Source organism: Chlorocebus sabaeus, chromosome 15 (assembly GCF_047675955.1).
Source record: "Chlorocebus sabaeus isolate Y175 chromosome 15, mChlSab1.0.hap1, whole genome shotgun sequence".
In the NCBI taxonomy this organism is placed as follows: domain Eukaryota; kingdom Metazoa; phylum Chordata; class Mammalia; order Primates; family Cercopithecidae; genus Chlorocebus; species Chlorocebus sabaeus.
The window spans coordinates 10,014,164-10,158,342 of NC_132918.1; the positions used below are offsets into that span (position 1 = coordinate 10,014,164).

General features: G+C 40.5%; 3 protein-coding genes, 1 long non-coding RNA gene, 1 other non-coding gene and 1 pseudogene across 10 annotated transcripts; 3 read left to right on the forward strand and 3 right to left on the reverse strand.

Annotated features, from left to right (window-relative positions):
• Nucleotides 1-16,792: 16,792 nt before the first annotated feature.
• On the reverse strand, nucleotides 16,793-35,020 carry NDUFB5 (NADH:ubiquinone oxidoreductase subunit B5). 6 transcript variants are annotated; one of them, XM_037988538.2, is made up of 7 exons: nucleotides 34,862-35,018; nucleotides 29,820-29,909; nucleotides 24,772-24,860; nucleotides 23,785-23,851; nucleotides 22,787-22,848; nucleotides 21,290-21,396; nucleotides 16,793-17,367 (listed from the first exon to the last, which is right to left on the reverse strand). In XM_037988538.2, the coding sequence occupies exons 1-7, from the start codon at nucleotides 34,983-34,985 to the stop codon at nucleotides 17,247-17,249; spliced, it is 660 nt and encodes a 219-aa protein (XP_037844466.1). In that variant the 5' UTR covers nucleotides 34,986-35,018; the 3' UTR covers nucleotides 16,793-17,246. The 6 variants fall into 6 exon arrangements, with proteins under 6 accessions (XP_037844466.1, XP_072879532.1, XP_007970214.1 ...); XM_073023431.1 differs by lacking the exon at nucleotides 34,862-35,018 and adding an exon at nucleotides 34,467-34,843; XM_007972023.3 differs by lacking the exon at nucleotides 29,820-29,909 and having other exon boundaries at nucleotides 34,862-35,016.
• On the forward strand, nucleotides 24,958-25,061 carry LOC119620782 (small nucleolar RNA U13). The gene has a single exon (XR_005237331.2). It is a non-coding gene; the product is annotated as a small nucleolar RNA U13 (small nucleolar RNA).
• Nucleotides 35,021-35,146: 126 nt separating the features above from the next.
• On the forward strand, nucleotides 35,147-50,978 carry MRPL47 (mitochondrial ribosomal protein L47). The gene is made up of 7 exons (XM_007972027.3): nucleotides 35,147-35,274; nucleotides 36,988-37,133; nucleotides 37,993-38,053; nucleotides 41,018-41,114; nucleotides 45,907-46,037; nucleotides 47,110-47,205; nucleotides 50,753-50,978. The coding sequence occupies exons 1-7, from the start codon at nucleotides 35,177-35,179 to the stop codon at nucleotides 50,862-50,864; spliced, it is 741 nt and encodes a 246-aa protein (XP_007970218.1). The 5' UTR covers nucleotides 35,147-35,176; the 3' UTR covers nucleotides 50,865-50,978.
• A 354-nt stretch (nucleotides 50,979-51,332) lies between these two features.
• Nucleotides 51,333-76,336, reverse strand: ACTL6A (actin like 6A). Its single transcript, XM_007972030.3, has 14 exons — nucleotides 76,142-76,336; nucleotides 68,988-69,064; nucleotides 68,647-68,821; nucleotides 65,372-65,472; nucleotides 64,378-64,475; nucleotides 62,239-62,333; nucleotides 61,828-61,934; nucleotides 61,645-61,734; nucleotides 57,774-57,835; nucleotides 57,463-57,577; nucleotides 57,253-57,333; nucleotides 54,880-54,975; nucleotides 52,830-52,916; nucleotides 51,333-51,815 (listed from the first exon to the last, which is right to left on the reverse strand). The coding sequence occupies exons 1-14, from the start codon at nucleotides 76,164-76,166 to the stop codon at nucleotides 51,735-51,737; spliced, it is 1,290 nt and encodes a 429-aa protein (XP_007970221.1). The 5' UTR covers nucleotides 76,167-76,336; the 3' UTR covers nucleotides 51,333-51,734.
• Nucleotides 61,703-67,300, forward strand: LOC140713466 (uncharacterized). The gene is made up of 2 exons (XR_012095549.1): nucleotides 61,703-61,796; nucleotides 67,053-67,300. It is a non-coding gene; the product is annotated as an uncharacterized lncRNA (long non-coding RNA).
• Nucleotides 76,337-120,634: 44,298 nt separating the features above from the next.
• Nucleotides 120,635-122,377, reverse strand: LOC103221207 (CWF19-like protein 1 pseudogene; annotated as a pseudogene).
• Nucleotides 122,378-144,179: the final 21,802 nt, after the last annotated feature.

Here is a 144,179-nt window from a genome sequence, read left to right on the forward strand (position 1 = left end):
TAGCCTTGTAGTATAGTTTGAAGTCAGGTAGCATGATGCCTCCAGCTTTGGTCTTTTGGCTTAGGATTGTCTTGGCAATGCGGGGTCTTTTTTAGTTCCATATGAACTTTAAAGCAGTTTTTTCCAATTCTGTGAAGAAAATCATTGGTAGCTTGATGGGGATGGCATTGAATCTATAAATTACCTTGGACAGTATGGCCATTTTCACAATATCGATTCTTCCTATCCATGAGCATGGTATGTTCTTCCATCTGTTTGTGTCCTCTTTTATTTCACTGAGAAGTGGGTTGTAGTTCTCCTTGAAGAGTCCCTTTACATCCCTTGTAAGTTGGATTCCTAGGTATTTTATTCTCTTTGAAGCTATTGTGAATGGGAGTTCATTCATGATTTGGCTCTCTGTTTGTCTGTTACTGGTGTATAAGAATGCTTGTGATTTTTGCACATTGATTTTGTATCCTGAGACTTTGCTGAAGTTGCTTACCAGCTCAAGGAGATTTTGGGCTGAGACAATGGGGTTTTCTAAATATACAATCATGTCATCTGCAAACAGGGACAATTTGACTTCTTCTTTTCCTAACTGAATACCCTTGATTTCTTTCTCTTGCCTGATTACCCTAGCCAGAACTTCCGACACTATGTTGAATAGGAGTGGTGAGAGAGGGCGTCCCTGTCTTGTGCCAGTTTTCAAAGGGAATGCTTCCAGTTTTTGCCCATTCAGTATGATATTGGTTGCGGGTTTGTCATAAACAGCTCTTATTATTTTGAGATACATTCCATCAACACCGAATTTATTGAGCGTTTTTAGCATGAAGGGCTGTTGAATTTTGTCAAAGGCCTTTTCTGCATCTATTGAGATAATCATGTGGTTTTTGTCTTTGGTTCTGTTTGTATGCTGGATTACATTTATTGATTTGCATATGTTGAACCAGCTTTGCATTCTGGGGATGAAGCCCACTTGATCATGGTGGATAAGCTTTTTGATGTGCTGCTGGATTCAGTTTGCCAGTATTTTATTGAGGATATTTGCATCAATGTTCATCAGGGATATCGGTCTAAAATTCTCTTTTTTTGTTGTATCTCTGTGAGGCTTTGGTATCAGGATGATGTTGGCCTCATAAATTGAGTTAGGGAGGATTTCCTCTTTTTCTATTGATTGGAATAGTTTCAAAAGGAATGGTACTAAATTCTCCTTGTATCTCTGGTAGAATTCAGCTGTGAATCCGTCTGGTCCTGGACTTTTTTTGGTTGGTAGGGCGTTAATTATTGCCTCAATTTCAGAGCCTGCTATTGGTCTATTCAGGGATTCAACCTCTTCCTGGTTTAGTCTTGGGAGGGTGTAAGTGTCCAGGAAATTATCTATATCTTCTAGGTTTTCTAGTTTATTTGCGTAGAGGTGTTTATAGTATTCTCTGATGTTAGTTTGTATTTCTGCGGGGTCGGTGGTGATATCCCCTTTATCTTTTTTTTTTTTTTTGCATCTATTTGATTCTTCTCTCTTTTCTTCTTTATTAGTCTTGCTAGTGGTCTATCAATTTTGTTGATCTTTTCAAAAAACCAGCTCCTGGATTCGTTGATTTTTTTGGAGGGTTTTTTGTGTCTCTATCTCCTTCAGTTCTGCTCTGATCTCAGTTATTTCTTGCCTTCTGCTAGCTTTTGAATGTGTTTGCTCTTGCTTCTCCAGTTCTTTTAATTGTGATGTTAGGGTGTCCATTTTAGATCTTTCCTGCTTTCTCTTGTGGGCATTTAGTGCTATAAATTTCCCTCTACACACTGCTTTAAATGTGTCCCAGAGATTCCGGTATGTTGTGTCTTTGTTCTCCTTGGTTTCAAAGAACATCTTTATTTCTGCCTTCATTTCGTTATGTACCCAGTAGTCATTCAGGAGCAGATTGTTCAGTTTTCATGTAGTTGAGTGGTTTTGATTGAGTTTCTTAGTCCTGAGTTGTAGTTTGATTGCATTGTGGTCTGAGAGACAGTTTGTTATAATTTCTGTTCTTTTACATTTGCTGAGGAGTGCTTTACTTCCAACTATGTGGTCAATTTTGGAATAAGTGCAATGTGGTGCTGAGAAGAATGTATATTCTGTTGATTTGGGGTGAAGAGTTCTGTAGATGTCTATTAGGTCCACTTGGTGCAGAGTTGAGTTCAATTCCTGGATATCCTTGTTAACCTTCTGTCTCATTGATCTGTCTAATGTTGACAGTGGGGTGTTGAAGTCTCCCATTATTATTGTATGGGAGTCTAAGTCTCTTTGTAAGTCTCTAAGGACTTGATTTATGAATCTGGGTGCTTCTGCATTGGGTGCATATATGTGTAGGATAGTTAGCTCTTCCTGATGAATTGATCCCTTTACCATTATGTAATGGGCTTCTTTGTCTCTTTTGACCTTTGATGGTTTAAAGTCTGTTTTATCAGAGAATTAGATTGCAACCCCTGCTTTTTTTTGTTTTCCATTTGCTTGGTAGATCTTCCTCCACCCCTTTATTTTGAGCCTATGTGTGTCGCTGCATGTGAGATGGGTCTCCTGAATACAGCAAACTGATGGGTCTTGATTCTTTATCCAATTTGCCAGTCTGTGTCTTTTAATTGGACCATTTAGTCCATTTACATTTAAGGTTAATATTGTTATGTGTGAACTTGATCCTGTCATTATGATATTAGCTGGTTATTTTGCTCATTAGTTGATGCAGTTTCTTCCTAGCACCGATGGACTTTACATTTTGATATGTTTTTGCAATGGCTGGTACCAGTTGTTCTTTTCCATGTTTAGTGCTTCCTTCAGGATCTCTTGTAGGGCAGGCCTGGTGGTGACAAAATCTCTAAGCATTTGCTTGTCTGTAAAGGATTTTATTTCTCCTTCACTTATGAAACTTAGTTTGGCTGGATATGAAATTCCGGGTTGAAAATTATTTTCTTTAAGAATGTTGAATATTGGCCTCCACTCTCTTCTGGCTTGTAGAGTTTCTGCCGAGAGATCTGCTGTTAGTCTGACGGGCTTCCCTTTGTGTGTAACCCGACCCTTCTCTCTGGCTGCCCTTATCATTTTTTCCTTCATTTCAACTTTGGTGAATCTGACAGTTATGTGTCTTGGAGTTGCTCTTCTTGAGGAGTATATTTGTAGCATTCTCTGTATTTCCTGAATTTGAATGTTGGCCTGCCTTACTAGGTTCAGTAAGTTCTCCTGGATGATATCCTGCAGAGTGTTTTCCAACTTGGTTCCATTTTCCCCGTCACTTTCAGGCGCACCAATCAAATGTAGATTTTGTCTTTTCACATAATCCCATATTTCTTGGAGGCTTTGTTCATTTCTTTTTACTCTTTTTTCTCTACACTTCTCTTCTCACTTCATTTCATTCATTTGATCTTCAATCACTGATACTCTTTCTTGCAGTTGATCGAGTCAGTTACTGAAGCTTGTGCATTTGTCATGTAGTTCTCGTGTCATGGTTTTCATCTCTATCAGTTCTTTTAAGGTCTTCTCTGCATTGATTATTCTAGTTATCCATTCACCCATTCTTTTTTCAAGGTTTTTAGTTGCTTTGCACTGGTTACGTAGTTCCTCCTTTAGCTCTGAGAAGTTTGATTGACTGAAGCTTTCTTCTCTCAACTCGTCAAAGTCATTCTCCGTCCAGCTTTGTTCCATTGCTGGCGATGAGCTATGTTCCTTTGGAGGGGGAGATTCACTCTGATTTTTTGAATTTCCAGCTTTTCTGCACTGCTTTTTCCCCATCTTTGTGGTTTTATCTGCCTTTGGTCTTTGATGATGGTGACGTACTGATGGGATTTTGGTGTGGATGTCCTTTCTGTTTGTTAGTTTTCCTTCTAACAGTCAGGATCCTCAGCTGCAGGTCTGTTGGAGTTTGCCTGAGGCCCACTCCAGACGCTGTTTGCCTGGGTATCAGCAGCGGAGACTGCAGAAGATAGAATATTGCTGAACAGTGAGTGTTGCTGTCTGATTCTTGCTCTGGAACGTTCATCTCAGGGGTGTACCCCGCCATGTGAGGTGTGAAGTGTCGATCTGCACCTAGTGGGGGATGTCTCCCAGTTAGGCTACTGAGGGGTCAGGGACCCACTTGAGTAGGCAGTCTGTCCATTCTCAGATCTCAGCCTCCATCCTGGGAGATCCACTGCTCTCTTCAAAACTGTCAGACAGGGGCATTTACCTCTGCCAAGGTTTCTGCTGCTTTTTGTTTAGCTATGCCCTGTCCCCAGAGGAGGAGTCTACAGAGGCAGGTCAGCCTCTTTGAGCTTTGGTGGGCTCCACCCAATTCAAGCTTCCTGGCAGTTTTGTTTACCTACTTAAGCCTCAGCAATGGTGGGCGCCCCTCCCCCAGCCTCGCTACCACCTTCCAGTTAGATCTCACACTGCTGTGCTAGCAATGAGGGAGGCTGTGGGGGCATGGGACCGTCTGGGCCAGGTGTGGGATATAATCTCCTGGTGTGCCATTTGCTAAGACCCTTGGTAAAGTACAGTATTGGGGTTACCTGATTTTCCAGGTGTTGTGTGTCTCAATTTTCTTTGGCTAGGAAAAGGAATTCCCTTCCCCATTGTGCTTCCCAGGTGAGGTGATGCCTCGCCCTGCTTCAGCTCTTGCTGGTCAGGCTGCACCCGTGGACCAGCGTCAACTGTCTGACACACCCCAGTGAGATGAACCTGGTACCTCAGTTGAAAATGCAGAAATCACCCGTCTTCTGTGCTGCTCACACTGGGAGCTAGAGGCTGCAGCTGTTCCTATTTGGCCTACTTGGGTGTGCCCCCAGGGTTTTCTAAATATACAATCATGTCATCTGCAAATAGTGACACTTTACCTTCCTCTTTTCCTGATTGAATACCCTTTATTTCTTTATCTTGCCTGATTGCCCTGCCCAGAACTTCCAACACTATGTTTAATAGGAACAGTGAGAGAGGGCATCCTTGTCTTGTGCTGGTTTCCAAAGGGAATGTTTCTAGTTTTTGTCCATTCGGTATGATATTGGCTGTGGGTTTGCCATAAATAGTTCTTATTATTTTGAAATACATTCCATCAATACCTAGTTTATTTAGAGTTTTTAGCATGAAGGGCTGTTGAATTTTTTCAAAGGCCTTTTCTGCATTTATTGAGATAATCATGTGTTTTTGTTATTGGTTCTGTTTATGTAATGGATTACATTTATTGATTTGGATATGTTGAACCAGCCTTGCATCCCAGAGATGAAGCTGACTTGCTTGTGGTGGATAAGCTTTTTGATGTGCTGCTGGATTCGGTTTGCCAGTATTTTATTGAGGATTTTTGTATCGATGTTCATCAGGGATATTGGTCTAAAATTATCTTTTTTGTTGTTGTGTCTCTGCCAGGCTTTAGTATCAGGAAGATGTTGGCCTCATAAAATGAGTTAGCGAGGATTCCCTCTTTTTCTACTGACTGGAATAGTTTCAGAAGGAATGGTACCTGCTCCTTTTTGTACCTCTGGTAGTATTTGACTGTGAATCTGTCTGCTCCTGGACTTTATTTGGTTGGTAGGCTAGTAATTATTGCTTCAATTTCAGAGCCTGCTATTGGTCTTTTCAGAGATTCAACTTCTTCCTGGTTTAGTCTTGGGAGGGTGTAGGTGTCCAGGAATATATCCATTTTTCCTAGATTTTCTAGTTTATTTGCTTAGAGGTCTTTATACTATTCTCTGATGGTAGTTTGTATTTCTGTGGGATCAGTGGTGATATTCCCTTTTCCATTTTTTATTGCATCCGTTTGATTCGTCTCTCTTTTCTTCTTTATTAGTCTTGCTAGCAGTCTATCAATTTTGTTGATCCTTTCAAAAAATCAGCTCCTGGATTCATTGACTTTTTGGAGGGTTTTTTGTGTCTCTATCACTTTCAGTTCTGCTCTGATCTTAGTTATTTCTTGCTTTCTGCTAGCTTTTGAATTTGTTTGCTCTTGCTTCTCTAGTTCTTTTAATTGTGATGTTAGGGTGTTGATTTTAGATCTTTCCTGCTTTCTTTTGTGGGCATTTATAAAGTGCTATAAATTTCCCTCAACACACTGCTTTATTATTGTTATTGTTATACTTTAAGTTCTACGGTACATGTTCATAATGTGCAGGTTTGTTACATATGTATACTTGTGCCATGTTGGTGTGCTGCACCCATCAACTCGTCAGCACCCATCAACCAGTCATTTACATCAGGTGTAACTCCCAATGCAATCCCTCCCCCATCCCCTCTCCCCATAATAGGCCCTGGTGTGTGATGTTCCCCTTCCCGAGTCCAAGTGATCTCATTGTTCAGTTCCCACGTATGAGTGATACACACTGCTTTAAATGTGTCCCAGAGATTCTGGTATATTGTGTCTTTGTTCTCATTTGTTTCAAAGAACATCTTTATTTCTGCCTTCATTTCATTATTTACCAGTAGTCATTGAGGAGCACGTTGTTCACTTTCCATATAGTTGTGTGGTTTGGAGTGAGTTTCTTAATCCTGAGTTCTAATTTGATTGCATGGTGGTCTGAGAGACAGTTTGCTGTGATTTCTGTTCTTTCAGTGCTTTACTTCCAATTATGTGGACCATTTTAGAATAAGTGTGATGTGGTGCTGAGAAGAATGTATATTCTGTTGATTTGGGTTGGAGAGTTCTGTATATGTCTGTTAGGTCTGCATGTTGCAGAGCCGAGTTCAGGTCCTGGATATCCTTGTTAACCTTCTGTCCCATTGATTTGTTTAATATTGGCAGTGCAGTGTCAAAGTCTCCCATTATTATTGTGTGGGAGTCTAAGTCTCTTTATAGGTCCCTAAGGACTTGTTTTATGAATCTAGGTGCTCCTGTATTGAGTGCATATATATTTAGGATAGTTAGCTCTCCTTGTTGAATTGATCCCTTTACCATTATGTAATGGCCTTCTTTGTCTCTTTTGATCTTTGATTGTTTAAAGTCTGTTTAATCAGAGAGTAGGATTTTTTTTTTTTTTTTTTTTTTTTTTTTTTGCTTTTCATTTGCTTGGTAGATCTTCCTCTATCCCTTTATTTTGAGCCCACATGCTGGGTCTCCTGAATACAACACACTGATGGGTCTTGACTCTTTATCCAATTTGCCAGTCTGCATCTTTTAATTGGGGCATTTAGCCCATTTAGATTTAAGGCTAATATGGTTATGTGTGAATTTGATCCTGTCATTATGATGTTTGCTGGTTGTTTTGCCCATTACTTAATGCAGTTTCTTCATAGCATTGAAGGTCTTTACAATTTGGCATGTTTTTGCAGTGGCTGGTACCTGTTGTTCCTTTCCATGTTTAGTGCTTCCTTCAGGAGCTCTTGTAAGGCAGGCCTAGTGGTGACAAAATCTCTTAGCATTTGCTTGTCTGTAAAGGATTTCATTTCTCCTTCATGTATGAAGCTTAGTTTCGATGGATATGAAATTCTGGGTAGAAAATTCTTTTCTTTAAGAATGTTGAATGTTGGCCCCCACTCTCTTGTGGCTTGTAGGGTTTCTGCCAAGAAATTTGCTGTTAGTCTGATAGGCTTCCCTTTTTGGGTAACCCGACCTTTCTCTCTGACTGCCCTTAACATTTTTTCCTTCATTTTGACCTTCGTGAATCTAACAATTACATGTCTTGGGTTTGCTCTTCTCGAGGAGTGTCTTTATGGTATTCTCTGTATTTCCTGAATTTGAATGTTGGCCTTCCTTGCTAGGTTGGGGAAGTTCTCCTGGATAGCATGCTGAAGAGTGTTTTCCAGCTTGGTTCCATTCTCCCCATCACTTTCAGGTACACCAATCAAACATATATTTGTTCTTTTCACATAGTCCCATATTTCTTGGAGGCTTTGTTCATTTCTTTTTACTCTTTTTTCTCTAACCTTGTCTTCTGGCTTTATTTCATTAACTTGATCTTCAATCACTGATACCTTTTTCCACTAGATCAAATCAGCTACTGAAGCTTGTGCATGCATCACGAAGTTCTCACGCCATGGTTTTCAGCTCCATCAGGTCATTTAAGGTCTTCTCTACACTGTTTATTCCAGTTAGCCATTCTTCTAATATTTTTTCAAGATTTTTAGCTTCTTTTTGATGGGTTCAAACATCCTCCTTTAGCTTGGAGAAGTTTATTATTACCGACCTTCTGAAGCCTACTTCTGTCAACTCGTCAAAGTCATTCTCCGTCCAGCTTTGTTCTGTTGCTGGCGAGGAGTTGCGTTCCTTTGGAAGAGAAGAAGTACTCTGATTTTTAGAATTTTCAGCTTGTCTGCTCTGGTTTCTCCCCATCTTTGTGGTTTTATCTACCTTTGGTCTTTGATGTTGGTGAATTACAGATGGGGTTTTGGTATAAATAACCTTTTTGTTGACGTTGATGCTATTCGTTTCTGTTTGTTAGTTTTCCTTCTAACAGTCAGGTCCCTCAGCTGCAGGTCTGTTGGAGTTCTACTCCAGACCCTGTTTGCCTGGGTATCACCAGCATAGGCTGCAGAACTGCAAATATTGCAGAACAGCAAATATTGCTGCCTCATCTTTCCTCTGGAAGCGTCGTCCTAGAGAGGCAGCTGCCTATGTGAGGTGTCTGTCAGTCCCTACTGGGAGGTGTCTCCCAGTTAGGCTACACGAGGGTCAGGGACCCACTTGAGGAGGCAGTCTGTCTTTCTCAGAGCTCAAACGCCATGCTGGAAGAACCACTGCTCTCTTCAGAGCTGTCAGACAGGAACATTTAACTCTGCAGAAGTTGTCTGCTGCCTTTTGTTTAGTTATTCCCTGTCCACAGAGGTGGAGTCTAGAGGCAGTAAGCCTTGTGCTGCTGTGGGCTCCACCTAGTTCTAGTCTCCTGGCTGCTTTGTTTACCTATTCAAGCTTCAGCAATGGCAGATGTCCCTCCCCCAGCCAGTCTGCTGCTTTGCAGATCAATCTCAGACTGCTGTCCTAGCAGTGAGCAAGGCTCTGAGGGTGTGGGACCCACCCAGCCAGGCACGGGAGAGAATCACCTTGTCTGCCGGTTGCTAAGACCTTGGGAAAAGCACAGTATTTGGATGGGAGTGTCCCATTTTTCCAGGTGCAGTCTGTCATGGCTTCCCTTGGCTAGGAAAGGGAAATCCCCTGATCCCTTGCACTTCCCGGGTGAGGCGATGCCCTGCCCTGCTTTGGCTCACCTATCATGGACTGCAGCCACTTTCCAACCAGTCCCAATGAGATGAATCAGGTACTTCAGTTGGAAATGCAGAAATCACCCATCTTCTGTGTTGATCATGCTGGGAACTGCAAACCAGAACTATTCCTATTTGGCCATCTTGCCTCTTTAGTTTTTATTTCTTTTCCTTCAGTAGTCAAAAGTCCTCTCTCTTTCTATATCACCCATGGGTGTGCAGAGTTGCAAAAGCATATTTGGAGTCAGTATATATCTTTACTTTCTTCCCCTTGGCCAATAACAGTGCTCTGGTTAATACTATTAATTCAGCCTTCTGAGCAGAAGTCCCAGAAGGTATTGCTTGAGTCTCGACCACCGAGTGTTGGGTCACTACTGCATACCCTGCATATCGCACCCCATGTGTTATGAAACTGCAACCATCAGTGAAGTATTCAACATCTGGGCTCTCCAAGGGGGTATATTTGAGGTCTTCCCAGTTCGAGAACACTTTGTCCACCATATTTATGCAACAGTGGGGAAGGTCCTGCCATCAGTGAGGTAACCCACTGTCCTTCCAACAGGGTTCCTCCACAGGCAGCAGGGTAGCTGGATCAAGGTATTTACAGTCTCTAGTGTTATCTGGGGAATTTTACACAGAAGTCCTTGATACTTTAGCATTCTAAAGTTGGACAGCCAACGATGTCCTCTTTGCTCCATTAAGATGACTACACCTAAGGCACCCGAACTATTAATTGCTAACCTAGGGCTAGCTTGTTGGCATCTTCTATAAGGATTGTGGTAGCTGCCAATGCCCTGAGGCAGTGGGGCCAACCTAAGGCCACCAAGTCCAGTATTTTGGATAAGTATGTTACCGGCCGATGCCAAGAGCCCAACAACTGAGTTAAGACTCCGACTGCCATTCCCTTTTGTTCATTCACATACAAAAAGAGGAGCTTTTTTACATCTGGCAATCCTAGTGCCAGGGCCTGGATGAGAGCTTCCTTTATATCCTTGAAGGCCTTTTCCTGTTCCTTTTCCCATAGGAGGGGCTCTCTTTCCTTACCTTTGGTGGCCTCATATAAGGGCCTTGCTATAACAGAGAAGTTTGGAATCCAGATTCGGCAGAATCCTGCCACGCCTAGAAATTCCCTGACCTGCCGCCTTGTAACTGAGGTAGGCAATGCACATACAGCCTCCTTGTGTGCACTTCCAAGCCTGCGCTGGCCTTGGGATACCATGAATCCTAGATATCCAACCTCCCAAAAACAGGCTTTTGCCTTCTTCTTGGACACTTTATAACCAACTTCACACAGCAGGTGAAGAAGCCTCTCTGTTCCTTGGAGGCATTCCTCCCTCATGGGGGCGGCGAATAACAAATCATAAATACATTGTAATAGCACACAATTGTCACTAGGTGGCGTAAAAGCCTCAATATCTGTAGCCAAGGCCTCCTCAAAAATGGTAGAATTCTTGAACCCTTGCAGCATCCTTGTCCAGGTATATTACCATTGCCCCCACTGGAAGGCAAATACAGGCTGACTTTGGGGAGCACGCCTCAAACAAAAGAAGGCATCTTACGGGTGCAGTACACCAATGTGGCACATGTATACATATGTAACAAACCTGCACGTTGTGCACATGTGCCCTAGAACTAGAAGGAGGAGGAGGAGGAGGAGGAGGAGGAGGAGGAGGAGGAGGAGGAGGAGAAGAAGAAGAAGAAGAAGAAGAAGAAGAAGAAGAAGAAGAAGAAGAAGAAGAAGAAGAAGAAGAAGAAGAAGAAGAAAAAGAAGGCATCCTTTAAGTCCAGACATGTGAACTAAGTGGCATCAACAGGAATCTGTCCCAGCATTGCGTATGGGTTGGGTACTACGGCATAGATAGTGACAGTGGCCTTGTTTACTGCCCAGAGATCCTGCACTGGCCTGTATTCTCCATTTAGTTTGCGCACTAGAAGCAGAGGAGTATTCCATGAGGACTTGCATTTTACTATAATTCCATGTGTATAAACCTGATTTAGATGCTTTGTTATTCCATCAATTGTCTCTCTGGGTAGTGGATACTGACAGACTCATAATGGGGCAGCATGAGGGTTAAGCTCTACTACCATCCGGGGTCTGTTTGCAGCAAGTCCAGGGGAGTTATCCTCAGCCCATACGCCCAGTACCTTCAAAAGCATCCCCCACATATTGTGTAGGTCCCTCCGGTGGCCTTCTGGCACACAGTTCATAGAGCCACCATTCCTCAGTCCTTGGGACAGTTAGAATCAATATCATTGCCTTAGACTTTCCAAACTTTGGTATCATATTCCCTTTAAGTGTAAAGGAAATTTGTGCCTGCAGTTTCTGGAGTAAGTCTCTCCCCAACAAGGGCACTGGACAATTTGGCATATATAGAAACTCATCTCAGCCGGGTGTGGTGGCTTACGCCTGTAATCCCGGCACTTTGGGAGGCCGAGGCAGGCAAATCATGAGGTCAGGAGATCGAAACCATCCTGGCTAACACAGTGAAACCCCATCTCTACTAAAAATACAAAAAATTAGCCAGGCATAGTGGTGGGCACCTGTAGTCCCAGCTACTTGGGAGGCTGAGGCAGGAGAATGGCGTGAACCTGGTAGGCAGAGCTTGCAGTGAGCCGAGATTGTGCCACTGCTCTCCAGCCTGGGCAAAAGAGTGAGACTCCGTCTCAAAATAAATAAATAAATAAATAAATAAATAAATAAATAAATAAATAACTTATGCTGCACTTCTTGTCTGCCAATAACACATCTCCTTTACTTGCAAAAAGATCTCTTTTCTTTGGCCCCAGTAGCCCCTACTATAGTAGCACAGTTCTTCATTGGGGGGCTAACTGGGTGAATTTCCACGGAGAAATCAGCACCAGTATCGAGTAAAATCTCTGTTATCCAGCCCCCTACTTCCATAGAGACCGCAGGCTCCCCAGGATCTAAAAAGATGGAGCTCAGTCTGTTTCAGTCCTCAAAATTCTTGGCCCCCACTAAGCTGATCAGATCAGGATCTGCCTTTGAGGCACCATGACTAGCTACCAAATGCTGCACTTGGGTGTTAGACCATTGACCATCATTTCAATCCTTTTCCTTTTCAGGGCACTTATCTTTCCAGTGGCCATTTGCCTACACCTTGTACATTGGTTCCTGTCCAACTGGGACCAGCTTTCCTCTCCCGGTGTTGTCTGGCCCCTTCTTCGGCCGCTACCTCAGCTACGCCCTCTATCAAATCCAGGGTTACCTTCTGCTAGGGGAGCAGCTATAAATTGAGCTGTGTCTTTGTTTCTGTTTCTGGTTTTTCTTTCTTTTTTTGGTTGGGCTGCCCGAGTCACTAATGCCTTGTAATATCCTTCTAGGCAGAGTCGTAGCCACTTGGGGCGAGTTTGTGCCACATTGAGCCAAGAGTCTATACAGGGAAACTGGTCTGGGTATCCTGGTTGTCCTCCAACTCCAGTGACCACCTTAAACACATGGCCAATTAATTCCCTGTCTCTTGTACCTTCAGAGGGTCACCCCACATTGAAAGCAGGCCAACCTATCTCACAGTTTGTCCTTAACTTTTGAGCATCCAGTATCATCCCATAATCACCTCTAAATCCTTTTGTAAAATTCTTTATCATGCACTCCAAAGGAGTTGGTTTTGATGCTTTCCCTCCCATTTCCTTCCTTGCGGCGCACTTTCACTTTCATTTTCACTCTCAGGTCCACCAGACCGGGTCCTATTACTGGAGTTTCAGATGTTGCTTAGCCAGGAACGTGCCTTCCCCTGTCACAGCCTGCTGTGGCTGTGAAGCTGGTCCTATCAGCCGTATGCAGCATCCTAGGTCTGAGTTCCCCCACCGTCCCTTCGGAGCAACCAGCCCATGCTAAGGGATCCATGCCTCCCCACGTCACTCCCTGCATTGGCCTCTCCCGAGACTGTCTGTTTCACATACTTTCACACACCTCCCCTGCCCCAGGACTCCTCATTGGGCAAAATGAGCCTCTCTCATGTCCCAGGTGGGTTCACACACACCCACACACTCCCATTTCCTGTCTCCAGATCCAGTGAACCACTTTCACTGTTAGTGGGGACACGAGGTTCATCCAAATTGGCAAGCCACTCCTGCCGCCCCCAGCCACTCTGGGTTGGATTAGTCATTGTTCTCTAGGAGGTGATCAAGTTTCCCTTCATCCCTATGGGACAGGCTTCCCTGCCTTGGGCCCTTGCTCCTTACCATGGTTCCTGAAGTGCTGGTATCATTCCGCAACCCCGTCCCTGGTCCTGTTGCCCTGCCGGGCAGGCTGCTGGGACCTGGGAGCTGGTTTCCGCCTGGGTGAAGCTCCCCCATGGCATGCCTTGGATGCTGGGTCTCCTCCAGCCCTGGGGCTCTAGTCCCACAGGCAAAGGAGACAATAAATCTGTTGTCTCCAATCCCAGACGAGCCCCCAGAAATGTTGCAGGATTTTTAAGAAATCAGAGAGACTGATGGGGTTCATGAGGATATTTATTATTTAGGTGCAATGGCCCAGTCAGATTAACATCCAAAGGACTGAGCCCTGAACAAAGAGTTAAGCTACCTTTTAAGCATTTCGTGGGGTTGGGGGAGATCTGTGTAGGGGAAGCATAATACAGAAGCAAGAAACAAAGACAGTTATTCAATCGAGATATGCATTACATCATTTCTTACTTTTCAAGGAAAAACATGTTTTACAACTTGGGTTTATCTGTCTAGTGACCTTGCAGCTGCACAGCTAGGGAAACATGGTCTTCACAATGCCTGGGAAGGGAGGAGAGATAAGGCTCACTAGCCACAGAAAGACAGGCAGTTAATTTTTAAAGGACTCCAGCTCTTTATCTTTCTCAGGGGGAATTGAGTTTTCTTACATACAACTGAGTTTCTGCTTACACACTCTTTAATCTCTTTTAATGCCAACAAGAGTGAGTTCTTGAGAGATCTGGTTCTTTAAAACAGCATGTGGTACCTCCTTCACCTCTCTCTCTTGCTTTCTTGCCACGTGATGTGACTGCTCCTGCTTTGCTTTCTGCTATGAGTGAAAGTTCCTTGAGGCCTCCCCAGAAGCCGAGCAGATGCTGGTGCCATGCTTCCTGTACAGTCTGCAGAATTATGAGCCAATTAAACCTCTTTTCTTTATAAAATACCCAGACTCAGGATTTTCTTTATAGCAACACAAGAATGGCCTAACACACCATCTAACAAGGGATTCATAACCAGAATATATAAGGAACTCAAACAATTCAATAGCAAAAAAACAAATAACCTGATTAAAAAATGGACAGGCCGGGTGCGGTGGCTCACACCTGTAATCATAGTACTTTGGGAAGCCAAGGTGGGTGGATCATGAGGTCAGGAGTTCAAGACCACATTGGCCAACATTGTGAAACCTTCTCTCTATTAAAAATACAATAAAAGTTAGCTGGGTGTGGTGGTGCACACCTGTAATCCCAGCTACTCAGGAGGCTGAGGCAGGAGAACTGCTTGAACCTGGGAGGCAGAGGTTGCAGTGAGTCGAGATAACACCACCGCACTGCAGCCTGGGTGACAGAGTGAGACTCCGTCAAAAAATAAAAAAATAAAATGGACAAAAAGGCCAGGCACACCTAAATTCCCTGCACTTCGGGAGGCTGAGGTGAGCGATCACTTGAGCACAGGAGTTCAAGACCAGCCTGGGCAACATGGTGAAACCCGGTAGCTATAAAAGATACAAAAAAATTAGCCGAGTGTGGTGGCACTCGCCTTTGGTCCTAGCTACTTAGGTCATCCTGCGGTGGAATGATCACTTGAGCCCAGGATGCAGAAGCTGCCATGAGCCCAGATCACCTCCAGTTGGGTGACAGAGTGAGACCCCATCTCAAAAAATTAAAAAAAAAAAACAAGTTAAAAAAAGGGCAAAAGATCTGTACAGACATTTCTCAAAAGAAGACATATGAATGGCCATTAGATATGTGAAAAAATGCTCAACCATAATTAGGGAAATATAAATCAAAACCACATTAAGGTATCATCTCACCCCAGTTAAAATGGGCATTTTTTTAAAAAGAAAAAAAAACATGCTGGTGAGGATGTGCAGAAAAGAATGCCCATCCACTGTTGGTAGGAATGTACACTAGTACAACCACTACGAAGGTTCCTCACCATGAAGGTTCCTCAAAAAACTACACATAGAACTATCATATAATCCAGCAATCCCTTTGCAACCTGTGTCCATCAACAGAAGATAAATGGATATAGAAAATGTGGTATGTATGGACGATATTATGAAAAAGAATGGGATTCTGTCATTTGTAGCAACATGGATAGAATTGGAGGTCATTATGTTAAGTGAAATAAGCCAAGCCTAGAAAGACAAATAGTGAATATTCTCACTCATATGTGGAAGATAAAGAAAAAGGATCGCGTGGAAGCAAACAGTAGAAAGGTGGTTTTGAGGCTGGGAAGGGGAGAGTAGGAAATTTAGAAAAGTTGGTTAATGGCTATAAGAATACAGTTAGATACAAGGAATAAGTTCTAGTATTTGATAGTACAATAGGTAAATTATAGTTAATAACATACACTTATATGTTATCTTATTTTGAAATATATTTTGAAATGTAGTTATCATAAGTTATATAACTCATACTATATTTCAAAATAAATGTTCCTAACACAAGGAAGATAGACGTTTGAGGTGATGGATATCCTAAATACCCTGATTTGACCATTATACATTGCATACATGTATCAAAATAGCATACTACATGTACAAGTACATTATCAATAAAAATAATAAAGGTATTTGTTGAATCAATGGCCTGTGGCTTTTCAATTCACTTGTGTGTTTAGGCAGCAAAAAATTATTTCTCCATTTGGTTTTAAGTGGAGACTCACTGGCCTGAATCTTAGGAAACCTGGATTCATTTTTACTTTTATGAAGAATGTAAAACATACGTGTAAGATGAGATGCACTGATAAGCTGTTACAGGTTTGAAAATCCTGAGTGCTTAAGCTACAAAGCCATTTTGGAAGTTGAAGTGTAAATATTTTAAATGTTTATTTTTGTAAATGCTGAGTTTGTGTTTAACATCTGAGCTTCAGGTTTCTAATGTGTAAAACTCAAGAGTAATACTACCTCGTAAGTCATTTTGAAAATAATGTTGGCCGGGCGCCATGGCTCAGGCCTGTAATCCCAGCACTTTGGGAGGCAGAGATAGGCCAATCACCTGAGATCAGGAGTTCAAGACCAGCCTGGCCAAGATAGCGAAAGTCTTTACTGAAAGATACAAAAATTAGCCAGGTGTGGTGGTGGGTGCCTGTAATCCCAGCTACTCGGGAGGCTGAGACAAGAACTGCTTGAACCCAGGAGGCGGAGGTTGCAGCGAGCCAAGATCGCAGAATGACCTGACGACAGTGCAAGACTCTGTCCAAAAAAAAACATGCAGTTATTTAATATAGTGCCTAGCAGATAATAAATACTTAATAAATGACAGTCATTTTTATCTTTTACTCACATTTTATAATCTCTGCAGGAATCATATTACCTAGTACAACTACTTCCCCAGTGTTTACAAAAAAGGACTCTAAGGGATCTCAGAGATTGCATCTAGGAAAAGAATGTGTGTGTGCATGCGTGTGTGTGTGTACATGTCTGTGTGTATGTGTGTAGTTTAAAAAAAGAACAATACATAGCAAAAAAAAAATAGAAACATGAAAGCATTATAAACTTTAAAATTTGCTTATTGAAAATCTGTTTATTAAGGAGTTAACATTACAGAGTTGGTTCAATGCTTTATGGAACTTAAAATCCTGAGTTGCACCTCAATAATACAGACATCTACAGTACAGGCATTTGTACAAAATACTATAATTACTCGTGCTTAACAAATTAAACTTCTTTTCTATAACTTCCATTTGTCAGGTAAATAAAACACTAACCTTTCAAAGTTGCTACAACTTTAGGAGTTCACAAATTCCTATTTCTCCAGTTTTTATTAGTACATTTTAAACCTTCTTTGTGGACTGGAAGCCAAACTCCCTAAACGAAAGCCTCAGTCTGAACCAACACTGAGAGACAGTAATGTCAGAAGCTCTTTTGTTTTTCACGGAGAGCAAAAATACAGAATGTATTTACTAATTTATTTTCCAACAAAGAGAACATACTTTGTATTTGGAGAAAAAAAAAAGCTTAATTGTCAGGAGTTGCTTTTGGAGAATGATCAATAAGTTCCTTATCAATTGTCTCATAGTAATACCAGGGTCCGTCTCCTCTCATACGCATCAATCTTCGTACTTCCAGCTCCTTCAACCTGTAACAAACGGAACAGCAATATTGAGATCCCAGCACTTCCAATTATAAATTTAATGAGCCATTTCCGTAAAGGACAATCACTAGAGTCTGCTTTTATGTAAAGTATAATTTCCCTCCACACACCTTTATGTAGGCATACATTTGGTATACATCTATAAGCAAAATTTGGGACTTAAATTTTTGACTTTTATTATGTTGCTTATATAGGTAGCTATCAAACAATTTTTTGTTTGTTTTTGTTTTTGTTTTTTTTGAGACAGAGTCTTGCTCGGTTGCCCAGGCCGGAGTGCTATGGCGCAGTCTCAGCTCACTGCAAATTCTACCTCCTAGGTTCAAGTGATCCTCCTGTCTCAGACTCCCAAGTAGCTGGGGCTACAAGGGCCCGCCACCACGCCCAGCTAATTTTTGTATTTTTAGTAGAGACAGGGTTTCATCATGTTGGCCAAGCTGGTCTCTAACTCCTGACCTTGTGACCTGCCTGCCTTGGCCTCCCAAAGTGCTGGGATTATAGGTGTCAGCCACCGCACCCGGTCCACCAAACAGTTTTTAACACCAAAACATTACTCGAATTGATACCGAATTCTCTCCTTCACTGTGCCTGCACAGATCACTTTCGTCTGAATTGTTACAGTACTTTTCCTATCTTCTCACCTTTTAGATGCTAGGAGAGTCATTTATAGAATGTCTGCTATTATGGCCATATGCTGTGCTAGGAATTAACACATGAATAAACTTTCTTGGAGTTTCACATCTTATGTCTGCCCATCGCCATTAGGACAGAAAGCTTTTTGAGAGCAGAACTGGTTTTTTATTTGCCAGCACTATACCAGGCCTGGTCAACATCAGACACTCAGTCAATATTTATACAAATATAAATGGAAAGCAAGAAAAATCAAGATCAAGAAAAACATTCTCCAACTCTAACATCTACTTACTTGTTCTTGTTCTTCACAAACTGAATAATCTCTTATTTTATACAGGTGCTTTCCCTCTTCCATATCTAAGTCTTTGCACAATCACACATTCCTGAAGCAGTGCCTTCTCCATCAAACCTTCTACTTTGTTTTTACAGAATACATATTTTTTCATAGGACTAAAAATTTATCACAGTTAAATAAGTCACTTTATTAACCTCAATCAGCTCACTAACCCTATGGGAGATTATATGCCTTTGTGATGGTGTATTTAGCAGGTATCATTTTTTGAAGGATTAAATAACATCCTCTTTCTTGTCTACTCTTTAGAGTATAACTATCCAAACCGTGAGTAATTAAAATATTTATCAACATGAGACTGATTAAATTATGATTCATCCACATAATGAACTACTATGTACCTGCTAAAAAGAATAAGGAGAATCTGTATGTAGTAACATGGGAGGAGATACTACATATACTGTTATGTTTTTAAAAAGCAAGGTATAAAATAAGCATGTGTAGCACTTTCCTATTTCATTAAAAAATAGTAAGCTGGGAGCAATGGCACATGTCTGTAGTCCTAGCTACTCGGGAGGCTGAGGTGGGAGGGTCGCTTGAGCTCAGGAGCTCGAATCCATCCTGGGCAACACAGCAAGTCCCCATGTCAAAAAAAAAAAAAAAAACACAAAAGCCAAAAACAGGCTGGGCAAGTTGACTCATGCCTGTAATCCCAGCACTTTGGGAGGCCAAGGCAGGAAGATTGCTTGAGCCCAGGAGTTCGAGATCAACCTGGGCAACAGAGCAAGATCCTATCTCTACCAAAACAAAAAAACAAACAAAACCCCCAAACAATTAGTTGGGCATGGTGGCCAGCACCTGTGGTCCCAGCTATTCAGGAGGCTGAGGCTGGAGGATTGCTTAAATCCAGGAGGTCGGTGCTGCAGTGAGCCATGACTGCAACACTGCACTCCAGCCCAGGCAACAGAACGAGATCCTGTCTCAAAAAAACAAAAGGAAAGCACAAGTGAATATTAAAAAAAAATAATTTTGGATTTATACATTTACTGATTTAATTATCATCAGAGATCTCTGCATGACACAAAATCCCAAAAGCCAAAGACTGGCAAACCTGACAATAATTAAATGAGTAAATACATAGAAAGTAATTAAAACACTGATACAAAATGTATTAAAAAATTTATTAGCGGCCAGGTACAGTGGCTCACGTCTGTAATCCCAGCACTTTGGGAGGCTGAGGCAGGCAGATCACTTGAGGCCAGGAGTTCAAGACCAGCCTGGCCAACATGGCAGAACCCTGTCTCTACTAAAAATACAAAAATTAGCTGGGCGCGGGGTTGGGCGCCTGTAATCCCAACTACTTGGGAGGCTGAGGCAGAAGAATCACTTGCACCCAGGAGGCAGAGGTTGCAGTGAGCCGAGACCACGCCATTGCACTCCAGTCTGGGAGACAGAGCAAAACTGTCTCAAAAAAAAAAAAAGAAAAAAAGAAAATGCTATTAGTCACTATTACAAATTTGTCTGAAAATGTAAAAACACTTCTCTGTTGCAAAAATTTCTACACTGCCAAAAGACAACATATAGAGAAAGAAATACACACGGCCAGGTGCAGTGGCTCATGCCTGTAATCTCAGCGTTTTGGGAGGCCCCGGAGGGTGCATTGCTTGAGCCCAGGCGTTTGAGACCAGCCTGGACAACATGGTGAAATCATGTCTCTACAAAAAATACAAAAATTAACTGGTCATGGTGTCATACACCTGTAATCTTGGCTATTAGGGAGGCTTGGGTGGGAGGATGGCTTGTACCTAGGAGACCAAGGCTGCAGTGAGTCAAGATATCATGCCACTGTACTCCAGCCTGGCCAACAGAGCAAGACTTCGTCTCAGGAAAAAAAAAAAAAAGACAGAAAAGAAATACACACAACTAACAGATACATGAAAAAACTACTCAACTTTACAAAGAAATATAAAATTGAAATGATGAGGCAACATTTTTCAATTACCGTATCAGCAAAATGTTTCACTTTGATAAATTCCATTACAGAGAAACATGGAAAACTGAAACATGGAAACTGATGAAGAAACAACTGGTGCAACTTTTTGGAGAAGAGTTTGGCAATATCTACCCAAAGTTTAAAAGTATGTGCTATTTGGCTTATCAATGCCACTTCCAGAAATTTATTTTCCAGATATGTTACATAAATATGCAAACAATATGGGAGAAAATTAAACACAGCAGTATGTATAATAGCAAAAAACTTGGAAAGAACCCAAGTATCAGCAATAGGGGACTGGTTAAAATAATACAGGCACTCAGCAGTATAAGAGAAGGGAAAAAATATGTATGTCTAGTTTTTTAATATGTATATAAAATATAATATATAAGAAAGAAAATCCACATAGCTTTCCATAACAGCATATATCCCTTTCTTTTTAATGGCCACATTATACATTTCATTGGATGGATATATCCATCCATTTGCTGCCCAGCTGGGGCAACACAGCAAGACTACAACTCTAAAAAAAAAAATTTAAAAATTTTAAAAAGAACTCCTTTTAATCTGACACATATCTCCTTATAGTTTCCTTGTCACCAGTTTATAATTTTCACTCCAAACAAGCGAATTCTATCTTTATCCCCCCACTTTTTTTTTGAGACAGAGTCTCGCACTGTCACCCAGGCTGCAGTTCACTGGCGTGGTCTTGGCTCACTGCAACCTCCACCTCCCGGGTTGAAGTGATTCTTCTGCCTCAGCTTCCTGAGTACCTGGGATTACAGGCACATACCACCACGCCCAGCTAATTTCTGTAGCCTCCCATAGTGTTGGGATTACAGGTGTGAGCCACTGCATCTGGATATAAATTTATCCTTTTACATAAAACATTCTATAGTGCTGAAATAGTAATAGTTTTATTAATTTTTTTTTCTGGTGGTTTGCAACCCTAGGAAGACTTTCTTTCCCACCTACCCCCTCTTTTTTCCTACCGTAATTCAGTCTTTTCAGCTTCAATCTGAAGGACGGCCATTGTTCTTTCATAAATCTTTTCAGGACTGTCATAGAAATTACGGGCAATCCATCTCGATATGGGATGCTACAAGAGAAAATTTGTTTAATATTAGTCCATTTCTGAATAATATTTTGCTTTTCTAGTTGACTATTCTTTAAAATGATCACTTCAGTTAGATAAACCAATAACATCTAGTATGATGTTGATTTATATCTAGTATGATTTTTATATATATATATAATTTTAACAGATTAGGTGGATACTATTTTTGTCCACATTTTCAAGATAAGTGAATTGCACAAAGTTACGTAGCTAATAAATGGCAGCACCTGGACTCAAACCAGGTCTGTCTGACTCCAAAGCTGTGTGCTCTTTTCCATTACACTATGCTGAGCATCTTAGGTGGCAGATTCAGAAGCCAAATCCAGGTTTTGGTAATTCAAAAATGGAGCTCTTTGCACCAGTTAGCATAAACGAACTAATTCTAAGGCCTGCCTTAAGATTTAATGGTTTAAGATTTATGTTTAAAATATAATTCATTCAGATAATAAAACATGATGGGACATACTCTATTCAAGGCTCATGATAACACTTGTAAACACAAATAACAAAATTAATTTTGGGTTTTGGTAGCAGTGGCAGTATAGCGTAATGACCAACAGTGCAGGCTCTGGAGTCAAAGCTGCCTGGGTTGAAATAGTGACCCTATCTAGACAGGTCACTGAACTCTTTTAGCCTCAGTTTCTTCATCTCCAAAGAAGGAATAATAATAGTACATTTTACATGGGATGAAGCAATAAATATTTGTAAAACACTCAGCACAGTACCCGTTACACAGTAGGTGCTCAATAAATGACAGCTAGCATTAACATTGGTGAAATCTTTCCTAAGGCATTGAACTTAGGATAAATTATGTTAGTCTGTTAGGCTGAGAACACACTGTAATCATTCTTTAAAAAACTGTAAAGCTTAAAATGATTTTTAAAAAATGAAGTAGCAAAACTAGTTGTTTATAAAAAGTATGCAAAAAATGTATCTACTTGATATAAAAAATGAAATATAAAACTCTATCATGGCTGGGGACAGTGGCTCACACCTTTAATCCCAGTACTTTGGGAGGCTGAGGTGGGCGGATCACTTGAGGCCAGGAGTTCGAGAAAAGCCTGGCCAACATGGTGAAATCCTGTCTCTACTAAAAATACCAAAATTAGCCAGGATCACACAGCAGACACCTGTGATCTCAGTGACATGGGAGGCTGAGGGATGAGAATTGCTTGAACGCGGGAGGCAGAGATTGCAGTGAGCCGAAATTGTGCCACTGCATCCCAGCCTGGGCGACAGAGAGAGATGCTGTCTCAACAAAACAAAGCAAAAAACAAAAAACCTGACTATATCATAATTGCTGAATTAAGATATTAACTAGTGCATTGACAAGGCATGTAACAGTATGTACTTGTCCATGTCCTATACAAACCTTGTAATATTCCCAGTGCTCTGGGATATAGCCTTCTGGAATTTCTGCTAGTTCAGCTTCACCTAATAAGAAAAAATGGTTATGTTCAACTTCAGCATGAGGAGTTTAAAAAATTAATTCTTCACCATTAAAGTAATAAAACCAACTTCTTGTGGTTTTAAAGGATCCTTTAAAAACTTTGCACCAATGAAGATATCTAATATCTTTAATTCACTTTAATCTGGTTGAAAATCAATTCATTTGTTAGACATTTTTAGACATCTCTCTGTGTAAGGCATTATTTATAGGTATTCCATGAGTTTCTCATTTTGTTTTTATATACTGTAACAAGATATAATAAAAGACATACTATTCCTTCTGGTCTTCCCTATACCTATGATACGAAACATTTTAGGATTCAAGGTGTTAGAAGTACTTTGAACAAAATTTCCCATGAAAATCTAATGTTTATTGTCATTGACATTTTCATTCTTTGTTAGAGGATTATAGTTTTTTTTTTTTTTTTTTTGAGATGGAGTCTCATTCTGTCGCCCAGGTTGGAGTGCGATGGCATGATCTCAGTTCACTGCAACCTCCACCTCTCGGGTTCAAGTCATTCTCCTGCCTCAGCCTCCCGAGTAGCTGGCATTACAGGCGCCCACCACCACGCCCGGCTCATTTTTTGTATTTTTAGTAGAGACGGGGTTTCACTATGTTGGCCAGCCTCGTCTCTCGAACCCTTAACCTCATGATCCGCCCGCCTCAGCCTCCCAAAGTGCTGGGATTACAGGCATGAGCCACTGCGCCCGGCCGAGGATTATAGTTTTATATGTTCTAGGATGGATTAAAAAATTCTTAGTTCAGGTTGAGATTTGGTTATTTTAAGATAAACTGCCATGCTTATGCTTATTTAAAGAGCTCTTCATTACAATATCTGTAATTTCTTTTTTATATTGATGTACATATGTTTAAAAACTTTTCCAATCTGGTGGTGCTGGCAGGGGATGGAAGTGACTTACCAATGAATACATTCACCAGAGTTATGACAATTACTACTGGAATCCCAGTCAATGCAACGTAGAATCTCTAAGATAAAAAATAAAAAAGTATTTCTCATGACCATTTCGTAACTCTCCCCACACACAAATCATCCTCATGATATGATTTCCTCATATTTCTTATAAAATAAACTTGCCAAATTGGGCATACAGTACCAAATTATTAATTTCTGTGATTTTACTTTTTGGTAAAGCAATGTCATGAAAGAAAACAACACGTTAAGAACAAAAGTGTAAAAACATCAGGGTGATTTCTATCACTAAACAGGATTTGAGCTGGTCATAACAAGAAAAGGGCTCAACCAAGGAGATGAAAAAGGTCATTAAACACAATGGAAGGGCAAGAGAAAGCTTTAAGGTCAGTACTCAAATGATGATTCAGAGCTTTATCTACAGTGGCAGATGGTTCAGACAATCTCCCATTTTCTAAGCCTCTACTTTGTTCCTATTGAGCCTTGAGACAGAAATACAGTCAGCATTCTAAATAAGCAATGTAATTATATTATTGCTAAATTAAGATGGCACTATAGATCCCTGTTACTCTCTGAAATCAGTGTGCTTGAGCAACATATAAATATAAAACCATATCCCAAAATAATGTAGCTCCTTTATTTAAAAAAGTCTTTCAACAAGTTCTTTGGTAATTTAACGAATATTTTAGTTATAGGAACACAGATTCTATTTCGAAATGCCATAATCTTCAGAAGAAAGGAATGGTTCACGTTTTACCTCCATTGAGTGTAAATCCTTTTGTGAAGAAGGAAAGCTTCACTAATTTAAAGAGAAATTCACTAACAAATCAGACTTTACAATCTCAGTCTCTTCTACAGAAAGAAATATAAATTTACAAAATAAAAGATTTCATAAAATGAAAGATGTTTTCTAAAGAGGCAAAAATTTTTTCCATTACATGCAGAGACTCTAATTCAACAAAAAATTTAAACTTACCAATAACTTCAAAAAACGGTTGTCATAGAATTTAGTAGGTTTGATGACAAATAGTCTTTTCCCATGGCCTCCACTGTGTCGAACAGGAGCTGGAAATATTGAATTACCCTGTTTTATACAAAGTTCATACGGGTATACTGTTATATACTGAGTTAAAATCAGATTATAAAAAAAAAAAATACAAGGATCCTTTTGCAGATCATAAGCAGGGTGACTGGGTTTTCACATTCATGTGTGAGATATGCCCCCCTCAAACCTTGTTATGAAGTAGGCACATTACCCATCTGACATGAAACAAAAGAAAATATACATTCTTAGATGTTCAATATAAGATTTTAAAATGTCTTATTTGAGTAACAAGGTCAGGTCAGATAGGATATCTTTAAACAAAGATGGATCTACTGTTCTAAAGCATAACTTTCCTCATTTTAATTCAAAGTTAAAGTAGTATCTAAATAATCATTTTAATTTGTTTCAATAGCAGGCAGAGAGGTTAGCTACTTAATGAGCTGTTTCTCTGTGTCTCCTCTGCAACAAATATTTGCTAATGCTGCAAAAGAAATACATTTAATGTAAATTATTCCATTATGCCATTTCACATGACACATTATCTGTATTATATGTATTATTATGCTGTAAAATAGATGGAAAGGACCAGCAGTATTTATTCAACAAATCACCAGCAGGAATTAGAACTTGTTATCAAACTACACACTCTAAAATATCTTGATAAAATCACATGGTAAACCATTGCTGATTAAGAATATCCTCTTCAAGTCTCCCCACTGACAGAATTTAATCAAGCCTTGCTGGAAGTAAACTGAGGCAAAATTTCACTTCTGGATCCTCTTTTTACATTCTTCCTCTTGAAGGTCTGGAAGGATCACTACAGGCATTCCAAGCCCTTTCCACTGGGAACAGGAAAGGATCTAGCTGTTACTTAGAAACTGAAGGTTCCTATGTTTTCACTGTGTAACTACTCTCAAGGATATTCTGCATGTGAGTCACTGTGGAATAAAAAACTTTAATTTCCCATTGAAGGAATTTCTGTCATAATAGATGTCAGAAAGATCTGAATCTTTTGTTCATGTTTAATGTCTAGAAAGGTGTCCCCTCTCCTAAAATCTGTATTAGGCCCAGATAACATCTTATCTTCCAAGATGCCAACATTCTTCCCAACCATACGAGATCTTTCCTACTTTTGAATTACTGTACATTACTGTGATGTGTATATTTGTGTTCACTGCTGCCACTTTTAAGTATAAATATCTTGAAAGCAGGAACTATCTTCTTAACTTTGGTTAACACCTGAAAGCAGCTTGCAGTGAGTTTGGGAGGTTGACTCACAAGAGAAATTAGAAACTGGCATGAATTTACTATATATAATTCATACTACTAAGGCTTTTTAAATAACAAGATTAAGAGAATTTGACAAAGTAAGTATGGACTTCAGCAAATCATCTGAAAGATACATAATAGAATTTTTTTGTGGACTAGATGAAGAAAAAGGGTTGGATGACAGTACAAAGTACTCATTAATTCAATACATATTTAATTGCATACTATGTGTAGATCCTATGCTAGACCTATATACGGTCTAAGAGGAATATAGATCTTGCTGGGAGAAATACACACTACACAAATAATTACAAATCTGTAACGGTAACAAGGGAAAGAAATAGGATACAGTGGCCCAGAAGAAAAGTTCCTATTTGGACAAGATGTGGGGGTTAGGAAGAGGAGACATTATAAGCTGAGAGAAAGAGCAAGTTAGAGAAATTTGTAATGGGTACTTGACTGACTGTAACCAAAAGGTACTGATTAATTACTGCAGTAACCTGGCAAAGGGATCTCTCAAAAGTCCTGCAGCATCAAGGTTTTTATGACTGGCTTAGATGAGGTGGATACAGCATTCCTGACTTGCCAAGTCTTAGAAACACAAAGCTACTGCTACAACACAAAGAACTACTTAGAAACACAAAGCTACTGCTACATCATCAGTGGCTAAGACACTGATGATGAAATAGGGTCCCAAAAGAGTCTTTACACACATTACAAAAGGCTGAATCCAAAAGGATTCAATATAATAAAGTGGGTTTCCACCTGGAACTCCCAGAAATTTAGTTGCTCACAAAAAACCAAAGGGCAATTCAATATTAATCTGATACACTAGAAGTACAGGGTCAAAACAGGATGATCTTCCCTGTCCCTTATCCCCTGACTACACCTGCAGAAATGTGTTCATTCAAAAGCATACTCTCTTAGAGGGACAATCTATTTTCAGCTTAATATTAGGTTGGTGCAAAAGTAATTGCAGTTTTTGCAACTGAAAGTAATTGTGGTTTGGCCCGGTGTGGTGGCTCATGCCTGTAATCCCAGCACTTTGGGAGGTTGAGGCAGGCAGATCACAAGGTCAGGAGATGGAGTCCAACCTGGCTAACATGGTGAAACCCCGTCTCCACTAAAAATACAAAAAAAAAAAAAGCCAGGTGTGGTGGCGGGCACCTGTGGTTCCAGCTACTGGGGAGGCTGAGGCACGAGAATGGTGTAAGTAAACCCAGGAGTGAGCCTAGGTTGTGCCACTGCACTCCAGCCTGGGCGACAGAGAGACTCCGTCTCCAAAAAAAATAAACCAAGGTTTAATGCATTTAGTAATGTGAACAGCTTGCTCTTTCTTTACACATATTACCCAATTATTAAACAATTAGTCATGTCACTAAAAGTCCTACATAACTTATTAATGTTGTTTCAAAGTATATTTCATAGCACGTAACTCTTTTTTTTTTTTTTTCCCAGAGACAAGGTTTTTCACTATGTTACTCAAGCTGGTCTCAAACTCCTGGCTCAAGAGATCCTCCCACCTCAGCCTGCGGAGTAGCTGGGATTACATCACGCACCACCACAACTGGCTTGCACTTAACTCTTTTTAAATGTTTTGAGCCATCATGATTTTTGATGTAGTAGGGCCATCTGCTTAAATCTAAAAATATTAGTGTGTAACCAGGAATGGTGGTGCGTGCTTGTAATCCCAGCTACTCAGGAGGCTGAGGCAGGAGGATCACTTGAGCCCAGGAGTTTGAGGCCAGCCTGAGCAACATAGTTAGATCCTTCCCCCTCAAAAAAAATTAAATTATAGGGTGAACATTGCTTACAATGAAGTGACTACCAGGATTTCTGGAACCCTGATCCTCCTGACACCAAAAATAGGCATCTTTCACTGCTCTCTAAAGCCTGAAATTTCTCCATTAAGTATTCATTAATTTCATAGGCCCAAGGCTTCAATAACTAATTTTTTGAAATGCAAATAGCCTCGGAAAAGTTATTAAGCCTTTGACGATTGCGATTTTTATAAGAATTGAATAAGATAATGCAGGAACTTTTTGTGTGTCAAAGACAACAATTGGGCTGGGCGCAGTGGCTCACACCTGTAATCCCAGCACTTTGGGGGGCCGAGGCGGGCAGATCACTTGAGGTCAGGAGTTTGAGACCAGCCTGGCCAACATGGTGAAACCCTGTCTCTACTAAAAATACAAAAAATTAGCCAGGCCTGTAATCCCAGCTACTCGGGAGGCTGAGGCAAGAGAATCGCTTAAACCTGGGAGGTGGAGGTTGTGGTGAACCAAGATTAAGCCACTACGCTCCAGCCTAGGTGACAGAGTGAGACTCTGTCTCAAAAAAATAAAAAAATAAAAAGACGACAACTGAAAATTGGTCATTTTCTTTCCGTCATTCCCAGTAAAGGGTACCACCATCTCAATTACCTTGGATAAAAATCTCCATCATCTTCCTTGCGTCTATCCTTCATTCATCATTTGCCAAGGCCTCTTGATTACAAGATTTAAACTCTCCATTTCATTCCATGCCTTCTTTACCTTACTGGCCTAGGTAATCAACATACCCTATAAGCCATCCAATATTCAGAAGCATCTTCCTAAAACACACTCCTGATACTGTTCTTGTGCTATAACACTCTGTTGCCTACAAAATCAAATGAAGATACTTTGGCTTTGTAGTCAGTCCCTCCCCTCCCCCAATTTGGTCCCAACTTTCCTTTATTTGCCTTTTCTCCCAACACCTACCTACCCCAAGAGTCATATACCCAATAAAAAAAACTTAACCGTTACTTTTCTGCCAGTTCCACCTATTAAAACTATCCCTATAATTCAGTTAAAAATGCCCCATCTATTCCATGTCTGGATTAACTCCACAGCACTCTGTTTATATATTCATATTAATATTCTTCACATTTTTAAAAACCATCATTTGTACATATCAGTCTTCAATTATAAATTAAATTTACCTGCAGCTGAGGGGAGAAATTAGCTCATTTCTGGAATTACACAATCTCTGATGTTTAGTAAATAATTTAATTAAATAGAATAGCTTTATCTGCTAATTTTCTGAGAAAGGTTTACAGAGGGTGATGAAGAACATGACAGCACTAGACTTTTAGGAAAGATGAGGCTATAGGAATTTGTAGAAGGCTAATGCCAGGACTTCAAAGGCACAGGCAAAAAAAGAAAAACCAGACAAACTGGACTTCATGAAAATTTAAAAATTTTGTGTCTGAAAGGATGCTATCAGCAGAGTAAAAAGGCAACCCACAGAATGGGAGAAAATATATGCAAATCATATATCTGATAAGGGATTGGTATCAGAACACATAGAAAACTCAACAACAACAATAAAAAACCAAATAATCCAATTTAAAAATAGGCTGGGCATGGTGGCTCATGCCTGTAATCCCAGCACTTTGGGAGGCTGAGGTGGGGAATTTCTTAAGCCCAGGAGTTTGAAACTAGCTTGGTCAACATAGCCAGATCTCATCTCTACAAAAAACTTAAAAAATTAGCCAGGTGTGGTGGTGTGTACCTGTCATCCCAGCTACTCAGGAGGCTGAAGCAGGAAGATCACCTGAGTCTAGGAGGTTGAGGCTACAGTGAGCTATGACTGTGCCACTGCACTTCGGCCAGGGTGACAGAGCAAGATCCTGCCAAAAATAAACAAACAAATAAAACAGGCAAATAGCTTGACAGAGTGGCATGTACCTGTAGTCCCAGCTACTTGAGAGGCTGAAGCAGGATTGCTTGAGTCCAGGAGTTCAAGTTCGGCATGGGCAACATTAGGGAGACCCCATACTCAAGATAAAAAATAATAAAATAAATAATAAGCAAATGATTTGAATAGACATTTCTCTAAAGAAGATATATATACAAATGGCCAAGAAGCAAACTAATTAGGGCAATGCAAATCAAAACTACAACGATATCGTCACATACCCATCAGAACGGCTACTTTCAAAAAACCAGAAAATAACAAGTGTCAGAATATGGAGGAATTGGAATCTTTGCACACTGTTGGTAAACAAAGGAATGTAAAATGGTATTGCTGCTATGGAAAATAGCATGAGGGTTCCTCAAAAAATTAAAAACAGAATTACCATATTGTAGAATCCTAGTAAGATACATAAGCAACAAGTAAGGAGCCCCAGGAGGAGGAAAGCAATTCTGCTGAGACACGGCTAATCACAGGCGACCCACGGGCACAACATCCTGTTCCCAAATACCTCATTCAACACATAGCCCCAGCAGAGTGACCTTATCTGCACACCTTCTCTGCTCATAGTCCCATCAGCATGACCCTATAAAACTTCCCTGTAGCCCCTGATTCTGCAGATAGCCCCTTCTCTGCTGTGCTGCCCACTGTTCCCTTGCAACTTTATCTTTGTATTTTCTCTAACAAATTTGTCCTCTTTACCTATGATTGTCTTGGTAAATTCTTTTACCACCCACAATGCCAGTCCCAGCCAGTGACACCCATGACACACATGACCCAGCAATTACACTTCTGCAGATACACCCACAGGAATTGAAAGCAGGGTCTCAGAAGAGGTATTTGTACATCCATGCTCACAGAAACATCATTCACAAAACAAGTCATACTCAATGTCACTAATAAGTTCTTGGAAACTGTGACTTTAAGTGAAACCACATACAGCAGGTCCTTAAGCAATATCATTTCCATCTTTATTATAGGTTCTGAGGGTTGCAGTTTCAAAAGCCAATGATGTTAAGTGAAGCTTTACAGTAATTAAAATCTGCAAGTGCTTGGGTGTAGGCTCACAGCTGTAATCCCAACACTTTTAAGAGGCCAAGGCAGGCGGATCACTTGAGGACAGGAGTTCGAAGGAATTCTTAACAGAACCCATTTAGGATTAAACACGTTTTATTGTGGGTATGAAGAAACTCCCCAGGCCTCCACAAACAAGTTTACTGGGGGTCTGAAGGAACTTCCCAAACCTCCATGATTGAGCAGGAGACAAGATAAGGGTAATCACCCCAGCACCTGGACCCACTTAGATTAAGTAAATTTACTAAGGCTCCAGAGGAAGGTCTTCAGGACTCAGATCTTAATTATAGATTTTAAAAAGTTAGTCACTTATGTCTTTAGATGAGTGCACACTTACATGTAGACATACAGCTTAAAAGGTCTACGAGCTCTGGAAAACCGTAATTTTAAGTTGGTCTGGCGATAATTTCCAGGACTTCTCCCTGTAACCGGTTACAGGAATAAAAACTCTCTCTGGCCGGGCGTGGTGGCTCATGTCTATAATCCCAGCACTTTGGGAGGCCAAGGCGGGTGGATCACCTGAGGTCAGGAGTTCAAGACCAGCCTGGCCAACATGGTGAAACCCCATCTCTACTAAAAATACAAAAATCAGCCGGGCGTGGTGTGGCATGCACCTGTAATCCCAGCTATTTGGGAGGCTGAGGCAGGAGAATCCCTGGAACCCAGGAAGCGAAGGTTGCAGTGAGCCAAGATCGCACTACTGCACTCCAGCCTGGGCAACAGAATGAGACTGTGTCTCAAAAAAAAAAAAAAAAAACACAAACCCTCTCTTCCTCCCCAGTTCATCTGCATCTCATTATTGGGCAGCAAGAAATAGCAGCCTGACCCTCAGTTTGATACGAGAACACTGGAAGCCAGGGGTTGCGGTGTGCCAAGATCGTGCCACTGCACTCTAGCCTGGAAGACAGAGCAAGACTCTGTCTCAAAAAAAAAAAAAAAAACAAAACCTGGAAGCAACCCAATTGACAGATGATGGATAAGCAAAATGGGGTAAATACATACAATGGACAATGGACAATTCAGCTTTAAAAAGGAAGGAAATTCTGACATATGCTACAACATAAATATGCCTTGGGATATTATGCTAAGTGACAGACAAATATTATATGATTCTACTTACATGAGAAATAGAGTAGTCAAAATCATAAAGACAGCAGAATGGTGGTTACCAGGGTCTACGTGGAAGGGGAATGGAGAGTTATTGTTTAACGGATACGGAGTTTTAGTTTTACCATATGAAAAAAGTTATGGAGTCGGATGATGGTGATGGTTGCATAGCATTAGGAATGTATTTAATACCACTGAACGGTGCACTTAAAAATGGTTAAAATGGTAAATGTTATGTGTACTTTACCACAATTTTCTTAAAGGTTACTGCTGCCAGGCACTGTTGATTTTTTCCACTCACTCTTCACAACTACCTTTTGAGGCAGGTTAAAATTCTCATCTTTTTTAAAGAGGAGGAAACGCAGGTTATGAGCAATTACGTGTCTTCCACTTTAGCTTCCAAGATGTGATGATCACAGACATGGCTTCTAAATTCTAGAGCCAGAATTTGAAGATAGGCAGTCTATCTCCAGAGAAAACAAGACAAGACAGGTTGTCTACTACACTAGAGCTTACATTCTTGTAGGGATAGATACAACCAACCATATAAGAGATTAAAACCTTTCATATCACAGTGACAGATGCAAAATACCTTTGAAAGCAGGTACACAGCAGAAAACACAGTAATCTTTAGTAAAGATAGCTATTAGATCCTTCCCTGCTCTGATTGGAAAGGGCGCAGAACACGGTAATGATTCTTTGAGAACCCCAAGAAAGGGCAATAATGTAGAAAGAGAAACTGGGGGTGAAATTTTGCTGCAGTTTATCTCCAGCTAGATTTGATTGAATACTACCAGGGCGAGTATTTGAAGTATTTGTATTTGGCTCTATGAGGATATTTGTAATCAGAAAAGACTTAAAAGGGATTTTCATCAAGGAATGTTAGCATATGTAATTTTGTAACAAGTTCAAATTCCTGCTGGAAATCTGTTAAATACCACTGGTTCTTTGCATCATGTTTTGAGCAAATCCCTATGTATATTGCCTCATCCTGTGGAGTGGCATAATTCAAATTAAATTGGGAGAATAAGGGTAAAAACAGAACAAGATATTTTGAGGCTGGAGACAACTTTTTGACTTTAAAGTTTCACTTCCTCTTTACCTGTTTCTATTGCATAGGGCAAATAGCTCACAGTATATATTTAATGAGGAGGATTAAATAAATTAATACTTTAAACCCTTAAAATGATGCTTGAGGTCAGGTGCGGTGGCTCACGCCTGTAATCTCAGCACTTTGGGAGGCCGAGGTGGGTGGATCACGAGGTCAGGAGTTCAAGACCAGACTGGCCAACATGGTGAAACCCCATCTCTACTAAAAACACAAAAAATTAGCCCAGCACGGAGGCATGCACCTGTAAACCCAGTTACTCAGAAGGCTGAGGCAGGAGAATCGCCTGAACCCAGGAGGCAGAGGTCGTAGTGAGCCAAGATCACACCATTGCACTCCAGCCTGGGCAACGCAGCAAGACTCCATCTTGAAAAAAAAGGAAAATGATGCTTGACACATAACAGGTGCTCAGTAAATGTTAGCTGTCATTATCATTTAGTACAGTGACACATTATTTAATAATTGAGTTAGTTTCCTCATCTGTAAAATGAAAATAACATTGTAATTTCTTTGCACAGTCTTTGAGATAATAAAATGCACCGAATACCAAGCATTTGATGCTTTGCTATGATTATTCACACCGCCATAATGCAACTCACTAGGTCCAAATAACCCTGTTAAGACTGTATTGGTCAGGTGCAATGGCTCACGCCTATAATCCCAGCACTTTGGGAGGCTGAGGCAGGCGGATCATTTGAGGTCAGGAGTTCGAGACCAGCCTGGCCAACATGATGACACCCCATCTCTACTAAATATACAAAAATTAGCCAGGCGTGGTGGTGTGCACCTGTAGTCTCAGCTACTGGGAGGCTGAGGCAGGAGAATGGCTTGAACCCGGGCAGTGAGCCAAGACGGTGCCACTGCACTCTAGCCTGCGTGACAGAGTGAGACTGTCTCAAAAGAAAAAAAAAAAAGACTGTATTATGACTTTCCTGAGACCTAGGCACTTTTGCCTTCAAGGGCCCCTTCCTCTAAGTTATCAAAAATCGTATTTTATGACTGCATTGGTATAAAACGAATATAATACAGGCTAGATTCGTTATCATATTCATAAACATTATGGTCTTTTTAAAAAAGAAATTTAAATTAAAACACTTTCGTGGACCCCTAAAACTATCATGAGTTCAGGCAGGTGAATCGCTTGAACCTAGGAGGCGGAGGTTGCAGTAAGCCAAGATCGCGCCACTGCACTCCAGCCTGGGTGACAAAGTGAGACTGTCAAAAAACAAAGAAAACAAAAAAAACCTCTCTTCCCCCCCAGTTCATCTGCATCTCATTATTGGGCGGTACCGTACTTACTGTGCCTAAAGAATAAGTTGGCTCTGAGCCTCTTTACCTGTCTACATATTACCTGTCTTCATATTCCTTAGCATACGTGGGCTTCTCAGCAACATGACTTTGCATATGTGGGACTAGAACCCAGCCTTTGGGCAGCTGGAACGCAACAATAAGCTTGTGACCTAGAGATACAGGTCTCAGCTCTATAGCTTCCTAGACTCAGCTTCATCTGCAAATTAGCATTGAGATGGTGAATAACGTTTTAGAAATGCTAATAATGTAAACGCGATCGATCTGACTACTTCAGGAAAACCCCTCCTATAGCTCGCGCTCCGTCTCTCCTCTCAAGCCCCAAGCCCACAATTTGTCCCGGCTCCCTCCGGATCCCACCAAGGTCACCCTGGAAGCGTCCTCTCTTTTCTCGCCCTGCACCCGCTTCACGCCCGTTCTCCCAAGGCCAGCACCCACCAACAGCCTTCGGAAAGCCACGAGTGAGGAAGCCCCCAAATCCGAGTCGAGTGCCAAGGGAGCGGCCAGAAAGCGCTGCCACCGCAGTAACCGAAACCCGTCGCAACAAACTCATGCCCGCCATTGCTACTACGAGCAACAGGAAAAATGGGGGCGGGTCACGGAAGCTGAGAGAGCCAATTTACCAATGAGGACAAAGGCAGGAAGTGGCCATCTTAAGTGAGGGCAAGTTTCTAGTCCCTTTACGGCAGGCTTGAGACGTCGGAAGTGACGCTATCGTTGGCGGAAACGAGGTTTGCCTAGTTATGCGAAAACATGGCTGCGGCAGGTTTGGCCCTTCTTTGTAGGAGAGTCTCAGCTGCCCTGAAAGCTTCCAGGTCGTTAATAACTCCTCAGGTCCCTGCCTGCACAGGGTAAGTGATGTGTAAAGTAGGTTTGCCCACCTCTCCAACTCTGGATCTTCTTTGGTTGCCGAGATGCCGAGAACAGTTCAAGAATGGAAAGGCCACCTGGATGGCAGAGCCGGAGCCCACTTTGGTGAGGAGTGAGTGACCTTGGAGAAGTCGCCCACCTCCGACTTTTCTATTTCTTCCTCATTTTGTTGCTGCCCGCTGCGGACAAGACAGTATATGGGGTTTGTAGATGTCCAGAATTTGTTCAAGTAAATAAACCTATAAGTACAGAAGCATCCTGTTGGGCTGGGTGAGGTGGGAAAAACTTTACCTAAGATGTTTTTGTTATGATGCTCAAGTCTGTGTCAAGTTTGGATGGTTTAAAAAAGAAGAAGTGTTTGTATTTACAGAATGTGTTACAATGAAAGTAACTGGTAACTTCGTAACTTCTTTAATTTTTTTTTTTTTGGTTCTGGATCCAGTGAAGGATCATTTATTACATTGGTTGCCCTGACTCTTTAGTCTCTAATCCGGAACAATTTCTTTTTTTCTCTGTCTTAATGTTGTTGACATTTTGATGAGATTAGCTTTTTAAGAATCTCTCTTCTTTTGGATTTTTCTGATTGTTTCCTCATGATTGGATTTAGGCTAAATATTTTTGGTAGAGATACAACACTTGTGATAAACTTCATTAATTAGTTTCACATCATCTCAGGTCACTAACTTTTTTAAAAACAGGAATTTTGAATTACTGCATAATAATTTATCCAGATGCACAATAATTTTTGAACCATTCTCAGCTGCACATTTACATAATTAAAAACTTGATATCCTATATAGTGCTTTAATAAACATCTTAATTTACAAATTCCCATCTATGATAATTTCTTCAGTTGAAATTTCTAGATATAGAGTTACTGAGTTAAAGGGGGAAGTATTTGAGGCTCCTGATACATGTTGCAGAATTGTGGGGCTTTTTTGTTTTGTTTTTTGAGACAGGGACTGACTCTGTCGCCCAGGCTGGAGTGCAATGGTGTGATCTCAGCTCACTGAAACCTCTGTCTCCCAGGCTCAAACCATCCTCCCACCTCAACCTCCCGAGTAGTTGTAACTATAAGACACGTGCCACCACTCCTGGCTAATTTTTGTATTTTTGTTAAAAGATGAGGTTTTGCCATCTTGCCCAGGCTGGTCTTGAGCTCCTGGACTCAAAGTGATCCTCCCACCTCGGCCTCCCAAATTGCTGGGATAACAGGTGTGAGCCACCGTGCCCAGCCCACATGTTGCAAAATTGACTGCTCTTTTTACCTGTGCTTGCACCCATTAGCAATGTAAGAAGGACCCAAAAATGTTACCTTAAAATATAATTGTGTTAATATGTTACCTCTGAAATTATAAGGTAGCAGCTTCTATAATGCAATATTGAAAATACTTTCTAAAGCATTTTCAAAATTTATTGTGACCAAGCATGGTGGCTCATGCTTGTAATCCCAGCACTTTGGGAGGCCAAGGTAGGAAGATCACTTGAGTCCAGGAGTTCGAGACCAGCCTGGACAACATAGTGAGACCAAGTCTCTAAATAAGAAAAAAAAAAAAAATTCTTGTGCAGAAACCTTGAGTAGCTTTTTAAAACATTATAGATGACAAAATGATTATATTTATTTTGATAATGTTTGCTGCTTATAAAATCCAAATATTATAAAACTTTACTTGTCTATATGTGTTCAATTGCAGGTTTTTTCTTGGTTTGTTGCCTAAGAGTACACCAAATGTGACATCCTTTCACCAATATAGATTACTTCATACCACATTGTCAAGAAAAGGACTAGAAGAATTTTTTGATGACCCAAAAAACTGGGGGCAAGAAAAAGTAAAATCTGGTGAGATACTTGGATTTGTCAACATTAAATATATTTATGGAACCTCCCCCCATCATTCTAGGATTATTTGTCCAGTTTAGGAATTATTTAGATGTTTCCTTTTTCAGTTTTCTTTGAGACTGTCTACTAGAGAAAATTAAAAGAACCGTATAATAGTAGACTTAATTGTTCCTTGGCAGATTGGCAAGATGGTTAGAAAAGGAATAGGTTGAAATTATTAACTAAAGTAAGGTTTAGGGCTTATTTTAGATTTTATTTTTTAATGATAATTAGAAGTTTATTTATTTATTTAGAGATGGAGTTTTGCTCTTGTTGCCCAGGCTGGGGTGCAGTAGCACAACCTTGGCTCACTGCAGCCTCTGCCTCTCGGATTCCAGTGATTCTCCTGCTTCAGCCTCCCAAGTAGCTGGGATTACAGGCATGTGCCACCACGCCCAGCTAATTTTGTATTTTTAGTAGAGATGGGGTTTCGCCATCTTGGTTAGGCTGGTCTTGAACTCCTGACCTCAGGTGATCCCCACCATCTTGGCCTCCCAAAGTGCTGGGAATACAGGTTTGAGCCACTGCCCCCGGCCAAAAAGTTAACTTATAATGACATAAAGTATTTTGTCATTAGGGTGTTAAAATACATTCTGTACTAATGCTAACATTTTTTGAATGCTATTGCCAATCATATTAATGTTATTTTCATATGTTACCTAATTGATCCCTAATTACACATTATGTTATATACTGTAAAAAAGCTATTATATAGTTTACAGATAAGGAAACAGGTTTAGACAGGTTTAGAGAGCTTAAATAATTTGCCAAAGGGCACATGGCTAGAAGTATTATTTCATGTTATGTATTATTTTAATAGGAGCAGCCTGGACCTGTCAGCAACTAAGGAACAAAAGTAATGAAGATTTACACAAACTTTGGTAAGTATAGTAAGTACATTAATATCTAGACGTTTGAAGCAGTTATAGTGTAACAATGAGGTAAAAACTAAATCTGTTATAGGAAATTGAGTAAAGTGATTTGTTTTGTAGTACTGTGGATGATAAATCTGATATTTAAGATCATGAAAGATTTTATACGACAGAGGTTAGGTTATGACAAATGTCACAGTTCTCAAGTGGTCGGGAATTCAGAAATTTTACTGTGTTTACATTGGTCCTACTAACACCTTTATACTAGCAATTTCAGTCAATTAATAAAATGAAACGGGGAACAGTTGGTTGCTTTTGTTTTTTTCTTTGAGACAAGGTCTCGCTCTGTTGCCCTGGCTGGAGTGCAGTGGTACAGTCATGGCTTACTGTAGCCTTGACCTCCTGGGCTCAAGCGATCCCCCACCTCAGCCTCCTGAGTACCTGGGAGCACAGGTATGCATCACCACACCCAGCTAATTTTTTGGCATTTTGTGGTGAGGGAGTTTCCCTATGTTGCCCAGGCTGGTCTCACTGGGGCTCAAGTGATCCTCCCACCTCGGCCTCCCAACATCCTGGGATTACAGGCGTGAGCCACTGTGCCCAGCCATTGGTTATATTTAGAATTCTCTCCTTTTTTTTATGTTTTCATGATCTGTAATCTTCAGCGTATTTGCTTTGGAAGGGCATGTTGGAGGGTGCATTTAATTGGGAATATAGGTAGATTTTTCTGGCAGACTCTGATGAATTAGAGAGGGTTGAGAGGATTTAAGACAGGATTGCATTTTTAATGTACTATATGTAGGCCAAAGATATGTTTTGTTTGGACCCTAATTGTTTTTTAAATTGGGAAGTTTCACACAGAAAATATTATTTCTGTCGGCTCTTGAATAACGAGACCTGTGATTTGGCAACACTGGCCCTGCATTCCTACATGGCAACAACTTGGCTGGTCTGTGGAGCAACTGCCCCTCCTAGATGGAGCAGGGACACACCACTTCTTAGGCACCCTGTGGTTCTTTCACTGTGTCTACTTCCTTCATAATTGTTATCTGCCTAAGGACTCTAGTAGACATTTACTTTTTTTTATTTTCTTTTTTTGAGACACAGTCTTGCTCTGTCACCCAGGCTGGAATGCAGCGGCGTGATCTTGGCTCACTGCAACCTCCACCTCCAAGGTTCAAGCAATTCTCGTGCCTCAGCCTCTGAAGTAGCTGGGATTACAGGCTCACGCCACCATGCCCATCTAAATTTTTGTATTTTTAGTAGAGACGGGGTTTCACCATGTTGGCTAGGCTGGTCTTGAATTCCTGGCCTCAAGTGATCCACCTCTCTTGGCCTCCCAAAGTGCTGGGATTATATACAGGCATGAGCCACCGTGCCTGGCCAGCATTTATGTTTTTTCCCCTGATGTAAAGCATTGTTTATCTTTCTTGACAAATTAAAGAATTGTAAGGTGTTTATAAAAACCACTGATACTATGTTTATTCATTATAGAAAAATAAGTTGTTTTAAAGCACTATTAGTTACCATGGGTTATCGGTGAAAGGATAGTTAAGGCTATTTCAACATTCATCATGGCTGCAACCAACCAAAGTTTTGCCATTTCTCTTTTTTGTTTTTGTTTTTGTTTTTTTGAGACAAAGTCTCACTTTGTTGCCCAGGTTGGAGTGCAATGGCGTGATCTCAGCCCACTGCAACATCTGCCTTCTAGGTTCTCGTGTCTCAGCCTCCTGAGTAGCTGGGATTACAGGCGCACACCACCACACCCAGCTAATTTTTGTATTTTAGTAGACACGGGGTTTCACCATGTTGGCCAGGCTGGTCTCAAAGTCCTGACTTCAAGCGATCCACCCACCTCAGCCTCTGAAAGTGCTGGGATTACAGGTGTGAGCCGCTGTACTCGACCCTAACTCTTATTCTCAAATAGATGTATTCAGAAAATCTGTCTTCACTTTAGCTCTGCTGCTTCAGTACCTTTGATTATGTTTGCTGTGCTCTCCCTTCTATGATAAACTGCATCTCCTCTATGAATCTTTCCCTGGTCATCTTAGCTAGAAGAGATGTTTCTCATCTCCCCCACTTAATTCTTCTGGTGCTTATTGCCTGTCCCACTTATTATCCCACATACATTACAGTTTCAGAAGCAGCATGGTGGAGTTAAAATAGAATGGATTTTGTACACAGAGATCAGGGATTTGAATCTTGAATTACCTATATGACCCAGAATACCTTACTTCTCTCAGCCTTAGCTTCTTTGTTTAGTAAGTGGAAATAATGCCAACCTCAGAAGGTGGTTGTGGAAACTAGATGAAATTCGTGTATATAAAATGGTTAACACATTGTCTGGCATATAATAGGTACTCAACAAATGTTATTTATCTTCCATCTGCCTTCTCCACTCTCCACTCAGAATGTAAGGACTATATTTTATGCCTCTTTGTAACTATCTTCGCACTTAATACATGTGGCAGATGGAAAGTTTATTGAACAAATGGATAAGCAAAGATAGTTATGTATATAGGATTATTCTTTGTAATCATATTCTATATATTGAGATTTCTAGTATGACTTTTTTTTTTTTTTGAGACAAGATCTCACTTTATCCCCAGGCTGCAGTATAGTAGTGCGATCTTAGCCCACTGTAGCCTCGAATTCCCAGGCTCAAGCAATCCTCCTGTCTCAGTCTCCCAAACAGCTGGGGCTACAGGTGTGTGCCACCATGCCCGGCCAAGTGTATTTTTTATTTTTTGTAGAGATGGGGTCTTGCTGTGTTGCCCAGGCTGGTCTTGAACTCCTGAGGTCAAGCAATCCTCCCACCTCAACTTCCCAAAGTGCTGAGATTACAGGTGTGAGCCACAGCACCTCGCCCCTAAGTGACTTTCAAGTACAGACAATTGATTTTGATGTCAGAAATCACAACTTTATTAACATAACCACAGAATAGCATCACAAGGTTTGTGTTCTTTTGTATAGGTATGTCTTACTGAAAGAAAGAAACATGCTTTTAACCCTAGAGCAGGAGGCCAAGCGGCAGAGATTGCCAATGCCAAGTCCAGAGCGGTTAGATAAGGTAAGGATTGGGGGAGGCTGGAGACTGGTATACAAGATTACAGCTAAAAGGAGTTTAGCTATGTGGTTCTTGTATTTGTTGTCAAATAGATTTTTTTTTTCTTATTTGTTTGAGTTTTAGTAAATGTGAGTAGTGCAACCATCATAGCTCATTTGGAAACATTTCCATCCCCCCAAAAGAAATCTGATACTCATGTGCAGTCATTCCTCATTTCTACCTGCAAGGTTGTTTTTTTTTTTTTTTTTTTTTTGGTGGGGGCATGGGGGGCAGGAGGGTCTCACTCTGTCACCCACACTGGAGTGCAGTGGTGTGATATCTTAGCTCACTGCAACCTCCACCTCCCAGGATCAAGCGATTCTCTTGCCTCAGCCTCCCAAGTTGTTGGGATTACAGGCACGTACCACCATGCCAAGCTAATTTTTGTATTTTTGGTATAAATGGGGTTTCCCCATGTTGCCAGGCTGGTCTCAAACTCTTGACCTCAAGTGATCTACTCACCTCGGCCTCCCAAACCTACCTGCAACTTCTAATATAAATGTGGACAACTGTTTTTGTTTGAGTAGATACCTAGGAGTAAAATTACTGGCTTATATGGTACATCTATGTTTAGCATTTTAAGAAACTGCCAAACTGTTTTCTAAGTAGCTATACCACTTTACATTCCTAGTTCTGGTTTAACCATTTCATTAATAACTAGATCAGTTTTTTACTGCTTTTTAAAATACTGCGGTAAAAATCACATAACATAAAATTTACTATCTTGACCATTTTTAAGTGTAATAGTCAGTAGTATTTAATAGATTTACAATGTTGTGAAAGGTTGGTTACCTTTTTTTTTTTTTGAGACAGAGTTTCGCTCTTGTTGCCCAGCCTGGAGTGCAATAGCGCGATCTCGGCTCGCTACAACTTCCGCCTCCCATGTTCAAGCAATTCTCCTGCCTCAGCCTCCCAAGTAGCTGAGACCCCAGGCACACACCACCACGACTAGCTAATTTTTTGTATTTTTAGTAGAGACGAGGTTTCACCATGTTGGCCAGGCTGGTCTTGAACGCCTGACCTCATGATCTGCCTGTCTCGGCCTCCCAAAGTGCTGGGATTACAGGTATGAGCCATCGTGCCCAGCCAAAGACTTATGTTTTTATTTAGATTTATGTTTTTACTCGATTGCTTTCAAGATCAACCCTTTATTGATTTTTTCTGTGGCATAGTAAGTAGTGAGAACAGAATTCAGTTTTTGTAATAGCATTAGTGCTGCTAGCTAACCTTAGCTACTTTAATTTCCTTTCCTCACACCAGTCGCAGCCATTGTTACCACACTGCCTTTAAGATGGAAGGACAACAATACCTGGAGAAAATCAAAGAGGAAAAAAATGAAACCTCATTGATTTACCCTAATTATGGAGAAGGTTATTCTGATGTAGTGAAAGTTGAGTTATATAACATGTTTTTCTTTTGTCTTTATTTTGACATAATATTAGACTCACAGAAAAATTACTAGTAGAAAGAATTCTCATATACCCTTTACCCCGATTCCTCTGTTTTACTGCATTTACCTTATCCTTCTATTCATCCATCACTCCTCCATACACACTATTTTTTCTCAAATATTTGAGAGTAAGTTGTACACATGACATCCCTTTATCTATAAAAACTTCATAAAAACCAGGATATTCCCTTATATAACCACTATGTAATTTTCAAAATCAGGAAATTAACATTGATACAATTCTATTAGCTGTAATCTACAGATCTTATTCAGAGTTTATCAGTTATCCCAAGTGTCCTTTATGGCAAAAGAAAATTCTGCATCATGAATTTTCATGTGTCTCTTTAGTCTAATCTGGAGACTATCTCCTTTAATCTTTCATTGTGTTTCCTGACATTGAACTTTTTTAAAAGTATAGGGCCTGGGAGGTTGAGGCTGCAGTGAGCCCCGATTACGCCATCAAACTCTAGCTTCAGTGACCGAGCAAGACCCTGTCTCAATAAATAAAAAACTGAAAGTGCACTGACAAGGATGCTTTATAAAGAACACATTATTTGATGAAAAAGCTTTTGTTATAATGGTGCTGTTATAGAACTTTTGAACTTCAACAGTGGATTATCTGTTCTAAATATATATTTCAGAGGTGAACTTCAGCCCAGTAGGTCATATGTACTGCACTTTCTCAATCAGTGGAACCCAAAATAATAAAAGTTTACTCCAGAGAAGCTGAAAGTGACTGTAATTTTTTCAAACTTCAGATACATCTGGTGTTTCCAGTGTTTTGTGACATACTACTAGGAAACTTTATTAAGCAAAAATGTAAAAAAATTTCTCAATATAAGATAGAAACCAAAGATTTGGAACTGTTTTAAGAAAAACAGAAAAGAAGAATTATAACTGGGATATAATTCTTATCACTGGGCTGATCTGAGTTGATACCCAGTTCAAGCATATTACAGACAAATTTTACTTACAGAATAATATAAAAATTAAGGGAGAAATTGTATAATTCTGGCACAATAGCTATGATTGTAACTAAAGTATTAACTATCCATCTGAGATAAAAAACCCTCACTATATGTGCTTCTCTTCAGAGTATTAGTACCTATTTATCACACAAATAAATGATATTATGTTACTTCCCTTGTGTTTGAAATATAGAAACAAGGCACATGATAAAAGATTGATTATAATTTTGCAAGTGTATCTTTTTGTCTCTTTTTAAAAAATGTGTTTCAAGGGCTACTCTGTAATATTAATTCTTGTCTGTAAAGAGAAGTGTATACTCTTACCCTGGAACACAGTCCTATTAATTTTATATTCTCTCAAATGATGCTTTTGGCACTGAGAAACTTACAGAAAAGATGGCTCTTTGAGGTTGACTTGTTTACAGTAAGGTATATCTAAATAATACTTCTGATTTTCCTTCACATTTCTTGGCATGAACTTCTGAATGTTAATTCTGGGGACTTGGTAGCCATTTACTTTCTATCTTTGTGAGCTAACACTGGATTTCAGCTGGAAGCCTCAAGTCTTACCCTTGCTTAGGCAAACTCTTTAATGTAGTTAGTCAACAACGAGATTTACTAAAAATTTCTAAAGATTAGTGAGTTTTATATAAAGCCCTTACCAGTGTGGTCCCTTTACCCTCCTGAGTTTGCTTGTCTTCAAAATAGAATTTGTCTTAGTCATCTTTTCTTTTTCAGGGATTTTGTAGAAAATAAAATAGTTAAGAGGAAGGCATGTGAATTCAGCTACTGTAAGGCATTTAGTGAAGTTGAGGATAGCAGAAGTGCTGAGTGTGAACTGAGCAGGTTATGGGCCGGGTGCGATGGCTCACGTCTGTAATCCCAGCACTTTGGGAGGCCAAGGCAAACAGATCACTTGAGCCAGGGAGTTTGAGACCAGCCTGGGCTACATGGCAAAACCCTGTCTCTACCAAAAACATACAAAAGTCATTCGGGTGTGATAGTGCATGCCTGTAGTCCCAGCTACTTGGGAGGCTGAGGTGGGAGGATTGCTTGGGCCTGGGAGTCAGAGGTTGCAGTGAGCCAAGATCGTGCCACTGCACTCCAGCCCGGGTGACAGAGCTAGACCCTATCTCAGAAAACAAAAATGAAACAGATTATGAAATAATTTATCTAAATTTGTGGCTTTCACATCTTTTTCAGATCTCATAGCTACCTGGGAGATTATAATCTGTGCTTTTTTTGAGGATTCTTATGAGAAACAAATGTGCTTATGCAGTATTTGATATCTCTTGTGATGCTTAAGGGACATACATAACACATAAAATGGCTCTCAGTGTGTATTTGGAACTATGAAAAAGTTTGGCCCATCTCACATTACAATCCCCAACATATGAATATTTATGTATAAACAAATATAAGGCCGGGTGTGGTGGCTCATGCCTGTAATCCCAGCACTTTGGGAGGCCAAGGTGGGCAGGTCACCTGGGGCCAGGAGTTCAAGACCAGCCTGGCCAATATGGTGAAACCCCATCTCTACTAAAAATACAAAAAATTAGCCGGGCTTGGTGGCAGGTGCCTGTAATCCCAGCTGCTCGGGAGGCTGAGGCAGGAGAATCACTTGAACCTGGAAGGTGGAGGTTGCAGTGAGCTGAGATCACACCACTGCACTCCAGCCTGATTGACAGAGAAAGACTCTGTCTCAAAAAAAAAAAAAAAAAAATGTGTATATATATGTATATAACTCTGCCAATGTATACATTATAAAACAATAGAAATCTTAAAAAGGTAAAATTAAATAGAAGTTTAATAGTATCATCTTGCATCTTGATAAATCTTTGGAGATTCTTATCTAGATGGACTGCTATTCCTTTCCCTGTAGTAGCAACAGCTACCAAGCAGGCTGCAATATCTGTGTCTGCATGTCAGGGACACAATGATTAGTTGAGACCAGAACATGTCTTTTTTAATATAATGAAAATAGCAAATTGTTGTCACTTCTTATTAGCTCATTGAGTTTTGAAATAACATGAATCAAATTGGGTCTCCAAAAAGAATCTATGTAAGTGTATCTCACCTCAAACAGAACTAATATGTGGAAATAGATTTGTAGTTAAATAAAACTATAAACTTTTTAAAAAACATAGAAAGTGGTAATCTAGACACCCATGTAGACATACTTGTGCCAAAAAGATTTTTAGGAAATACTTAACAGAGTGGTTCTTTGGCATAAATATTCATCATACGTTTTCTGTAGCAGAGTGTTTATACACTCTCTTTTTTTTGGAATTTTGTAGTAGGTGGTTGTTGAAATTGTATCTTTCTATTCTCCTTTCAGGTAGTAGATTCCATGGATGCATTAGATAAAGTTGTCCAGGAAAGAGAAGATGCCCTAAGGCTTCTTCAGACTGGTCAAGAAAGAGCTAGACCTGGTGCTTGGAGAAGAGATATCTTTGGAAGAATCATCTGGTAGGTAGTTACACTGTGGCTCTTCTAAGATGAGAGTGGAAATCCATGCCTCATTCCCCTGCCCAATATCTTTAAGAAAAAAAAACAAAAAAAAACTTGCACCATATGAGATATATTAGTGATATGTCTAATAAAAGAAGAGGCCCCACACTCCTTTGCACTTTAACGAAGGGGGATATGAATGAAGGTAGCTTTATCTGGTAAAACCAGCCCAGACATCCCATTCCCATGATTCAGTTACCTATAAGTCTTTATTGTAGTGGTTCGTAGTCTTATATGAATCACAAGGCCTTTTGAGACTTTGATGAAAGTTATGGATCGTTTCCTCAGAAGAATGTACATGCACACGTATCACTTCAGAAGGTATAAAATCCACGAAGCTAACTTCAGGACACACACCTGCCCTCTTTGCCCATTGAGAACCTGGAACTATTTTTTTTTAAGTCTCAGGGAATGTCACATGAACCAGTTTCAGTTTGCTCCCATTGCCATCAGGATAAACCCTAGGACAAGTTATGAAATAGTTTATTTAAAAAAAAAAAAAAAGAGAGAGAGAAATAGTTTATTTTTTATACCTCCTTGTTTCTCCTACATTCATATCCCAGAGTCTTGTCAGCCTTTGGGAAAGGATCTGATAATCAGCATTCATGCTGAGGTGTAAATAACTAAGAAGACCTGGTGTAAATAAACCTCGTTCGGTGGGAAGGCTGTTCAACCCAAAGGTAAATAAACTTCTGCTCAGAAGGAGGTTTATTTACCTTTGGGCTGAACAACCAAGATGAAGCATCATTAGACTTTTAAATGTAGGCAGAATAGGGAAGGCATTTTGCTAAGAGACCTTACCTGTACTCTTGACATTATACCACTTAACTCATAACTCATTTGGTTCTTTCAATGGGGTTTAAGTCCAACACAGAAAAGAGAGAAATTGCCACAACATCTCACTAAAAAGGTTTATCTGTTTTATTTTCTACTAATTTTTATTTGGACTAACCCATTTGAGGTAAATTAGGAAAGTGAAAATGTATTAAATGTTTTCTTTAAGGCAAATAACTTTTTGCTTTATTGGCAGGCACAAGTTCAAGCAGTGGGTTATACCTTGGCACCTAAATAAAAGATACAATAGGAAACGATTCTTTGCCATGCCTTATGTGGACCATTTTCTCAGGTGAGCACAAGTACCCTTAATAAAACATATTATCTTTATACCAGATGACATAAAGAAAGCTTAAGCTTTCTTTAAATTTTAATTTCTGTTATTATGTATTTTTAAAAATAGAAAAGTCAGGCCGGGCGCGGTGGCTCACACCTGTAATCCCAGCATTTTGGGAGGCCGAGGTGGGTGGATCATGAGGTCAGGCGATAGAGACCATCCCAGCTAACACAGTGAAACCCTGTCTCTACTAAATATACAAAAAATTAGCCGGCATGATGGCGGACACCTGTACTCCAGCTACTCGGGAGGCTGAGGCAGGAGAATGGTGTGAACCCAGGAGGCAGAGCTTGCAGGGAGCAGAGATCGTGCCACTGCACTCCAGCCTGGGTGACAGAGTGAAACTCCGTCTCAAAAAAAAAAAGAAAAAAAAACCAGGAAAGTCAGGTAAAAAAGAAAATTGAAGTCACATATAAGCTCACTATCAGAAATAGCCACAGTCAGCCAAGCACGTTGGCTCACACCTATAATCCCAGCACTTTGGGAGGCCACGGCAGGCGGATCAGTTGAGGTCAGGAGTTTGAGACCAGCCTGGCCAACGTGACGAAACCCTGTCTCTACTAAAAATACAAAAATTAGCCGGCCGTGGTAGCATGCGCCATAATCTCAGCTACTTAGGAGGCTGAGGCATGAGAATTGATCGAACCTAGGAGGTGGAGCTTGCAGTGAGCTGAGATTGCACCACTGCACTCCAGCCTGGGCGACAGAGTGAGATTCCGTCTCAAAAAACAGAAAAAAAAAAAAAAAAAGCCACTGTTAACATTATGTATCCTTTGAAAAGTTTTATTGCCTTTCTATTCTTGTATCTATATGTAAATGGAAAAATTTCTACTCTTATGTTAAAATGAAGGTCCAAATAATTCAGTTGCATACAGTGTGAGTTCATGTTATTGCAAGGCTGTTGAAAAGAAATGGGGCTAGGAAGAGAAGTCTGTTGTATTATATGTAAACTCATGTTGTCCTGCAGAATGTTGATCTCCAAATATTTCCTTTAGCACATTTTTCCTGCATTAGGTTTATCATTGAATAGGGAGAACATAGGGCTTCTGTTATGATAGAGGAGCGCGTGTTCCCATGAACCACTTGCTGATAACTATACAAACTTAAGATTTTTTTTTTAAAGAGCTATTTTAAAACACTTGGGCCATATCCAAAAGGAGACAAAGCCAGAGGATAGAGTTTAATCCCCAAAACTGCAATTAGAAGGGAAAAGTATTGCAAGTTTATGGTTTCTTGGGCCAAGGGTGCTACTCAACTCCCATTGCTGTGGCTCCAGAGAGAGGGCAGAGGAACCAAAGGGCTCCTGGATAAAGGTGCTAGAAATCAGAATTCAAGGCTGGGAAGGCAGCTTGAAAATTAAAAGGGAAATCATAGCAGCACAAGAACCACAGCTTTTAACAACTCTCTTGAATAAAATACATTCTACTTTTAGCAAGTTCCTCAAAAACTGATTCTCTCCCGCCCCCCACCACGAAAGATTTTCATACCAAAACAAACTTTTAAAAACAATTTAAACAGGAATGGAATGTATCTTTAAGCTTGGCTTTAAAGTGTTTAGTGTACTTTAGAATCACATTTAAAATTGCTCATCTTCCCTACTGAACTAGCTATCTCTCATTTCATGTGTAGTACATCCAGTCTGCATGGCACTAAACCATCAGTCGTCTTTTTCATCACCATTGCTATATATTTAATCAGTCCTTGATTTAATTCTTGCTGCAGAATGTCTCCAGGATCTGTCTTTTCTTCTCCCATTGTCTTTGCCCTAGTGCAGTCTCTGTCTTTATCAAATTGAATTACCGCACATCATCTTGACTGGAGTCCAATCGAGTATTGCTTCCTGGCTAATTTTCCTCAAGACTTTTTTTTTTTTTTTTAAATCACATCAGGGCTGTTCAGAAACATACAGCAGCTTCTTATCTACAGGATCAAATCTTAAACTCTTTTCCTCCCAGCATTCCTACAAGTCTTAGCTACCTACCCTTCATCGAAGTCAGAACTCTTGCCTTGTTTCCTAAATGTTCCTTGCTCATTTTCCACTGTTGCTTCTTCTGTGGCGAAAGCTTTTAAATCTTTGCTATTCACATTTAAGACCTAGTTGAGATGCTAAGCAACTGAAGAAATCTGAGTCTGAGATTGCTCCAAGCCCAGTGTTGTGCTGTTTGATCCTTTTGTCCCCTAGTCATACAGGGTGGTTGTAAATCACTTTTTTTTTTTTTTTTTTGAGATGAGTCTTGCTCTATTGCCAGGCTGGAGTGCAGTGGTGTGATCTCGGCTTACTGCAACCTCTGCCTCCCAGGTTCTAGCGATTCTCCTGCCGCAGCCTCCCGAGTAGCTGGGACTACAGGCGCATTCCACCACGCCCAGCTAATTTTTGTATTCTTAGTAGAGACAGGGTTTCGCCCTGTTGGCCAGGATGGTCTCGATCTCTTGACCTCGTGATTCTCTCGCCTCGGCCTCCCAAAGTGGTGGAATTAGACATGAGCCACTGCACCTGGCTATAACTTTTAAAATAATGTATGAGAATGTATCAATCCTGTATCACTTTTACAGGTTTTATACACATTCTGATTTTGTTTTTGAAAGTACCTTTTTTAGCCTCACCTTCAGCATGTAGCATCATCATCTTAATATTCTTAAGAATAGCAAACCTTTATTCCTTCAGATGGGTCTTTGTTATTGTAAACGGTCAAAGTTTAGTTGGAGCAAAGACTGATGAATAGAATGGGTAATCTCATTTTGACTTTAGCCTTTATACTTTTCCTATATATGTGCATATTTTTTACTTCACCCAATTTTCTATGACCTCTCCCACAGCACTGGCATATTGTATTCAGCCTTTTTCCCCCAAAAAAACTCATTTGTAGTAACTTTATTGCTGTATTTTATATAAGCTTATTTCTATTGATCAATATCCTGTAAGATATCAATTTAAATGGAGGTTTGGTATCCAAGGATTTTTTTCATTTTCAATTTTTACAACTCCCAAGTTGACCCTACAGGTCAAGTAATTTATGTTGTAATTTATGCAGCACGTGTGTCATGCCCTGGGATACTGATGTGTGGGAACAAACTCATTTAAGGAATAGTAAGCCTAGCCAGGGCCTAAGAATTTATTTTTGACATCATGAGATATATCCTGAGACTTGTGGGAATTCCCTACTTTCAAATAGTACTCACTCTAGCTTATCATTTCCCCTATACACAGAGGAAAACCCTGCTAAGAGATGATGCTTATTAAGCCCCAGTTTGTTACAGAATGTTAAAATCTGGACATTCTTTCTAGTCAAGAAATAGGGATAGTTGGTATAGGGCTTCAGTTGCTCTTGACTTGTATAGGTTTACAGTGATTACTATTCAGGTTTAATAATATATATAACACACCAAATACAGAGACTGGCATGTTTGAAGCTTTGATGTAATTGATTTATGCATATTTTGATAGTATTGAATAACAAGGAAATATTTTTGTATAAATTGCTTTATGCTTTTTTTATTCTAGACTGGAACGTGAGAAACGAGCCCGCATCAAAGCACGGAAGGAAAATTTAGAGAAAAAGAAAGCAAAAATTCTTCTAGAAAAGTTTCCACATCTTGCTGAAGCCCAGAAGTGAAGTCTTGTCTAAGATGTCTGAACTCTTAAATTTACCATTTTGTTTTTCTTGAATAGTCTGTGTACAAGAGTAAATATGTTAAGTGGTTTATAAAGAAATTCTGTTTTTAGTCAAGTGACTTTAATCAGTTGTTCTAAGTGTGAATATGGCATGCCAATTAGCTAATTTGGTAGAAGCTAATTTACCTCTAAAAATCAGGTATAAAGTTCGGATTAAATTCCCACTTTATGAATTCTGACATTTAAGCAGGCTTTAAATGTCGCCTGCTATCTTAGAGGGTGAAGGTGATGGTAACTGCCACAGCAAAGGCAATAACTGAATTTGAGTAAAAATTTTACCTCTGTTGTTAATAGGATATGAAGAGGATGTGGGTACTGCTGTTAATAAACAGTGAGTACTCTGATTCAAAATAATGATAAATACATTCAGTCCTTAGAGTAGTAAGTCACAGTGCACCACAGTCCAAAATTTATTTCTGGAATGGCTAATTTTTATTTAATTCTATAAGCCTAAGGTAAAAAGCATAGGCAGTAACTTTTACTAGTCAATAAAAAGCAATTCTACCAATCCACTGGTAATTAATATACTAAACAGAGTTGGAAAGCATTTTACTGAAAGCAAAATATTTAGAGAAAATAGACATTTATACAAAATTATAAAAATGCTTGTAATAAGAATAAGTGCATTTCAAGGAAAGCACAAACTTATCTTAATTTATAGAGCCAGTTAAAGCTTTAAAAAATTTAAGTGGAAATTGAAATATGCAAAAATGTATAAACATTCTACAAAAGATGGTCATTCTTTTCCTGAGTATACTAAAGCTATGAAACGTAAGGTGACAAAGGAAGGTAGAAGCTTGGGAACTCTTTCTCAAGGGCATTTTCTTTCTACACACTGCTTCCCTCCTTCTTCATATTCTTGCTTGGAAATCCACATCTGTTGAAAGGTACCCTGTAAAATGGAAAGAAATTTATATAATTATGCCTTACTTTTTACTAGAAATGGCTTTTCTTAATTTATTTTTTTGAGAGAGGGTCTTGCTCTGTCAGCCAGGCTGGAGTGCAATGGCGTGATCATAGCTCATAACAACCTCGAACTTCTTGGTTCAAGGGATCCTCCCACATCAGCCTGGGACTCCAGGGGCATGCCACCTTGCCTAATTTGTAATTGTTGTAGAGATGGGGCCTCACACTATGTTGCTCAGGCTGGTCTTGTACTACTGGGCACATGTGATCCTCCTGCCTCAGCCTCCTAAAGTGCTGGAATTATAGGTGTGAACCACTGCACCAACCTTTTTTTCTTTTAATATCTTATTTTCATAACTCCTAAACTTTGAATAATTCATTTGAGTCCCACCTCCCAAAATAGTACTCGATTATTTCTGTCCTCCTCCAGAACCATACTCCAGAACAGTATATATGGTGTATATATATACAGTATATAAAGGGGCAGGATGCTGTAAGTCCAGGATGCAGAAAAGTATAAGGACTTTTTCTCCTTATTCAAGGCAGATGGTAGTCCAAGAAACATCTTACACCCAGCACCATGACTTCACCATTTGCTCCAAGAACCAATTCCTGACTTCCTAGACCTCACTGTAGACTTCACTGTAAACTGGGGAATGACCAGAACTTGAGAAGGAATGTTTTGATTTTAAATACATTCCAGACAAGCCCTGACCAGTGCCAATGGGGGTATTATTAGAAGAGGCATGCATATGTTAACATATTTCCACCTCTGTTTGAGAGGGGACATTGAAATTAGGCTGACAAATGTCTACTAATTAGGCAAAGAGGCATTTTGTTATATCAGAACACATAAAACTGGTTATTCTATTAGGTCCTCCGCTCATTTGACAGTTATAAAATGCAAAGACAAATGAAGCACTGGAATTGTTTTTTGTATTTTTACTAAATTTAGTATAATTCAGTAAGAACATTTTTGCAAAGTAGCTCATCTACTAACCAAAGAGGCTAGAATGGAGCCGCCAATCCATGAGCTAAACCTCCGTTCCACTGTTGTATTATTTGCAATCAATTTCAGCCGCATACTCTGAAATAGAAGAATATGCATTAGTACAATCAAATCTTGTGACTCAACTTAGGAAATTTTTTTTTCTTTTTTTTTTTTTTAAATAGAGACAGGGTCTTGCTCTCCATATTGTCCAGGCTGGTCTCCAACTTTTGCACTCAAGCAATGGGTCCATCTCAGCCTCCCAAAGTGCTGGGATTACATGCATGAGCCACTGCACCCAGCCAGGAAATTCAATTTTGACAGACTTCTTAATGGCTCCCTGTGGTTCAAACACTGATTAAAATACGGTAATTTTGAAATAGGATAACAAATCTCAAATCAATCAATAAATCAATCTAATGATTAGTATTATAATTCAGGTATGCTCTAGATCTCCAAGAATTTAGAAAATACAAGGCAGATGTCAACTGTGTGCCTATATATTTAGACACCACTTTTAATAATAGAAATGTGGCATATGTAAAACATTCTTTTATATAGGAAGCTAAAAGACTATTAAATATACAGATTTATTGACATTGTTAGGGCATATGTAACCACTAATAAGGGTTTTTAAATTTACTGTTTAGTGCAGAACACCTTACAAAAAAACCACTTGAAGTTTTGTTGTTGTTTTTTTTTTTTTTTTCCCTGAGCCAGAGTCTTGCTTTGTCACCCAGACTGGAGTACAGTGGCATGATCTTGGCTCACTGCAACCTCAGCCTCTTGGGTTCAAGCAATTCTCCTGCCTCAGCCTCCCAAGTAGCTGGGATTACAAGCACGTGCCACCATGTCCAGCTAATTTTTGTATTTTTTTTTTTTTTTTTGAGATGGAGTCTCGCGCTGTCACCCAGGCTGCGGTGTAGTGGCGCAATCTCAGCTCACTGCAACCTCTGCCTCCCGGGTTCAAGCAATTCTCCTGCCTCAGCCTCCCGAGTAGCTGGAATTAGAGACGCCCGCCACCAGGCCCAGCTAATTTTTGTATTTTTAGTAGAGATGGGGTTTCACCATGTTGGCCAGGCTGGTCTCCTGACCTCGTAATCCATCTGCCTCGGCCTCCCAAAGTGCTGGGATATAGGCATGAGCCACCGCGTCCAGCCAATAAAAATTTTAAATTTAAAGTTAAAAGATTGTAACTGCCATTCTGTTATTGAAGTACTATATAAATTACCTTCTCAAACCGAGTTTTTCTATTCTCTTAAAAGTTATTACAATATACCCACTGATCTTTCTAAAACAAACATATGAGCTCATCAGTCCACTGCTAGATTTTATCCTGTGAAGAAGGAAGTATTTCCCCCTAGAGATTCAGCATAGCCCCACTGACACTTTGGGGCTTCTAGCCTCAAGAACTATAAGACAATAAATTTCTGTTTTAAGCCACCCACATGTACTTTGTTATGGCAGCTCTAGGAAACTAATCCATCTTTCTAGCCATATTGCTTTTCCCACTTATGTAAAGACTAGAAGCCAACTACTTTGAATTACTGGAACATACCCATCTTCTCTTAATATTTTTGTAAATGGTTTTATTCCATCTAGATATCCTTTCATAAATTAGTAATGAGTTGAACTATTCATTCAAACTATAGCTTCTTCATGAGGCTATTCTCTGATACTCCTAGCGAGTAAGTAGTGGCTTCTTGGTGTTCCCGACAGCACCTGGTCCATGACATACTGAATTGCTTAGCACGCTACAGTCATCATTTTCTGCATGTCTAACCATCCTAGTAGACTGAGCCTTGGTGTGCAGGGACTAGTGCCTAGCAAACTATCCATATTTAAATATTAAGTTAATAAATGAGATTCAAATAATTTAAGAGAAACTAATAGATGTCAACTAGGAAAACTTGGTTAAAGGATATTAACTTTAGTGATACTATACCAGGCACATACAAAGTATCATGTATCTATTGAAAAATGAATGCTTATCTACAAAATGACACCATCAGTGAGGAAATATATGACTGAAGAATACCATTAAAGAACAAACAGAACTTACTGGAGGAGTTTTCTGAGACAGCTCTCTATTCAACCTGTCAGTAAAACTCTGTATTAGTGTGTTTCCTCCTGCCACTATTACACTGCCATAGAGACCCTAGGATAAAAATACAAGAAAAATCAGTTCCACATGTTTCCAAAAGTTTTAAATACAACTACAAATGTGCTCTACTACAATCTTCCCTTTCATTTTTTGGAAATGTTTTATATAGACCTAATAGCTTAATCCATCGATTCTCCATCCTAGCTGTACATTCCTAAGGAGCTTTTAAAACACAAATTCCTAGGGGCAATTACATAAAAATGGGGATGGGATCCAGGCAAGATTACTTTTAGAGACAGGGTCTCGTTATATTGCCTACATTGGAATGCAGTGGCTATTCACAGGCACAGTCATAGTGTACCACAGCCTCAAACTCCTGGGTTCAAACATTCCTCCTGCCTCAGGCTCCCAAGTAGCTGGGACTACACGCCACTGTGCCTGGCAGGCATGGTTTTTAACTCCCAAGATTATTTTAATGTGCATGAAGTTTTAAGAACCACTAACTTAAAGGAATCATTCTAAAAATCTTAATTTTTTTGGAGATAGCTGCCAATATTTAATTAGAAGTACATTCTATAATGACTTTATCTTAGAATGGTCATCTGGAAATATTAATAGCAACCACCAGCCAAAAATTAAAATTACAAATATTTTGAAAAAGAATGCTCATCTGGAAGTTAGGATATTCAAAATTAGACAGATTATTTTATGATTGTGACAGACAATGATAAACTGAACATATTCCTGGCCAAAATGATTGCTACCTTTCTCTTTTGCAGAGGTATACATCAGAAGCACATGGGAGCTTTTCCAAAACACACATGCTAAGGCCTCCCCAAATAAAAATAAATTACTACTTATATTTACTTTGAATTTGCATGTATGCATCAGAAAGTTAAATGTCAACCTGTTTTAGTGGATAAGTTCCTATTTTTAAAACGTATTTCAAATGTCTAAATCATCTAAGTTTTGAAATAGAAAACAGAATGCAAAAGTATCTCATTAGTTAAAGGGAGAAATTTCACTAAAAACAAAGTTATCACTGTTGCAATAAATATACTTCAATTCAATTACCTTCCCCCAAAGGTGGAATTGTATTTGCACTAAAAAAATCCCAAACTTATATTACTATTGTCCTAGAAACATCACATGCCTACCAGGTTACCAGGTGAAATAAAGTTAAAATAAAGTATGATTTTCATAGCCACTCAAAGCCTTTTTTGAACAACATAGTAGCTATTAGCACTATGCTTTAAGCAAATTAATTAATTCAAAATCTAGGCAGTATGTGGGTGAGAAGCTGAATTAGGTTTAAATTAGATAAAGTCAGTCCTCAATGTTATCAATATGACCTTGGAAACTGACTTTCAACAAAATGACATGTAACAAAACCAATTTTTTCCCTGAAACAATGTCCTTCAAGGACTTACTGTACATTGTTTCACTTAAAGTTGCAGTCTCCAAGAACCTACCACTGATAATGACTGAAGTATATAATATGGAGTTAGTATTTAAAACCTGACAAAGCACAAAAAATATGAAGATTGAGGCCGAGACGGGCGGATCACGAGGTCAGGAGATCGAGACCATCCTGGCTAACCCGGTGAAACCCCGTCTCTACTAAAAAAAATACAAAAAAAAAACTAGCCGGGCGAGGTGGCGGGCGCCTGTAGTCCCAGCTACTCGGGAGGCTGAGGCAGGAGAATGGCGTGAACCCGGGAGGCGGAGCTTGCAGTGAGCAGAGATCCGGCCACTGCACTCCAGCCTGGGCGACAGAGCGAGACTCCGTCTCAAAAAAAAAAAAAAAAAAAAAATATGAAGATCGTTTAAAATAAACTTCATGTAAAAGTTACTCATACCATTTAAACCACACCTTCCTGAAAAATAAAAGTAGAAGTTGTACTATCTGTAAGAAAATCACTAACAATACATATTTTGGTTTGCCACATTTCAGGAAATCTCTAGTGCAGCATTGTCTACAGAACTTTCTGTGATGGTGCAAATGTTCTATATCTGCGCTGTCTGATGCAGCAGCCACTAGCCACATTTATAATGAGGCTATTACAACTGAAGAATTGAGTTTTATGTTTTTACTTATTTTAATTTAAATTGCCACATGTCGAGGGTAGCTACAAAACTGGACACCATAGCTCTAGAGTTGCACATTTTTCTTTTTCTAGTACTTCATCTTTTTATAGATACTGTTATAAAATGAACTTCAAAGTCAATCACATTGACAACCATTAGGTCACTGTCAACCTAACAATGATTTGGGGGCATTTCAATCCCCTAAAAGGTACCTTTAAACCATAACAGGAGACTGGCACTTACTGGTCTGATATCAATATCACACATCCCAACACTTGTGGTGACAACATGACTGACTCCTAACATTGTGTTTCCTGATAATCCCTACAACAAAAGAAAACAAGTAGTCACATGGAGGCTCTTCATACAGTAAAGCATATCCAAAACATTTTAGCCACAAAAGCTCTTTACCTATATAGGAAAAGCCAGGCTAATTATGAAAAGCTTTTATACCTTTACATTGGAAGGGTCAAATAATCCTTCTGGAATTTTTAGCCGCTCTGCACCAAAATCACAATTGTAGCCATTGGGGAACTCATAATGAACAGTTGGCATCTGTGCAGCCACTCTGAAAACATGTTAAACAGTATTACACAAAAGACAAAAATAATTCTCTTCAAAATTATAAACCACTAGGGAATTATCAACTTGTAAAAAAATGGGAGTGAGAATATTTTAAACATTATTCAATTAAGTACTTCCTATGTTTTCTAAACAAATCCTTTCCTCATTTATAAAGTATACAATTTAAATAAAAAACATACTGTTCATCATAAGTTGAATCCGACACTTGAAGTACCGAAGCTTGAAAATCCTGGATAACACACTATGAGTGAAAGAAAAAAGTTTAACAAACAAGGTTGAGATTTATCTTTGTAATCTATACTTTTATAATATATTTTAAATACTTTTCAGAATGAAATTGGACCATGTTTCTATATGTGTAAAGCATTTCAACAGCATTAATCTACCTAACAAGGATACTGAGTATCAAGAAACCTAATTCTAAACATTTGCATTAGAAGCTAAATTCCACACATTTAAGTTACAACAGTTATGAAACGATGAGAGATAAACAACTGCAGGTGCAGGAACCCCTGCACCACAGTCCTGCATAACAAAACCAATTTCAGAACACCATTTTCTTCTTAAAAACAAGCTAGATTAGAAGCAAGATTTCATTACTTACATATACACATGTGCATATACATCACATTTTACCCAACTTTTAATGACTGTACATAGTATAAAACAGTTTAATAAAATGCTATGAACTAACATGACCTCTAGAAAAATCTTGTCTAATATCTAGGAAAAATGAGTAATCCTAATTTTTCCTCATATATTACATGTACACACACACAAAATCTTTAGGTGCAAAAACTGTCAGAGCTGGGTGCAATGGCTCATGCCTGTAATCTCAGCACTTTGAGAGGCCAAGACAGGAGGATCTTGAGGCCAGGAGTTCAAGACCAGCCTGGACAACATAGTGAGACCCTGTCTCTATAAAAATAAAAAATAAAAAATTAGCCAGGCATGGTGGCATGCACCTGTAGTCCTCCCTACTTAGGAGGCTGAGGCAGGGGGAGCCCAGGTGTTTGAGGCTGCAGTGAATTACAATTGCACCACTGCACTCTAGCCTGGGTGACAGAGAGGGAGACCCTGTATTTATTTATTTATTTATTTATTTATTTATTTATTTTTATTTATTTAGAGTCTTGCTCTATTTATTTAGACAGAGTCTTGCTCTGTTGTCCAGGCTGGAATGCAGTGGCACAATCTCAGCTCAATGCAACCTCCATCTCCCATGTTCAAGCAATTCTCCTGCCTCAGCCTCCCAAGTAGCTGGGATTACAGGCACTCAACACCACACCCAGCTAATTTTTGTATTTTTAGTAAAGATGGGGTTTTACCATGTTGGCCAGGATAGTCTTGAACTCCTTGCCTCAAGTGATCCACCACCTCGGCCTCCCAAAGTGCTGGGATTACAGGCATGAGCCACCGTGCCCGGCCAACCCTGTCTTTAAAATATATATATATATGTGTGTGTGTGTGTGTGTGTATATATATACACACACATGATATATACATGATATAAATATATATGATATAATTTTTAAAAACCTGTTAGATATGATCCTTCTCATAGTAATTATGACATATAATTTTACTCTTAGTTTCTTTTGCTGGATACACATTAATTTCTATCAACAGAGTAAGCAAACAACCTACAGAATAAGAAAATATTTGCGAACTATGTATCTAACAAAGGTCTAATATCCAGCTTCTATAAGAAACTTAAACAAAAAAACCCACCTCATTAAAAAGTAGGCAAAGGACATTAACAGACACTTCAAAAGAAAACATACATGCGGCCAACGGCATATGAAAAAAAGATCACTATCACTGACCATCAGATAAATGAAAATCAAAACCACAATGATACACCATCTCACACCAGTCAGAATGGCTATTATTTATTATAAAAAAGTAAAAAAATAGGGCTGGACACGGTGGCTTACACCTGTAATCCTAGCACTTTGGGAGGCTGGGGCAGGTAGATCATGAGGTCAAGGGTTCGAGACCACCCTGGCCAACTAAGAATACAAAAATTAGCCGGGCGTGGTGGCACGCGCCTGTAGTTGCAGCTACTCGGGAGGCTGAGGTAGGAGAATCACTTGAACCCGGGAGACGGAGGTTGCAGTGAGCCGAGATTGCACCACTACGCTCCAGCCTGGGCAACAAAGCAAGACTCTGTCTCGAAAAAAATAAATAAATAACATGCTGCTGACAAGGCTGCAGAGAAAAGTGAACTTTTATTCACTTTTGGTGAGAATGTAAATTAGTTCAACTATTGTTGAAAGCCGTGTGGCAATTCCTCAAAGAGCTAAAAACAGAACTACCATTTGTTTTTTTTTTTCTTTTTTGAGGTGGGTTCTCACTCTGTTACCCAGGCTAGAGGGCACTGGTACACTCACAGGTCACTGCAGACTCGACCTCCCAGGGCTCAGGTGATTTTCCCACCTTAGTCTCCCACGTAGCTGGGACTAAAGGTGCACACCCCTACACTTAGCCAATTTTTCTTTTTCTTTTTTTTTGAGATGGAGTCTCACTCTGTCACCCAGGCAGGAGTGCAGTGGCACCATGTTAGCTCACTGCAACATCCATCTCCTGGGTTTAAGCAATTCTCCTGCCTCAGCCTCCCAAGTAGCTGGGATTACAGGTGCCCACCTCCACACTCAGCTAATTTTTTAATATTTTTAGAAATGGGATTTCACCATGTTGGCCAGGCTGGTCTCAAACTCCTGACCTCAGGTGATCCGCCCGCCTCGGACTCCCAAAGTGCTGGAATTACAGGAGTGAGCCACCGCACCTGGCCCCACTTAGCTAATTTTTCTGTTTTTGTAGAGACAGGGTTTTGCCATGATTCCCAGGCTGGTCTCTAACTCCTGAGCTCAAGGGATCCACCCACCTCAGCCTCTCAAATTATAAGCGTGAGCCACCATGCCTGGCCCAGTACTACCATTTGACCTGGCAATTTCATTACTGGGTATATACCCAAAGGAATATAAAGCACTGTATCATAAAGACACATGTATGTGTATGTTCACTGCACCACTATTCACAATAGCAGACATGGAATCAACTTAAATGCCCATCAGTGGAAGACTGAATTAAGAAAATGTGGTATATACAGACCACGGAATATTATGCAGTGAAAAAAAAAAAAAACAAAGAATGAGATCATGTCTTTTGAAGGAACAGGGATGGAGCTGGAGGCCATTATCCTTAGCAAACTAATGCAGGAGCAGAAAACCAAACACAGCACGTTCTCACAAGTGGGAGCTAGATGATGAGAACACATGGACACAAAGAAGGGAACAACAGACAGTGGGGCCTCCCTGAGGGATGAGGGAATGGAGCAGAAAAAATAACCATTGGGTACTAGGCTTGGTACCTGGGGGACAATAATCTGTACGACAAACTTCCGTGATACAAGTTTACCTATATCACAAACCTGCACATGTACCCCTGAACCTAAAATAACAGTTTTTTTAAACAAAACAAAAAAAAATTAAGGTGCATCTGTGGTGTCAGGTTGTTTTACTAACCTCTTCCCCATCAGTAAGCCATATGTTCAGAGATGGGTTTTTAGTAGAGAATCTCTCATGGGTTCCTTGTTCTGAACAAAAACACATTTTTGATACGGCTGACTGATGCTGGGAAACAGAACATAACTGAGACATACTAGTAGGCCTCTCCAAAACCTAAAACCATTTTCTCAGTCAAAAATGTTCAGAATAGCATAAAACCAAAATTCCCTCCAGGTCTCATCATAGTAATCCAAGTGAATATGTAGTGATTTGCAGAGATATTTGTTTGGCAAATATGAAAAGCATGCCTCTCACAGCAAAGCTCTTTTGTTAGTAAAGTATCATTAAAAATATAGAGCATAATCCTGAGATCATGCTCTATTTAATCTTCAAAATATATTTAGTAATTTAAAAAAAAAAGCTTGAAAATATAAAGTGCTCATATTTTACTCAAGGATTTACAGCCTATATATAACTTTTTTTTTTAATAATCATGCAAAAAGCCTATAACATTTTTGTAAAGAGAATGAGGGTTACTTACATTACACATATAATTGTGCCAAGACCTCGTAACCTGAGGCAACTTCTCTTTTCTTTTCCAGTTTGCTGGAGATCCTTCACGAACAGCTTCCTGAGAGTACCAAGAGATGCTAGGTTAATGGAGTTCATTTCATAGGGGTGGGGGAGCTAGAGGTAAGTTCTAGAAAGAAAATTCAATACTTACTTTTGATGCAATCATATATGGAGGAACCAATTCAATATTCATTTCTTGGAAGAGTTCTCTGCATTGCATAGTAATAAAGTCTCCAGCAAGAGGGGATTTCACAATGCCTATGAAACAGATGAGACAAGGTTAAGAGAGCAGTTAAGTCCAAACTTCCTAGAACGAATTTCCCCTACGGGTGTATTTATATGAAAAACTTTTTCAGGTAAATGAACTATCCTTCAACACATAAATAAAGCAATGCATCAGTTTTAAATACACATTATATACTAAAGATTTTTAACATACTTAAAAAATGATCTTATTCAGAAACTGATATGCTTTAAAAGTGCTACTCATCATTTTATTTCATTATGTGCATCCTCATAACACCTAAAATCATCTCAGTGTATCCTGGTTAAATACATTTACCTTGTTGAAGGACATAGCCATCGTGGACTGGAATTGCAGTGGTATGAGTGGCTCCACTGTCCAAAATCAGCCCAGTAGAACGACCATTAGCAAATCTAGTTTAAAACATTAAGGAAAAGAAAGTATCAAGGCTGCTAAAATAATGTTTATTGTAAAGGGCAGGCTCTTATATTTCAGAAACTATTTCTTAAACATGTACCTCATAGTTAAAAATGTATTACAGTGAATCTAGGGATAAAAATTGGTATAAAATAATATTTATGGCTTAAGAACAAATAGCAAGAGGCAGGAATTCTAGAATGGAGGTATCAGGAACTCAGGGAAACCTTTATCCTAGAAACAGCTACTATTAAGCTGGTCAAAATTAACATAATCATTGAAAGTCTCTGGAGACTGACCAAAGCGCTTACAACAAACTGAGATGCATTTATTTAACAAAATGTACAGAAACTTGGTAAGAACAGTGGGAGGTTGTGACAACTGAGCTAGGGACTATAACCATTCTCACATAGCATTGAAGAGGAGCTGTTTCAGTAGTTTGGCAAAGCCATATGGCAGTTCCTATCTCCTCTAACTCAATGGGCGGGAAAACTATGCCAGGTGAATTCCGCAGTTGGTGAATATTGGCAGATCCCATTTTCCACACTTCTGTGCTGCAGAAGGCCTATGCTACCTGAATATACTAAACTGAAGTTTAGGAGTAGGGGCATTCACTCATTCATCAAATATTTACTGAGCGTCTATTAGGTGTCTACTAAGTCTGGTGCTTAATAAGGAGGGAGGGAGGAAAGAGGGAGGCTGCTCACCTGGCACTAAAATTCTTTTAACACAGTAGACACATAATGGTGCACCAAAACTGCCTTTTCCCTGAAGGTTATCCTGTTTAGTGAAGTAGATGATCAATAAAGCTGTAAAAAGAAAAGCTCACGATGTCCCAGGGAAGGTGGTGGTGTAAATGAGAAAGCTATTCCTGGGATATCCAATTGTAAATTCTGGGGAAGGGAATATGGGCAAGAGTAGGAGATGTGGGAAGACCAGGAGGCAAGAGAACACAGCGAGGTCAGAGAACTGCAAGCACCTCAGTACGGTCTGAAAGTAAAAGGAAGAAATGTAGATGATGATTCTGGCTTAAAGCAGACTAGCACTTTAGAAAGATTATTAGAGGCTGGGCATGGTGGCTCATGCCTGTAATCCCAGCACTTTGGGAGACCGAGGCAAGCAGATCGCTTGAGTCCAGGAGTTAGAGAGCAGCCTGGGTAACATGGTGAAACTCCATCTCTGCCAAATAAATAAATAAATAAAAATAGAAAGATTATTAGATCAACAGTGTGAGGAATGGGCAGACAAGAGGATGTGCTTCAGTAATCCTGGAAATAGCTTCCACCTAATGCTGTGGCAGCGGGAAAGAGAGAAGCAAATAGCAGGGAAGAATAGGTGGGACTTGATGACTGACTAAATTTGAAGGGGAATGAATTTACAGCCAATTTCCAGTTTTCTGTGATATTGGAAGGGAGGGAGAAAATGGCAATCTTTCATTTCATCTAAGCCAACTGGTTAAAATATTGCCTTCTATCCATATGCACCTTCTTTTTTTTTTTTTTTTTTTTTGAGACGGAGTCTCGCTCTGCCGCCCAGGCTGGAGTGCAGTGGCCGGACCTCAGCTCACTGCAAGCTCCGCCTCCCGGGTTTACGCCATTCTCCTGCCTCAGCCTCCCGAGTAGCTGGGACTACAGGCGCCCACCACCTCGCCCGGCTAGGTTTTTGTATTTTTTAGTAGAGACGGGGTTTCACTGTGTTAGCCAGGATGGTCTTGATCTCCTGACCTCGTGATCCGCCCATCTCGGCCTCCCAAAGTGCTGGGATTACAGGCTTGAGCCACCGCGCCCGGCCTGCACCTTCTTAAAAACAAAAACGTCTTAACACTCAGAATTTGAGTGTTACTTTATTTCCCTCATACTTTCTAGCGTATCATTAGTTCTAATGAGAAACACCAAAAGAGGAATAGCTAAAAAGCAAGAGAAAAGAGAAAAAAACAACTTCTGAACAAGCAATAATTGGCTTATGTCTTCTGCCAGAGTTATCACACTCAGTAGTATGGTATACACTTCAAGAGGGAAGGTATTACTCTTTCAAGGATACGCTGTCAAAACTGCAGTTTTGCAAAGGAAGAATGCAGGGATGTTGTAGTGTTCAAACATTAACTCTGTCAGTTTCTCTCTCTTTGCTCTAGTATTCCACTTGAGAAGAGGGGGAAAAAGAAATGCAAGTTATTAAGAATTAAAAAGTTGATTTATCTCCAGATAAAATCTAGCACTATATTAACAAAGAAATAAAACATTAAGAACAGCAAAAAATATCATGGGAAATAATCTTTCATAATAATATCTCACAAAAATAAAAACAAAACCTCTATATTTCTTTAGATGTAGATTAAACAAATCAATCAGATAAGAATTAAAATTCTTTAATAATAAAATTGCTTCTATAAATTCTAGAAATTATAGACTTTTCCAAATATGAGGAAATCAGGATTCTTATAAACATATTATTAAATCTAAAGAGTAAATATGGTCAATCCAAATCCTAAGTATGAATTTTAGACCACCAAATTCTCCCACTTATAGATAGTATTCATAAAAGAAACTCTAAGTGAGCAACAATAAGATACTGATAATTTATGACCATTATGCTTGCTTTCTGGGTCGTTTCTGTCTATGTACCAAATGTATTTCACAAGAGACTTTGGTCCAGAAATTTCCAGCCCTTGTTCAACATCTCAATTCTCTTGGAAACTTGAATAAAGTAGATACACGCTGCCCTTGGGGCACAAGAAATGATTCATAATTCAAAATGGGAAGCAGTCCTAGGAAATAAAATGTTAAATCCCTAGAAATACATAAATAACCACAAGAATTCATTAGTGTGTTTTGTTGTTCTCTGCATATTTTATCAGAATAGTAAAATGAAAGTTACAATAGTATTAAAAAATCCTTTTCCCTAATTTTCAAATTCAAAATATGAATTTCTATGCCTCTTTAAAGAAAAATATTCATCAAATTAGAAAACTAAAGGAAAAAAGAAAAAAGAAAAAACAACAACTACAGAAACATGAAAAAGAAAATCTTTATCTCACCGGTGCCTCTGACATGAGAACAGGATGGAGGCTGGCTTCTGATTTGACATGCATTTTGTAGGTATGATCCAAAATAGCCTGGAAACTATCCCAGTCTTCAACTAGAATATAAGATTAGTAACTTGGAAACAATGCATAGTTGAAGATGAATACAACATATTTTGAGAAATTGTTTCTGTGACTTAACAATTAATACCATATTATACAGAACCTACTGATTTTACAGATCAACTTCATACCACAGTACTTTAGATTACCTTTGTCTTCTAGATATATAGAACTTCTTTTTGGTCCCTCCAGCCCCTAGACCTATCCCAAATGTAATTAATCTAACAGACCTAAAATACCAAGTAAATGTTATTCAATTCAATAAATACTTATTAGAGGCCCAGAATGTGATCAGAATAACAGGAAATACAGAGGAATTATATGGCCTTCTAAATGATACTACTGCTGGGTTTAAAACAAAAAAAAATAAAGATTTGTATGGTCTAGACCCAACACTCAAAAAAGCTTACAATCTATTTGGAAAAAGACTAAAAGACATGTTAAAAATTCAAAGAAGAACATCTGTCTTCACTTTGGCTTCCACCTAAACATTCCATTAAAACTACCGACAAAAGTCATTAATGACCTTCTTTTTTTTGAGATGGAGTCTCATTCTGTCGCCCAGACTGGAGTACAAAGGCGCAATCTCGGTTCACTGCAACCTCTGCTTCCTGGGGTCAAGCAATTCTCCTGTCTCAGGCTCCCAAGTAGCTGGGATTACAGGTGCCCGCCACCATGCCCAACTAATTTTTGCATTTTTAGTAGAGACAGGGTTTCACCATGTTGACTAGGCTGGTCTCTATCTCCTGACCTCAGGTGATCCGCCCACCTCGGTCTCCAAAGTGCTGAGATTACAGGTGTGAGCCACCGCCCCCAGTCACGAATGACCTTCTACTAGGCAAATTCATGGACACTTAACATTTTTAATCTCATCTGACTTCTCTAAATTATGACAGTATTGCCTTCACAAGAGTTTACAAACTTTTCTGTTGCAGCCCAAAGAAAAAAATGTCATTAATTATATATTTCCACAGGCCCACCTGGATTTTTTTAACTTCTTTCTTAGTGTAAAGCTTTCAATGTCACAGCGGAAAACACTGAGAATAAATGGAATTTTATGCTTCCAGAAACTTTTTCTTTTCTTATTCTTCCCCTGAATTTTTTCCTACATCCCTAATTGTTCCCTTTCATTCTCCTTCAGGGGTACCTTTTATTCTCTATTGGTTAAAATATACAAGTTTTTTGCTAAGAACTCCATCTTCAATCCTCTTCTCATATTCCAAATTTTTTCAGAGTAATAAAACGCAACTCCATGTCTTAAAATCTTTCTTATAATCTTTATTCCCCTGTTTACAGAATTGTCACCTGGATGTTCTAAGCACTTTTAACTCAGTGAACCCATTTACTTACTATACATGAAAGAGTTAACACTGCAAGCCTGAGAAAGTCCTGCTTGTAAGGCTCACTCTTAGCTGGTGTCTGGAAACACGATTGGCAAACAGTTCCCTATGTTCATATAAAACTTGTCCCTAAATGGTAAGAGTAGCTCGCTATACCTACACTGTTTGTACAATGTGGTTGGTTCTGAACACTTGCTTTCCTTCTGAGAATCTAAAATTTTGTTACATGCCAGGTAGATGGTACCTACATAACCAGCCCTCTGTAAAATCCTTGGGTACTGAGTTTCAGAGTTCTCCTGGAAGATAACACAGGTTGTAACTTGTTGATGGAGGGATTAAGCACATCCTGTGTGACTCCACTGTGAGAAAACTCTCCGAAGCCTGCATCTGGACTTCATCATCCCCTGTCCCTTTTCCCTTTGTCGATTTTGTTTTGAATCTGAATCTTCAGTACAATAAATCTTAGCTGTGAATACAACCATATGCTGAGTCCTATGAGGGAGTCTTGCTGGTGAGTAACTGAACCTGAGAGTGATTTGGAGTATCCCTGATAACCTCGCTTTTTTCTTTTTCTTTCTTTTTTTTTGAGACAGAATTTCGCTCTGTCACCCAGGTTGGAGTGCAGTCATGGGATCTCAGTTGCAACCTCTGCATCCTGGGTTCAAGTGATTCTCATGCCCCAGCCTCCTGAGTAGCTGGGATTACAGGTGGTATGCATCACCACACCTGGCAAATTTTTGTATTTTTAGTAGAGATGGGGTTTCACCATGTTGCCCAGGCTGGTCTCAAACTCCTAGACTCAAGCAATCCACCTGCGGTCTCAGCCTCCCAAAGTGCTGGGATTATACAGACACAAGCCACCGCGCATGGCCAGCCATGCCTTTTAAAACCATAAAACTTGCTTCTTCCCTTTCTATTCCTATCTCAATGCATGGTACTCTCTGTTCAGAGTTACTCCAACCAAAAATCTAGGAAACTTTCTCAACTTCTCTCTTGCTTTCACTCCCTCGATCGTTTAGTACCATTTGTTTCCTGGTTACCCTGAAAGTCCCTTCAGAATCTCTGCCAGCATTATATAAGGGTTTAAACCTTTTTCATTTCTCATCTGGACTCTTACCTCCCTTATTGAGGTCCGTCTCTAGTGTCTCCTTCCAATCTAGACTACATATTACTATTAATCTTTCCAGCTGGCAAATACGAGCATATCACATCTGTTTAAATTCCTTTGGGGTTATCCTTCAGTAACTAGCTTAATACAACCCTGGGATGGTTTACAAGCCCTTTTATGACTGCTCGCTGCCTACCTTTCCTGCTACTGACCCTAATGAGCCCAATGCTGCAACCATACTTAATTGTATTACATTTTTAAGCACATAAGCTTCTTTCACAATTCCATCCCTTCACACATGCTGGTCCCTCTGCTTTACCCAGCTTTGTCAGCCAGACTAATTCTTATTCATTGATCAAGATTCATCACAAGTTACCTCCTTTGTGAAAACCATCACTGACTCCCAACACTAGAGTAAAATACCTCTCCTCTCTAATCCCATTGCTCATTGCATATACCTATATTGTAGCACTTATCACAGTGTACCATTATTTGTATATATACATACATCTATTTCTCCTAACTAAGCTTTTAAGGAAAAGGAACATTTCTTATGTATCTTTATATTCTCAGTGTCTGAAATCAGTTTGTGGAATAAAAAAAAAACAAAAAACAAAAAAAAAACCATAGCTGATGTTCAACTTATAGGAAGCTACTACTTTGTATCTAAACTGTAACATGTACACTCTATAATCAATTCCATGGGGAAAACATCTTACCCATCCCATTTTTTAGAGGTGAAATGGCCTCCATATTCTCCCTTGGAACACGCAGAGCATTAGTATCTATGTAGTAGGTGGGACCGCCTTGTTTGCCTTTATCGCCATCTATTTCCATTAATGTGCTTCCGTCGTCTCTTTCTACTACCATACCAATAGCTGTAGGAAAATCCACCTGTAAGAGTCAGAAATATGATACACAAGTTTCACCTTTTATCAAGGAGGCATTTTTCCCCCAACTAATGTATTTTATTATATTTTGTTTTAAATTAGAATTTCTGCATGAATTTAATTTACATGAATAGCTCTACATATCCAATTAACTCTAACTTTACACTTACCTTAGGGCAGTCCTCACCAGCATAACCAGCTCTCACAGTATAGGATCCAATGTCAAAAACAAGGGCTCCAACTTCATCTGAAAAGATTAAAAGATAATTAGCATTAACAGCTTGCAGAAGTATCACATGAAAATCACAGCTCACTGCAGCCTCAATCTCCTAGGCTCAAGCAATCCTCCTGCCTCAGTCTTCCAAGTAGCTGGGGCTACAAATGCATGCCAGCACGCCCAGCAAATTTTTAAAATTTTTTTGTAGAGATAAGGTCTCACTATGTTGCCCAGGCTGGACTCAAACTCCAGGGCTCAAGCAATCCTCTGCCTCAGCATCCCCAAGTGCTGCAGGCATGAGCCACTGCACTCAACCCAATTATATTCATATTATTATTCACTTGAACCTAGTTTCAAATACACCTTAAAGAATCATTTAATTAAAATATAACAAGTCATACACCGTATTTCAGTAGAGGTTCAATCAGTTAAGAAATGGTACACTAAAACTGGGTAATTTGAGTTTACTTATTAAAGGGAATTATTTGCAAAGATACAGGTGAAATACGGACAACCAGAAGGAACAGTACAGTACCCCAGTACTATAATGATAACTAATAATAATGGATCCATTGCCATTCTTCAAACTGAAGAAACAAGAAGAAATAACTGTTATCAGAATCTGGAGAGAAAGTTGTATGGGGAGGGCTACCTGATAGGAGCTGTGAATTTTAGTAGAGGGGATGCAGTTAGCCATAGATTACCCTGAGGTGAATGAATCAGGCTAATAAATATACCAGTAACCTCCCTCCACCATCAACTAGGGTGATTCTATAATTTATTATCCAAAGTGGGACAACCACTATGGGCAATTTAGTTACATCTACTAAAGTTGAAATTGTGCATACATAGAATTACACTTATTTATTCTGGAGACACTCTCTCATACAGGTTGCAAGGAGACATGTACAAGAATGTTCAACAGCTACAAGAACTGAGCAATTTATTAACCTCTCTGCTTCAGTTTCCTAACATGTAAAATATACATAATAGCTCTTACCTCACAGGATGCTCTAACGATTAAACGTATTAAATACTTTCATGTATATGAAGTCTTAGAAAACTCACACATTAAATGTAAGCTGCTATTATAATTGACACACTGCTTGCCACAGGAAAAGGCAGAAATAATCTAACGGTCTCTCAGTAGTGAAATAGATAAGCAATAGTATATTCATACAATGGAATCCTGTACAGCAGTTCAAATGAACACTCTAGATCTACATATGTCAGCATCAATAAATCTAAAAGAACGCTTAGTTTTAAAAGCTAGTTACCAAAAAACTATATATGTATACACACAAGCACCCCCCCGGAAAAAAAAAGAAAAGAAAAGAAAATACGCATGGGGTCTGGGAATGTTACATACCAACTTCAGTTTAGTGGTTACCTGAACTGAAGAAGTGAGAGAGAGGAAATCTGTATCAATTAACATTTTTATTCTTAAAATATCTGAGGTATTAATATGGCAAAATATGACATCTATTTAATCTCACTGGTGAATATAATATTGTATTACATACAAACTTATAGGAATATTACTGTAATATCACATACAAACATATATTTATATATTTTTTATGTTTATATATTTTTAGTATGCTTAAAATATTTCAAAAACTTCTTAAAAATTTTAAAAGTAAACCCATTACTTTGCAAATATCAGTTAAGAGATAGTATCTTTGCAGAATGATTTTTTTTTTTTTTTTTTTTTTTGGACTCGCAGTCTTGATGTATCACCCAGACTGGAGTGCAATGGTGTGATCTCGGCTCACTGCAACCCCCACCTCCCGGGTTCAACTGATTCTCCTGCCTCAGCCTCCTGAGCAGCTGGGACTACAGATGTGCACCACCACGCCCAGCTAATCTTTGTATTTTTAGTAGAGATGGGGTTTCATCATATTGGCCAGGCTGGTCTCAAACTCCTGACCTTGTGATCCACCTGCCTTGGCCTCTCAAAGTGCTGAGATTATAGGTGTGAGCCACCGCACCCAGCCTTTTGTTTTTACTCAAATAAAACAAAGACACATTTAAATTTCTAATATAAAAGAAAGTTTGTGTATTTGTTACATTTCTCAAGATAATTAACACAACCCTGTAAAATTCTCTGGTCCAAATTTTGTCAGAAACTAGGGGATCCTTAAAAGGAGAACACTGTATTTGTTTTCACCACAGCACCTAAACTTGAGTACAAATGGTAAGTATAACAATGAACAGGAGTTGATAACATTTAATACTTTTATTAACCAGAATGCTGGGTAAAGAGATATCCTAATTAAATGAATTAATTGTATAGTTAACCAAAAATTTCAAGTTCTGTTCCTCAAGGATTTATCTTTTGCCCTGCACTAGGAACCCTTAACCTGTTCTGTGTTATGGACCCTTGTGACAGTGTTGTGGACTGAATTGTGTCTCTAAAATTCCTATGTCAAAATCCTAACCCCTAGTACCTCAGAATGTGACTGTACTTGAAACCAGAGTCTTTATTCTGTTTTTTTTTTTTTTTTTTTTTTTTTTAATGTTTTGAGAGAGAATTTCGTTCCTGCCGCCCAGGCTGGAGTGCAATGGCACAATCTCAGCTAACTGCAACCTCCACCTCCTGGGTTCAAGAGATTCTTCTGCCTCAGCCTCTTGAGTAGCTGGGATGACATCTGCTGGCCACCAAGCCTGGCTAGGTTTTATATTTTTAGTAGACACTGGGTTTCACCATGTTGGCCAGGCTGGCCTCAAACTCCACACCTCAGGCGATCCACTCACCTTGGCCTCCCAAAGTGCTGGGATTATAGATGTGAGCTACCATGCCCAGTGAAACCAGAATCTCTGAAGAAGTAATTAAGTTAAAATGAAATCATTAGATTGGGTCCTAATCCAGTATAACTGATGTTTTTAAGAGAAAATTCGGGCCGGGTGTGGTGGCTCACACCTGTAATCCCAGCACTTTGGGAGGCAGAGGCAGGCGGAACACAAGGTCAGGAGATCAAGACCATCCTAGCCAACATGGTGAAACCCCAACTCTAGCCAAAATACAAAAAATTAGCCAGGCATGGCGGTGTGCACCTGTAGTCCCAGCTACTCGGGAGGCTGAGGCAGGAGAATTGCTTGAACCCAGGAGGCGGAGGCTGCAATGAGCTGAAATTATGCCACTGCACTCCAGCCTGGGTGACAGAGCAAGTCTCCATCTCAAAAAACAAACAACAACAACAACAAAAAAAAACACAGAAAATTCAGACTTGGACTTGTACAGAGGGAAGGCCATGTGAAGACAGAAGGAGGAGATAGCCATCTACGCACAGAGAGACCTCAGAAGAAACCAACTCTGCTGACACTAAGATCTACCTCTAGCCTCCACAACTGTGAGAAAACTAATTTCTGTTGTTTAAGCCACACAGACTGTGGTACTTTATTATGGCAACCTACAAACTAATACACACAGTTTAGGAAATTATGAATCCCTTCTTAAAATGTTTTTAAATGTTTATAAAAGAAACCAATTATAATAAAATATAGTTCTACCATGGAAACTTTGGGAAGGCCACAAACCCCATGTTAGAAGCCCCTTCCCTAATTTACCCTTTCCTGGGTAATATACTGTACTCCTATAGCTTCAACTTCTACCTAAATATTGGTAATTCCAATCTCAAAACACACTCTCTCTCTCTCTCTCAGCTCCAACCAATGTCTAGATCCATATCCTGAACTTTTTACTGTACAACAACATAATTGTATCTGATGTCTCGTGGGTATCTCAAATTCAACACATCTGAAGCACTGCTCATCTCAGCATTGCCTAACACATTGCTGACCACAGTCCACATTGGCAAAAACCTGAGAGTTGCTGTGAACACCTCCATCTTTCAAGTTCTGCCAAATATTTCTGCTAAGTATTTCTCAAATCCCCTCCTTTTAAATACCATTGCCCCTGCCTTCAATCAGGCTCTTATCTCAACAGGGAAACTACAATTCCCTACAGATACCGTGCCTCTACCTCTTTGCCTCTTAAATCTACCCTTCCAACTGCTGTACTGTGATCTTTCAATATTGTAACTGTCATTATTTTGGTACATAAATCCTTCAACAAAAATAAGGGGGTGAATCATTCCATGGTTTCTCATCACTGAATTTGATAAAATTTAAATCACTCTAGCCAGTTGAAATTCAAGGCGTAGCAATATCTGGTAGCAGTCTCACTTCCTGCCTCATACACTGACTTACTGGGTAATATGTCATCTCCTGAACACACCACATACTCTCAGCTAACCTTTGCATATGCTGTCCCTTTCCACTCCTCCTCCATCATCCCCATTACCTCTATTGTAAAGTCCCTTGACTCCACCACATGGAATCAATAACTTTATTCTCTGAACTACCTTTGCACTATATAACATATGTAAATATATATAACATATATAAATATAAAACATATAAATATATGATATGTAGCATATATATAAAAATTATATATATAAATATATATAACATATATAAATATATATATGTTTGTTTTTGTTTTTTTAGGATACAGTCCTGCTCTGTCACCCAGGCTGGAGTGTAGTTCCAGGTTCAAGTGATTCTTGTGCCTCAGCCTCCCCAGTAGCTGGGACTCCAGGCATGTGCCACCATGCCTGGCTAATTTTTGTATTTTTAGTAGAGACAGGGTTTTGTCGTGTTGGCCAGGTTGATCTTGAACTCCTGGCCTCAAGTTATCCGCCCGCCTCAGCCTCCCAAGTTGTTGGGATTACAGGTGTGAGCCACCGCACCTGGCCCCTTCTACATATTGTTATCAATGAACAGCTCTCATTGAATTACAGTTACCATTTCTGATCAATATAAGATGCTATCAACTACATGATGCACCACTATTTCCGGCATCACTAAGAAAATAATATGGCAGTTAAAACTCTGCCAGGCCAGCACTACTGAGACATATTCTGGCTGGGGGCAGTGGCTCAAACCTGTAATCCTAGCACTTTGGGAGGCTGAGGCAGGAGGACTGCCTGAGCTCAGGAGTTCAAGACCCGTCTCTATTAAAAAAAAAAAAAAGACATATTCCAACTTCAGCTGTTTAAATGTGGGAAAAATGTACAACTAAGAATCAGTGAAATATGGTGTCTATTTACCTAACGGACTCATCTACAAGACTGAACTTCTTGATGACAAGAGCCTATACCTGCCACATAGTGCTCAAAACACATTTTTGTGAAATAGAAAAAATCCAACATATCAGCTCATTTTCCTGCCCTAATTAGTAAACTGGATATGGTGGAAGTTTAATTTAAGACTCTAAATTCTTAGAATTTTACATCTGTTCCTTTTTCAGGATGGGAGATACATCTAATTCCTGTACCCTGCTTCCTAAGTAGGAGAGTGGCAATGGGAGGCAGGAGGCTTAGGAGAAAGAACCACAGAGTTCTGGATGTTTAAAACCTAGGATGCAATTTCTAGTGTATAAAAATCCTCAAGAATTGAACCTCGGCCGGGCGCGGTGGCTCAAGCCTGTAATCTCAGCACTTTGGGAGGCCAAGACGGGCGGATCACGAGGTCAAGAGATCGAGGCCATCCTGGCTAACACGGTGAAACCCCGTCTCTACTAAAAAATACAAAAAAACTAGCCGGCGAGGTGGCGGGCGCCTGTAGTCCCAGCTACACGGGAGGCTGAGGCAGGAGAATGGCCTAAACCCGGGAGGCGGAGCTTGCAGTGAGCTGAGATCCGGCCACTGCACGCCAGCCCACTCCAGCCCGGGCGACGGAGCGAGACTCCGTCTCAAAAAAAAAAACAGAAAAAAAAAAAGAATTGAACCTCTATTCTACTAAAAAGGCTTTTTTTCTTTTTTGAGGATTTAAATGTTTTTCTCCTTCCAAGTTTAGGGGTGATGTGATTTTCTTGGGGAACATGAAGGAAAAATCTTATTTTTGTTGTATCTTACCTGTAAAATGACATCCTTTATAGAAACAGCATCACTACTAGACACAGCAACAATAGCAATAGTCTGGATTTGTTTTCTGGGTCTCTAACTCATCAAACACAACCCAAAACATTAATTATATGTATCAGTGTTTTGATTCACCTGCAGATCTTGCAAAAATGGAGGCTCTAAATCAGTAGATTTTGAATGACGCGTGAGATTCTGCATTTCTAACAGACTTGCAGGTGATGCTGACACTGCTGGTCCATGGACCAGACTTTAAGTGGCAAATGTAGCATTATTTCATTTAACCTTCACGCCCATCCCCATCGGCTAGGAATTATTCCACAAATGAGGCCTGAAGTTGGAAAGTTAAGTAAAATTGCCCAAGACCAAAGCGCTCAACAGTGAGGTGGATATTTCAACTCAGGTCTGTAACCCCCCCGCACCTGGTCATCTTTCTGCCACACCACAGTCTAATCAAGGATAAGTGAAAAAACAAGACGCCTAGGACCCCCGGCAAACTTTCTGGGCATCCTTAAACTACACGTGCTCCTGAATTAATCTCAAACAGACCCGCCCACGAGTCACTCTGGAGACTCTGCAGCCAACAAACAGGCAGGAGTTAGTGAAAGGTGAGGCAGCTCGCGCATGGGGCACAGACAGTGAGGAGGCAGTACCCTAAGTGGCCGCCGCTTCCCTAGTCAGTTCTACGGCTTGAGGCTCGCTTTGCCACCTATGAGACGCTCTGGGAACCCTCCGTCCAAGCTTGCAAACCGCCGGGACCTTCCAAGTTTAGGTGCGAGCACATGCGCCCCGACACAGCCGAGTCCAGGAGGCACTCGTGGACATGCGACCCTGGGGCGGTAACCCAAGCCGGGGCCCGGCGGCCGGCTGGACTGAGCTTCCCGCCCAGCCCCGAGGCTCTCTAGAGAAACGAGCGTGCATCCCAAAACCCTGCTTCTCCGGGGGCAGAGGCAGGAACCGGCCACAGAGAGCCGCCACTCCAGGGCGCCCGAGGCGCTGGCCGAGTCTGGTGGGCTCCGGGGGCGGGCAGAGCGTGGGGCGGGGACGGGGCGGGGAGGCCGGGGTCCCGAGAGGGGGAAACCGGAAGGGAACGCCGGGGAGGGGAGGGCTGGGAGCGGCGGTTACAAACCCCACACGCCGAAAACGCGCGCTCTCTCCTCCGGCCGCACTCACTCACCTCCCCCGTACACGCCGCCGCTCATGGCTGCTGCCGGCGCGACCCCTACCCTAAGGGCTAACTGGAGAAGTGACTGCAGTGGCCGCGACTGCGAGTCTCGAGAAGCGATAGCCCCTGACTCCCTTAACTTCCACCGCCACCCCCCTCAGGCAACAAAGCGGCGTCCACACACCCCGGAGCTCAGCTACACTTGCTGGCTCCTCTTATTCAGCCAATCACGAGGGTCCAGGCCTACGTTCAGCAAATCAGAATGCGGCTGCGCCGCATCGCCGCCGCGGCCCAGCTGGTTTAGCCAATCGAAGGCAGCCACGGGGGCGGGGAAAGAGGAAAGCGACAGCAGGACAGATGGTGTTGGGTTGCGGAGCTGAAGCGGGCGGAGCTTCCCGGGTGGGCGAGAGCGTGGGCGGAGGCAGTGGGAGAAGGAGGAGGAAGGCTGGAGGGAAGCATGGGGGCGGGCCTAGGAGGTGCGGCTGGGCGCTGAGGAGCGGCGGGAACCCGGGTAGGGAAAGGTAGACCTCTGGAAATTGAACGTGTGTCTCCACGCTAAGATTCCTGTCCAGTGACTGTGGGGAATGCGGATTTCTTTCTTTTTTTCTTCAGAAAAAGTATTTTAAACTTTTAGGTTGAAGAAATAAAAATTTTGCGCTCCACTTTGGGATAGGGGAATCAGTAAATCAGACAAATTGATAGGATCTTGCAATTTTTAAAATGGTTATTAATAAGTAAAAGAAGAATGAAATGATGCATTATCCCAGCTAAACCTAGGTAGTGCTTTAAAAACGATTTAAAAAATCAATTTCTTTAAAAAAAAAAAAAAAAAAAAAAAAAAGACAATTTCAGGCCAGGTGTGGTGGCTCACGCGTCTAATCCCAGCACTTTGGGAGGCCGAGGCGGGTAGATCACGAAGTCAGGAGTTCGAGACCAGCCTGGTCAACACAGTGAAACCCCGTCTCTACTAAACATACGAAAATTAGCTGGGCGTGGTAGCACACACCTGTAGTTCCAGCTACTTGGGAGGCTGAGGCAGGAGAATTGCTTGAACCCAGGAGGTGGAGGTTGCAGTGAGATTGTACCGCTGCATTCTAGCCTGGGCAACAGAGCGAGACTCTGTCTCAAAAAAAATAAAAAAATAAATAAAAATAAATTTATTTTATCCTGTGAGAGGTATTTAAAACAGCTAATCAATCTTCATTCAAGCAAGCACCCAATCCTAAATATGCATCCTATAAACAGCCTGTCTTAGTCCCCTGTTTCTACCAGCCTAGTCCAGATCACCTTCCTTTATCCCCGGATTACTGCAGCAACTTGTTGCTCTGTCTCTTTGCCACTCTTGATCAACGGAGCTTCATCTGTAAAAACGACCAAACCCAATCAGGACACTCCAGCGCTCAAACCCGTAAGATTGTTGCCTATCCTTATAATTGATAGCAGTTCTTAAGTTGGTATGTCTAGAGTCTAGACATGCAGAGCCTGCTTTTAACCTTAGAAACAATTGACTAAAACCCCATCAGTCTCGGTGGCAGAAAGTGATGAGGCAGTAGTGTGGGAAACAAGGCTAGCGGGAAAACTCTTTCCCATTCACTTGACAATATAATCACAGTATATCTGATCCTTTAGAAAAGCCCTATTAACCCAGTGAGATAATGCGGATGTCAGCAAACTAAGGCACTAGGGCCAAATCATCTTTTGTGTGTGGGGCGGGGAGGGGAGGTGGGGAAAAGGGGAGGCGGGTGGGAAGACTGCCTTTTTTTTTTTTTAATGACCTTGAGCTAAGAATGATTATTTCTGTTTTTAAATTATTTTAAAAAAATTTTTAAAGAATAATGTGTGACACGTTGGGCAAGGTGGCTCACACCTGTAATCCCAGCACTTTGGGAGGTCCAGGCGGGAGGATCTTGAGACTAGGAGTTCAAGACCAGCCTGGGCAACACAGGGAGACCACCCACCCCTCTCCGTCTTTACAAAAAAATTTAAAAATTATCTGGGTATGGTGGTACATGCCCCCTAGCTACTCCGGAGACTAGGGTGAGAGGATGGCTTGAGCCCGGGAATGTAAAGCTACAGTAAGCCGTGATCTCCCCAATGCACTCCAGCCTGGGTGACAAAGCAAGTCCAAGAAAGAGAGAAAGAGAGAGAGAGAAAAAAAACTATACGAAATTCACACTTCAGTGACCTTAAACTAAGTTTTATTAGGACACAGCCCATGCTTATCCATTTATGACTACTTTTGCTCTGTAAGGGTAGAGTTGAGTAGTTGGGAGACAGAGACTATGTAGAGCTATGTGTCCCACTAAACTGGAGAATACATTTATTACTGGACCCTTTACAAGAAAAGTTTGCAAATCTGAGCTAACACATGTGATATAAACAGCATAGCATGCATAAGTACCCTGTGTTAACCGTTGTCCCCATTATTATAGCTGTCACTGTAGACATATATCAAATCCCCAAATATTTCTTCTTCCAATCTGTTTTTATGATGTGTTTGACTAGTAGCTGAAGAGTTATAAAATATTGAGATGCTTTCTAATAATTGAATATTGAAGAGATGCTATTTGTGAGTTTATAATACACAGTTATCCATTTAAATCAATGTAGCATTTAAATGCCAAGTAATTTATATACAGCAAATTAACTAGATTTTGATATCGCTGAACATTGATATCTCTCTTCAATACTATCTCCAACATCTCTCATGTTTGAAGATAATATGTCCTAGAAGTAAAATACCTATCTAGGCTAAGAGAGTAAAATATTTGTTCCACTTGTTCAGCGTTTATCAGAAAACAAAACAGTTCAAGAGGGTTGATGAGGACCACACCCCCTAGCCTCTGGAAAGCCTGAGATGGGACTGTCTCCTCCCCAGATTTAAGACTATCCTGAACTGTGTGCAGAGTAACCACACTGTGCAGGAGAATCGTAAGCACAAAGAAGACGAAAGTCACACTTAGATGATTTTGCTTAAAGTCAGGTTTTGCACCATTTGATAATTTGGAAAAATACTAGACAGGTCATTCGTGTGTTCATTCATTTGTAATTTCAGGTTGGCTTGGTCTCTTGATGTCCCATTGGAACCACGGCTTCATTTAATAATAAGCCATTGAAATGAATTTCAAAGGGAATAAACTTCACAGTACATCTGATGTTTCAGGACAAATCACATGTTGACACAGAAAGAAGTGCACACTTGTGAAGCATTTAATACATTTTAATCAATAAAAAAATGTAATAGGACACTAAGATTATTAGCCCTGAAGTATTGAATTGCTGGAGGATGGGATTATTCAGAAAGAAAATCTATTCAGGCTTCTAAGAGAACTATGTCGGGGGACAGGCATCCTCCACATTAATGGCGTTATTTCCTTTGACTTACAGCATAGCAGTTTGTTTTCTTTGATTCTTCTTTTTCTTTTCTTTTTTTTTTTTTTGTTTTTTTTTTGTGTGTGAAACAGAGTCTTGCTCTGTCGCCCAGGCTAGAGTGCAGTAGCATGGTCTAGGCTCACTGCAACCTCCATCTCCCACGTTCAAGTGATTCTCCTGCCTCAGTCTGCCCAGTAGTTGGGATTACGGGCATGTGCCACCACACCCAGCTAATTTTTGTATTTTTAGTAGAGAAGGAGTTTCACCACGTTGGCCAGGCTGGTCTCGAACTCCTGACCTCAAAAGAACTGCCTGCCTCGGCCTCCCAATCTTCCATTCTTAGGAAAACTAGTTGAAAGTACATTAAAACAAAAGTACTAACCCAGCAAAATCTGCTTTATGAAATATAAAATATATGAAGGTTGGGGTTTTTTGAGTAGTGATATTTCTCCCCTGTTGTCTAAAATGTTTAAAGTGTTGGCTCAGCCTATATTAATGTTATCAATAACTAGTCAGATTAAACTGCAACAACAACTCAAGGTGATTGTCTGTTATTTCAGTTCTCAAGGGCACAGCATATCAAAACTATCGATGCTTGCAAATTTTCCCCTGAACCAATATATCAGGTATGTCGACCTAAAAACAAAAGATGTTGAAGTAACAGGTATATAAATTTATCTAGACCACAGTAGGTGCTCAGTGGTTGATTCTGAATCCAGTTTACAAAAATAAAGAGCCTTTCAAAAATCCTTTGTAATAGCCAAGCATCCAGAATTTCCTCTGCGGCCCCGGGTGCAACAATTGTCTTTGCCACATGGGGTCGCTGGTCCTCCATTCTTGGAATGCTGCACCGGGACTTGTGATGCTGGATCCTCTCTCCTTTCTTCACCAGCCCTGTCTGCACTCAAGTTATAGAATTTCAGCAGTTCTTATGAAATGTTACATATCTTGTCCTCTGTCTAAGCTTTTATTAAGTTCAGCATTGAAAAAAATGCAACTGCTATTTATGCAAGCTAGGAAACAAATTCAGAAAATTATCATCCGTCTGTTGGGAAGGAATGACACAGAAACTTATGTACCTTTGGAATTATTTTGTTTCATGCTGCAAAATATATAAAGTTGGCAATAGTAAAAAGCAATTTTCAATATAGACATTTTGTATGTGTATGAGGAGTCATTGTAAGCACCATCCTTTGTGTACTGAAGTTCCAAATGTGTAACACTCATCCGAGCACTACTGAGATAAAAGATAAATACCTGGTATCATATATAGGGTTTTTCAACAATAGAAATATGATCGGTCAGATTCATACATGTTTGCCGTCGGAATAGTAAGAGATCTATCCATTTCAATAATATAACCTAGATATAAAAAGAAGCAAATAAAAGTATGTTTGGTCACAGCTGGTAACTTTATAACACACTAATAGGTTTGCTATAGTATTAACAATGGTCCTGAAGAGACAAGAAAGGAAAGAAAAAAAAGATGAAGTGCTACATGCTCAGTGAATTTTACGAATCTGTATTGTTATTTTATTATCTTTAAAAAAACAAAAACAAAAACCTCTTTGTTCATTTGATAGAGCTTTTGGGGAAAATCACAATGTGCGTAAGCAATGCCAACATTTAATCAATTGGTGCTGTAAAGTGACACTGTCACTTGGGGCCACTTTTGGGCAAATCGGGGCTTCTTATTGATCTAGGTCAGTAGCAACACCATGTTGTAAGGCTGTTGTTACACAGCTCAAGCAGCAACACTCTCCTGAGTCCAAGGTTCTTGCTATGGATAGCTTCTTTGGAACACTTGAAACTGTTTTGGAATAGAAAGGATTTCATTGGCCATATGATAATAATGACTACAAATTACTGAACTTTATGTGCTATCACAGGAAAGATGCTTTATATATAATATTTTCCATTTAATTGACTTATCCTTCTGAGGGTTTTGGCAGAAGAGGCCTGGAGATTTACCAGCTTGCCCAACATCACAAAGCTATTGAGATTCAGGATTTGAAACTAGGGTTGTCTGAACCTACTGAGTATGCTGTTTCTACTTCAAGATTATTTTTCTCTTTCCACTTCCATGCTTCCAGTAAATGTTAAAAACAATAATTTCAATTATATATAATATATAATAATATAATCTACACATATTACGTATGTATATATACAGATATGTATGTAAATCTAAAGGTACAAAAAGATACAGAGAACTAAGTCTTCCCTTTTACCTGTATCCCTAGCTGTCTCCTCTTCAGGGTGGTTCTATGCTTAAACAACTGATTATGTAGATATATTCCCCCTTCTCTATTTTTTCTGATCCAAATGTAACTCACAATACACTAGTGATCTTTAAGAAGCATTTTTGACTGGGCACAATGACTCACACCTGTAATCCCAGCACTTTGGAAAGCTCTGGTGGGAGAACTGCTTGAGCCCAGGAGTTCAAGGCCAGCCTGGGCAGCACAGTGAGACCCCCTTCTCTACAAAAAGTAATAAAAAAAAATTAGGCAGGCTGGTGGTGTGTGCATGTAGTCCCAGCTATTCAGGAGGCTGAGGTGTGAGGATCACTTGAACCTGGGAGGTCCAGGGTACAGTAAGCCATGATTACATTACTGCACTCCAGCCTGGGATACAGAAAGAAATGCTGTCTCAAAAAACAAAAACAAAACAAAAAGCATTATTCTCTTTAGAAATCAATTTTAAAATATTTACTTTGGACATTTTTATTTTAATAATTTTAAATGGTCTACACACGGCTAGAAACTGAAATGACACAACAGTGAAAAACAAAGCTCCCTTCCTTCTCTTTCAATCCTCCCAATTCCTCAGTTCCTTTCCCCAAGTTGAACAACTGTTACCAGTTTCTTATGTAACCTTCCAAAGATAGTCTTTTCAAATAGAAACATATATTTATATTCCTTCCCCCCGTTATTGTTATTTACACAAGCTGTAACATACTGAACAGGTGATTTTGTACTTGACTTTGTTTACTTAACAGTATTATCTTGGAGGTCAGTCCATGTCAACATGTATAATTCTTATTCCTTTTTAACATCAGTACAGAATTCCATTACATGTATATGTCATAATTTATTTCACCAGTTCTCTGTTGAAGAGACATTTGTTTCTAGTCTTTTACTATTACAAAGAATGCTGTAATGACTATTCTTTTCTTTGTGCATATATGAGAGTTTTTGTGCAGGATGAAATAGCAGAAGTGACATTGCTGGGTCACAGGGTATATACATTTTTAATTGTAATGGTCATTGCCAGATTACACAGGACTTAAACAATTTACATTTCCCCAATGATATGTTTGGGAGTATACTTTTTTCCTCCAACCCTCACCAACACAGGACTTTTTAAAACTTCTGTTAAGATGGAGCTTTTATATAAGATGTTTTGTTCATTCATTAGCTGTTTAGGTAGAGCCTGTGATTTACTGTTTGTACCAACAACAGTGCACCAGATCCAAGAGTGCATTTTGGGGGCTCTAAGACTTTCAATGAAAAAAGAAGCAGAATAATTTACAAGCAAAACTTCTGATCCGCTATCTTTTTGAACTCCTGCTCTAAGCGTGGCCCCAGGGATACTAGGAGAAATGAGCCATTCTTTCACTCAAGGGCTGTAACAGTTCTCCCATTAATGTGAAAGTGGCTGATAGCACATTCCAGTTGCTACTTGGAGAATGGATCCCAAATACCCACTTAGGCTGAGGTTTCCACCAATGCTTGAGAAGATGTGGGTGGTGACTGCACAGTTCCTTCCTCCATTTAAAGTTGTTTCTCTTCCACCCTGGCACATGATTAAAACAATTGTAAACAAGAGAAAAGGCATTTGCCACATGTAATATGTAGTATTCACATTTTAATTGTAGTGTGCACTACATTTCTAACCAGGGATTGGTTATAGAGTTTGTTTTGTTTTGTTGGAATGAAGGAAAAAGGCATTTCTTTTGTTCTTTTGTTTTTTGTTTTTTGGTTTTTTTGCAGGGGGAAGAGTGTGGAGGGAGGTGGGAAAGTTTGCTTTTTTCTTTGTAGGAAAAATCTGGGAGATTATTATTTTTATTTTCCCCCTCTTACTAACCACTATACAAATGAGAAGGGATTATTAGTTACCAAAGTCATTGGTCTTTGTAAAATTATTCAAATAACTGCCAGTTACCAGCTCTACCTAAACTGACTGGAAGAAATCCTATATTTAAGCTTACCATTGTGTTTGTTAATTTCTAATAAAACCTGCTCCCCAAATGGTCATAACCAGAAGGAAAAACTAAATTATTGAAGAATTTGAGCATTAAATTAGGCCATAATCAGCCTACTGTGCCTACCTGATATTACGAGGTTAGCATTGTTGAGTGCACACTGTCCTTGCCACTCCTCCCCTTACCTCATATAACCTATGGAATCACATTATGATACTCTAGGATCACTCACCTTGGTTATCAACTGTGAGACTTTGATAAACTCCCACAGGGATTTAAAAGCCTCTGTTTGCTCTGTCTGTGGTACACCAGATCCAGAAGCACATGGGGACTCTAGACTCTGGATGACAAAAGCAAGCAGAATAATTTGCAAATAGAACCTGTGATCATTCCATATACACTTGACCCTTGAACAACATGGGTTTGAACTGTGCAGGCTCAAAATACATGATTTTTTTAAATTTTTTTTTTTTTTTAAATTTTTAAGACAGGGTCTCACTCTGTTGTCTAGGCTGGAGTGCAGTGGCGCAGTCTCCGCTCACTACAACCTCTGCCTCCCGAGTTCAAGTGATTCTCCTACCTCAGCCTCCCAAGTAGCTGGGATTACAGGCTTGTGCCTTCACATGCAGCTATTTTTTTTTTTTTTTTTTTTTTTTTTTTTGTATTTTTAGTAGGGACAGGTTTTTGCTATGTTGACCAGGCTGGTCTTGAACTCCTGGCCTGAAGTGATCCACCTGCCTCTGCCTTCCAATGTGCTGAGATTACAGGCATGAGCCACCACACCTGGCCACGAATTTTTTTCAATAAATATATTGGAAAATTTTTTTGAGATCTGTGACAGTTACAAAAGACTGACGAATGAACTGCATAGCCTAGACATATCCAAAAAGTTAAGAAAAAGGCATGTCATCAATGCATAAGATATAGCAGATACCAGCTATTTTATCATTCACTAACATAATACACAAATCTATTATAAAAGGTTAAAATTTATAAGAACTTACTATACACATAAACACAGATATTAAATGAGCCCCATTCACAGTCAAGAGAAATAAATGTAAAAATGCAGTATTAGGGAGTTGGCAACCAGCCTGGGTAACAAGGTGAAACCATCTCTACTAAAATACAAAAAGTTAGCCGGCGTGGAGGCGTGTGCCTGTAATCCCAGCTACTTGGGAGGCTGAGGCAGGAGAATTGCTTGAACCTGGGAGGTGGAGGTTGCAGTGAACCGAGATTGCACATGACAGAGTGAGACTCCATCTCAAAAAAAAAAAAAAAAGCATTATTAAAACATGGCTGCATAAAATTAAATGTAGTACATACTGCACTACTGTAATAATTCTGTGATCATCTCCTGTTTCTATATCTGTGAGCTCAAGTGTTGCAAGTATTTGATTGAAACACGGCGTGGTACTATTCGTCTTCGTGTGAGAAGGTCATCTCTCCATTAAATTGCATATTGCAGTAAAAAGTGATCTCTCACAGTTCTTAAATATTTTTTATGTTGTTTAGTGCAAACCATAAACCTTGAATAACACCATGGGACTCATATGAAATGCCACTGGTCGTGCTTTAAGTGCTCCCAAGAAGCAGAGAAAAGTCATGATATTACAAGAAACAAAACTTTCTTTACAAAAATAAGATGGCTGGCCTGCAGGTTGTAGTTTACTGACCCCTCTTCTAAACATTTTTTAAAAAAATTAAGTAAATCCATAATGTGAAAACTTTTCGAATTATATTGTAAAAAAATGTATGTTTCAAAATAGATTGTGTAGGGTGAGTGCGGTGGCTCACACCTGTAATCCCGGCACTTTGGGAGGCCGAGGCAGGTGGATCACGAGGTCAGGAGTTCGAGATCAGCCTGGCCAACATAGTGAAACCCTGTCTCTACTAAAAATACAAAAAACAAAAAAAATAAGCCGAGCGTGGTGGCGGTCACCTGTAGTCCCAGCTACTCGGGAGGCTGAGGCAGGAGAATTGCTTGAATCCGTAAGGTGGAGGTTGCACTGAGCTGAGATCATACCACTGCACTCCAGTCTGGGCGACAGAACGAGACTGTCTCAAAAAAAAAAAAAAAACAGATTGTGTATTTATAGAGTATGTTGTTATTTTATTAAAAGTTATACGTAAAAATTATATAAATAAAACTCTGTAACTACATAATTATATATAATTATTATATATTATGTGTGTAACTACATGTAATTATATATTAAAATATAGTTATATATGTCTATATATAAAATTATATCTTTATATAGATAAGCAGGTAATATAAGCAAAGGAAAAAAGCCTGATGTAATATGCACCAAAATGTTAACCTGGTGACTAAAACCTCAATTTGGGATTGTAGAAAGCTTTTCTTAGTATAAAAGTTTAAATTTTTTTTTTCAGACAGAATCTCGCTCTGTCACCCAGGCTGGAGTGCAGTGGCGCGATCCCGGCTCACTGCAACCTCTGCCTCCCGGGTTCAAGCGATTCTTCTGCCTTAGCCTCCTGAGTAGCTGGGATTACAGGCACCTGCCACCATTCCTGGCTCATTTTTGTATTTTTAGTAGAGACAGCATTTCACCATGTTGGCCAGGCTGGTATTGAACTCCTGACCTCAGGTGATCTGCTCACCTCAGCCTCCCAAAGTGCTGAGATTACAGGTGTGGGCCCCTGTGCCTGGCCTAAATGTTTTTTAGAAAGCAAAAATCTTAAAACAAATTTATGACACAAAATGAAACATTTAAAAATGTACACATTACTAGTTATTTACAATCACTTTCGTCTCTTTCTTTTCAATGCTTGTCTGCACTTTATGCTTGTCAAAGTTTACATATTTTCCTAGTATTCTTTGCTTTATTCCTATTGTGTGCTCAGGGTCAGCAGCTTGCAATAAACCACAGTTTAAAAAATATTAGGTCAGGTACAGTGGCTAACGCCTGTAATCCCAGCACTTTCAGAGGCTGAGGTGGGTGGGTGATCACCTGAGGTTAGGAGTTCGAGAGCAGCCTGACCAATATGGTGAAACCCAGTCTCTACTAAGAATACAAAATTAGCCTTGCGGGGTGGCGGGCGCCTGTAATCCCAGCTACTCGGGAAGCTAAGGTAGGAGAATCTCGTGGACCTGGGAGGCAGAGGTTGCAGTGAGCCGAGATTGCACCATTGCACTCTAGCCTGGGCAACAGAGCAAGACTCCATCTCAAAAAAAAAAAAAAATTAGACAAAAGTTGTGATTATAATCATAGTGGTAATAATGTGAAATAGAGCAAGTTTAGGTAAAATTTCTAAAAATAAGCCTTCTTGGGGAAAACCAACGCACTCAAAATGTTACTCTCAAGTGTTACTCAAGAACCTTTCAGATGGGCTATTGTGTGGAATCTTTCAGAATATCTTTGTTCACATGTCCCAGGAGACAGACACCAAAAAATTCCAGGAGCATTGCTACTCTCTGTTTCTTAATACAGCCCAACTGGCACAATGGGAATGACTCTGATGCTTTTAATATCTGTAAGAACTACAGTTGACCCTCGAACAATGCAGGGGTTAGGGTTAGCCTAAGTTAACTACTAATAGCTTTCTGATGACTATTTATGGATAATGTAAATAGTTGATTGACATATTTTGTATGCTTGTACTGTATTCTTACAATAAAGTAAGCTAGAGAAAAGAAAATATAATTAAGAAAATCTTAAGGAAGAGAAAATACGTTTACAGTACTGTAAATGTATTTATAGGCACTATAGATTTATGTCATCTGTTTACAAAATGAATTGTATGCCTGAAATAGCGGGTAACTGCAGCTGCAGGCCTCAATCTCTGGTACATATCAAGTAATTCAACTTCTGTACTGCAGCCTGGGCGACAGAGGGAGGCTCCATCTTAAAAAAAAAAAAAAAAAAAAAAGGAATGGCTCACTTTTGTTAAAATAGTCAACTCCAGAACTCGTAGGAACCGGTTTTTTTTTTTTTTTCTTCCCAGAAAACCTAATCTTCTTCTGACCTCTCTAGTCCTTGGATGGGCCTGCTTGTTCTTTTTCCATCTATATCAGGAAAACGGCTCAAAACCAAAGTACAGTGGCAGGTAGCTGCTGCCTGGGACTTGGTCCCCTTACTCTGGTGTGCTCCAGCTGCCTGGGACTGAGCTGATCTTCTCAGGCTCTGGGTTGAATTCCTTTATCTCCTTATTTGTTTCACATTCTTCTTATTTATTTATTTATTTATTTATTTATTTTTAACTGAGACAGGGTCTCACTCTTTCACCCAGACTGGAGTGCAGTGGCATGATCGCAGCTCCCTGCAGCACTGGGGCCTTGAATGCTGTCACAGCTCACTGCAGCCTCAAACTCCGGGGTTCAATCCATCCTCCCACCTCAGTAGCTGGAACTATAGGCATGCACCACCACCACCACCATGCCCCGCTAATTTGTTATTGTTGTTGTTGTAGAGACAGGATCTCTATATATTGCCTGGGTTGGTCTCAAACTCCTAGGCTCAAGCAATCCTCCTCCCTTGGCTTCCCAAAGTGCTAGGATTACAGGCATCAACTACTGTGCCCTGCCATCTCCTCATGCTGACTAGCACACTAGAGGACCCTGCCTGGGGTCCTGCCTGGCCTGGCTGTCCTCACACAGCCTACCCACGGCTCTACCTGTGTTCCTGCCTTATTTGGATTTGATTTTTGTATATGGCAAGGATACAGGTCTAGTTTCATTCTTCTATATATGGATATCCAGTTTTTCCAGCACCATTTATTGAAGAAACTCTCTTTTCCTCAATATATGTTCTTGGCACCTTTGTTGAAAATGAGTTCACCATAGCTGTTTGGATTTATTTCTGGATTCTCTATTCTGTTCCATTGATCTATGTGTCTATTTTATGCCAGTACCATGTTGTTTGGGTTACAATAAGCTCTGAGGTATAATTCGAAGCCAGGTAATGTGACTGCTCTAGTTTTGTCCTTTTTGCTCAGAACAGATTTGGCTCTTCTTGGTCTTTTGTGGTTCATATAAATTTTAAGATCGTCTTTTCTTTTCTTTTTTTCTTTTTTCTTTTTTTTGAGATGGAGTTTCACTCTTGTTGCCCAGGCTGGAGTGCAATGGCACAATCTCAGCTCACCACAACCTCCGCCTCCTGGGTTCAAGCAATTCTGCTGCCTCAGCCTCCTGAGTAGCTGGGATTACAGGCATGGACCACCATGCCTGCCTCATTTTATATTTTTAGTAGAGATGGGGTTTCTCCATGTTAGTCAGGCTGGTCTCGAACTCCTGACCTCAGGTTATCTGCTTGCCTCGGCCTCCCAAAGTGCTGGGATTACAGGCATGAGCCACCATGCCCGACCAGGATTGTCTTTTCTATGTCTGTGAAGAATATTGTTTGTATTTTGATAGGGATTGCATTGATTCTGTAGATTGCTTTGGGTAGAATGGAATTTCAGCAATATTGATTCTTCCAATTCATGAACATGGAATATCTTTCTATATTTTGTGTCCTCTTCAATTTCTTGCATAAACATTTTATAGTTTTCATGGTAGAAATCTTTCATTTTGGTTAATTCCTAGGTATTTAATTTTATTTGTAGCTATTGTAGATGGGATTACTTTTTAATTTCTTTTTCAGATCATTTGCTGTTGGCATATAGAAATGCTATGATTTTTATATGTTGATTTTGTATCCTGAAACTTTACTGAATTTGGTTATCAGTTTACATAGTTTTTTGGTGGAGTCTTCAGATTTTTCCAAATATAAGATTATATCATCTGTAAACAAGGATAATTTGACTTCTTTCATTCCCATTTGGATGCCTTTTATTTCTTTCTCTTGTCCAATGTTTCTTTGTTGATTTTCTGTCTGGATACTCTGTCCAGTGATGCAAGAGGGGTGCTGAAGTCTCCAGCTATTATTCTGTTGGGGTCTATCTCTTTTGCTCTAATAATATTTGCTTTACATAATCTGGGTGCTCCACTGTTGGGTGCATACATATTTACATCTGTTATCTCCTCTTGCTTAATTAACTCCTTTATAATTATATGATGACTTTCTTTGTCTCTTTTTATAGTTTTTGTCTTGAAATCTATTTTGTCTGATACAGCGATTCTCGCTCTTCTTTTGGTTTCCATTTTCATGGAACATTTTTTTCCATCCCTTTATTTCCAGTCTATGTGCATCTTTATAGGTGAAGTGTGTTTCTCATAAGCAACAGATCATGGGGTCTTGCTTTTTTTAGAAAAATCCATTCAGTCACTCCATGTCTTTTGACTGGAGAGCTTATTCCATTTACATTCAGTTATTACTGATAAGTAAGGACTTACTCCTATAATTTTGGTATTTGTTTTTTGGTTGTTTTGTAGCTACTCTTCCTTCTTTTTTTCCTTCCTGTTTTCCTTTTAGTGAAAGTGATTTTCTCTGATGACATATTTTAATTTTTTTTGCTTTTTATTTTTATACGTTCATTGAGGTTACCATTAGGCTTGTAAATAGTATCTTACGACCCATTACTTTAAACTCATGACAACTTAACACTGATGCCATAAACAAATTAACTAATGAGCAAAAATAAAATTCATAAAAACTCTGTAGTTTATCTCCCCACTTGTTAACTTTTTGTTGTTTCTGTTTATATTTTATTATACTATCTATGTCTTGTAAAGTTGTTGCAGTTATTTTTGGTGATTTCACCTTTTAGTCTTTCTGCTTAAGATATGAGTAGTTTACACATCACAATTACAGTATTATATTCTGTGTTTTTTCTGTGTACTTACAATTACCAATGAGTTTTATATCTTCAGATGATTTCTTATTGTTCATTAACATCATTTTCTTTCAGATTGAAGAACTTCCTTTAGCATTTCTTATAGGACAGGTCTGGTGTTGATGAAATCCCTCAGCTTTTGTTTGTCTGAAAGAGTCTTTATTTCTCTTTCATGTCTGAAAGCTATTTTCACCTGATCTACTATTCTAGGGTAAAAGTTTTTTTCCTTCAGCATATTAAATATGTCATGTCACTCTTCCTGGCCTATAAGGTTTCCACTGAAAAGTCAGACGTATTGGAGCTCCATTGTATGCTATTTGTTTCTTTTCACTTGCTGCTTTTAGGATCCTTTCTTTATCCTTGACCTTTGGGAGTTTGATTATTAAATGCCTTGACGTAGTCTTCTTTGTGTTAAATCTTCTTCGTGTTCTACAACCTTCTTGTACTTAGTGATATCTTTCTCTAGGTTTGGGATATCCTCTGCTATTATCCCTTTGAATAAACTTTCTACCCCTATCTCTCTATAATTTTCTCTTTAAGGCCAATAACTCTTACAGTTGCCCTTTTGAGGTTATTTTCTAGCTGTTGTAGGCATGCTTCGCTCTTTCTATTCTTTTTTCTTTTGTCTTCTCTGACTATATATGTTCAAATAGCCTGTCTTCAAGCTCACTAATTATTTCCTCTGCTTGATTGATTCTGCTACTAAGAGAATCTGATGCATTCTTCAGTATGTCAATTGCATTTTCTCAACCCCAGATCTTCTGCTTGATTTTTTATTTTATTTATTTATTTTTTTTGTGACAGGGTCTCACTCTGGAGTACAGTGGCATGATCATGGCTCATTGCAGCCTTGACCTCCTGGGCTCAAGCAATCCTCCCACCTCAGCCTCCCAAGTAGCTGAGACTACAGGTTACTGTAGTGCACCACCATGCCCAGCTAATTTTTGTATTTTTTGTGAAGATGGGGTTTCACCATGTTGCCTGGGCTGGTCTTGAACTCCTGAGCTCAAGCGAGATCCACTCATCTTGGCCTCCCAAAGTGCTGGGATTACAGATGTGAGCCAGCATGCCTGGCTTTGATTCTTTTTAATTATTTCAATCTCTGTTAAATTTATCTGACAGGATTCTGAATTCCTTCTATGTGTTATCTGGAATTTCTTTGAGTTTCCTCAAAACAGCTATTTTGGATTCTCTGTCTGAAAGGTCACATATCTCTGTCTCTTCAAGCTTGGCCCCTGGTGCCTTATTTAGTTTGTTTGGTGAGGTCATGTTTTCCTGGATAGTCCAAATGCTTGTGGATGTTCATTGGTGTCTGGGCATTGAAGAGTTAGATATTTATTATAGTCTTTGCAGTCTGGGCTTGTTTGTATTCCTCCTTCTTGGGAAAGTATTCCAGGTATTCAAAGAGACTTGGGTGTTGTGATCTAAGTTTTTGGTTACTGCAGCTGTATCTGCATTCGGGGGCTCCAAGCCCATTACTGCTGTGGTTCTTAAAGAGTAGAGGTACTGCCTTCATGATCTTTGATAAGACCTGCAAGAATCGTCTGGATTACCAGACACAGACTTGTTCTCTTCCCTTACTTTCTACCAACAAGTGGAGCTCCTGTCTGTGCAGAGCTGCCTGGAGCTGGGGGAGGGGTGACACAAGGACACCTGTGGCCACCAGCACTGGGACTATGCTGAGTCAGACCTGAAGCTGACAAGCACAGGCTTCACCCAAGGCCTGCTGTAACCACTACCTGTCTACCCTGTTTGCTCAAGGCCCTAAGTCTCTGCAATCAGCAGATGCCAAAGCCAGCCAGACTTGTGTCCATCCCTTAAGGGCAGCAAGTTCCCCTGGGCCCTGGGCAGGTCCAGAGATGTTGTCCGGGAGCCAGGGCCTAGAGCCAGAAATCTTAGAACTCTACCTGGTGCTCTCTTCTACTGCAGCTGAGCTGGTACAGAAACCACAAGACAAAGTCCTTCCTATTCTTCCCTCCCTTTTCCCCAGGTGGAGGAATTTCTCCCCATGTCCAACACCACCACAGGCCCACAGTAAGTGCTTCCAGGGTGTAGCTGATATTCACTTAAGGCCCAAGAGCTCTTCAGTTAGCTTGTGGTGGATGCTGCCAGGCTTGGGACTCACCGTTCTGGACAGTGGGCTCTCCTTTGGCCCAGAGTAGGTACAGAAATGCTACCCAAAAGCCAAGGGCTGGGACTGGGGACCATGAGAGCCTGTTTGGTGCTTTTCTTCAATGTGGCCAAGTTGGTTCCTAAGCTTCAAGACAAAGTCCCCTTTTTCTTCCTTCTTCTTTTCTCAAGCAGAAGGAGTCTATCCTCGTTGCCACCATAGCTGTGAATATGTTTGTTCACATCTGAAGCCAGTACATCTCAGAGTCTCACCCAAGGCCCATAGTGTGTACTACCTGGTTAATGCTGCTAATTATTTGGGGCCCAGAGATTCTTTAGTCTGCAGGTGATAAATCCTGCCAGTACTGAGTCCTTCCCTTCAAGACAGTGGGTTCCCTTCTGGCTCAACATGTGTCTAGAAATGTTATCCAGGAGCTAGGATGAGGGAGGCATGGTGTGAGCAATTCAAGACTCTTTCCTACCCTCTTCGGTAACTCTTTCAGTGATATGAAGTTAAAACCAGGTGCTGTGATTGCTCACATGATTTTTGATTCTTATGAAGGTGCTTTTTTTTGTGTAGATAATTATTCAATTTGGTGTTCCTGCAGGGAGGATAATCAGTGAAGGGTTCTATTTGTCCATTTTGCTCTCTACCTTTCTCAATATTTTTTCATATTCTGAAAACTTGTTATATGCCAGGTATACTACTCTATGTTCTATATATGTAACTCCAGTATTAAGACACTTACTGTGGAGGAATAAGTCCATTTCAAAATGATTTTACTCTTAGCCTATACCACTGCCATGAAATTCTGAGAAATACTAATTTAGGACTTTTACTTAAGTTCAAGTATTATATTCTAACTCTCACAGAGTCCATAGAAATAAGAAATGAGTGCAGAGGTATCAGAAACTTGGAAGTAGCTTCTCTAGTCCTTTCAACTTATCTCTAGTTCTGTTCATGGGACCTTTTATCCTGGACAGTGGGATCACATTACACAGTCACCTCCATGGCTGGCTAAGAGTAGCTCCCAGGGTGCTGTCCACACTTGAGCCGTGTCCACTCTTTTTATCTCTTCACTCCCGAGTTCTTCACTCACCTGCTCTGCTGTCCAGCCACCAGCCTAGGAGCCAGGCATTCTTTCTGGTTCCACTGCTGGGAGGAAGATGGGGGAGGCGACAAGTATCAGTAAGTCTTTGTGGCGGTCTGGTCGCAGGTTGGCACATCTGCAGGCAATCAGACTTTTTATATTTTAACAGTCAATACTCTCTTTGTTAATACTAAAAGAGAGTGTTTATATTCTTCCCAGTCTTAAGTCACATTACAAAAGGCTCTCATCATTATGGATGTGTCTGACTCACAGGAGTGTGGGAGAAAAAGAAAATCTGAATCCTCACATTAAATGCTCACATTGAATCTTCACAGAGCCCTTGAAAAAGAGGCACAGTTGATTCTCATTATTCATGGTAACTAGAAAATCACCATGAACACTGACTCAGTGAGTACTGAATCATTGTTCAGTATTGTTTAGTTCAGAACACTGAACCTAGGGACAACAAAGGGTTAGGTTCCTGTAAGCCTCTGGTCACAATATGTTCAGCAACCAATCAGTACATAATATTGTTCTATGTTTGTTTTTGTTTAATGACATTGTCTTAGTTCATTTTCTGTTGCTTATAACAGAATTCTAAAATTGGAAAACTTATTTTTAAAAAGTTTTTTTTTTTTTTTTTGAGACGGAGACTCGCTCTGTCACCGGGGCTAGAGTGCAGTGGTGCAGTCTCAGCTCACTGCAACCTCTGTCTCCCGGGTTCAAGAGATTCTCCTGTCTCAGCCTCCCAAGTAGCTGGGACTACAGGTGCACACTACCACACCCAGCTAATTTTTGTATTTTTAGTAGAGACAGGGTTTCACCACATTGGTCAGGCTGATGTCGAACTCCTGACCTCAGGTGATCCACCCGCCTTGGCCTCCCAAAGTGCTGGGATTACAGGCATGAACCACCGCACCAGGAGTTTATTTCTTATAATTGATGGAGACTGACAAGTCCAAGGTCAAGAGGCCACATATGGTGAGGGCCTTCTTCCTGGTGGGGACTCTCTATAGAGTACCAAGGTGGCACAGGGCATCACATGGCGAGAGGGCTGAGTGGGCTAGTTCAGATCTCCCTTCTTCTTCCTTTAAATCCACCAGTCCCACTCTGTGACAACTAATTAATCCATTAACCCATTAATCCGTAAATGGATTAATTCATAAGGACAGAGCCTTCATGTCCCAATTATGTCTTTTTTTTTTTTTTTTTTTTTTTTGCTTTTCAAGACAAGGTCTTGCTCCATCACCCAGACTGCAGTACAGTGATGTGATCTTGGCTCACTGCACCCTCAAGCTCCGGACTCAAGAGATCCAGCTCAGCCTCCCAAGTAGCTAGGACTACATATGCCACCATGCCCAGCTAATTTTTGTATTTTCGGTAGAGACAGGTTCTCACTGTGTTGCCCAGGCTGGTCTCAAACTCCTGGCCTGAAGCAATCTTCCCGCGTTGGCCTCCCAAAGTTCTGGGATTACAGACATAAGCCATTACGCCCAGCCTCAGTCACCTCTTAAGGTCCTACCTCTCAATACTATCACATTGGGGATTAAGTTTCAACATGAGTTTTGGAGGGGACAAACATTCAAACCATAGCAGAATAATCATAGCATAAGTATTGTTGATTCATTAACATTGAACTCATACCTGACAGCACTATACCTCATGCCTGAACAAAGTTTATCTAACACTTATCTGCACTCCCATTTCTTTTGCAGCACTATTCACAAGAGTCAAACTATAGAATCAAACTAAGTGTCCATCAACGGATAAATGGATATGGAAAATTCACAAGAGTCAAACTATAGAATCAAACTAAGTGTCCACCAATGGATAAATGGATACACAATGGAATACTATTCAGATATTAAAAAGATGAAATTCTAGGCCGGGTGCAGTGGCTCATGCCTGTAATCCTAGTACTTTGGGAGGCCGAGGCACGCAAATCACCTGAGGTCGGGAGTTTGAGACCAGCCTGACCAATATGGAGAAACCCTGTCTCTACTAAAAATACAAAATTAGCTAGGCATAGTGGCACATGCCTGTAATCCCAGCTACTCGGGAAGGCTGAGGCAGGAGAATTGCTTGAACCTGGGAGGCAGAGGTTGCAGTGAGCCGAGATCGCGCCATTGCACTCTCGCCTGGGCAACAAGAGCGAAACTCCGTCTCAAAAAAAAAAAAAGATGAAATTCTGTCATTTATAGCAACATAGATGGAACTGGAGGTCATTATGTTGAGTGCAATAAGCCAGGCACAGAAAGACAAATATCACATGTTCTCACTCATATGTGGGAGCTTAAAAAGTTGATCTCATGGAGGTAGAGAGTAGATGATGGTTACCAGAGGTTGGGAAGGGTAGAGGGGAGGTGATGAAGAGAAACTGCTTTTCCAGTACAATTTGAAGGATTCTGAAAGCTTGCTTGTCTCTAAATGTATCCTTTGTTAATACGATTTGGATATTTGTGCCCTCCAAATCTCATATGAAAATGTGATTCCCGTTTTGGAAGTGGGGCCTGCAGGAAGTGTTTGGATCATGAAGACTGGTCCCTCATGAATGGCTTAGTGCTACCCTCTCGGTGGTTAGAATTCTCATTCTGTGTTCATGCAAGATCTGTTTTTATTTATTTATTTATTTATTTATTTATTTATTTATTTATTTATTTTTAGGAGTGTGCCATCTCCCACATTACTTGCTCTTGCTCTAGCCATGTGATGCTCCTGCCACCTTCTTCCATAATTGTAAGGTTCTTAAGGCCTCACAAGGGATGCTGATGCCATGCTTCCTTACAACCTGCAGAGCCGTGAGCTAATTAAATATATTTTATTTATAAATTACCCAACCTCAGGTTCCTTCCTTCCTTCCTTCCTTTCCTACTTTACCTTCCCTTACGTTCCCTTTCCTTCTTTCCTTTCCTTCCTTCCTTTTCATTTCTTTTCCTCCTTCCCCTCCCCTCCTCCCTCTTTCTTTTCTTTTCTTTTCTTTTCCTTCTTTTCTTTTCTTTTCTTTTCCTTCTTTTCTTTTCTTTTCTTTCTTTCTTTCTTTCTTTCTTTCTTTCTTTCTTTCTTTCTTTCTTTCTTTCTTTCTTTCTTTCTTTTTCTCTTTCTCCTTCCTTCCTTCCTCCCTCTCTCTCCTTCCTTCCTTCCTCTTTCTTTTCCTTTCCTTTCTTTTCTTTGCTTTTCTTCCCTCTCTCTCTCCCTCCCTCCCTCCCTCCCTTCCTTCCTTCCTTCCTTCCTTTCTTCCTTCCTTCCTTCCTTCCTTCCTTCCTTCCTTCTTTTCTTTCTTTCAAAAGGTCTCACTCTATTGCCTTGGTTGGAGTGCAGTGGCGTGGCCATGGCTCACAGCAGCCTCAACCTTCCAGGCTGAAGAGATCCTCCCATCTCAGCCTCCTAAGTAGCTGGGACAACAGGTGCACACCACCACACGCAGCTAATTTTTAATTTTTTTGTAGAGACAAAGTCTTGCTATGTTGCCGGGGCTGGTCTCAAACTCTTGGGCTCAAGCGATCCTCCTGCCTCAGCCTCCCAAAGTGCTAGAATTGCAGGTGTGAGCTACCGCACCCAGCCATGTATTCCATTATAGCAACACAAACAGGATAACACATTCATCCATCTACATAATGCTTAAATGAAATCTCTTCTAAAATCCTACTATTTAAAAGCCTATCTCAGCAGGCATTGCCTGGAAATGGTAAAGAGGAGAGGCAAATATCTGTGGTAAGAGTTGAGTGGTATTAGGAACTAGTCACTATGGTTTGGGTATTTGTCCCCTCCAAACCTCATGTTGAGATTGGATTCCCAATGTTGCAGTTGGGGCCTAATGGGAGGTGGTTGAGTTATGGTGGCAGATCCTTCATGAATAGATTAATGCCCTCCTTGGGAGAGTGGGAGGCTCTGAGTGAGTTCTCACTCTCTTAGTCCCCACAGCAGATCGTTGTTAAAAAGAGCCTGACACTTCCCACTCCCAACCCCCGCACCTTTCCTACTCTCTTTCCATATGATCTCTGCACAGACTCTCCTTCACCTTCTGCCACGAGTGGAAACAGCCTGATACCCTCACCAGAAGCCAAGCGGTTGCTGGTGCCATGCTTTTTGTAAGCCTGTGAAACCGTGAACCTTCACGCCTGTAATCCCAGCACTTTGGGAGGCCGAGGTGGGCGGATCACGAGGTCAGGAGATCAAGACCATCCTGGCTAACACGGTGAAACCTCGTCTCTACTAAAAATACAAAAAATTAGCCGGGCATAGTGGTGGAGGCCTGTAGTCCGAGCTACTCAGGAGGCTGAGGCAGGAGAATGGCGTGAACCCAGGAGACGGAGCTTGCAGTGAGCCGAGATGGCGACACTGCTCTCCAGCCTGGGCGATGAGCAAGACTCTGTCTCAAAACAAACAAACAAACAAACAAACAAACAAAAAACCGTGCACTTTTTTTTTTTTTTAAAATAAATTACCTAGGTTTAGCTATTCCTTTATAGCAGCACAAAATAGACTAAGACACTGAGACAAGGACAAATATCTGAAGAATGAGCACTTTGGGGAAGAGCAATCTTATACAAAAATTCAAAAGCAGAATCAACAAGAGGAAGCTACACTTTGCCTCCTTCAAAGTTTTGCCAAAGACTGGTCCTACATCTCGATTAGGCTAGAAGCTGAGATGACCTCAACTGTGAGCACAGGCCTTATGAGCTTGCAGCACTTCTGAGAGTTCCTTAAGAGGCCCTAAGAGAGCTGAGCATCAGCAGCAGATGGCTGGAATGTGCTCTGTACTGACTCACTCCCATTGCCTGTGTTCCTTAAGTCACTCCTGGGGTTTGAGCTCCTGTGTCCAGTGCCAGCTTTATGCCCCTCAAGCTGGAGTGTATGTATTACTGGAATACGATAAAGGAGGTGGCCAAAGAGATGAGGTCCTCTCTTTACATGTTACAGCACCTAACATGGCACATCTTGTTAAGATGTGGTAAGAGGCTCTGTAGCCTCTTTTTTGCTCAAAGACAGAAGAGGGGGTATATGGAGAAAGGGAATTAACCTAATAGGAAAGTCAATGAAAACATTATTTAACCCACGTGTGGGTTAAAATATGAAAACTCCTTTTTTTTTTTTGAGATGGAGTTTTGTTCCTGTTGCCCAGGCTGGAGTGCAATGGTGCAATCTCGGCTCACCACAGCCTCCACCTCCCTGGTTCAAGTGATTCTCCTGCCTCAGCCTCCCAAGTAGCTGGGATTATAGGCATGCGCCACCACACCCGGCTAATTTTGTATTTTTTAGTAGAAATGGGGTTTCTCCATGTTGGTCAGGCTGGTCTCGAGCTCCCAACCTCAGGTGATTTGCCCGCCTCAGCATCCCAAAGTGCTGGTCTTACAGGTGTGAGCCACCGCACCCGGCCAAAACATTTTAACATTAAAACAAACACTGATAAAGCACTGAGTAGAATGTAAAATTTAAATAATTTTTGGAAAAAACCCAAACTTTTTACTTGCTGCAGGCCATTTCAAACTTTCTGCTCAGTGACCATTGCCTCACCCCTCATGCTGGACACACATCCGTGCACATCTCTAATTTGAGGAGAAGTGAAAGGAAGGTACTTTGGCGTAAAGATTCCAAAATTGTTACTAGTCAAATAAACCAAAAAAGAGAGTACAACCTACCCAAGCATGGGACCAAACTAAATTTGGGGTCAGAGAATTAGGATGCAGGATCCGTTACATCAGCAGTTGCATTTTTGCAACAGTTTGTTAACTAGCAATACAGATACTGTCAAGTCGAAGAGGTAATAGCCAAATGACATTAAAGGTTATCAAGAAGCAGTTTTCATAATGATGAAACGGCAAAATTTTTCTCTCACTTTATTTTCTCTTTTTCCACAGCAGTAACCACTGTCACCCTCCCATAGATGACACTTGGCCTTCGCCTGTCCCTTTGTTGTCTAAAGCACTCTTACTGAGGAACACTATTTAGGTTTTCTCTTTCTTTCCCTCCCTCCCTCCCTCCCTCCCTCCCTCTCTCCCTCTCTCTCTTTCTCTCTCCCTCTCTTTCTTTCTTTCTTCCTTTCTTTTCTCTTTTGAGAGATAGACTCTCTGTCATCCCAGGTAGAATGCAGTGGCATGATCATAGCTCACTGCAGCTTCAAATGTGTAGGACCAAGTGATCCTCCAGCCTCAGCTTCTCAAATAGCTAGGACTAAACGTATGAGTCACCATGCCTTACTGATTAAAAAAAAATTGGGGGGAGGTAGAGATGGGGTCTCATTATGTTAACCAGGTTGGTCTTGAACTCCTGGCCTCAAGCAATTCTCCCAAAGCACTGGGATTACAGGCATAAGCCGCTGTGCCTGGCCAGGTTTTCATTCTACCCAGAGTTCTCCAAACTTTATATGCTTGAAACAAAAGATCAGGTCACGTTAACAAGTCAAATAGCGAGGGAAATTTTCTTTTCTTTTTTTTTTTTTTTGAGACGGAGTCTCGCTCTGTCACCCAGGCTGGAGTGCAGTGGCGCGATCTCGGCTCACTGCAAGCTCCGCCTCCCGGGTTCACGCCATTCTCCCGCCTCAGCCTCCCGAGCAGCTGGGACTACAGGTGCCCGCCACCACGCCCGGCTGGTTTTTTGTATTTTTAGTAGAGACGGGGTTTCACCATGTTAGCCAGGATGGTCTTGATCTCCTGACCTTGTGATCCGCCCGTCTCGGCCTCCCAAAGTGCTGGGATTACAGGCGTGAGCCACCGCACCCGGCCTGGGAAATTTTCAAAATAGAATTAGTTCTAAAAAAAATATTGAACTCCTGGTTAAGTTAATCATACTGAGATACTACCAGTCCTTCCATTCCTTCCTTCCATTCCTCCTAAGCAAAAATTTGAAGGCCCTCTATACTGGTTTCTGCTGAGCATTAAGAGCAAAGTATTTTGATTAGCTAATTACAAAACTTTACATGAAATGTAATGAACTCTTCCAGTTAACAATCTCAAGGGATGTTTGTGTTTTAAAATAGATGCCTGTGAATCCAAATGAATGAATCTCTACTTGGTTGAAAACATGGGGAAGATATTTTTCCTTTTTAATTTGAATTTCTTTATATGTATGTTGTAATTTTACATAGATGAATAAATGCTATCACATTATACATACTGGGTTTTCCAATGAAGTCTTTTAATGTTTTTCTTTTTCTTTTTTTTTTTTGTATTGGTTCCCTAAACCCCACGTCACCCCCGTATCCGTTTCCTAGGGCTGTCACAACAAAATATCACAAACGGAGTGACTTCAAACAACTGTGAGAAATTCATTGTCTCACAGTTCTGGAGGCTAGAAGTTCAAGATCAAGGTGTTGGCAGGACCATGCTCCCTTGGAAGCCTCAGAGGAAGATCTCTCCTTTCCTCTTCCAGCTTCTGGAAGCCTCAGATGTTCCCTGGCTTGTGACAACACAACTCCAATCTCTCTGCCTCCATCCCGTCACCACATGGCCCCTCATACGGCTGTATTCTTCCGTGTCTACACTGCTTTCCCTCTGTGAGAGTCTGTCTCTATGTCCAAATGTTGCTCTCTAATAAGGATACCAGTCATGTTGAATTAATTGAATTAGGGTTCACCGTAATGACCTCATCTTAACTTGAATACATCTACAAACACCCTATTTCCAAATAAGGACACATTCACAGTGATATAATTTAGATATTTGTCCCCGCCCAAATCTCATGTTGAATTCTAATCCCCAATGCTGGAAGTGAGGCCTGATGGGAGGTATTTGGATGATGGCGGATCCCTCATAGCTTGGTGCTATCTTCAAGATAGTGAGTAAGATCTCACAAGATCTGGTCATTTAAAAGTGTGTGGCACCTTGACAACCCATTCTCTTGCTCTTGTTCCCATTCTTACCCTGTGATAAGCCTGCTCCCCCTTTGCCTTCTGCCATGACTGGTAGTTTCCTGAGGCCTCCCAAGAAGCAGATGCTGCTATGCTTCCTGGACAGCCTACAGAACTGTGAACCAGTTAAACCTCTTTCCTTATAAATTATCCAGTCTCAAGTATTTCTGTATTGCAGTGCAAGAACACTGCTGTGCCTAACAGACACAGGCAGTAGGGGTTACAACCTTACTCTATCTATTTGGGAGTGATATCACTCAACTCATGACACCTCCCAAACCCATGTTACCCATCCTGGTTTGCACCCTTCAGCACTTTCTCACTCGTTCTTCCAGTTTCCCATGCCTGCAGGGAGCCTTTCCATTTCCTCCCTTCTTCCATCCAGCTCTTTCCTACCAAGACAACTGGGTTAGCAGCCTACAATCCCATTTGTAACCCAGCATTGGCCTTTGCTACAGTATCACAAAGGCAGGCAAGAGCAGTGATCATAGCGTCAGAGCCCCAGGAGCAGGAAAAAAATTTTCTGGGGCTCTTTTGGTATGAGCTTTGCATTTGCTCAATGCTCTAAAAACAACAGACAAGGAGAGGTGGACTGGGATAGATCTGCTTATCTTGACCAAAAACACATTTCCTCGGGAAGGGAAAGTTTAGGTACTTTTCCCTCCCCAGCACCCCTACCCTGCCTCTGCCTTGAACTTAGGTCAGAGTCTTTCTCTGTAGCCTGGCAGCAGCATTTTAATTATAAATAATTTTCCTACAGACTTCCTTCTGCTTTTCTAGTCATGTGTCCACATTCTCTATTTTGATGAAAATCATTGAAAAATGCCCATGGTGTTTTAGAAAAGTTTAACAACTCAAACACCGAAAAGCAAATGCCTCAGTAAACTCTCTTGGCGTCTCTTTTCCCATCCCTCAAAACCCCTCAAATGCCAATAATAATCCATTTGAGAGAATTGTGAGTAGGGAAGGCATTTTTGAGCAACTGAGAATAGGGGTCAGTTCTCAGCCAAGACAACTTATAAATCAGGGCAATTCAAGGAGGCTGGCTGTTTCCAAGTCACGAGTCTGAGCTTTGTGGAGGTCACCTACTACTGTCTGCCCAGCACTTCCCTCCTCTCCTCCTGAAGAACAGCTCCTGTCCTTACTCGAACTAGTTGGTTCTAGCAAATACTGATCTCAGGGCTAGGCAAGTGATCCAAGCGTGGATCTTCAAAGTCCTCATTCGGGAGTTTAAAAACTGGAATAAAAACATCAGGGACTGTCTCATGTGTGATGAAGCTGGAATGATGAGCCTGGAAGGAGCTTCAAGCCTCTCTATCACTGTGCAGTCTGAGAAAGGGGCAGGGACAGGGAATCCTAATGGCATTTGACTTCCTGCTTCCAGGCATCCCTGGAAGCCCATTTGTGCCCTGCCCTTTCCTCAGTTTATCAGAGCCAAAAATTCCCTTTTGCTTATTCTATTTTGGCTTTATTTCTGTCATCTGCAACCAAAAGAGTCCTGCTTAGTACAACACTTCCTGTCTACGGGGAAGTTCAGCAACCACTTTGTCCCCTCCCCCAGAGCCCAATACAGCCAAAGCTGAGATGCTGAGACCCATATTTATCCATGGTCCACCAGTTAAATGAGGAATGCCACAGCTACTTGAATGGAATGGTTACGCCCCCTATCTTCCTTCTTCCCCCTAAAACAAACAAAACCCCCAAAACCCAACAGTGTTGTGCTGAATGTGAAATTTCATTTTATAAATGAATAAATCAATATATATATTTTCTAGGAATCCTGTAGAAGAGACAGATTTTTGTCAGTTAAACTAAGTTAGGAAAAGATCCAGAGAGTTGAGGAAATCCGTCAAACACATTAACATGGAGCCTGCAAATAAAGAACAGTCTTTGTGAAAGCTTGCCAATTACACAAAGCATGCTTTCTGGGAATGGCACCAAGATATTAGGGAATAACAGTGTCACATTTTAAAACAAAAACTGCTAGTGCAGTAGTAATATATTTATCTGATGGCCCCAGAGTCCAAATGACCCAAATCCACAGCCTTTGTTTCTGCAGAGTTTATGTTGCCATCTTCTCAATACAATACGTTTTTTTTTTTTTTTTTTTTTTTAAAGTGCATTCACACCCAAGTAATTTGTAACATTTGAAAGCATAATCAGAGCTGTATAATACTAGGGCAATTCAAGGAACTAGTTGTCAAGTCTGTAAGGGTGACTTCAAGCACTGAAAGCATAGTACACTTATATTACAACATGTCAATTTTTTTTTTTGAGACGGAGTCTCATTCTGTCCCCCAGGCTGGAGTGCAGTGGCGCGATCTTGGCTCACTGCAAGCTCCACCTCCCCGGGTTCACGCCATTCTCCTGCCTCAGCCTCCTGAGTAGCTGGGACTACAGGCGCCCGCCACCGAGCCCGGCTAATTTTTTGTATTTTTAGTAGAGACGGGGTATGTCAATTTTTTTAAGTGTTTATTTATTGTAAAAAATCTTATCGAGCTGCAACGGTGAAGTGGGTGTTAGGTTCTGAACATCGATGGTGAATATGAAATGATTCCTGCTTTGACCATATTCACAGTGTAGTACCCAAGACATATTTAAAAATAATTGTCTGACCGGGCGCGGTGGCTCACACCTGTAATCCCAGCACTTTGGGAGGTTGAGGTGGGTGGATCACCTGAGGTCAGGAGTTCGAGACCAGCCTGGTCAACATGGTGAAACCCCGTCTCTATTAAAAATACAAAAATTAGCTGGGCATGGTGGCATGTACCTGTAGTCCCAGCTACTCGGGAGGCTGAGGCAGGAGAATCGCTTGAACCCGGGAGGTGGAGGTTGCAGTGAGCCAAGATCATGCCACTGCACTCCAGCTGGGTGACAGAGTGAGACTCCATCGCCAAAAAAAAAAAAAAAAAAAAAAAAAAAAAAAAAAAAAATTGTCTGTGTATATTTCTTGGTAGTTTCTCCCTGTTTCTTTTTCCCTCTTCTTCCCATACCTGATGCATCTGTAGATGTGCACAGCTGCTGAGAGCCTCTGACCAGAGCTCAAACCATCACCTCCCTTGGGGTCTGACACAACATATCAGCATATCCGGAGTGTCTAAAGCTTAATTGCAAAGCAAGTTCAACAACCCTGAGAAAAGAAAAGGTCAAGAATGATGAGGGGGAACAAGAAAGGGTCCTGAGAGTTTAAGGAAAATGGTAGCTTAGGACACAGGACACTTTAGGAGAACTGTTCTTGTTTGTTTGTTTGTTTGTTGAGACAGTTTCTCTCTGTTGCCCAGGCTGGAATACAGTGGTGCCATCTCGGCTCACTGCAACCTTTGCCTCGTGGGTTCAAGCGATTCTCCTGCCTCAGCCTCCCAAGTAGCTGGGATTACAGGTGTGTGCCACCACGCCCAGCTAATTTTTATATTTTTAGTAGAGACAGTGTTTCCCCATGTTGGCTAGGCTGGTCTCAAACTCCTGACCTCAAGTGATCCAACCACCTCAGCCTTCCAAAAAGATGGGATTACAGGTATGAGCCACTGTGCGTGGCCAGGAGACCTGTCTCTTGAAGAGCTCTACCTTCCCTGAGCCTCTACCCAGGCATCAGACACCACGTGTTCCTGTTTTTCTTCTGCCACACAGATTTCCCTTTGGCAGAGCCCACCTCTTCTTTCTGGCCTCTAAATATTAGAGTGTCCTAGAAGGCAGTCCTCAAAGCTCTTCTTTTCTAGCTATTCACACTCTCTAAATGATCTCATCCAACCTCATTCAATCAGGAGCAGTGACTGCACCTAGAGAGGAACAGCTGTGGGGAGGCCTGTGTGACGGGAGCTGTGGCTTTGATCAAGGGACTCAGGCAATCTTCAGGAAAGGAGCTGGGGGAATACACCACCTCACTTGCTCTTTTTTTCTGATCTGCCACAGGACTGGCTGACTCCAGCTGGAAACCAAGGGTTGAAGTCCATTGACTTAATCCATACAGGTCAGGCTGTGTGAAGGTAAAGAGCAGAGTGGAGAGGCATGGAGTGAGAATAAGGAAGGCTACAAAGATATGCAGCACATTGTAAATATGCTGAAGACTCCCACATTGTGTATTTCCAGCCCTAACCTTTCCAGTCGAATCCCAATGGCCTTCTTGGTCATCTCCTCCTGAATATTCACTTGACTGTCCCATCTCCCAGCCTGGTCCTCATCGCCTCCCTTCTATACTCCCCTCCCAATTTCACCACCATTCACACAGTTGTTGAGGCCAAACCTAGCTTTCATCCCTGAATCTTTTCTCTTATAACCAACCCATGAGCAAGTTGTGCCAGTGCCACTTTTAAGAAATGTCCACAATCTGGATATTTCTCACCACACCCACTGCTTCCACCCTAGTCCATGCCCACATTGTCCCTTGCTTGTGTGAGGGCAGTAACTTCCTAACCCCCATGTCTACCCTTGCCCCCAGTATGGTCTGTTCTACCTTGGCCCCATGAGGTCTACACAGCAGCCAGAGTGATCCTTCTCCAGCTACTCTTTAACCCTTTACCTTATTTTAATTTTCTTTCCAGCAAGTAACTCCATGTAAATACCTATTATATGTTTATTCATTTATTTGTTTATCGTTGTCTCTTTCATTAAAATTTAGGTTCCATGACGGCAGGAATCTTCTTATCTACCAAGTTTTCCCCTCCGCTGAATAGGCTAATTGTTTAATGGAAAATGAATATAACTTTTCAAAACACACTGTCAAGAGGATGAGAAGACAAGCTATAGACTGGTAGAAAATATTTGCAATAGATGTATCTGATAAAGGACTATTACCCAAAATACAAAGAACTCTTAAAACTCAATAATAAGAAAACAAATAACCTGATGAAAAAATGGCAAGAGACCTGAACAGATACCTCACCAAAGAAGATACACAGAGGCAAATAAGCATGTGGAAAGGAGCTCAATATCATATGTCATTAGAAAAATGCAAATTAAAACAACAACGATGAGATTCTGCCACACAGCTATTGGAATGGCCAAAATCCAAAACACTGACATCACCAAAGGCTGACAAGGATATGGAACAACAGGAGTGCTCATTCATTGCTGGTGGGAATGCAAAATGGTACAGCTACTTTGGAAGACAGTTTGGCACCTTCTTACAAAACTAAACCTACTCTTACCATGTAATCCAGCAATCATGTTCCTTGGTATTTTCTCAAATGAGTTGAAACCTTATGTCCACATAAAAACCTGCACATGAATGTTTATAGCAGCTTTATTCACAATTGCCAAAAATTGGAAGCAATCAAGATGTCCTTCAGTAGCTGAATAAATAAACTGTAGGACATCCAGATAAGGGGATGCTAAAAAGAAATGCTAAAAAGTGCTACAAAGAAATGAGCTATCAAACCATGAAAAAACATGGAAAAACTTTAAATGCATATTGCTAAGTGAAAAAAGCCAATCTGAAAACCTATATCACAGGTTCAGTTCTGCGATATAAAACAACACATCACAAAGCAGTTTTACAGATAGCTTGTTTCTAGTTTTCAGGACTGGATATTCATATTTTCTTATAAAAGGTCAATAGGTTCGGAAAATCACTTCTTAGATTCTACAAAAAGAGTGTTCCAAACTTGTTAAATGCAAATTCAACTATGAGTTCAACTATGCAATCTCTGGAAAAGGTAAAACTGCTGAGACAATAAAAAGATCAGTGGTTCCCAGGGGAAGGTATGATTTCATCTATGTGATCTCTAGAAAAGGTAAAACTATTGAGACAGTAAAGATCGGTGGTTACCAGGGGAAGGAGGAATGAACAGCAAAGCACTGAGGATTTTAAGGCAATGAAACTTCTGTTGGACTCTACCATGGTGGATATATATTATTATATATTTGTTCAAACCCATAGCCTGTAAAACACCAAGACTGAACACTAACGTAAGCTATGGACAGTATCAATGTAGGTTCATTGGTTGTAACAAATATACCACTCTGGTGTGGGACGTTGACAGTTGGGGAGGCTGTACATGGTGTTGGTGCAGGGGGCATATGGGAATTCTATGTACTTTCTGTTCAGTTTTGCTATGAACCTCAAACACCTCTACAAAGTAAACTCCCTTTTAAAAAAGAAAAAGAATAATATGTGTGGAGATCCTAGAGGAAAAAAAAGAACCATAAATCCAGAAAAACTAGCCCACTACACTCTGAAACTAATTGTTTGTCAAAACAGCAAATATACACTTAAGATGTGTGCATTTCATTGTATGTAAACGTTATATCAAAAGAAAATCTATAAACAAATATTGAATTCTAGTTGTGATATGCATGCTGAAATATTTATGGGGGAAGTGCACTCATGTCTGCAATTTATTTGAAATGCATCAAAATTGGATGGATTAAGGTATAGGTAAAAGAATAAATGGATGGATCGATGGATGCATGGTAGACAGACAGACATATGATAAGGCCAGTTTTGTATATTGAAAATAGAAGAATCTGGGTGATGAGTATTTGCTTGTTCACTGTAAAATTCTTTCAACTTGCTGTATGTCTGAATTTTTTCATAATAAAATGTTGTGATAAACTATATTCAAAACAAGGGTGCAGCTTCCACTTGTTTTTGAGATTTATTAGTGCCAAACATTTTAATGACCTTGGCAGTTATGGTGGGGCAGAACACTTAAGCTAATAACTGAATTGTCACTTTGCTTAAATAAAAACTCAAAGATGTTTTTTCAGACCTCCAAATCCTTAAAAAGTTTATGAAGAATGTGAAATGGAAGATTGCTTATGCTCATCTTCAAGCCACTTAGGACCGGCACAAGCCTCAGTCCTCAGAATCATCTATAATGCATGCAGTGTGCTCTCAGCAGTGTTTTTTCTCTCTTCTTGACGTCAGTTGCCATTTGTAAGGGTTTCCAAGGTAGTGACCAGACACATCTAAAGGCAAGCCTATAAGAAAGAACAACATACTTATTTTTTCCCTTTTAGCCTCAAATATATTTAAAATTCATAACACATTCAGTTTGATGAAATTCTACTTTAGAGAGAAGCAGACTTCACAGTACAGAAAAGAGCTCCCTACTCTTGTCTCTGCAGCTCTGCTTTTAATGACTGGATTTGCTTAAAAAAAACAAAACAAAACAAAACAAAACTGTATGTAGACTTCTCTTTACACCACAGTTTTCCCCCCCTCCTACCCACCCCCGGGGAAAAAAATGTGAGAAGATGCTAGGTATATTTTTAAAATAATTTTGGTAAAATCAGTAGAAAGACCTAGTTTACCTCAAAAGTCGGCATGGGAAAAATTGGATCTGTTCAAAACAGGAATATATCATGTTCCTTGGAAAGTATGTGATTTAAAAAAAATCAATTAAGACATAATACTTAGGGCTATCAATCAGCATGGTTAATTGATATATTTCTACCTGGACAGATGTTGCATTTTATCAGTTCTATATTTTATATAAATAAAATGTAAGTTTGGCTAGGTGTGGTGGCCTGTGCCTGTAATCCTAACACTTTGGGAGGCCAAGGAAGGAGGAAGGTTTGAGTCCATGAGTTCAAGACCAGCCTGGGCAACATAGGGAGACCCCCCATCTCTACCAAAAAAATTAAAGATAAAAAAATTAGCCAGGCCTGGTGGTGCATACCTGTAGTCCCAGCTACTGAAGTGGGAGGGTCACCTGAGTTCAGGGAGTTCAAAGCTGCAGTGAGCCATGACTGTGTCACTGCACTCCAGCCTGGGCAACAGAGTAAGACTCTGTCTTAAAGATAAATAAATAAATAAATAAATAAGGGTAAGTTTTATAACTGTACACATTTAACATGTATGTTTTTATTTGTGGTAGCAACAAATAAACCATTATGGATTAAGGAGGAACCCCATCACAGTTTTTAAACCTACACTCAAGCCAGGTTCTCCAATGTGGTGCTTATAGTCCCAGTTACTTGGGAGGCCGAGGTGGGAGGATCGCTTGAGCCCAGGAGCTGCAGGCCAGCCTGGGCAACATAGCAAGACTCCTTACTTTTCTGTTTATTTATTTATTTGAGAAATGGGGTCTGCTATCTTGTTTAAAAACAACATGACAACAAGGAAATAAATTCATTTGGCCCATAGCCATCCCATTTAAGCTTCTGATTTTTTTTTTTAAGAGACAAGATTGGAGTGCAGTGGTGTATCATAGCTCACTGCAACCTCAAACTTCTGGGTTTAAGCAATCCTCTTGCTTCTGCCTTCCAAGTATTTGGGACTACAGGTATGCACCACCTTGCCCAGCTAATTTTGTTTATTTTTTTTTACTTTTAGTAGAAACAAGATCTTGCTATGCTTCCCAGGCTGGTCTTTAACTCCTGGCTCAAGCAATCCTCCCCCATTAGCTTCCCAAAGTGCTGAAATTAAAGGTGGGAGCCACTGTGGCCAGCCAATTTCTGATTTTTTAAAAAAAAAACTTAATTTATTTTGGGGAGAAATCTCACAATGTTACTCAGGCTGGTCTGAACTCTTGGGCTCAGGGAATTCTCCTGCCTCAGCCTCCCAAGGAACTGGAATTACAGGTGTAGCCACTATGCCTGGTTTAAGCGTCTAATTTTCACACACACATTTAACTAAGATATATTAAATGCTTTCTGTTTTTCAGGTGTTATGCTGACAATAGATAGCCGAGTATGTGCCTCTCCTCCAGGGACTTGCAATCTGGTTGGAAAGATGGCATGTAAATAACTTTTTAGGGATATGTGACAAGCAGTCCATTTGGGCTGCTGTAATAAAATACCTTATATTGGGCAATTTATAAATAACAGATTTTTTTTCTCACAGCATTGAGCGTTGAAAGGGCCATACTAACAAGTGCTGCGAGAAGCCTTTGATTCTGCCTGGAAAGATCTGGAAGGGCCAAACCCCTGTCCTCTGTTCCTTGTAGAGACAACAGGGTGATCTTTTCTCTCTTTTTTTTTTTTTTTTTTTTTGAGACAGAGTTTTGCTCTCATTGCCCAGGCTAGAGTGCAATGGCACAATCTCAGCTCACTACAACTTCTGCTTCCAGGTTCAAATGATTCTCCTGCCTCAGCCTCCCGAGTAGCTGGGATTATAGGCATGTGCCACCACACCAGCTAATTTTGTATTTTTAGTAGAGATGGGGTTTCTCCAGGTAGGTCAGGCTGGTCTCAAACTCCCGACCTCAGGTGATTTGCCCACCTCAGCCTCCCAAAGTGCTGGGATTATAGGTGTGAGCCACTGCCTCTGGCCTAGCAGCAGGGTAATGTTTGTACTGAGCTAGCCAGGGTTGGAAACTGGTAGCCTACGGACTATATCAGGATTCCAAACTCATTTTGTTTGGTCTACAGAAGATTTTGAAAATCCAAGAATATCTCATATAAAAATTCAGATTTGTGGAGTTTTCTGAAAAATTGCAAGATCTGGCAATTCTGGGCTACAATCAACGGGATCTAGACAAGCTGCCTTCAGTTTGTTTTATAACCAAACTGCATGACCACTGACTAATTTTACTGCCTTTCAGCAGTTGACCTTCTGTCCCCTGTTAAGTAGGATTGCTAATACCGTATTTGTGTTTTTTGAAAGCGGAATCTGTAAGAGCAGGGATTGGAGCAGTATTTCTCAAAAATTGGTCTACAACTACCTTTGTCAGTATCACGTACAACAGTTCTTCCCAACATTTACTGTGGGTATGAATCACCTGGGTATTCTGCAGACTGTGCTCTTTCAAAGTCTTAGAGTGCGTCATTCAACAAAGGAGTCACTAGTCTCATGTGACTACTTCAGTTTAAATTAATTCACATTCAACTCCTCAGCACACTAGTCACATTTCAAGTGCTCAACAGCTACACGTGTCCTGTGGCTACGTCACTGCACAGTGCGATAGAACATTTCCATCATCTCAAAAAGCTTCATTCGATAGTGCTGTACACAACATTGTCTTAGTCCTTGATGGCTGCCATCACAAAATACCTTAGACTGAGTAACTTTATAAACAACAAACATGTATTTCTTACAGTTCTAGAGGCTGGAAAGTCCAAGATCAAGGCACTGGCAGATTCAGTACCTAGAAGACACCTGCTCAGAGTATCCTCACAGGGTGGAAGGGGAAAAGCGGCTCCCTGGGACCCTGTTTTATAAGGGTACTAATCCCATTCATGAAGGCTTTCCCCTCATGACCTAATCACCTCCCAAAGACTTTACCTTGTAATACCATCACATTGGTGCTTTCAAAACAGGAATTTTGAGGGGACGACATTCAGGCCATAGCAAACGTTGTCTAAGTCCACCTGAAGCCACTGATCACCTAGGGATGTGATTTTGTTTGATCTACTATGCTTTATTGATTAGGGTTGATTGTCTTTAAAATTAGATGTGAACATTTAGAAAATCAGTCACAATTGGTTTTTTTGTCATATAGAGAGTCAAATGATTTATGTCCAATAAAAAAGAACCCTAAAGGTTATTTATTTATTTTTATTTTTATTTTTTTGAGATGGAGTCTCGCTGTGTCGCCCAGGCATTCTCCTGCCTCAGCCTCCCCAGTGGCTGGGACTACAGGTGCATGTCACCATGCCTGGTTAATTTTTTGTATTTTTAGTAGAGACAGGGTTTCACCATATTAGCCAGGATGGTCTCAATCTTCTGACCTCGTGATCCACCCACCTCAGCCTCCCAAAGTGCTGGGATTACAGACGTGAACCACTGCACCCAGCCATGGTTTTGGTTGTATTGGTCTGTGGGACATTAGTCAGTTCTCTATTCTCTATATAACTCTACAATTTTATCTAGCATTCTTTTCTTCTGCCAGTGACACGTATACATGCACACACATACACACACACTTATCAGCAATCTTCTATCCTCCTCTTTAAACGAGCTGGTTCTGTCACAAATGAAGTAAGTCTTGGACTATATATCTGTATGAAAATCATGTTTTAAATTTTTGAAATTTGTATTTTGATAGGAGCAAATTATTTGAATTTATACTTTGGGAAACCTATTCAACTTTGTAAAGCCTCAGTTTGCTCATTTGTAAAGTGAGGAATAGTTTCTAAAACAGAGACTTTTCTCATTGGGTTCTTGAGAATTAAATGGGATAATGAATATAAAACATTTAGTGCAGCTCTTGGCATGTAAAATTGCTAAATAAATATCATTATTAAGAAAGCTTTCTCAACTGTATTTCTGGATGTCTAAGCATCTCAATTCCTACTTTTGTGTAGCTCCATTCAAATGCTGGAATTTCCAACTGTATTCTGGGCACAACGCCTGCATCTCCCAACTTTGGCTTCACTCTGTCTGCACTCAGCACCTTTTTCATCTTTTCTGTAGCAATGGGAGAAGTTTTCTGGCCAATATCTGGCTTCAAATTGAGAGAGAAAGTCTTCCAGGCTGAGAACAACTAAGAATCCTCCTTCCCGGCACCCTGCTTTTCTCTCCCTCCCCCTTCCCCTCCACCCTTTCCTGCCAGCAGAAGTCATTGACTCCATACTTCCTGCCTTGCACTATAAACACTCTCTCCAGCTGTGGCCTGCTTTCACTGGAGGTTTAACTATTTAATTGCTAAAGACCATTTTCCCAGAACAATGCACAGTCGTATCTTGGGGTTAGGGAACAGTTCACAGACTGTTCTCTCCGTTCTGCTTAGCCTCCTCATGCGTTCTACAATATCCATTTATACCGCTCATATATAAAATTAATTTTTGTTGCTGTTAATTTGGGGAATGGTGCCAAAAAGAATTTTCCTGAACTCAGAACTGTTTACTGAGGATCTTGTAGGTGTGTAATACTGAAATTTACTTCTCAGCTAGCTGATGAGAAAAAGAGAGAGGAAAATTTTGTTCTGTTTTGCAGAGTTTGTACAACCAAACTAAGAAAACTCAATCTAGATTATAACTTGACAGAGCCTTGGCATGGAAGCACAGTTCAGATATTTGCAATAAAGATAACAAAGACAGTGTCGAGTTAGAGAGAGAATAAAATAGAGACATCCAAGAGAGAGGTAAGCAGACCACTCAGGGTGGCCTTCCAGGGTCCAAAGGGCGGCCCTCAGCTTTATTGGCCCAGAAACTCCGATTTTCATTTAGACCTCAGAATCTTCTGAGGATATTTGATCATATTTCTGCAAATTGAAGTGCAATATGTTTTATCTTCAGTGACAGTGGAGTAGAGAAAGGCGACAGTCTCAGTTCTGCATTTTCTAGCTATAAAATCTAGGGCAAATGATTTTACATTCTTGTGCCTGGTTTCTGTCAGGCCTCTGAGCTCAAGTTAAGCCATCATATCCCCTGTGACCTGCACATATGCATCCAGATGGCCTGAAGCAAGTGAAGAATCACAAAAGATGTGGAAATGGCCGGTTCCTGCCTGCCTTAACTGATAACATTACCTTATGAAATTCCTTCTCCTGGCTCAGAAGTTCCCCCACTGAGCACCTGGTGACCCCTGCCCCTGCCCGCCAAAGAACAACCCCCTTTGACTGTAATTTTCCACTACCTATCCAAATCCTATAAAATGGCCCCACCCCTGTCTCCCTTTGCTGACTCTCTTTTCGGACTCAGCCCACCTGCATCCAGGTGAAATAAACAGCCTTGTTGCTCACACAAATCCTGTTGGTGGCCTCTTCACACAGGCGCATGTGACATTTGGTGCCGAAGCCCGGGACAGGAGGACTCCTTTGGGAGACAGGTCCCCTGTCCTCGCCCTCACTCCGTGAGGCGATCCACATATGACCTCTGGTCCTCAGACCAAACAGCCCAAGGAACATCTCACCAATTTCAAATCAGGTTAAGTGGTCTTTTCACTCTCTTCTCCAGCCTCTCTCGCTACCCTTCAATCTCCCTGTCCTTTCAATTCCAGTTCTTTTTCCTCTCTAGTAGAGACAAAGGAGACACATTTTATTCATGGACCCAAAATCCAGCGCCAGTCATGGACTCAGGAAGACAGTCTTCCCTTGGTGTTTAATCACTGCAGGGACGCTTGCCTGATTATTCACCCACATTTCATTGGTGTCTGATCACCGTGGGGATGCCTGCCTTGGTCATTCACCCACATTCCCTTGGTGGCAAGTCAATTGCGGGGACGCCTGCTTTGGCTGCTCACCCATATTGCAGCCCAGGGCTGCTCACTACCCCCATTCTCCGTGTCTCTACCCTCTCTTTTCTCTGGGTTTGCCTCCTTCACTATGGGCAACCTTCCATCCTCCATTCCCCCTTCTTCTCCCTTAGCCCGTGCTCTCAAAAACTTAAAACCTCTTCAACTCTCACCTGACCTTAAATCTTAGCATCTTATTTTCTTCTGCAACACCGCTTGGCCCCAATGCAAACTCAATAATGGTTCTAAATAGCCAGAAAATGGCACTTCTGATTTCTCCATTTTACAAGACCTGGATTATTTTTGTCAAAAAATGGGCAAATGGTCTGAGGCGCCTGATGTCCAGGCATTCTTTTACACATTGGTCCCTCCCTAGTCTCTGCTGCCAACACAACTCATCTGAAATCTTTCTTCTTGCTCTCCTGCCTCTTCCTTCTGTCTCCACCCCAAGCTCTGAGTCCTTTGAATCCTCCTTTACTATGGACCCATCTGACCTCTCCCCTCCTCCCCAGGCTGTTCTTCACCAGACCAAGCCAGGTCCCAATTCTTCCTCAGCCTCCGCTCCCCCACCTGCTACCATCTACTACCTCCCCTCCTCACACCTGGTCTGGCTTACAGCTTTGTTCTGAGACTAGCCCTCCCCGACCTGCCCAATAATTTCCTCTTAAAGAGATGACTGGAGCTGAAGGCATAGCCAAGGTTAATGTTCCTTTTTCTTTATCTGACCTCTCCCAAATCCATTAGTGTTTAGGCCCTTTTTCATCAAATATAAAATCCCAGCCCAGTTCATGGCTCGTTTGGCAGCAACCCTAAGACACTTTACAGCCTTAGACCCTGAAAGATCAGAAGGCCATCTTATTCTCAATATGCATTTTATTACCCAATCAGCTCCCAACATTTTTAAAAAAGCTCCAAAAATTAGATTCTGGCCCTCAAACCCCACAGCAGGACTTAATTAACCTCACCTTCAAGGTATACAATAATAGAAAAGAGTTACAATTACTTGCCTCTGCTGTGAGAGAAAATCCAGCCACATCTCCAGCACACAAAAACTTCAAAATGCCTAAGCTGCAGTGGTCAAGCATTCCTACAGGACCTCCTCCATCAGGATCTTGCTTCAAGTGCCAGAAATCTGGCCACTGGGCCAAGGAATGCCCGCAGCCCAGGATTCCTCCCAAGCTATGTTCCATCTGTGTGGGACCCCACTGGAAACTGGACTGTCCAACTCGCCCGGCAGTCACTCCTAGAGCTCCTGGAAGTCTGGCCCAAGGCCCTCTGACTGACTTCTTCCCAGATCTTCTTGGCTTAGTGGCTGAAGACTGACGCTGCCCGATCACCTCGGAAGCCTCATGGACTGTCACAGATACTTTGGGTAACTCTTACAGTGGAGGGTAAGTCAGTCCCCTTCTTAATTAATATGGAGACTACCCACTCCACATTACCTTCTTTTCAAGGGCATTGCCTCCATAACTGTTGTGGGTATTGACGGCCAGGCTTCTAAACCTCTTAAAACTCCCCAACTCTGATGCCAACTTGGACAACATTCTTTTATGCACTCCTTTTTACTTATCCCCACCTGCCCAGCTCCCTTATTAGGTTGAGACATTTTAACTAAATTATCTGCTTCCCTGACTATTCCTAGGCTACAGCCACACCTCATTGCCACCCTTTTCCCCAGTTCAAAGCCTCCTTCACATCCTCCTCTCGTTTCCCCTGACCTTAACCCAAAAGTATGGGACACCTCTACTCCCTCCCTGGCAACCAGTCACATGCCCATTACTATCCCATTAAAACCTAATCACCCTTACCCTGCTCAACACCAATATTCCATCCCACGGCACACTTTAAAGGGATTAAAGCCCATTATTACTCGCCTGTTACAGCATGGCCTTTTAAAGCCCATAAACTCTTCTTACCGTTCCCCATTTAACCTGTCCAAAAACCGGACAAGTCTTACAAGTTAGTTCAGGATCTACACCTTATCAACCAAATTATCTTGCCTATCCACTCCATGGTGCCAAAGCCATAGACTCTCCTATCCTCAATACCTCCCTCCACAACCCCTCCATAACCCATTAGTCTGTTCTGGATCTCAAACATGCTTTCTTTACTATTCCTTTGCACCCTTCATCCCAGCCTCTCTTTGTTTTCACTTGGACTGACCCTGACACCCATCAGGCTCAGCAAATTACCTGGGCTGTACTGCTGCAAGATTTCACGGACAGCCCCCATTACTTCAGTCAAGCCCAAATTTCTTCCTCATCCCTTACCTATCTCGGCATAATTCTTCATGAAAACGCACATGCTTTCCCTGCTGATCATGTCTGGCTAATCTCCCAAACCCCAACCCCTTCTACAAAACAACTCCTTTCCTTCCTAGGCATGGTTAGATACTTCTGTCTTTGGATACCTAGTTTTACCATCCTGATTAAACCATTATATAAACTCACAAAAGCAAACCTAGCTGACCCCATAGATCCTAATCCTTTTGCTACTCGTCTTTCCCTTCCTTAAAAATAGCCCTAGAAGCTGCTCCCACACTAGCTCTCCCTAACTCATCCCAACCCTTTTCATTACACACAGCTAAAATATAGGGCTGTGTGGTCAAAATTCTTACACAAGAGCTGGGACTGTGCCCTGTAGCCTTTCTGTCCAACTTGACTTTACTGTTTTAGGCTGGCCCCCACATTATACCTGATACCACACCTGACCCCCATGATTGTATCTCTGATCCACCTGACATTCACTCTATTTCCCCATATTTCCTTCTTTTCTGTTCCTCACTCTGATCACACTTGGTTTATTGATGGCAGTTCCACCAGGCCTAATTGCCACTCACCAGCAAAGGCAGGCTATAGTATCCTGCACATCTATCATTGAGGCTACCGCTCTGCCTCTCTCCACTACCTCTCAGCAAGCCAAACTCATTACCATAACTTGGGCCTTCATTCCTGCAAAGGGACTATGTGTTAATATTTATACTGACTCTAAATATGCCTTCCATATCCTGCACCACCACGCTGTTATGTAGGCTGAAAAAGATTTCCTCACTATGCAAGGGTCCTCTATCATTAATGCCTCTTTAATAAAAACTCTTCTCAAGGCCACTTTACTTCCAAAGGAAGCTGGAGTCATTCACTGCAAGGGCCATCAAAAGGCATCAGATCCCATTGCTCAGGGCAATGGTTATGCTGATAAGGTTGCTAAAGAAGCAGCTAGCGTTCCAACTTCTGTTCCTCATGGCCAGTTTTTCTCCTTCTAATCAGTCACTCCCACCTACTCCCCAACTGAAGCTTCCACCTATCAATCTCTTTCCACACAAGGCAAATTGTTCTTAGACCAAGCAAAATATCTCCTTCCAGCCTCATAGGTCCATTTCTATTCTGTTATCATTTCATAACCTCTTCCATGTAGGTTACAAGCCCATCTCTTAAAACCTCTCATTTCCTTTCCATCATGCCAATATATCCTCCAGGAAATCACTTCTCAGTGTTCCATCTGCTATTCTACTACTCCTCAGGGATTGTTCAGGCCCCCTGCCTTCCCTACACATCAAGCTCAGGGATTTGCCCCTGCCCAGGACTGGCAAATTGACTTTACTCACATGCCCTGAGTCAGAAAACTAAAATACCTCTTGGTCTGGCTAGACACTTTCACTGGATGGGTAGAGGCCTTTCCCACAGGGTCTGAAAAGGCCACCACGGTCATTGCTTCCCTTCTGTCAGACATAATTCTTAGGTTTGGCCTTCCTACCGCTATACAGTCCAATAATGGACTGGCCTTTATTAGTCAAATCACCCAAGCAGTTTCTCAGGCTCTTGGTATTCAGTAAAACCTTCATACCCCTTACTGTCCTCAATCTTCAGGAAAGGTAGAACAGACTAATGGTCTTTTAAAAACACACCTCACCAAGCTCAGCCTCCAACTTAAAAAAGAGGACTCTGTCAAGAATAGAGCCCCAAAACTCACCAACCAAGTGAGTAATTGCGCTGAACCCCCTTGGGCACTCTCTAATTGGATATCCTGGGTCCTCCCAATTCTTGGTCCTTTAATACCTGTTTTTCTCCTTCTCTTATTCAGACCTCATGTCTTCCGTTTAGTTTTTCAATTCATACAAAACCATATCCGGGCCATCACCAATCATTCTATATAACAAATGTTTCTTCTAACAACCCCACAATATCACCCCTTACCCCAAAACCTTCCTTCAGCTTCATCTCTCCCACGCTAGGTTCCCACAGTGACCCTAATTCTGCTCAAAGCAGCCCTGAGAAACATCACCCATTCTCTCTCCATACCACTCCCCCAAAATTTTCACTGCCCCATTACTTCAACACTATTTTACATTATTTTTCTTATTAATATAAGAAGACAGGAATGTCAGGCCTCTGACCCCAAGCTAAGCCATCATATATCCCGTGACCTGTACATATACATCCAGATGGCCTGAAGCAAGTGAAGAATCACAAAAGAAGTGGAAATGGCCAGTTCCCGCCTTAACTGATGACATTACCTTGTGAAATTCCTTCTCCTGGTTCAGAAGCTCCCCCACTGAGCACCTTGTGACCCCTGCCCCTGCCCGCCAGAGAACAACCCCCTTTTACTGTAATTTTCCACTACCTAACCAAATCCTATAAAACGGCCTCACCCCTATCTCCCTTTGCTGATTCTCTTTTTGGACTCAGCCTGCCTGCACCCAGGTGAAATAAACAGCCTTGTTGCTCACACAAAGCCGGTTGGTGGTCTCTTCACAGGGACATGCATGACAGTTTCCTGATCTGTAAAATGGGGATAATAATAGTAACTACCGGACAGGGTTGTTGTGAGGATTAAATGAATCAATATATAAAAAGCACTTAGAATACTATCTGACACATTGTAAACACTCAGTGCTAGCAGCTGCGTTAACTTCATTGTTTTTTGTTTTTTGTTTTTTTTTTTTTTTTTGGAAAAACATCTGGATTTCATTTGGTAGTTTAAAGGTTTTTGAAAATGTTGATATACACAAGCTGTACTTGAAGCTGGATGACAGACATACTTTTATTCTTTTATTTTATTTTTGAGATGGAGTTTCGCTGTCACCCAGGCTGGAGTGCAGTGGAGCAATCTCGGCTCACAGCAACCTCCACCTCCCAGGTTCAAGCCATTCTCCTGCCTCAGCCTCCCAAGTGGCTGAGATTACAGGAAACTGGCCCTACACCCAGCTAATTTTTGTAGTTTTAGTAAAGACGGGGTTTCACCATGTTGGCCAGGCTGGTCTCAAACTCCAGTCCTTAGGTGATCCACCTGCCTCGGCCTCCCAAAGTCCTGGGATTACAGGCATGAGCCACTGTGCCTGGCGACATGCTTTTAACATAGGATTTTTTTTTTTTTTTTTTTTGGACAGAGTCTTGCTCTGTCACCCAGGCTGGAGTGCAGTGGTGCGACCTTGGCTCACTGCAACCTCCACCTCCCAGGTTCAAGCAATTGTCCTGCCTCAGCCTACTGAGTAGCTGGGACCACAGACGCGCGCCACCACATCCAGCTGATTTTGGTACTGTTAGCAGAGACAGGGTTTCACCATGTTGGCCAGGATGGTCTCCATCTCTTGACCTTGTGATCTGCCCACCTCGGCCTCCCAAATGCTGGGATTACAAGCGTGAGCCACCACGCCCAGCCTTAACATAGGATTTTCATCCTAGAATGACTTTTCCCCAAAAAGATTCAATCTTAGGCCTCTTGCTGCAGGCAGGTTCCATGGGACTGCACAAAAGAGGCAGGGAAACAGTCCCCATGGGAGATTTTAGTTTCTTTAAAAATATGCTTCTAGGCCAGGAATGGTGGCTCATGCTTGTAATCCCAGCAGGTTAAGAAGCCAAGGCAGAGGATCCCTTGAGCCTAGGCGTTACAGACCAGCCTGGGCAACACAGGGAGACCCCCGTCTCTACCCTCCACCCAAAAATTTAAAAAGTTTGCCAGGCATGGTAGCATGCGCCTGGTGGTCCCAGCTACTCAGGAGGCTGCGGTGGGAAGAACTCTAGAGCCCAGGAGGTTGAGGCTACAGCGAGCCACAGCTGCGCCACCGCAGTCCTGCTTGAGTGACAGAGCGAGACCTTGTCTCAAAAAAAATTCTTTTAATTAAAAAAAAAAAGAAAAAGGCTTTACTACTTCCTATGAAGTTCATAAAAAGATCTTCCCTTTGTTTAGTCATCCAGAGTAAAGTCATAGGGCTCAAAGTCTTTCCGGAAGCGGCGAGCCAGGGTCTCCTCGTCTTCCTTACTGATCTGACACTGCCTCCAGTCAGACTTACCAGGAATATTAAGGATGGCTTCACTGGCCAGGACCTCCCTTCCAAACTGCAAAGGAAAATTCTTTTTAATTCTGTGGAAAAGCTTTTCTCCTGTGTCAAGTTCAACATAAAAATATGCTGCTCCTGACTGTGCAATCTGCTTGATGTCAGAGTGCTCTGGGATTTCCAACAGCTCTATCTGCTGCTCCTGGGCCTGGGTAATGAAGGCATCTTTAATGTCAACAGTAGCACAGCAGCTGACTGGGACAGGAATGACCTGTAGCTGGAGGTGATGGCTCTTATAATTTCTCTCAAATACAACACACCGTTTCCCTCAACTCTTAAAGAACTGTCTCAGTGTGGCCTTATACTTCCCCACCTCTTCTACCACCTCTGCTGAAAGCTCCACCACTGACTGGTAGTGTCCAATGGGCAGGATGAGGACATGGTCATCAGATAAGCCTCCTTTGGCCAGGGCGAGGTAGCAATGTGTGCCGATGTTGACCACCAAATGCTTTTCCACTTCAGGGCTAGCAAGGCTAAACCAGCAGGGTCCTGGAGGCTGAGGAGGTTTGCGAGGCTGCTTTGGGTGAGGAGAAGATTTGCTATCTCTACCTGTGGATGAATGCTTCCTTCCCTGCTTTTCATTTAAATCAAAGAAAAACTGACAGGCTGATTCTTCCACAGGGGCAGGAATTTGCTTTCCTATGGATGCTTTCTGCCCAGATTTTCTGTAAGGGTTTTCAGTGACATCCGGAGGCTGTTTTACCAGTTCTGCTGCATCCATTAGCTTCATGGGAACAATACTGAATGCATAAAGATACTTTTTCTTTTCTGGATTTCCAACATTTGCCAGAGCTATAAACCGGGTGGCATGCTGTGCATTTTCCTGTAGAACGATATGGTTTCTATATGGAAGCCTCTCATAATAGGTCTTTTCCAAAGCAGCAAAATGATATCTTGGTTTCAAGCCCATGGCAAGACTGGAAACCAAAGCAGAACCACATTTTTTGGTATCCACTTCTCCAGAAGAATTCCCAAAGTTCCCCACATACTTGGGCCACGGGGATGTGAGCAAGATACCAACACCCTTAAACTGGGAGGTTGTACACAGCATCGTTCTCAGAGAAGACACATCCTTGGGACTAAAATTATAACCTGGTACTGGCTCATTTAAGGACTCTGTGCCACTGAGGTACACAATCTGCAGCCCCGAGCTTCCAGTGAAGATACCTTTACGACCCAGATAAGTAATGTTTTCAGCTAATTCAAATCCATCAGCATCCTGGAAATATTTTACTGTTTCCTGGTTACTAGCACCAAGCACATATGTCTGAATAGGAGCTCTCTTGATGCCAGTCTTATACTCTTCCCATTCGGCATCTGGGGTGGAGCCAAAGAAATCTCCTACACACAACAGCAGATCAAAGTTTCCACTTTTCTTCTGAATTGCTCGAACTCTATTGAACAAAATATCAAACTTTCCTTCAACATCTCCTCAAACCAAGAGGCGCAGCGGTTTCTGTGCCATCTGTCCGAATAGTATGAGTTGTGACTGCCACCTAAAATTGGGAACGCGAATCTCAACTTCATTGTTATTTTTATTAAGCTATATTACTGAAGTCACTCAGGATGCTAAGATTGTGACTTTTGGATATTTGTAGAGAAGTTAGCATACTGTAAATATTAATGGGTTTTTGATATGAGGCTCTCACATTAAATGATGATAAAACACAGCAACAAAGTCAATCTCACTTATTTAACTGGAGAAGCAAAGAACACAAAGGATAAAAGTAATTCCATCATTTTAATATGTGGCCATTCTAAAGTCTGTTCTTTAGTAAGAACCGAGAAATGTTATAAACCAAAGGAAAGTTGTGTATTAGTCTTCTAGGGCTGCTATAACAAAATGGCACAGACTGGGTGGCTTAAACAACAGATATGATAATTTTTCACAGTTTTGGAGGCTGGAGCTCCAAGATGAAGGTGCTGGCAGGGTTGGTTTCTGGTGAAGCCTCTCTCCTTGACTTGCAGGTGGCTGCCTTCTTACTGTGTTCCCATGTGAGCTTTTCTTTGCATAGTCACACCCCTATTGTCTCTTCTTCTTCTTATAGGATACCCAGTCCTATTAGATTATGGCACCACTCTTACAACTTCATTTAACCTTAATTTCCTCCAGAAAGGCCCTACCTTCAAATACAGGTACATTGGGAATTAGGGACTCAACATATGAATTTGGTGGGGGACATAATTCAGCCCTTAACACTCTGTCTGCCTCACACCCTTGCCCTGTAAATTTGAAGGTCTCTTCATTGCCCTCAGAGAAGTTGCAACCTAAGTCATGGTGACTAAAGGCGACTTCCCACCTTGCTTTTCCATCGGCTGCTTCTGTGTCTTAAACAAAATTCATCAAGCATTGTTTGCTTTGGGTATATTCCTTCTTGCACTTACTCTGTTCCTTGACTCTAGAATGCCTTTCCCCATCTTTCCATGTCCATGTCATACCTGTTTCTCTGATCCAGCTTAAGTGCAGCTTCTCCTGGGACACCTGTCCTAGTCCACCCTGATGGAAATCCTCTCTTTGCAGCCAAACTCCCTGGCACAATGTGCTCCTTTTAGCACGTTTCATTTTCTCAATTTTATGTCAGCTCATGCTTCAACTCTGCTATGTGTTCCTGAGGTATCAACTAGTTCTGATTCATCCTTGTCATCACTGTAATCCTTCTGCAGCACAGTGTCTCATTCTGCATTCAATCTTAAAAAATGTGTTGAATGAGTAAATGAAATGTTGATTGCCTGCCAATGACTACCAGGTAGGGGTTGAGGGATCAGGAAGGATAAGCATCAAACTTTGTGGTTATCCATGGAAAAGTGAGATTTCAGAGGGCTTTTATTTTATGTTTTCTATATTACTGAATTATTTTAATTTTATGATATGTATCCATAACTTTTTAATTTTTACCCCACTCCTGTTGAATGCAGTAACTTTTTAAATAAAAAACAGTATCAAAGATTTCAAAAATTTTTTTAAAAAGGTAGGTGGGAGAGAGAACACTGATGTTAGGAAACATGGCTATTATACTTAAAATGTATTGTCCATGTGAACAAGAAAATAAAAAAGGAGGGCTTTGCAGGTACCTATGGAAGTATTTGCATATGCAGAAGCACTCATCCTAAAACATAATTATAAGGTTTGTAGAATTATTTGACCACTTAGACTATGTACATGTATAGCTGATAAAAATGAAAACTTAAAAAAAAAATGCTGTAGGCCACATGCAGTGGCTCACGCCTGTAATCCCAACATTCTGGGAAGCCAAGGCAAGAGGATCACTTGAGCCAAGGAGGTTGAGACCAGCCTGGGCAATATGGAGAAACCTCACCTCTACTAAAAAGTACAAAAATTAACTGGGGTGGTGGCACATACTTGTAGTCCTGGCTACTTGGGAGGCTGAGGTGGGAGGCTTGCTTAAGCCCAGGAGGTCGAGGCTACAGTGAGCAGTGATCACACCACCAGCCTGGTAACAGAACAAGAATCTGTCTCAAAAAAAAAAAAAAAAAAAAAAAAAAAAATTGCTGCCCATGAGAAATGCCTTATCCTTTCTTTAGTATTAAAAAAATTTTAAGTATATGTAATACAACCCATCTTGATATACAACTTTTTTCACTTTTTCCCCATATTGAGCATGCAACTTACATCTCTTATTTTCATCTTCTGGTCTTTACCACCAGTTAGAAAGCCATCCCCGAGTTCCATGAGATATAAGAAAAAATAGAGATTGTTTTTAAAATTAAAAAGCATAAAACTTTTCAGTGACAATTAGGAGAAGATAAATTTTAGTAGAGTAAATGGTAACATGTTTGGGAAAAAAAGAAGGTAAAATCTATTCAGAACATACCTTCAGGCTTTTATAGATACTTTAGGATTATCTACACAAAGCTGAATTCACACACACACACACACACACACACTCCTACTAAAAGCTATAGATATTTATGCTCATTACACTTTACAATGCATATGTGTGGAGCCTAAAACTATTGTTAGTTTTTTTTCACTCTGCTCTGAGCACAAAGTAGAAATGAATCCAGAGAAAAAATGAAATGTGCTTTCCCAGAGTCCACCCCTGCCATGGAACACAGTGAATGTTGTCCTCTGGGAGAGGAGCAAGCCATTTAAATTCAGGGAACAGATTCTCAACACTGGCAAGCTATTTTTAGCGCAAGCCGTAGCTTAATTTGGAAACCAAGCAGTTGAGGTCTTGCCTTTTTCTTGGATTGACTTTTTTTTTTAATGGCAGTAGAAAGCTATACATACAGAAAAGTGTTCTCTAAATGTAGCATTTTAAGCACTCTTGAAGAATGTATAATTCTAAAGCTAGTTGAAAAAAATGTTCATGCTAGAGCTTTGCAAGTCTTGTTTATCTATAGACTGTTGTTGTTTTAAAATTCATCATGTATGGTCCTGAAAAAAAAGGAAGATGCTCTTAATTGGTTTATGTAACCACAGTTTTGGGGTATATGCCAACCTGTACAGCAACCTGATACAGCATCAACCTCACCTTGATGTCAGGTGCCTGGCCTGGGAGGTCTGGCCAAAATAAAGATGTGGGGAGTCTCTTGGCTTCCAGAACACTGTAATTCTTATGCTCAAAAGGATCCCCCAGAGTTTTAGGGCTGTAGGACACGTATTCTATCAGCCATGATGACTTAGCTGTTGCAATGACCCTGTCTATTAGGGTAGCTCAATTCAAATTAAAGTTAATTAAAGTAAATAAATTAAAAATTAATTTCTTTAGTCATGCAAGCCTCATTTCAAGTACTCAGTCACATGGGGCCAGTGGGCTACCATATTGGACAGTGTAGAGCCTTTCTATTGTCACGAAAAATTCTACTGGGCAGCACTACTCTATACCAATGACAAAATAACAATAGGCAGTTTTGTGAAAAGCACCAGATGAGGTGTTAAGAGACATAGAATTTGAACCTATCCTAGCCTCTTTTTTTTTTTTTGACAAACACAAACATTTAAAATAGTACTACTTTAAACACTTTATAAAGTGCTTATTAATGTCATTTAATCCTCATAGTAACCTTAGGAGCTGCTACAATTATTTCCATTTTCTAGATAAGAGACTGAGGCACAAAGATGTTAAGTGCTTACTAAGTCAGCAAGTGGTAGAACTGAGATACGAACCCAAGCACTTTGCTTCAGAGTCTTTGGTCTTAACCACTACTTAATGCTGCCTCTCTGAAAATCCACGTGATTTGGGAACATTTCTTCACCACTGTATTCATCTGTCACATAAAGAAAGCAACCAAATTTCATCTAAGGTCCTTTCCACTACGAATGCGCTGAAATTAATTCTCTTATACAGTTGTTATTGAGTGCCTGCTCTGGGTAGGGAGTATATTAGTTGCTGGATATAAATAGATGAACAAAACAGACATGGTGCCCTTTTGGTGAGAGAAAGAGACATTAACCAAACACATAAATACGTGGAAAATGGCAATGGGGAGCTGTGTGGCAAAGGATGGGTTCTGGATACAACAAATGTTCACTGAGATTTGACCCAGAGAGATCGACCATGGCTCTTTTGAGCAGGTGGAACAGGGCGATGTGGCCAACACTAAGAGGAGGGGAGCTCTTGGGAGCTCCACCTTCCCAACTGCTGCCACCCAGGGACAGTTAGCCGTACCTACACACCTCTCATGGCCGTGGGTTTATCATGGATCTGTGTGGGTGGGGAACGGGAGTGAGAGAATGGTGTTGGAGGCTGCTAGTGAATAGGACCACAGAGAAGCAAAATACATCACCCTTCAGGCATGCCCAGATTCATATCTCCTGGGCAAACACTATATGCTTCTATGTCAGAGTTAAAAAAGGAAGCAGGCTAACTTCTGTAATGGGGATCAGAAATAATTTGGGTTCTAGCCTGTACATAATTCATACAAAGGGGATAGCTTCGCACATGCTTATGTCAGGAATGTCAGCCTATGACAAGGCAAACGTGTGCAAGACTCAGCTAGTGAATTCAAGCAAGAAACTTCACATTGGAGATTTGCCCCAGGGATTCTGGCTACAGAGATTTTGCTCCAGAAAGGGGCCTGATTCTCAGGTCTGTACATGAGAAATGTAAAATTAAGAGCAAATAGGAAGCTCATTCTGGAGAGGCTTCTTTCCCCCACTCTGCTTTTCTACTGTGGGTTTTCCTCAAGACTCAGGCCTTGCTTTCTTTCTGTTTGGCAAAGTCCTTCTCTGGCATGGCTTTAACCAGTTCATCACTAAGTGGTGCCAACGCAGACAGGAAACCAGCAGGGAGATATCCTAGTCAAGCCTTGAACCTGAGTACTATTAATAGGAAGAAAGATTTTCTTCTGAGAGTTCACTACTGAACAAGGGCAGTGGCTCGGAAGAGGAACTGATCCTACAGAAGAATCTTAAAGCCAGGATTGCAAATTCAGTACTGACTGTGGCAAGACAGGTGATAGAAATGAGTGAGCTGGGCAGGGCAGGTCCATGGTAAACTGGGGATTTTGGACAGCTTCTACTTCTCCAGCTACTTGTGGCTCAATTTGTTTTTCTATTTTTTTCTCTTCTTGTAAAAAAAAAGCAGACTGAGTAGGCCGGGCGCGGTGGCTCAAGCCTGTAATCCCAGCACTTTGGGAGGCCGAGACGGGCGGATCACGAGGTCAAGAGATCGAGACCATCCTGGCTAACACGGTGAAACCCCGTCTCTACTAAAAAATACAAAAAACTAGCTGGGCGAGGTGGCGGGCGCCTGTAGTCCCAGCTACTCGGGAGGCTGAGGCAGGAGAATGGCGTGAACCCGGGAGGCGGAGCTTGCAGTGAGCTGAGATCCGGCCACTGCACTCCAGCCCGGGCGACAGAGCAAGACTCCGTCTCAAAAAAAAAAATAAATAAATAAAAGCAGACTGGGCACTGTGACTCACACCTGTAACCCCAGCACTTTGGGAGGCCGAAGCAGAGGGATCACTTGAGCCCAGGCATTTGAGACCAGCCTGGGCAACATAGTGAGATCCTATCTTAAAAAAAATAAAATAAATTAAAAATTAGCTGGGTGTGGCTGTGCACACTTGTCGCCCAAGCTACTTGGGAGGCTGAGGTGGGAGGATCACTTGCTCCCAGGAGGTCAAAGCTGAGGCTGCAGTGAGCCATGATTTCAACACTGCACTCCAGCCTGGCTGACAGAGTGAGACCCTGTCTCTTAACAAAATAAAGTCAGAATTCTGTATTTGCATGTGAAATGTGGGCAACCAATATTGTATGCCAACTGGTACAAAAACACATCTGCAGGGACAGATGTGATCTTTTGCTTGCTAAGGCTTAATAGTCTTATCATATCTAAAGAAAGAGGCTGCCAGTGGGGAGGAGGGTGGCCAGAAAAAAAAAGGGGGGGAAGGGAGGGCCAAAGGGTGAACGGAGGCCAAGGGTCTATAACACTGCAAGCCCAGGTGAGACAGTGCAACAGTCCACTCCATGGAGTAGTTGCATATTGAGTTGTCTATGTGGAGATTGCCTGGGATGACCATGGCTTGGCAATACAGTCATTTGTTTATATGTTGCAGAAGAAAGCAATAACTATGTTAATATTGTTGGGAATCAAAACCTCTCTCTCAGTGTGTGTGTGTATATGTATGTGTGTACATGTATATGTATATACACCTATGTATACCCTGGGGTTACCACCTAACTCTCTTCACTTGGGCTTGGTGCTCAGAAGCTACTTCCACTTATAATTTGGCTTCCCAAGATCTGCCTACAGACGGAGAATGCCAGTATGAATATCCAGTTTATTTGGTAGTGTTATTTCACTTTCTAAAATAACAAATGGGCATTCTGATACAAATTAATCTCTTTTGGTTAAATTAAATGTTCTCCAGATCTCCACCACCTAAGACAAGGATGATTCAAATTCTACATGATCATCTTATCAATATCGATGAAAAAGGCAAGGTGCCGTATATTTATATATAAATATGTGTGTATATATACATAGACCTGGAATCATCCTTTCTCCAAGGAAACTTGGTTTCTTGAGTGGGAAATGATATTTAAAGGCCACAAGCTGTGCTGTCATCACTTCTAGGACTTTTCAGTGGACACAGCTAGGAAATATTTCTGGAAATTTTTTAAAAATCACAGGCTCATACTGATATTTCCAATTCAAATTTAACATTACAGGGAATATATATATATACACACACTGAGAAAGAGGTTTTGATTCCCAACAATAGTAACATAGTTATTGCTTTCTCTGCAACATATAAAACAGTTTTGAAATAATACTGACATTACTATTAACAGTAAGTATTTAATGCATGAATTTTATGATTTCTTTGCAGCTCTATTTGTCCTTAGAATATATTCCATTGAACAAATATATCAAAATGCTGTGTTAATGACTTCAAGTAATTATTTTCTATGTGCTTATGTCACTAACTTGATATAGAGTTAAAAACAATAAAATATGTTATTTCAATTTTTTTTAAATTAGGGATTATCTTTCCTTTTGATTGAATTTTATCTTTTGGATATGTGAAATATTAACAAGATACTAAAACTGTATAAAGTCTACTCTCAGAAGAATAACTTCCATCTACATTTTTATTGGTTTTGGTTTATCTTTTCAGTTTCTTTTCGCGAATGTAAGCAGACAGCTATTCATTTTAACCCTATTGGCTTCTTGTATAGCGCTGAGAGAGAGTGATCATGGGAGCCTTGCACTGCCCTGGCTGCTGCCTCTCTAGTGAGGGGTCTGCTGTGCCCATGTGTCACCCATGATGGTGTGTTTGCCATGGATCTGTGTGGGTGGGGGTACTGTGGATCTACAAGAAAATGTCGGCCAGCCATGGTGGCTCACACCTGTAATCCCAGCCCTTTGGGAGACTGAGACGGACAAATTGCTTGAGCCCTGCAGTTTGAGACCAGCCTGGACAACATAATGAGAACCCGTCTCTATTTTTAAAAAGTTAATAAAAAATAAAATGTCCATATTTGTCATTTGAATACTTTCAGTTAAAATTCATGATGCATAAAGACAAAGCATCAGTCTTCTCCTTGAACTAACTGTGCCTCCAAACTTCCCTGTTCCTGTTCTCAGTGCTTCAACTCTCCCAACCTCTCAGTATCAAAATCGGTCAACTTAGACTTCTCCATTTTGTTTAGTCCTCACAGCCTATCAATCACCAAAACGTGTGGTTATTCATTCAGTTAACATCAACATTTTTTGTGCATTAACTATGTGCCAATCACTTGATGAACAAGACATGATCTGTGATTCCAAGGAACATACATTGCAGTGGAGAAGATGTGAGAATAATTAAATGATCCCAAGATTGTATAAAGTGCTGTTGAAGTAAACAGGGATAGCTTGGGAGAACAAAGGGAGTAGAGAAAACCCTCATCAAGGGGGTCTTCACAGAGGAGGTAACATCTGAGCTAAGTTTGGGGCTGGGGAGAGTGGTAATAAGATTTAATCACAAGAACAACAGGATCAAGATGGGAGAAGAACACTCCAGGCAGAGGGAGCTGGAGGCAAATGAGAGCAGGATGTGTTCCAACAATCACAGATTTTTCAATATGCTTGGAGTGTCACAGTTTGGCAGATAAAGAGACAGAGACCTGATGACAATGAATTTTATCTACTCACCATGCTATGCTACAAGTCTTTCTTTTCTTTTCTCCCTTCTCTTTTCTCCCTTCTCTTCTCTTCTCTTCTCTTCTCTTCTCTTCTCTTCTCTTCTCTTCTCTTCTCTTTTCTTCCTTCCTTCCTTCCTTATTTTCTATTTCTCTCTTTCAATGAACCCTCTGGGAGCACTTCATAGGATTTATTAATAAAACTGTGTGATAATATCATCAGAATCTCATTTTGAAAAGATCAGCCTGGACACTGGTCAAAGAATGGAAGAGCTGAAGGAAGCAAAAAGCAGAAGCAAGACCAGTACAATAATTTAGGGGAGCAATGAGGAATGCCTGAACTAGGGTAGTGGCAGAAAGGATAAAGGGAAGAAAACTTATTTAAGATGCACGAAGGAAACAGAACTGATTAGATTTGGCAGATGGATGGTGACTCTACCATACTCTCAGATGTCTAGTTTTAGTTTGGCCAGCTGGGTGGGTGTTGGTACTATTTCCTCAGAATGGGAACACGAAGAAGCAACAGGTTGAAGGATGAGGAGCTATGATGATGGAATCAGGTGGAGTTACACTACGGAGAAGTATTCATTCAACAAATATCTGTTCAGCATCATTAACTACAAGGTGCTATGTTCTTTAGGGCGTGAGCAACAGATTGTAAGACAGGGGGAGGAAATCCAAGAGCTTATTTACAATAGAGAGAGAATTACAGAGGGTAATGTAGGAAAAAGTGAGAGAGAGAAGAGCAAGGGAATGAGTATTAATGGGGATGACAGTGTGGAGCTAGGATTTGAGAAGCATGAAGAAAGTAACTGACTTCAATAATCTAAACAGCTTGTTGACCTAAAATTGCTTCAGTGTGAATGAATTCTGAAACCCCAGGAAGTTTCAGAGGCTGGTGAACTAAGTTTGTATCAATTCTTCTTTTAGAAAGCCTCTTATGCCATCCTTTCTTTTTCACTGTCATTGCTATCACCAAAACTTGTTTACTTCCTGTTCCTTTAATTTATGTGTATTTCTCTTCCTTGTTTGTATTTTTTATTTTAAAATATTTTTTCCTTCTTTGTATCAGATAGGCAAAAGAACACACTTTAAACACCACTCATAATCCCATCACTCAAAGACAAATACTGCTAATATTTTAGAGTAATTTTCCATTTTTTCTTTTCTTTTCTTTTCTTTTTTTTTTTTTTTGGAGACAGGGTCTCACTTCATCGCCCAGGCTGGAGTGCAGTGGCACAATCTCAGCTCATTGCAGCCTTGACTTCTTGGGTTCAGGTGATCCTCCCACCACAGCCTCCCAAGTAGCTATGACTACAGGCATGTACCACCATGCCTGGCTAATTTTTTTGTATTGAGACAGGGTTTCGCTATATTACTCAGGCTGCTTTCAAATGCCTAAGCTCAAGTGATCCTACTGTCTTGGCCTCCCAAAGTGCTGGGGTTATCAGTGTGAGCCACTGGGCCCAATCAATTTTCCATAGTTTGTTCTAATGGAGAAAGACAAAGAAATTTACAAAAAGAGTATTATTGTACACCCTGATTTTTAACTTGTTTTTTAAAATTTAAACAGTGTGATGTAATCTCTCCCTCTGCCCTTAAAAATTCCTCTATAACATCACTTTTAATGACCTCATAGTACTCTACTTTAGTCTATGAAGTAGTTTTCAATTTTTAGTGTTAAGAATAAGATCAATCATTTCAACATTATGCCATATTTTCCTTTCTCCAAGTTAATAATACTATTGTTAATGACATTTATTTTACTTATTATCATAAACAACTTATGACACTTCTTTCTTTTTTTTTTTTAGACGAAGTCTTGCTCTATCCCAGGCTGGAGTGCAGTGGTGCAATCTCGGCTCACTGCAACTTCTGCCTCCTGGTTTCAAGCAATTCTCCTGCCTCAGCCTTCCAAGTAGCTGGGACTACCGGCATACGCCACCATGCTTGACTAATTTTTGTCTTTTTAGTACAAACAGGATTTCACCATGTTGGCCAGTCTGGTCTCGAACTCCTGACCTCATGATCTGCCTGCCTCGGCCTCCCAAAGTGCTGGGATTACAGGTGTGAGCCATCGTGCCTGGCAGCTTTCGATATTTCTATACTGCTATTTAACTTTTTAATAAACCTGTATCTTAGTTTTGCCAAATATTGCTTATATAAATCAGTTTAGGTTAGCTATTCAGCAGTAGCAAACACCCTCAAAATCTCAGTGACTTACAAAGACAGCAACAAAAAAAGACTTATTTCTCACTCATATTTCATGTTGGCTATAGGTTAGCTATGGATCGGCTTCATGTGCTCTTCACTTTGGGACGTAGGTTGAAGGATCAGCCTCTGTCTGGGACATGCTATTCTTTTGGTAGGGAGAAAACAGCAATGGTGGAAATCATGTGATGACTCTTAAAGCTTTTGTTGGAAAGTGTTGTTCGGCACTCCACTCATTATATAGATACATACTACTGAAGCAAGTAACAGAATCAAGTTGTCATGTCAGTGGGTAAATAAGTATAATTCTTTCACATGGAGAGACACTGACTCATCGAGAGCAGGAATAAAATCCACCTCAGCTCTAAATTCCTGTGGATATGTATATTTTGTATGTTCTTTATATATCATCATTATAAGGCAGCTGAATTTTGTAAGGTAAAATTATTAAATAGATTTATTTTTCTCACTGTCTTTCAGATCTACATGAATGCTATTCCCTTCTTCCCTTCTCTGGCTCTGACATTATCTGATGCAGATCTAAAAGTTTTTCTTTAAATTCCTAGGTACTATGTATCACACAATTTCATCTTCATGACTTAAGAAGCTGAATTTCATCAAAACCCAAGCTTTAATCTCTCATTCAGTTTAAAGCTCCTTCTCTCTTCCATAGTTCTCAATCGGATCTACATTTGGAGCTTTGCAGTGAGAGGGTCTGCTTTTCTCTACTTGTTCTACATCTTCCTCCAGTTGCTCTGTTTAACCAACGCCATACTGGTATAGGCCTATAGCAGGTGCTGGCTCCTTCTCTCCTAGAGTGTTGCTGTTCACTCCAGGTTAGCTGAGGATCAGCTTCATGTGCTCTTGACTTTGGGACCTAGGTTGAAGGATCAGCCTCTGTCTGGGACACACTATTCTTTTAGCAGAGAGGAAAGAGCAATGGTTTGAAGCAATGGTTTTAGTTGTTTGAAGACTCCCTGCCAGAATCTTACACTACACAATTCCTTGATGTGGGCAAGCATCCTCCAGCTCACCGCACAACTGTTCTACAGCTCCTGCTTCTGGCTTTACACTCCAGAGCCAATTTCTCTTAGGGTCATCCTGTCAGGCAGACAGACCTCTAGAATGAAGATGCCTTAAGAAAGCTTGCACAGGCCACCTACTGCAGTGTCCGGTCTGGTCCACTAGAAATAGTCAGACTTTTACCACCACCAAATTCTGAAAATGCTTGTTCTTTCCACTATAGCCTTCACTCCTCACTCTATTATCAGAGGCAGCTCTTATCTTTAGTCTTATCTGGGAGCAAGTTAATCTCTGGGTCCTCCAAACACCTGCAGAGATATGGCAAGCTCTCTGAAATAGTCTCTTAGAGCTCCTTGTCTCACTAAAGCTGGGGTTGGGATATAAAGATTTCAATGCATGGTGTTCTAATAACTACTTCCAACAGTGATTCTTATCCCCAGCATTCCTCATCTCATCTGTAGGCTGGAGGTGGGAGATGGGCTTAGAGTCACAAAGTGTGTTTCACAACCTTTTAGCAGGTCCTAAACACTAGATCAGCATGTCCTTTTGTTTACAACTTCAGAGAAATAGCCAAAAGTAAGACAAAAGAAAATCATATATATTCAGAATATATATTTTCTGCCTATGACATATTTTACATAGTATCAGGCCGGTGTGAGAGATGGGAGAAGGTGATATATAGTTATTTTAATAAAACTTTACCTTTCTCTCCTATCTGAGATAGCTGCATAAAATAATCAATTTTTTTAAAAAAACACAGACGCATGAAAAACAAGCAATACTAGAAAATTCAGAATTTTGATTTGAGAAGAATGAAAAAGATTATAATACTAATGGAAAGCAGTTAGGAAAACTTGACTATCCCACTCATCCCTGGAAATTGACTATGACGATATGGGAAAAAATTCTGCTTGGAAGGATCTGGGAGTTCAGGACTCAGAACCTTTCCCCTGTTTAGTTCAACTTAGCTTTATCTGTTATTCATCTTATAAGCAAAAGAAAGCAATGCAGAGGCTCAGGAGTAGTATTTTGAATCTTGGCTTTAAGCAAATGAAAAACAGATCAAACAAGTTTGGCTTGTGATTCATTCTACAATTCAAGGCCACTGCCCTTTAATTTAATCCTTTGAATGCAACCATGTAGGTTTGCAACCTTGTATTTGGATAATGAGCCAACCCACCATGAAGGCTGAAGCCTGTGTTTGGGACTACTTGCTGGCACTAGATAACACTGGGAGCTGTGACATCATGCTTCCAACAGTCTTAATTATAAGGGTCTTGGAATAGAAACAAATGGAACAGAAAATCAAAGCTGTTCTTAATTTACCACTAGAGAGCAAATGGCAGACCATGTCTGAGTATGACAGAGGCTGTCTTTGTTGGAGGTAAAGCTGTGGACATAGCGACCAGCTATTGAAGACCAGCACACTTTAATGGATGATGTAGTTAATAATTGGAATTTTTTTCTAATATTTTATTGTGAAAAGTTTAAACATTCCAAAAAGTTGATAAAATTTGGTGACTATTCATGTATTCACCACCTAGATTCTATGAACATTTTGCTGTATCTGCATTATTACATACTACTCATCTGTTTATCCTTCTGTCCATCCATTGATCCATCTTATTTTTCTGTACTTCAGAGTAAGTTGCAGAAATCAGTAGATTTTACCACTATACCTCTAAATACTTCAGCATACTTAACATTCTTTGTTCAATTGTGATTTTTTTTTTTTTTTTTTTTTTTGAGGAAAAGTACACATACAGTGGAATGTAAAAATCTTAAATGCACCATTTGATAAATTCAGTCTGGGCACGGGGGCTCACCCCCATAATCCCAGAACCTTTGGGTGGGAGGATCACTTGAGGACAGGAGTTTGAGACCAGCCTAGGCAACAGAGCAACCTATCTGTACACAAGAAGAAATTAACCAGCATCTTGGCATATGCCTATAGTCCTAGCTACTTGGAAGGCTGAGGTGGGAGGATGGCTTGAGCCCAGGAGTTTGAGGTTACAGTAAGCTATGATCATACCACTGCACTCTAGCCTGGATGACAAGGCAAGGCTCTGTCTCTAAAATAAAGAAATTAAAAATGAAAATAAAAACAAATGCATATATCTGGGACTCTGAGTTTTCATCTCTGATTTAAAGGACTATATTTTATTCTGAGGGCTACATATGCCACCTAATCAGAAGATTTTATTGAAGTTCAGGGAATTTTTTTCCAAAAGCTTAAATATCAAAGACCACCAGAAGGATGGACTACAGGCTACCATTGCCTACTTAATTATCCCCTCTATTCATTAAGTAAACATAGCAGCAATAGCAAACTAGAAAATATGATAATGAAGATGATGTTGTTCACAATGGCAACCAAAGCATAAAAGTACCTCAGAACAGGACAGGTGCGGTGACTCACGCCTGTAATCCTGACACTTTGGGAGACTGAGGCAGGCAGATCACTTGAGGTCAGGAGTTCAAGACCAGTGTGGTCAACATGGTGAAACCCTGTCTCTACTAAAATACAAAGATTAGCCAGGCATGGTGGCGGGTGCCTGTAATCTCAGTTAATCAGGAGACTGAGGCAGGAGAATAGCTTGAACTCAGGAGGTGGAGGTTCTAGTGAGCTGAGACGGTGCCACTGCACTCCAGCCTGGGTGACAGAGCAAAACTCCCTCTCAAAAAAAAAAAAAAAAAGAAAGAAAGAAAAGAAAAAATAGCTGAGAATAAGTTTACAAGAGAAACATGTGACATAAATAAAGAAAATTATACGTTTTCTTCATGACAAAAGAAGGTTTTAATAATATGAAAACAATACCATATTCTTCAGTAGAAAACTTAATTGTAACAACACCAGTTCTCTTTAACTCAGTCTTAGGTTTCAGATCATTCCGACTGAAATATCAATGACGTATACTAATGGGAATTTTTCCTTAAAATATGACAAAATGGTTATGAAATTTATGACAGAAAGACCTAAAATAGAATAATAATAGAAGGCTTAACCCCTATTAAATAAGAACATGTGCAATAGTCACAGCAAGAGATGATGGTGCTCGGAATAAAGAGGTAATAATGGAAGTGGTGAGAAGATGCCAGCGGCTAAACTTCTTAAAGGTAGAAGTTTAAAACTGTCTCATGATGGATTGAATACACAGCACAAGAAAAGAAACAACTCAAGGATGACATCAAGTTTATGACCTGAGATATTTGCTGAGGTGTAGAAGACAGATGAAGAGGTTACCAGGAATTCGATTTTGTTCATTTTAAATTTTAGATGTCCCTTAAATGTCCAAGAGAAAATAAGAAATAGGCAATTGGGACCAGACATGGTGGCTCACGCCTGTAATCCCAGCACTTTGGGAGACCAAGGCGGGTGGATCACTTAAGGTCAGGAGTTCGAGACCACTCTGGGCAACATGATAAAATGCTATCTCTACCAAAACAACAACAACAACAACAACAACAAAAAGCCCAAACCAAAACAAACCCCCAAAATAAGCCAGGTGTGGTGGCACATGCCTGTGGTCCCAACTAACTACTCAAGAGGCTGAGGTGGGAGAATCACTTGAGGCTAAGAGACAGAGGCTGCAGTGAGCTGAGATAGCACCACTGCACTCCAGCCTGGGTGACTGAGTTAGAGACTGTCTCAAAAAAAAAAAAAAAAAAAAAAAAAAAAAAAAAAAAAAGTAGGCAATTGGATGAGTATCTTGGTCTGGAGTTCAGAGGATTGACAAGGCCCAGGTCTAGGCTAGATTTATAAATACAAAATAAGATCACCTAGGGAATAACTGTAAAGAAAGAGAAGAAATCTGGAAGCTGACAGCATCATAGACAAAGAGGGGTGTTACACAGATTCCCCTTTGAGGAATAGCTTTTTACTCCTCTCTGTAGGCTTCTCCAGCTATCTGCTACTTCCAGAGCTTACTCAACTGAGAGAGTCACTTCATCCAAGGTTTCACCCTTTCTGACATGATTATATATTTAGAAAACCCCATTGTCTCAGCCCAAAATCTCCTTAAGCTGATAAGCAATTTCAGGAAACTCTCAGGATACAAAATCAATGTGCAAAAATCACAAGCATTCCTATACACCAATAACAGACAGAGAGCCAAATTGTGAGTGAACTCCCATTCACAATTGCTACAAAGAGAATACAATACTTAGGAATCCAACTTACAAGGGATGTGAAAGACCTCTTCAAGGAGAACTACAACCACCGCTAAAGGAAATAAGAGAGAACACAAACAAATGGAAAAATATTCCATCCTCATGGATACGAAGAATCAATATCATGAAAATGGCCATACTGCCCAAAGTAATTTATGGATTCAATGCTATCCCCATCAAGCTATCATTGATTTTCTTCACAGAATTGGAAAAAACTACTTTAAAGTTCATATGGAACCAAAAAAGAGCCTGCATAACCAAGACAATCCTAAGCAAAAAGAAAAAGCTAGAGGCATCACACTACCTGACTTCAAACTATACTATAATGCTACAGTAACAAAAATAGCATGGTACTGGTACCAAAACAGATATATAGACCAACAGAACAGAACAGAGCCCTCAGAAATAATGCCACACATCTACAATCATCTGATCTTTGACAAACCTGACAAAAAGAAGCAATGGGAAAAGGATGCCCTATTTAATAAATTGTGTGGGGAAAACTGGCTAGCCATATTGCAGAAATCTGAAACTGCATCCCTTCCTTACACCTTATACAAAAATTAACTCAAGATGGATTAAAGGCTTAAACATAAGACCTAAAACCATAAAAACCCTAGAAGAAAACCTAGGCAATACCATTCAGGACATAGGCATGGGCAAAGACTTCATGACTAAAACACCAAAATCAATGGCAACAAAAGCCAAAATTGACAAATGGGATCTAATTAAAGGGCTTCTGCACAGCAAAATAAACTATCATCAGAGTGAACAGGCAACCTACAGAATGGGAGAAAAATTTTGCAATCTATCCATCTGACAAAAGGCTAACATCCAGAATCTACAAAGAACTTAAACAGATTTATAAGAAAGAAACAACTCCATCAAAAAGTGGGCAAAGGATATGAACAGACACTTCTCAGAAGAAGACATTGATGCAGTCAACAAACATATGAAAAAAAGCTCATCATCACTAGTCATTAGAGAAATGTAAATCAAAACCACAATGGGATACCATCTCATGCCAGTTAGAATGATGATCATTAAAAAGTCAGGAAACAACAGATGCTAGAGAGGATGTGGAGAAATGGGAATGTTTTTACACTGTTGGGAGTGTAAATTAGTTCAATTATAGTGGAGGACAGCATGGCGATTCCTCAAGGATCTAGAACTAGAAATACCATTTGACCCAACAATCCCATTACTGGGTATATACCCAAAGGATTATAAATCATTCTGCTATAAAGACATATGTACATGTATGTTTATTGCAGCACTATTCACAATAGCAAAGACTTGGAACCGACCCAAAGGTCCATCAGTGACAGACTAGATAAAGAAAATATGGCACTTACTCACCATGGAATACTATACAGCCATAAAAACGATGAGTTAATGTTCTTCGTAGGGACGTGGATGACGCTAGAAACCACCATTCTCAGCAAACTAACACAAGAACAGAAAACCAAACACTGCATATTCTCACTCATAAGTGGGAGTTGAACAATGAGAACACAAGGACACAGGGAGGGGAACATCACACACGGGCGCCTGTTGAAGAGTCGGGGGATGGGCGAGGGATAGCATTAGGAGAAATGCCTAATTTAGATGGCAGGTTGATGGGTGCAGCAAACCATTATGGCACATGTATACCTATGCAACAAACCTGCACGTTCTGCACATGTACATCACAACTTAAAGCATAATAAAAGAAAAGAAAGAGGCAAAAAAATAAAAAAAATAAAAAAAAACTCAACCAACCGGTCGGACGTCGTGGTTCATGCCTGTAATCCCAGCACTTTGGGAGGCCAAGGTAGGCAGATCACGAGCTCAGGAGTTCCAGAACAGCTGGACGAACATGATGAAACCCCGTCTCTATTAAAAATACAAAAATTAGCCGGACTTGGTGGCACACGCCTATAATCCCAGCTACTCAGAGGCTGAGAGAGGAGAATCACTTGAACCCAGGAGGCAGAGGTTGCAGTGAGCCGAGATCGCGCCACTGCACTCCAGCCTGGGCGACAGAGCGAGACTCCGTCTCAAAAACAAACAAATAAAAAACCAAAACTCAACCAACTACTTTTGCCCAGTTCAACTCTGATCAATGGTATGTGTTCCAGAGTGCCCACTGGGTAGAGCACAGCTTTGTTGGACTGCCTTGCAGTTTAACTTCTCCCTCTGACCATTCCTGCTTTCACTCTCTTGCTTTCATAGCTATTGCTATCTGAGATACATCTTGTACCTTAAACTCTCTCTCAGCATCTGCTTCCTGAGAACTAAACTTGTAACATACAGCACTGTATACATGTATATGAATGTCACATTTTCTTTGTCCTTTCATCCATCAGCCAACACTTAGGTTATTTCCACAAGTTAGCCATTGTGAATAAAGCTGCAATGAACATGGGTCAGTACATATCTCTTTGAGATACTCATTTCATTTTCTGTGGATATATTCCCAGAAGTGGGATTGCTGGATCATAAGGTAGTTCTCTTTTTAATTTGTAGGAAACCTCCATACTGTCTTTCATAATGGCTGTGACAATTTACAATCCTATCAACAGCATAAAATTCTCTTTTCTCCACATCTTTGCCAATACTTGTTTTTTTGCTTTTTGATAAAAGCCATACTATTGAGTGTAAGATGATATCTTATTGTGGTTTTGTTTTGCATTTTCCTGATGATTAGTGATGTTGAGAATCTTTTTATATATCTGTTGGCCATTTGTATGTTTTCTTTGGAAAAATGTCCATTTAGGTCCTTTGCTCATTTTTTTCATCTTTTTAATTTTTTGTTTTAAACTACTGAGTTATATGCTCAGTAATTGCTTTGGCTAGGACTTTCAGAGTTATGTATGAGTTTCTTATATATTTTGAATGTTAGCTCCCTATTAGATACATGCTTTGCAAATTTTTCTCCCATCCCATAGGTTGCCTTTTCATTTTATTCATTGTTTCTTTTGCTGTGAAGAAACTTTCTAGTTTGACATAGTTTCGTTAATTTATTTCTGCTTTTGTTGCCTATGCTTTTGGTGTTACATTCAAGAAATCATTGTCAAGACCAATGTGAAGAAGTTTTTCTTTTATGTTTTCATGTATGATTTTTATGGTTTCAAGCCTTATGATTAAGTTTTTAATCCATTTTGAATGGATTTTGTGTATGGTGTAATATAAGGGTCTATTTTCTTCTTTTCATGTAGATATCTAGTTTTTCCAATATCATTTACAAAAGATTCTATCCTTTCTCCATTATATATTTCTGGTGCCTTTTTCAAAGACTAGTTGACTACGTAAGAAGGAGTTTACTTCTGGACTCTCTATTCCTTTCCCTTGGCTTATGTGTCTGTTTTTATACCAGGGCTGTAATGTTTTGATTACTATGGCCTTGTACTATAATTTGAAATCAGTTAGCGTGATGCCCTCACTTTTGCTCTTCCTTCTCAAGATTACTTTGACTACTCAGTGTCTTTTGTAGTTCCACACAAATCTTAGGATAGTTTTTTCTAGTTCTGTGAAAAATGCCATTGGAGTTTTGCTAGGGGTTGCATTGAATGTGTAGGTCACTTTGGGTTAGTGTGGACATTTTAACAATATTAATTCTTTCAGTCCATGAACACAAGAAATCTTTCCATTTATTTGAATCTTCTTGAGTTCTACATCAGTGTTTTATTGTTTTCAGGATTCAGACCTTTCACGTCCCTGGTTAAATTTATTCCTCAGTATTTTATTCTTTTTTATGCTACTACAAATAGGATTATTTTCTTAATTTCTTTTTCCAGAAAGTTTGTTGTTAGTGTGTAAAAAAAACTGATTTTTGCATGTTGATTTTGTATACTTCAACTTTAATGAATTTGTTTAGTAGTTCTAACAGTGTTGGAAAGAGTCTTTAGTTTTCTATATGCGAGATCATGTCATATGCAAACAGAGATAGTTTTACTTCTTTCCTGATTGGATGCTTTTTATTTATTTTTCTTGCCAAATTGCTCTGGCTAGGACTTCCAGAACTTTGTTAAGTAGAAGTAGTGAGAGTGGTCATCCTTGTCTAATTCCTGATTTTAAAGGAAAAACTGTTGGTTTTTCATTATTGAGTATAATGTTCACTGTGGGTTTGTCATATATGGCTTTTACTACATTGAAGTACATTCCTTCTAAACCTAATTGTTGAGAATTTTTATCATGAAAGAATGTTGGATTTTGTCAAATTTTCTTCCTGCGTCTTTTGAGATAATCTATGATTTCTGTCTTTCATTCTGTTAATATGATTTATTGTGTATTTTAACCATCCTTGTATCCCTGGGAAAATACCACTTGATAATGTTATGATCTTTTTAAAATGCTGCCTGTGTTAATCTGTTTGCATTACTATAAAGCAATACCTGAGACTGGGTAATTTATCAAGAAAAGATGTTTGTTTGAGCTCACACTCCTGAAGCCTGTACAGGAACCATGGTGCCAGTGCCTGCTCCTGGTGAGGGCCTCAGGAAGTTTCCAATCATGGTGGAAGGTGAAGGGGGAACAGGCATGTCACATTATAAAAGCGGTACAAAGAAAGCGAGAGGGAAGGCACCAGACTCCTTTAAATAACCAGCTGTCATGTGAACTACCAGAGTGAGAACTCACTCATTATGATGAGGATGGCACCAAGTCATTCACGAGACTTCTGTCCCCATTACCCAAACACTTTCCACTAGGCCCCACCTCCAACATTGGGGATCACATTTCAACATTAAATTTTGGACACATATCCAAACCTGCTGAATTTGATTTGTTCCTAGAGGGTTTTGGCTCATTAGTTTTATTGGCCCACAGTTTTCTTTTCTTGTAGTGTCCTTGTCTGGCTTTGGTATCAAGTTAATGCTGGCCTCATAAAATGAATTTGGAAGTACTTTCTCCTCTTCAATTTTTGGGAAGAGTTTGAGAAGAGTTTGGTATTAATTTTTCTCTAAATATTTGGTAGAAGTCACCAATGAAGTTACCAGGTTCTGCGCTTTTCTTCATTAAGAGAGATTTTGTTTTTTGTTTTTTGTTTTTGTTTTTGTTTTTGTTTTTTGAGGCAGTCTCACTCTGTCACCCAGGCTGGAGTGCAGTGGCACAATCTCAGCTCACTGCAACAAATGCCTCCTGGGTTAAGCAATTCTCCTGCCTCAACCTTCCTAGTAGCTAGGATTACAGGTGTCCGCCAGCATGCCTAGCCAATTTTTGTATTTTTAGTAGAGATGGGAGTTTCATCATTTTGCCCAGGCTGGTCTTGAACTCCTGACCTCAGGTGAGCCACCTGCCTTGGCTTCCTAAGGTGCTACGATTAAGGCATGAGCCACTGTGCCTGGCTAAGCGATTTTTGATTACTGATTTATTCTTAGTCAGTACTGATCTCTCCTTATTTTCTATTTCTTTATGATTCAGCCTTCATAGGTTGTATGTTTCTAGGAATGTATCCATTTCTTCTAGGTTTTCCATTTAGTTGATACATAGTTGTTTATAGCAGTCTCATCATCCTTTGCATTTCTGTGCTGTCAGTTGTAATGTCTCTTCTTTTGTTTCTGATTTTATTTGAGTCTTCTCTCATTTTTTTATTTAGTCTAGCTAAATGTTTGTCAATTTTATCTTTCCAAAACCAACTCTTAATTTTGTTGATCTTTTCTATTTTTTTGTCTCTATTTATTTCTGCTCTGATCTTTCTTCTTTCTTTCTTTCTTTCTTTCTTTCTTTCTTTCTTTCTTTCTTTCTTTCTTTCTTTCTTTCTTTCTTTCTCTCTCTCTCTCTTTCTTTCTTTTCTCTCTCTCTCTCTCTCTCTCTCTCTCTCTCTCTCTCTCTCTCTCTCTCTCTCTCTCTCTCTCTTTCTTTTTATAAAGTCTCATTGTATTGCCCAGGCTGGTCTTAACCTCCTGGCCTCAAGCAATCCTCCCACTTCAGGCTCCCAAAGTGCTGGATTACAGGCATGAGCCATTGTGCCTGACATCCGCCTCCCAAAGTGCTGGGATTATAGGCATGAGCCACTGTGCCTGACATAATTTTTATTATTTCTTTCTTTCTGCTAAATTTGGGATTAATTTGTTCTTTTTTCAGTTGCTTGAGTTGTAAAATGAAGTTATTTATTTTAGATTGTATTTTGATTTTTGTTTTTTTGGGGGGGTTGGGATTTTTTTGAGACAGGGTCTTACTCTGTCACTGACAGTCTGGAGTGCAGTGGCATGATCAGAGTTCACTGCAACCTTGAACTCCTGGGCTCAAATTATACTCCTGCCTCAGCTGCCCAAGTAGCTAGGTCTATAGGTGTGCACCACCATGTCTGGCTAA

What these genes read in the sequence shown, in the direction of transcription:
- NDUFB5 (XM_037988538.2), bottom strand. Translation starts at nt 34,985, where the DNA reads ATGGCGGGCATGAGTTTGTTGCGACGGGTTTCGGTTACTGCGGTGGCA. An exon ending in TCAAGTAGCTGGGACTACAG is followed by an intron (nt 24,861 to 29,819) that starts GTACATGCCACT and finishes CAATATTTCCAG; the next exon opens with CTCCTGTTCGACACAGTGGA. An exon ending in ACCGTTTTTTGAAGTTATTG is followed by an intron (nt 23,852 to 24,771) that starts GTAAGTTTAAAT and finishes TTTTTATCTTAG; the next exon opens with AGATTCTACGTTGCATTGAC.
- MRPL47 (XM_007972027.3), top strand. Translation starts at nt 35,177, where the DNA reads ATGGCTGCGGCAGGTTTGGCCCTTCTTTGTAGGAGAGTCTCAGCTGCC. An exon ending in GCAAGAAAAAGTAAAATCTG is followed by an intron (nt 37,134 to 37,992) that starts GTGAGATACTTG and finishes TTATTTTAATAG; the next exon opens with GAGCAGCCTGGACCTGTCAG. An exon ending in GAAGATTTACACAAACTTTG is followed by an intron (nt 38,054 to 41,017) that starts GTAAGTATAGTA and finishes TCTTTTGTATAG; the next exon opens with GTATGTCTTACTGAAAGAAA.
- ACTL6A (XM_007972030.3), bottom strand. Translation starts at nt 76,166, where the DNA reads ATGAGCGGCGGCGTGTACGGGGGAG. An exon ending in GATTCAACTTATGATGAACA is followed by an intron (nt 57,578 to 57,773) that starts GTATGTTTTTTA and finishes ACATGTTTTCAG; the next exon opens with AGTGGCTGCACAGATGCCAA. An exon ending in GTGATATTGATATCAGACCA is followed by an intron (nt 54,976 to 57,252) that starts GTAAGTGCCAGT and finishes TTTTTATCCTAG; the next exon opens with GGTCTCTATGGCAGTGTAAT.